Source organism: Cololabis saira, chromosome 9 (assembly GCF_033807715.1).
Source record: "Cololabis saira isolate AMF1-May2022 chromosome 9, fColSai1.1, whole genome shotgun sequence".
In the NCBI taxonomy this organism is placed as follows: Eukaryota; Metazoa; Chordata; class Actinopteri; order Beloniformes; family Belonidae; genus Cololabis; species Cololabis saira.
The window spans coordinates 24,640,098-24,763,257 of record NC_084595.1 but is presented as its reverse complement, the minus strand read 5'-3'; the positions used below and the strand labels follow the sequence as shown (position 1 = coordinate 24,763,257).

Below are 123,160 nucleotides of genomic sequence, written 5' to 3'. Positions count from 1 at the left end.
AAAGGTCACAAAGTTCAAGGGGGGTGAATACTTTTGCAACCCTCTGTATATGATGGAAATGATGTTAACATGTGGTGTTACATTGGCATGTGAGTTGCATTCTGATTGGAGCATCAGTGTAGTATGGCGTGTAGATAGACTCATGTCTATCTGTGATGTTACTCTTAGTTGGTTGCTTGTCTTACATTTATTTGTAGTATGAGTGCTGAGCATATACTTCAGCAATACATTCATGTAAATCTATGGTCTTTATAATCATAGTACATTTCCCTTTTTACTGTAAAATGTGGGAGGAGGGGGGCACTTCAAGTGTGGTCACCCTGGGGAACCACACTGAGTTAATCCGAGTCTGATTGTCAGTCCTTGAAAACGCAAAGGCCCAAACTTCAACATGTGATGTGGTAAAATAAAAAATGCATGAAAGGTTTATAGTTGGAGGTGGAGCGTTATTGTGGAGTGTTTGTAGAATAAGTGTTTATGACTTAGTTGAGGATATCAGTGCTTCCTGAATCCTTCTTAGGGGGGTTATAAATAAAAAGAGATGTGTAACCTGGTAATTACTCTACTTACAATATAATTAATATTGTTATCGTTATTATTATTACAGTTTGACTAGGCTCCAGTCCTCCCCCAGCATTAAACAGGTATGAAAAATTGACATAAGTTTTAGTACCACTACTAGTGTGTGATTCTACTAGTAGTTACTAGTTGTAGTTGTAGCATAGCTTGCATTGTAGAAGTAAAATAATTTAAGAGTGGTGTTAACATTGAAACAGAAAGAAGAAAGAATGTGCAGCCTGATTTTATGCCATTGTAAGCTATCAATTCCTTTTTTCAATGACCACATTTGAGCTATTTTAAGTTGTAAAATCATAAACAAATGCATTACACGAATATGTGTATGTACAGAAATAGTCTATTGTTGCTGAGTGTTGGAACATATTTGACTCAGTCAGAAAAAAATATAGGCTATGGTTACCGACTTATACATGAAAGCTACCAATGAAGTTCCTTTCTTATATTTGATCGTTTTTCTATATTTGACACAACTTCACTTGCTGAGACTCAAACCAGATTGCGCGTGTATCCAAGGAGTCACTGAAAGGATCACCAAGAACAGGACTGTATGAAAATTGAGCCACATCGCCACCTGTTGGTGTAACATTTTCCATCGGTGCCTATGACCTGCGCCCCCCATTGCAAACACACTGGGGGACTATGGCTTTAACAATATTATTTTCATTGTAGTCATACTAATGGGTTTCCTGTACATCTTTTCCCACAACCTCCATTCTTTCCGTTGCCCCAACATCCTATACCAGTGGTGAACTCGACCAGAATCAACAGTTAACCTCCTGAGCTCAGTATCAAACTAACATTTTCCATTACGGGAAGTCTGCTTTGAAGCATTGTGGCTTAATGAATTTGGACACCAGTACAACACTAATACTGTTTTGTTTTTAGGTTCACAAGCTGTCCCCTGAACCCCGGCTGCTTAAAATCTCTCTTCTCTCCTTAGTTCAGCTAGGGGGATGCACAAGTATGGCTTATTCAGTTTGTTTGTAGGGCAGAGCCTTCTCTCTCTTTTAAAAAAAAAGAGCAGTTTAGGTGAGTTTTTTTTAAGTTAAACACATTACAAGACATCTAGAACAATGTGCTTCATACAGATGAGACCAAAGTGGAGATGTGTGGCAAAAACAGAGCACAAATATACAGTACAAAGGAATTCATTCTGTCAGGCACAGTTGTAAAGAGACAATGATTTGGACAACTTTTGCAACTCCATGTCCTTGGCACCTTACAATAATTGTGTTGATCATGAATTCATCTGTAAACCTCGAGTCAATAATGAAGCCATCTGTCTGAAAGCTTGACTGAAACTGGATCATACAAAAGCCTAACGATCCAAATAACAACAAATCTGTAACTGAATAGGTGGAATAAGAAAATAATTAGCCTTTTGCACTCTTAAAGTGCAGGACCTAATTGAATTACTGTGATTGTTTTTTTAACAGGGTGTGTATCAACAAATGTCTGAAAACATAATTGAACTGAGTAAGAAGTGTGAGCCAAAATACTTCCACATTCATGTGAGAGTGTGACCTGGTTAAAGTTGGTTCTGAAAGCTACTGAATCATGGGATGTGTTAAATGTTTTAAACACTGCTTCTGCATTTTGGCTTAGTTTCCTGGAAATAAAAGACATGCTATAACAGGTCATGATTTTTATATATGCAGCTTCATTTCTGTTTATACTGAAATCCAGAAATTTTTGGACGATGACAGTATTTATGAATGTGTTTTAGAAATGTGATCAAAGTGTAGACTTTCAGCTTTGTTTAAAGACATGCCACAAAAGCATGACATGTGTCTGTTTGGAATTAAAGCCATTTTAAGCAAAGTACCTACATTTTCAGGGCCTCAAAATATTTGGACAACTGATTGAAAATACGTCATTTGATCAGATGTGGTCCATTCCTTCATTACTTGGGGAGACAGATAAAAGGTCCAGGTTTGATATCAGGCATCAGTTGGCATACTGGAGCCACCAAAAAGAAGTCCCGAGAGATCTCAATGCAAGTAATGGAAATCAACATTAGGCTGAAACATAAGGAGACAGAAAAAGAAAATTATGTCTGGCCAAATTAATGGTTTGTTACGCATTTAAAAAAAAAAAAAAAAAAAAAAAAAAGTCACTCTGTCCAAATACTTCAAAACCCTTAAGAAGCGGTACTTTTTTTTTTTTTTTTTAAATAGCTGGAAATAATAAATGACATCATTGTCAAACTTCTTGAATTAAACTGAAAATCTCTATTTTGAGCACATCTTATTGTGGCGGTCCCTTTTTATATACAATTTATGGGTGGTGTATGAAAGCAAAACCATAAAAACTTGGTCATTGTCCAAATAGTTCTGATAACTTACACCTGAGAAGTGAAAGATGATTTTCTCTTTCATGATTACATTTTTATTCCCTCAAATTATGCTAAAAAAAAAAAAGAGAAAAGTTTCAGCCACAGAAAATTTCTCAAATACTTTATTTTTTTCTATCCATGTTAGAATTACTATATCAATGCTATAACATACACGTTCCTTCGTTCCTTTGTAATGAACTATGGTATATAAAACTTAAACCAGAGATGACAAATGTTAAAGTGGCCAGTACAAAAAGTTACTTGCAATATGACCTGGTCTAGTAGTATATCAAGGATTACAAAAGAAAGATGACATACAGCCAATATGTAACAAAAGTCTGTGGGGGGGGGGGGGGGGGAAATATTTTTTTACAGTGCATGTAAAAAAAATATTTACAAAAAAATTTTAAACAAGCACTCATTTAAAAAAAAAAAATGTCTTAAGCAAAGTGTTAAACAGTCTCTGACATATGGCGTTTATCCAGACCAGTTGATCTGGATCTTGGTCAATCAAAAAAACAGGAAGAAATACCTTCTTCTCCATCCAATAATTAATAAGACCTGAAGGTTTACAGTAGCACCCAACGGCTTGTCTGTTAATTGTCATGAAACTTTCTTCCTTTTATGGACACAAGCATGCAGCAGCACTTTGCCCTTTTCTTTTATGGGGACTCACAGTAGCAAATGCTTTTTTTCCCTCCTCCCTCTCCCTTAGCACTGAAAGGGCAAGACAACATACAAAAATGGATTCAGAAATGTCATGCAGATGGCTAGATAAGGTTTTTTTTTTAAAAAAAGCAAAACATTATCTCCTCGACTGATGGCTTTTATGCTGAGCCAGACATATGACAGTCCATTGCTCCAGTACACACCGTGAATCAAGCACTTGTAGTCTATTCAGATGTTCAGTTTGACAACCATACTGCAGAAAAAAGGATTTGAGGAAACAAGAAGAAGAAGAAATGTAACCTTTGCAAGCTCAAAGTCACTGACATTAGTGGTTTACATTTTCATCAGACAGGCAGCCCATGAAACAGTAGTTATTTTTCATAATATAAAAAGAACAATTTAGAAATCTCTGATCCACGTAAATAAGGGAGATCTGTCTTAACTATTACACACATTATTTAGATGATATATATTCAGACCGCTAGGCGGAAACAACATTATCCAAACTTGGCTTCATAATTGTTAATACATCTAGGTGAATAATTGCCTTTTCCTAAACAGGTTTAGATATTTTTTCCTCACGAACGTGCCCAAAATGTTCTGAAAACACAGTTATAATCAACTGATACTGATCCCACAGCAGCAACTCATCAAGCCTGAGACAGCAAATGCAAACTAATCTGATGTAAAGCATCAGACCTTTAGCTAGCTGCTCACCGACCTTGTCACATTTCTGTAGGATTAAACATCACACTGTACCACTTAACTAAAAGAAGTGAAGATGAAACAACAGGGAGATGTTTCTAGATGTCATTTGTAAAAGTACACTTGTTTGTGTGAATAAGTCTCTGCAATACATATTAAACATTTGGCAACACTGGCACAGCTGGATAATGTGTCAGTTTGTACTGTACAGCTTTTCAGTGGCAAATGATATGAGTAAATATAATTAAGGTAAAAGGAAGAGAAAAAAAAAAAGTGTACAAATAGCAGTACACCAAGAAAGAAATAAAATTGCATGACGGTGAATGCAGTGTTTAAGACCAAGCTGACCTCGGAGTCAGGCAGAGTTCAGTTGGTTTAAAGCAACTTGTCTGCATAAAGGCCATTTCCCGGGAACTTAAAGGGGTTGAGAGTTAATTAGAGGTCTCATTTATAAGTGTGGACAGTGTCCTTCTCACAAGGCAGGAAGAAAAAGAAAAAAAAAAAATTCAATCACACACATTCTTTGCTGAATGTACACAAAGAACATTGTCCGTGCACATGTCCACTTCCTCTTTCACCAAAACCAACAATGTGCAATGTTCAACATGTGAAAATTTATTAGTGAAAGCAAAATAATGGATACTTCTAGATTCACAGCTGTAGGATGTGGAGTAGATGGCACAAACAGGTCCTTGGCCAACTGGTGTGCCACAGACGAGAGGTTTTCCATAAGGAGAAGTCAGTATTACTCAAACACCAACTCTCCTTCCATTATTTCTGGACAAAAGAAAGAAACAAAAAAAACCAACCAAAACAAACATAAAATAAAAAGCTTCATCCAAGTCCATCATTGAGCTTCTCTTGAAAAACCTTGCCTTCTCCTATTCCTCCATCTTTAATTCCAGCACTTCTACAAGTTGACCAGCTCGTTTGCAACAAACTGTTTGAGTCTTTCCAGGTACTGTCCGTAGAGCTCCACGTCATTGTGTCCAGCTCCTTCCACCCAGAGCGGCTCCACGGGACGCTGGCAGCGTTCATACAGTGCCAGACCGTGGGAGAAGTCAATAACCTCGTCCTCCGTGCCGTGGATCACCAGGACTGGTGATGTCACTTTGGAAATCTTGTCAATGCTTCGGAGTAAGAAAATAAAAGAGAACAAAGAGATACAAGAGGGCAACAATAAATTAGATGTGGTCATTGTAAATATGAACAAGTAATAAAATCGAACAAGCAAAATTTCCCACTAGAGGGAGACAGAATCTTTTTCTACCCTGTCTGAGTCAAAGATAAACACTTTCTGAATTCAATTCATATTTTAGCTTGTATTATTTTTTCCCCTGATGCAACTTATTATATACAGTGTTTAAGTTATGATTTAGATTATGAGTGTGTACTCAAAATCTAAAAAAAAAAAAAAAAAAAAAAAAAAAGGTAGTGTATATTTATTGCCTTTAATGCATTTCATACGCGTAAGCGTTTTGTTTGTTTTCCCCCTCCGCCCCCTGCCAAACATGCCATCTGTCCGTGCCATCCACTCACTTTGGAAAGGCATCAAAGCAGTAGGTCTTCTTGGTGTCAGGGAAGGCCACTCTCATGCCAGAGGTGAGTGGGGAGTGGAGGATGACTGCAGCACTCTCATAGCGTGAAGCTAGATCCACAGAGGGCACTGTGCCGATGCTCTGACCATACACGATCACATTCTCTGGACGGATACCATATCTAGAAGAAGCAAAGGAAGAAGGTTTAATATTGTGCTGGCTTGCAGATGTCCAAATAGATTTTATGTGCTGAAAAATACTTTGGCAGACATCCAAGTAGGCCTTACATGAAATGTGCCAACAATAAACTTACCTTAATTATAAAAGGCTCTTTGACAAAAAAGAACAATTTCAACATTTAATCCACAACATGATTAGGCTAAATTTCTTTCTATATTAGCTATGCTCACACTACCAGTTAGTTTTGCATTTCCTCCTCTTTGAGACAGACCCAAGAACTCAGGTTTGTTTAAGGCTATAATGACATGCATCATCAATATTCTGGACAGGCACACTCCTAAAACAAGCACAAACGTGTTGCAGGTTTAGTACAAAGAATGCAGATTTTCATCTTTATATATAGGAAGGACAATGCCAGTGGTCTTATGATTGAGCAAGCAGAGATAAACACACCAAAAGAGAGTGATATTGGTTTGAGGGTGAGGAACAAATGGTGGGTGAGGAAAGGGGAGGGAAGAAGACATTCCACAGCTGATTATGGCTAACGTGACCCCCTCTAGCAAGCAGTCAGCTGAGGTCTGGGAACCCAGTCTGAGAACACTACATCACTGTTTCTACTGCTGCATGGCTGAATAATGCAAAGTAACCTGTCACAAAACAGCCTGATGAAATCTTTGCTCAAATCCATTATTAATAGTTTGGAAGTAACACAGGCTTAACATTGTACCCTCCTATAGTAGTACACTGACGAATACATGAACACCCAAGTTTGTCAGCTTAACTACTGCTAAAGATTATTATACCATCAACCTTTGCAAAGCAACAAACTGCATAAATATAGAGTTCTTGTTATAAAAAGTCAACTCACACAACAGCAGTCATATGCTTAAGATAAAACATGGAAATGTACACATTATCAGTCAGCCACGCAGACAGTCATTAGCAGGAATATAGAAAGTGTTTACACTGGTGTGCCAGCTGGTCTTTACAGAGTATAAATAGTGGTGACAATACTGGCACAGCATCGGAAAGAATTACTGCACACTGATGGCTGCATTAAGACTAATGGGTCAGCTGCTAAGTGTCTAGAAGTCATGCAATGAAAGCATTTCTCAATTTTAGAATACAAAATGCTCAATTGATACATAGATAATGTAGATTTTCCACTTTTTTTATATCAACATTGTTGAATTTAAAATTCAAAAGCAATAGCCTATTTTCATTATGTTCAGCAAGGTATTATTCATTATTCCTTTTTATCAGTTTTAGAGTTATTTCTGGTAGTGTTGTGGTTTTTTTCCCCATTCCTAAATGGAAAGCTTGGGCGAAGAAAGGAGAAAAAAAAAGAAAAAAAAGGATTGTCCACATCTGTATATGAAACTTTACGTTTGTGTTATGCTATCAAATAAACTTTCTAATTGCAATAAATGACCATTCAGGCATTTGCTTCTGATACAAAACAAGATATAGTTTTATAATCTGCCTTAACAAGCATTATAAAATGGTGAATGGATCGGGAAATCAGCATGCGTTTCAGAGATCAAGCTTTTGAAAGCCCTTTCATACAGCTGGACATAAAAGTTGATGAAAATCTGACATTAAGCAACTTTTCTTACTGCAGCATCTCTTGCCTTTACTGTCGCAACCCACTCCCCTCCCTATTTCTATAACCTTTACATCCTGCTATTCCAACACTCTGCTCTTCTTAAGAATTAAGTCTCAGAAGCCTAGTGGATTCATTTAGCGTGGAAGAACAATCAAAAGGTAGGGCTGGGCGATATATCGAGATTTTAATATATATCGATATATTTTCAAACGCGATATGGTACGAGACAATATCGTTTATATCGATTATTAAAAAAAAAAAAATAATAATTTTTTTTTTTTTTTACGATTTTGATATAGCTTATTTTGTGACAAATTGACTTGAATGTTTTATTTGAGATTTGCAAAAATGTTTTGTTATTTGCACAACTGTCAACCTCAGTGGAAAAGTCTGCCTGTTACTGTCTACATTGTATTAATTGCACAGTGTATTTTAATTTAATTGTTATGCAGGAAAGGGATATTTGTTTTATTTTATTCAAGAAGCATTTTTATTCTATATATGCAGGCAGTTTATTTTTATTTCATTTGTTTTATACATTTTGATATTGTGCAGACCTCTGTTAATAAAGGTACCTGTGTGACATTTGGCACGAGGCTTTGTATTAAAACTGACTGTTTTTTTAAGGGTTTGCCTCAGAAAAAAATGAAGCTAACAGAGATGCTATGCTATAATGCTTTGGGGGAAACCCCAATTAAGGCACAAAAAAATAGAGATATATATAGAGTATCGCCATTCAGCTACAAAATATCGAGATATGACTTTTGGTCCATATCGCCCAGCCCTAATCAAAGGGTATGTAAAATGCCCCTTTATGTGGGTATGCAGAGTCAAAGAGGTATGTTTTGATTAATGTAGAAGAATGAAATCACCACTATAACACCCATCATCTGTCATTTGTTTGTAGGGCTTCTCAAGCCAGCAAAGGATATTTGACCCTGTCGAACTTGCTTTGTAGCAAACGGGAGAGTAGTTAAAGTAAGTCATAGATGAGGTTTCTTGCATACAAGTCAGAGTTTTAGGTGTGACTGGTAACTGGTGTATTTGTGTTTATGGCCTCACTATAACACCACTAAAACCAGACCAATCCTAAAACACAAATGTAATAAAGTACATGCAGTATCAGCGGAGGGCAATACATGACGAACTGCTCCCAGGCAGTGTTTTTTTTTTATAAACATATCTTCACACCCAACAGCCCACGTCATCAGAAGCAGGAAGTACAAGTGTTTCACCTGACAGAAACACAGACACACACACAAAATGCAAAAAAGGTACACCTGCTACTTCTCACGTAAAGCACGCTGTTACTATGCATTTTGTACACACTTCCAGACACAGCCATACAAACTGGAGGACAACTGCAGAATAGAGCTATAGATGTACTTGTGTGCAGCCAATTTATTCTATAACAATTGAACAGAACTTTGCAGGCCACAGTCAGTCACACTCCCTGGTTACGGCAGTCCCCAGAATCTTTCATCCACTTTATTGCTTTGCTCGATTTTTAAGAAAAAGGGGAAGAAATACACAATTTCATAGCATCACTTTTTACTCCATACCCCCTTCCCCCAAACAAAAACAACAACAAGTACTGCATTTGTAAGCAGGTTAAAAGTTCACTTCCACAAAAGGGGAAGTGTTTTATCCAAATGCTCAATGATGTTATACTAAAAGTTTTCTAAGCTAGTGACCCTCTGAAAAACTTGCCCTCTTAATATTTATTAATCTTACCCTGTACTAAAGACAAGCTTCCAATGCTTAGCTTTCACTTTGACTGTACACACAGTCAGAGTAGCCTTTGTCTACGAGACTCGTTGGGCCACTTGCCAATGTTATTTCAAGTGAAAGAAGTACGCAATCAGGTTGCCTCTATACATCCATATTTGAGTGTGTTCCACCCAACATTTCAGCGTGTGAGAAAGTGATGGGATTTGGCTTGGATCAAAATGATGACTGAATGGGAACTGAGCTTTTCCCATTTGTATAGTTACTGTGGCCATTAAAAATGGCCAGGGTATTGACACAGTGTGGAGAAAGCTTCAGTCTGAAAGCTTACTGTAAAAATCGGTTGCTAGGATACCTCTCCATATTAGACTAGCAGGATTGTCTGCTGGCCCGCCTTCACCTCTGAGGGATAATACGATAGTGCCATTTTGTATTGAAAAATGAATACAAACTGTCACAAATACACTTTGACCACATTTGACAGTGGCTCTAGAGCTGTTTCAGGGTTGGTGTCTAAATGTTGAAACCAGCCCTTTATAGTCTGACAATAAAAATACCTGCTTCTTGGACATGAAAACTGGTTTAGAGCAGGTTATTGGGACAAATACTAAAAACAGAGCAAGTTGAACGTGTTCGCCTCATCCAAAAAGGCTGAGCTTCCATGTGGAAATGTAAAAAGAAGAGACAAATATTAAAAAATAAAAAATAAAATAAAAAATAGTGGACTTGAACACTTCAGGTTGCTCAGTATTTAGACAATAACCTGTTATCTTTTTTACTCTGGCTCAATTTATTCATAAACAGCTCACAAAAATTCATCAGGTTAAGGTAACCTAATGGGGATGGGGTGGGGTCATGCATTTATACTACCGTAATTAAATGTTATCATTTCTTATCCAGGGCTATAAAACTGTATACATGGCACATTCTTAAGCACGTGTAATACTTAGTACGATAATGGAGGCCTTGTGAGTTCATAAACCTCCTGAGTCATACAATGAGTGCATCATCTGAAACACACCCTGTTCAGCTGAAAGGAATGCCTCATCTACTGGTTAGACTATTTACAGTATAAAGGAAAGACAAAAAAAAAAAGTTTGCATGCGTGTTCATCCCAAGCTGTGCTCTTGTACTGAAACTGTTAAAGTAACAAGTGGCGCCTTCTGACTTGACTGTTGACAAAAGTGAAAATAGCGCACATGCACTTGTCATTACTTCTAACTAGGGCTCTCACAACTGATACTCATACAATTACTTGTCATACAAGTAAATTAAATTAATGATTAACTGTCCCTGCTCTCGTTTTAAAGCACACAGAGATCCACACACACACACAAAAAGAAAACCCCTAACGAATAATTCAGATTATACAATTGCAAAGTGAAAGCAGGAAAGGGGCATTATTTCGAACTAGTGTGATTAACATGTCAAAAAGGAGAAGACTGGCATTTACACAAAACATCAAGAAGAAAGGGTAAAATATGAGAGCCACTTTCCTGTTCAGGCTGTGCGTCTGATCCAACATGAGACATGCACGAGGGACGTTAGCAGTCGACTAATGCGAGCCCATGCGGAAGGGCCTTTTGATGTAATAAACACAATCTAGTTGATTGGTGTTCAGTGAGGTCAGGAGGATGTGTTGCACCCTCCGTCACACAGACAGTCATTTATAAAACTGGAACAAACCCAAACAATCAGCCACACAGACAGACAAATCAAAACAGACACATTATAGTGTATGGTAACTAGTTAGCAATAACCTGATTAAGTCATGAAGTCTCAACTTCCTAAAGGCCTCGATATTTCAGAAAATGTGGATTTCTGTTTGAAAATAATAATCTCCATGTCAGACAAGTCAATCAGCTATAATTATAATTCAATAAATCTGACATTTATTATTTTATAATAAAATAAAATAAAAATTTTAACCGAAAATCAGAAAACGAGTTATTGCAAAGACAAAACGTAGAATACAATATGGTCACAGAGTAATCAGATAAGACAGACAACATTTAGACATACCTACAAAAACACACACACGTTTATAAAGTAAAGTTCTACATAAAGAATTAGAAAAGTGACACGCAGCTATATAAAACATGATTATTTGTACATTTATAATAAAATAAGTTTTTTCTTTTACTTTGCAATTTGGATGGCTGTGGGCTCAACATATAGAAATGAAAAGCAGGCCATAGAGTTTATGCACCAAACTGCAGAGATGGAGAGGAACATCAGAGAGAAACAAAAAAAACCCCACCAAATTCCTTTCTATCTGGAATTGTACTCAGTCTTGAGTTTTACGGCCAGTTGTCAATATAATAAAAATAGTTTTGCTTTCACCTTTTTCTGGACTCTTCTTTCATGTAAGTAAATTAATGTATATCGAGCACAAAAAATAAAAAGGCAATTTATTATTTTGGCCAGTAGAAAAAAACAAACAAATCATAAAAAAAAAAAAATTAAATCCTTGGCCAGTGGATATTTATTATTTCCTTTTAAATCCATCAGTCCACTTGGCAAGCGAGTCAAAAAGTTAATTTCGGACCCTGCCTTACATAATGAAAAGAACATGAGGCCCACAAATCTGAATTATCTCAGCATTACGTGACCTTGTCCTAAATATGCACACTGTATGGAAAGAAAAAAACAATTAGTCATCTGACCAGATTCAGCTAAATCATTACTAGAAGAATCAGACCACTGCTAACCATGGGACTATAAGACATGGGACATGCAATGTGCCGTTGGGTTCCTAAACATAAACTTATTCTGTTGTCCCTGAAAGCCTCATCTGATCCTGAATGTTTCTTCCTAGAATAACCATCACGATCATGTGATGTAGTATCAGACTATAGTCCCAGTATTTGTTGCATTTTCAGTGACGCACAGCTGATTAACAAAAGAGAAAATAGATTTTTTTGGTTACAATACAGCAACACTCAGGTTTATTTACACTGCCGGGCAAATGGCTTTATCTGATCAGAGTGTAAACGTTTAGTAGAGCTAAGCAAAAGGAGTGTAGAACAAGTATTAACTAAAAATGACAGCTTCATTGAGCTTACTGAACAAAAACATGCTTATTTTTTTATTATATGCACCACTGAGCAGTTGTTGAGCAAATTTCAAGGCTAATCTCTAAACTGCTGAAACTGTGTGCAGATGCAGGAAATTCCATGATGTATCACGAAAAGAGTGGGAATAATTATACGGGGAAATCCACTGGAACAATATAGGAAAGAAAAGAAAAAGAACAAAAAAAACAACAAACGACACATTTGGGGGAGAGGGGGGCATCACAATACCATAGCAGCTGTAAATACACGTCTTTTTCAAGTAGGTAGTTGCATTCTTAACGACAATATCGAGTGAATATGAGAGCCGAAAATAAGGAAAAAAAAAAACATTGTTATGCTGCATGGCAACAGTAGACACCATCTACAGTCCCAGACTGGTGACTGTAGGTACAGAGCAGTGACTGACATGGCCATTTCTAAGCTTGAGACTGATTATGTTGGCAAGTTTTTTGTTTATTTGTTTTTCTCAATGCTAAAATGTTAATGATTTAGTTTAGCTAGTGACTTACTCTGTTGTGGCATTTACTTTGTGTGCGCTGTAGTAATGTCAATTCATATTTTTCTTAGTGGAGTTAAACATCAGGGGACTTTGAGGAGTTTAACACCTCTGGCTTTGAAGAGGGCTAGACTTTGTCAAGTAGGTTGCTGAGGATAAGGATAATGAGGCTGGCCCCATCTGAGCCAGGCTCCCAACATCCTGTGCACCTCAGCATATTGTTATAAGAGGGACCAAAGAGAGAGAGAAAAAAAAAAGAAGAATCAACAGGTTCTTGTGAAAGCTCTGCAAAAGATACAGGATGAGAGTATGGACAAGTGTTGTGAGCAGCACCTCCACATGTTGGAAGATGACCATAAGGCTCAAATAACTAGACAATACACGTCGGTTTTTGTCGTCACACGAGTATGACAGCGTGCTAGTCAGACAGACAGACAGACAGACATGGTTTGCCATTCTCTACCACTCAATGGAAATGTAGCCCTATTGATTCAATACACACGTACACAAGTCTGAAACCAGAAAAGCGAGCTCTTCCTCCATATAGTGGCCCATTTCTTGTATGGAGACCTTTATGCAAGAGGTCTCCATCTAACTTGCTAGCCCTTATTTACAGAAGCCCTGTCATTTTCTTGCAAAATACTGCCAGGGATTCCCAGGAAACGTCAGCAGGTAAACATTAGCCTTTTGTTAGTGGTGGCTCCAGGAAATTAGTAATTTGATATACTAAAATACTTTATTTTACAACAAAAGAAAACATACACCCAAATCAGCACTGGCAAAAGATATTCTTCATTCTTCCATTTGCTCACCCGCTCCCTCTTAATAATCTTGTAGCACTAACATATACAAATGAGGCAGGCCTAATGAACGGACCTTTCATTTCCATTTAATAAAGAGAGGGAGGGAGCACCAAACGTATCAAACAGGACATTAAACTCATTCATATTCTGTCTGTGAGGTGTGACAATGTGTATCCATGTTTATGAATAATAATAACAAATAAAAATGGAGCTGCAGTCATTTTATTTTTTAAATATTCTGTCCACTATTATTTAAAAGCCAATGTCAGGAGGAAAACAAACAAATACTATCACAACGTTCCAGACCTACCAGAAATGTCATAAGCCATCCAATAATTTTCTTGCTTGAAAATGTTGTCAAATTACTCATTAACTATCAAGGTAGCCACCAATCTATTGCCAGATAAAAAACATGAATCACTCAGCCAATCATTTCAGCACACCCAGTGTGTGTTGCATGTGACCATAATAAAGAATGCCTTAGCCCCAAACACATGAAGTAAGAGGTCTATGCTGTCAAAAGCACAAAGGAAGGAGATGACTAGACGGTACAAGACAAAAAGCAGATGTCCTTAAAACACAGGCAGAAGGAAATGACCAACATGTCTTTAAACAAACTAATGGTATGGGAGTGATGCTGAGAAACTCCCATTTTATGCATCACATCCTTCTATTATTTGAGGATTTATATGATCTGTTGGCCATGTGTATTGCAGCTTTAAAAATGCTTGAATGACAGTTTTTTCCCCCCCTGGGAAATCTTTAACAGTTCATTTCTGCAAGAACCTACCACCAAAACTGCATCGATCCCCACAAATGTTTGTTCGAGAGTTGGTTATAAAGTGTTGCATAGTCAGCGGATGTGTAAAATTAGTTTTCATATAACTATAACTTAGTTATATACAAATAACATAAGCCTATCTAAGGAACAATAATCTTTGTGATAACCATCATACAAATATATCTTCCTCAATAACTAACACACACTTAAATTAAGAAGCCCTTGCTGGTCCTGACATTTTGGAAAGTCTGAATTTAGCAGCAAATTGGTTGTACACTAATGAGAGTTCCATGTTTATTTTAGCATCATCAGAAATCTGATAAAGAATTGTGCATCACCTTCAAGGAAGAACAGAAGGAGTAGATATTTCTAATCAGCTGGTTGTAAATAACAGCCAATAAAAACAGTTACCTCAGTTAGCAGAGCAAAAAGAAACAGTAGAGCACCCACTCACACCTACAGTACATGCAGTGGGCCAGGATAAGATCACATTATTCATTATTCTCAACAATTACAGCTTGCAATCCATACTTAAGCATCAATATTATTATTTTAAATAAGTGATCCTATAAAAAGCTTCAGCAATTGTTGTTCCACCCAGGCCCCTCAGTACTCTGACTGTGATTATCATCTCTTCATCTCTCCCATGAGTTTGTCACTTTTGATTCCTTCCCCAGGAATCTCAATTCATATTATAAGAAAGAATATAAGAAAATTTATTGAATTTTGGTTTATCATCAATGGGAAGGTTTATATAAAACTATTGCCAATACCATTCCAAGGTTTTTCCAGTGACACTCAGTCTCGCCATGATTTGGAAAGATAGTTTACCGCATTTGAGTCATTACAAAATATTATTTCAAGAGTCCAATGACTTAGGAGAACCTGATTCACTTGTTTAATGCCAGTAAACATGTCTTAAAATAGAAAATACTAAGTCCCTGGCACATGGGAGCCATATTGTGATACTCATGTTCCACACACAAAATGGAGAAAAAATAAAAAATTAAAATCAATGAGGGACTTGTTTCCTAACAAGTTATTCTGGTAACAGCATTTTAGCTTTCTGGTTGATTATTGCATCCTTGTTATCCTTTCCTGTATATGTTATTCTCTATTACATTCTATAGAGTTTTATCTCCTCTTACCGTGACCGGAGTGCCTGCCAGGCTGCATCTACATCTGCATACAGGTTCTTCTCTGAAGGTTTCCCAGAACTGGCCCCATAACCCGAGTAGTCATAAGAGAAGACGTTGCAGTTGATTCGTGAACCCAGGCCAATGTAGAAGCTGCTCATCTGGCCCAAGTCCACTGCGTTCCCATGAGAAAATAATAGAGTGTAGCGGGCACTGGGTGAACAGCGGACAAACATGCAGGCAATGCGGTTCCCTCTTGAGGTTCGGGTCATGAAACACTCAATGGCGTCCTTTTCCCGGGCTGAGTACTGCCAGTCGGCACGTTCGGAGAGGTGCAGGGTCCATCTGCTGCCGCTCTCATCGCACATGAGGCTGTAGGTCGGCTCTGGGGGCAGGAAGGCCAGCTTTGAGGCAATCTTGCTGGGGCATGGTGGACAGCAGAAGAGGCAGCATAGCTCACTGAAGGATAAGTGGTTCATCCTTAAAACACTGTGGGAGAGTGACAACGGTTGGAATTAAAACAAACATCTCTTAAATAGATTCACTATAGAAACTGTCTTCAATAACTTAATGAGTGAAAAACATGTATAGTAGGGCTGTTCGATTTTGCCCAAAAATAAAATCTTGATTTTTTTCTCTCAAAATCCGATTTTCGATTACGATTATTTTGTGAATTGACAAAAGGCAAAGAAATGATTTCAAATATGCTGTTTTTTTATTGAACATTTGCCCCATTGGGCTTTAAGTGCAAACTTTGCTCTTATTAAACCAAAAATGAATGAATAAAGTGCAAAACTCTGTAAAATAAGTTGAAAAAAAGTTTTAAAAAATATAATAAAATATAAAGTTTTATCTCTGAAAAAAAAAAAATCAGCAAATCAGCACTTGCAAACATACAGTAAGTTATATTTCCAATTAAATTATACAAGACCATTTTCTAATTAAACTAAACTGGGTCTTTGCATGCTAAATAATAACCCATGAAGGAGGTAGAGGTGTGTAATGTCAGTCATTACATTTGCTATTCACATTTGCAAGTTTTTTGCAAGGAACACGAGCCGGTCTAGCGCATCTGGCTTGAGGGATGCCCGGTGGCATGTTACAACGCCCCCTCCTACACTAAAGAGCCTCTCCGATGGGGCACTTGTCGCAGGTATTGAGAGGTATTTCCATCAATCATTAATATGTGTGCAGACAAGGTTTAAAAAAAAAAAAAAAAAAAAAAAATCGATTTTACGATTTTCACATTTTAACATCGTTCTAATTACATAATCGCGATTACGATTTAAAATCGATTAATCGAACAGCCCTAATGTATAGTGACAAAAGATAGGAGCATCTGAACTCTCGCAAATGGAGACACTTGACAGTGTTGTCTGCTGCAGATTAATCACAAGGAAAAACACCACACGAGCTAATTCAAACATACAGCTCAAGGATGCCTTCCCCTCCTGTGTAAACAGTTGTCTTTGTTAAGCAGGGAGTTTCCGGGATAGTGGCTGAAGCCAGGATGTTGTCCCTTTTTTTTTTTTTTCATAAATATACCATCAATTCCTGTTTCCAGAGCCCATGGCTCTCATCAGCCATCAGCCTGAAAAGGCTAGAGCTGCTACCCTGCTTTGGCGCTTACTCCATGTCTGCTGGCAGTCACTCAGACAGTATTTATCTGAAAAAGCTTTCTTTCTTTTTTTTTTGCTCCACCCTGCACCTGGATCTCTACCCAAGGCTACCACCTTTGAAATCCAAGTGCTTTTAAATTGCACTTACCAGAACCAGAGATGTCAGTAAGGCTTGTTTTGGAGAGATGTGTGCTTGGTTCATAAAAATGTCCTCCAGCAATGCCATTGCTGAAGTCATTCTCAAATGTGTCTTGTGAGCTTTTTTTGTTGTAATGCTTATTGGTCTTTAACTGCAGCTAAGAATAAAACAACTATCTTTTAACTACAAATGTTTTTAAAATGGGTGGAAAATAGCTCATCAATGTCAAGCCATGTTGTGTTTTGTGGATTATAAATTCATTAAAATGTATCGGGAGAAAAGCTGTGCATTATCCGCTCGTACAACTTTGAAATTCCCAGATTCTGTGAATAGAATATTAAAACTGTACATGCTGATCCAGCATTGTGTAATCAACTCTTGGATGTTTAACCACTAGAGCTCTGTCAGGATATCGGGGAGATCTAATTTCAAGACTTACTGCACATTCTTAATTAGGCTGACATTTTGACTTTATTGTTTGAAGCAATTGCTGTATGTTTAAGCAGGACTAACTGCACTTGAACTGAATAGTAGACTTAAAGCAGTGGACCAAAGTATTTTTTTCCCTTTTAACTCAGGATGTGTTGACATGTCAACCAGTTATTTCATTGCTTCCGTTAAAGACTTCAGCTCCCGCTTCTGAAATGCATGACTAAGTCAAAAATGTGAAAAAATGATGCACCTTAGCAATGCGTGGCTCTCACATCCACCACACTGGACAACCATTAGAATAATAAAAACAGGTCTGCTGCTGAGTACTGGGAAGCTGTAGTCAGAAAGCATCTTGCACACATTTTCTGCTTTCACTTATCCAATTTACAACTGTTTTGGTTCCTCTTCTTGTTATTTTTTTAAACAAAAAGGTGTAGTGGACTTGTCATTTTTTGAAATCACCCTCTTTTTTCTACATGGTGTTAAGCTACTGCTATTAGACCTTCCAGATGACCAGCATTAAACCCCAAATCCACTTGTTTTCATCGTCGCAGCTGATTGCAACTCTGCTTAATTGCCATTTGAAACAACTCGTGCACACAACTGGCTGTATCAGGGATGATTGACTTTTTAAAACCCCCTTGTGATTATAAATGTCTCTCAAACTGTTAGAAGCACACTTCAGTGTTTAGATGGTGAGATATCTTCATTTAAAGAAAAGAGGGGGAGGGAGGGAGAGAGGCAAACACAATGCCTACAGTCTTCCCATATAGCCTTCTCTAAAGCCTGATTTATGGTTCCGCGTTAAATCGACGCAGAGCCTACGCCGTAGGATACGGCGTAGGCTCTGCGTCGGTGTAACGCGGGACCATAAATCAGCCTTCAGTGGTCAATAACCTCGCAGACGTGGAGACAGACGCCCCGCAGCATCTACTGTAAAATGGTGGGAGATGCACTGAGCCACACTGAAATCATGTTAGGATGGTTTGTGCATTAAAACAAATTGCCTCAATATGTGGTGATCTAATTAGCAAACATAAGAGCAAATATAAGTAAATGTGATTTACCTGGAATGCGGCTGGAGTCTGGATTCGTGATGTTTTTGTTTAAAGTGACAGTGACTCCGCTTATCTTCACACCCAGCCCACTAACTTATCCTCTCCTCGACCACGGCAGATTGTCAAGGCTATCCTTAGCCGCAGATTATCCTCAGTTCTGTGTTTAACAGTCCCGTGTAGTGTGTATATCCCTCTGTAGTCACTACCAGGTCGTGCTCGGTGCAGCCAGCCTCCTTCACTGCCGTTTCCTTCTTCCCTTCCCCTTGTTTTTTTCGCAGCATATGGTCCTGAATGACAACAAGATCGATTACATTCACAGCGACTCAGTCCGCTCAGCTCAACAGCCGCGTGAGTGTATATGAAATAGAATATAAATCTTTCCAAATTCCTATAAACAGCTCCAGGTTGAAGCTCCAAACACTATCACAGCAGTATCAATCGCCAGCGAAACATCTCTGTAGTTATGGATAACGTTGGGCTTGTGACGAGGGGAGGCTTTGATTGACAGCTCCAACGACCAATGGTGTGGTCGGTTGGTGTTTTGATTGGCATCCTATGCAACCAATCAGCGATTACTATTAAAAGAAACAGACCAATCAACGTGGACGGGGCGTGTCCTGTGTGGCAGCAAATTACGTCATAATAATTTTATTGCCGCGTTCCATTTGTCCTCGGAAGTGGGGATTTCACAGTTCCCAGTTGGAATTTTCAACTGGAACGCCCCTCGAAGTGGGATTTCCCACTGGGAAAGTGGGAGAGTCTTCTGCCGCGTTCCATTTGTCCTCGGAAGTGGGGATTTCCCAGTTCCTAGTTGGATTTTTCAACTGGAACGCCCCTCGAAGTGGGATTTCCCACTGAGAAAGTGGGAGAGTCATCTGCCGCGTTCCATTTGTCCTCGGAAGTGGAGATTTCTCAGTTCCCAGTCGGAATTTTCAACTGGAACGCCCCTCGAAGTTGGATTTCTCACTGGGAAAGTGGGAGAGTCTTCACCACCCCCGAGTTCACATTCCAAGATGGCTGCCCCGGTTGTAAACAGTAGAAGAGAGCTCCGTAAAAATACGTAGCACTTCATTCTAGTTTTGGTCACACTAAATCAGTCGTATACAAGTATTGTTCGGCATATATATGCTGCTATAGTGTAATTTACATTTTCCATGTGGTATATGCGAACTACAAACTTGTTACCTACTTTGTAACTGGAACGCTGATAACTCGGCTGTGACGTCATTCCCAGTTCCGAGTTCCGACTTCCGAGGTAAATGGAACGCAGCATATGATTTCAATTGTCCATAATTGTATCATGCGAATTTATGACTTTAAAAAGGACGACTGACTCTTATTTTGTCCTGGTAATAGACATGTTTTATTTTGATTAATTTTAGCAGTTTTGAAAAAGTGTATGTTTTGACCTCATGACGTTCGTACTTTTTCCGGGTCAGCCAAACATCCCGTACTTGCTGGTGGAGATAAAATCCATGCTTTCACACGTGTAACGTGTTTTATCAAAACAGAGTAGTAAAATGAGTTCTCAGAAAGGAAATGTATCTCGGTCACGAAGCCAGAAGCACTGTAACGCCTTTGCGTTTAGAAACGACAAGTACGGAGCGACTGTGCAAGTAAAGGTGAGTGAAACTCGTGCTGCTGAGCTGAGCTGGAGGAACCGAGGAGCAGCGGAGCCTCATTCATGTTACATTGTATATTGTTATAAGGTTAACGTGTGGTTTTGTGTCACCTGTTTAGAGGTTTGAGTTTGAAAAAAAGAAATATTTTTTTTAAAAAGCCACGGGATTTTACGACGAGATCCCACTCGGGTGATTTTTTTTTTTGTCCTTTTGGCAGTTTGAGGTTGTTTTTTGTTTTTGTTTTTTTTTTTACTCTAAATGATGTAGTAGGAAGTATCTCATTCCCCAAAGGAGACGTATTATGCCCCTTTTTTAAGTTGTGTGTGCTTAGTGAAATATGCACAGGGATCAGAGGTGTCAAAAGTATTCACATTCATTACTCAGGTAGAAGTATAGATACTAGAGTTTAAAAATACTCCTGTAGAAGTTGAAGTATCAACTCAAGTAAAAGTATAAAAGTACTGGTTTCAAAACTACTTAAAGTATAAAAGTAATGTAAGGGGGAAAAAAGCCATTGAAAATGAATGCATCTTAGTATAATGCAAATATATTAAAGAACCATATATGTGTACTATTGAGCATTAACATGTGTTTCAGAGAGCAGATATGATGACTATTTGCCTATAAGTATTGTAATGGTGCAAAAAGTCAAACTTCAGAGGCATGTTATCATTTATCCTAACCTTTATTGGAATGTACATCCAAGTTTAGTTGCAGGAATCTGAGGGATGTAAGAACAAAACTGGACAAGAACATCGGAAACAACCACAACCAAATTCACTCTATCCGGATGGAGCAATTTACAGTAACTGGATAGTTTTTTTTAAAAGGCCGAAATGAAATAGAGTAACAAGGCTGTTTTTAAAATGTAAGGAATAAAAAGTACAGATAATTGCGTGAAAATGTAAGGAGTAAAAGTAAAAAGTCGTCTGAAAAAGAATTACTCCAGTGAAGTATAGATAACCAAAATTTCTGCTTAAGTAAGGTAACGAAGTTTTGTACTTTGTTACTTGACACCTCTGACAGGGATACAATACAACAGCAGTCTTTCAACCATGTCTCTTAAGCTCTGATCATAGCAGCTGGTTAAAGGGGTTGTAGCATGTCAAGTCCACCCCAACTCCTTTTACCCTACCATTTTCCTCTTTTAGTGGTGCATTTCATTTAACCCCAATAATCAGGAATGGGATTGATGTCACACCTAAGTTGACCACAGTCCAGATGCAAAGTTAGAAAAAAATGTTCTAATCTTCTATGCCGTGAACTTCTTTAGACGTTAGACTAGCTGTTGCCATCGTCAGCTGTTGTTGGCGATACTCATTCATAACAAGACTTTATCCAATATTTACCACATCATGCAAGCCGTGCGTGCGTGCGTGCGTGCGTGCGTGCGTGCGTGCATGTGTGTGTGTGTCCTTTGAAAAAAATAAGACAACCGTATTAACAGAAATGTGCCTCATGCTTACTTTGTTGATGCTGTCAGCAGTCATGTTGAGTTGGGCTTATAGGAACTATTGACTTTCCATTTATACTAGATGAAGTGATGGTTTTGTTGGTCAGGTCTGAGTTCAGTAATGGTATTTTCCCCACAAAAAAGGTCAGCAGACAACCTATGTATACTGAATGTCGACATTTTTAATCAATATTATTTTTTTCCATCTTTCTTGACAGCACAGATATATTCTGAACTTACACTACCAGGGTTCAGTGGGCTCAAATTGTGAAAGACTGGTTCATGGAGCGCAAATTCTTTTATTTTACCTGATGGTGTATGCTGTATGTGCAGTGTGGTGTGCTTCTACCGTTGTGAAATAGTTTTCTTTAATTTGCTCTTTGTTTTGAGTGGGAAAGCAATTTTTTATTTTTAAACTTGCCCTTACAACCTCACGTTTTGTCAAAGCCTTGTTGCTACATCATTGTTTTTAACATTTCCATTATGTCTCTTCTTGTCATCCCAACTGTAGAAGGCAAATTCAAAAATCCACAATGGGCTTTGTCTACACTGTAAGGGAGTTCTTGAGTGGAAAGTCAAGTACAACAAGTACAAATCGCTAACACAACCCAAAAAATGGTGAGTACACTTGGGTATTATGGACATATACTGGTATACTGAAATAAGTTTCACTTTAAGATGTATACAGCTCTCTAGTAAAATGGAGTGCATAAGAAGGCAATCATATTTTATAAACTAAACAGGTATAACAGCATAGATTCTGGTTATTTGATATATCCTCTTTTTAAATCTTTCCAATTAACAAGTATTGAAAAGTGAATTTTCATCTGTAAAAGTATAACTTTCATTCCACAGAATCTGGATTGTAAAGGCTGAACATTTTGCGACCCACACCGTACGGTTACGCCGTCGATTTAACGCGGAACCATAATTCAGGCTTAAGGCAGCGCGTTTGTTTTTGCTGAGCATCTTTGGTGTTTCCCACTTCAGGGCTCCTCCTCTTCCACTTCTTTTTGACGTTGCAGTTCCAGTACACAGAGGTCCGACGTCACGTGAGGATTATGAATGTATAGTGTGAGCAGACGGGTCGCATCAGAGCATCGGGTCGTACAGTGTGAGACCATAAATCGTGGGCTGCGAACTTTTGAACTCAGCGATCTAGTCGTGCAGTGTGACATGGGGCAGTCTCATACGATTTAAAATATCTCAGTGTATGCCCAGCTTTAGAGCTTAAAACTCATTTGTTCTAGGAAAACCTGTTGATATAATTTGTTTGCTCAGTTGACTACTTCCCACTAATATGGAAAAGCCTGTCTGTATCAGATGCCTTCAGAAACAAAAATGAAACAGTACTCTTGTTTCAGTTGGACACTTGTATATGTGCAGTCAAGTGCTGTTATGTTATTAATATAGTTTCTTACGCGTTTTCTTTTCCTACAGTGTCAAGTGTTCTCAAAAGACAGTGAAAGATGCGTATCACATAGTGTGCAAGCCCTGTTCGCTTCAGCTAGAAATCTGCTGCAAGTGTGGGAAGAAAGAGGACATTGTCATACCGTAAGTGGAGAAAGCACTTTGTATTTTATTCTTACCTTAACTATAGGTTGATTTGTGGTTTGTTTTTGTTGTTTTGTTTTTTTTAAAACCTGAATTATCGTCAATGGTAAACTCTGTTTTTTTCTGCAATACTGCCATCTTGTGGATAGAACGATTTATTACAACTAATTTATATTATAAGACAACAGTGTCTTTGCTTCAGTTGTTACTATTTCCTTTTGTCACTACAGTTTTTTATTTCCACATTTTTAGATCAAACTGTTCAGATGTGAAATTTGATTTCATAAGTGGAATTTTGAGTTTCAGAAAAACTCCAGGATGTTTTTCGGTTGGTCTTTAAGTTCAAGATAGAACTCATTTTCTTGTTCGCCACTTCGTTTCAGGATAAACTCACATTTGGACAAGGAAGAGCAAGAGGAAGACGACCAAGGAGAAAAAGGACAGAAACAAGAGAAGAAAAACGTGGATGATTTGGAAAGTGATGATGATGATAATTATGATAATGACGACTTTGCTGGCCTTGAAAATGAGGAAGATGACGACCTTGACGGTTACTCGGGACCAAAATAGACTCAGACCAAATCAGCAGTGCTCCCAGATGTTTTTCTGGATAATTTCAATGATTAAAGACATGTCTTAAAGAAGCTATGTCATCAAAATAAAGAATACAAGTTTCAATATGATTTTAATACAATTAAATCAATTGTATTGGTTTCTTACAGAGCCTACATGAGAATTTGAGTTCTATATCAGGATAGTTGTGTGGACAAACTTATGTTTTACATTTATGTACAGTTTTCAGTTTGTTGTAATAAATCTTTCTAAATCTCTATCCTTATGGGAGTTATTGGGAGCGACATGTAGGCGTTGATTCAACATTCATGTTCCTGGGTGCAAGGTGGGTAACGTAACACATCTAAATATTTCAGGGTGTTTTGTGATGGAATCACATCGGTTCCAACTGTGCTTGAAGAAACTGCAAACGTGTGAAATGATCCAGAAGCTCAGTGTTCCCCACCCAGATGTTTTGTCACTGTGTTCAATAATAATCAACAACTATTCAATGCATTAATGTTAAGATACATATTTAAAGGTCTTAATATTTAATAAATGTGAATGCAACAGCCTTTTTTCCATGTTTTTAAAACTATTATAGTTTTTGTCTACACTTTTTTTCTCAACACATGAATTCACTCTGTAAAGGTTTGTGTGCAGCTTCTCAGTGTGATTATCAGAAATCTTTTAATGACCAGAAGTTCTCCTTTTTCTTATGGTTGTCACAAGACTGAGAACCTACATGAAATCCTTGCATTGCGTGCATGCTGGCGTCATCAAAAACGAATGCAGAGTTGTCATTCATCATGTGGGCTTTATAAATTTAACAGTATGTGCCAACTCCTTCTAACTTCATTATCTGAAAAGGAAATGTGCCATTGTAACAAATGCATTCATTGGTCATAGAGCTCATGGGTTCCCCTTTTATTTATGTCCACTGTTGCCTCACATGGCTTTCTTCTTCTTATATACTCATGACTGAATGTTGAAACTTTCACCTGTAGTTACCCCGTCTGTCTTTAACTTTTCTGGACAGATTTGTTGTGTCAAAAGCGTCCAACACTCCTGAGACAAAAGATTATAGTCAGGCACACAGTATTTATTTATTTTTATTTTTTTCTGTACGAATATTTGTGACAACAGCAAAGTTACACTCAGTTGTCAGTTTTTTTTATGTGTGTGTGTGTGTGTGTGTTGCGTTGCATTGTACCAAAAGAGTGCTGGGGGAAAAAAAGAGGAAGAAGGCTGGTTGTGAAGAGTTAGAGCTATGACTTTATCCACCCTTCGTGCAAGAGTCTTTGTACAATATGTCCAATTCTCTATGTGGTTCAATGTGCAGATTACATAGCCTCAGAATTTAAAACATACAAAAGTAACGAGTTAGTGCTCTCCAAAGAACTTGAGCCCATCATTTAAGGGAGACCTATTTTGAACCAACAACAAAAACAGCAATTTTCTGAGGTTGTAATAATATGTTTAATACAGTCCTTCAGTCAAAATAGTATTGGGATACAGTAGAAAGGAACCTTTTTGGAACAATATCCCAGTACTTCTGTCAAAAGCCACTGGTTGTATGCATTGGAGTGACTTATGTGACTCTTCAACCCTTCTTTTTCTGATTGTGTGCCTCTTTTTGAGGTTTGTCCAGCAGCTTTGTTCTACCAACATCTGAGCTCCAGCATAAAGTGAGGAGGCTGGATAACTCTGAACATCTCTCTGAAGGACATATTTCCAGATTTAGGTGACTCCAAAACACGTGACAAGATTGTTTTATGTCAACCTTTAGGAATTTATAGTCACTTCACACACCCAAATACATTTGCCCAGTGTTGAAAAGTTTTCTTTTTTGTTTCATAAAATATTCCATTCAACCCTCTGATTTCAGGTGGATTATGTTTATCAGGGTCATAATAGTCGATGCAAAGTTTATAATTAGATTCAAATAGCATTTCTTTGTATTAGCTGCACATTGCTTGACCAGTATCAGTTATTGTATTTATCATACATTGTGCAGTCCTTTCAACTCACACTGTAGGTGCGAGATATGCCCTGCTTACTGCTGTGTTACTGACTGCATATTTTTTAAGATGTACGCAATGATTCTATTCTATATTAGCTTCAGCTTCATTTGTAGGACAAAATGGAAACACTTGTGTTGATTTTACAAGAGACAGTTTAGAGATAGAATATTAAGACCTCAGTGCTGGACCAAACTGCTACGCCAATTAAAATATTTAAATCTGCGCTGTACTAATTAATGACGTGCTGAGACATTAAATCGACTTCAAGGAGTCAACTTAGACCTATAATTGCTTGAATTTAACTCTTGGTCCTCATATGTGATCCTTAAACCGAAGCATGATCTGTAGGATTAACTTTGACACTATCTTGCGAAACTCAAAAATGGGAGTTTTCATAATTTGCTTACTGGCATCTTTACAGGCCTTAACAAGAAATCTATCAGTCAGCTGCAGTTGATCCAGAACCTGCCACCAAAGTCCTTACAAACACCAGGAAACTGGACCACACACCGGTCATGAAATCACTACACTGGCTTCCAGTGAGTCAAAGGATAGAGGTTAAAATCTTACTGCTGGTCTACAAAGCACTGAATGGTCTTGGACCAAAATACATCGTTGATCTGTTAGTTCCTATGAAGCTCCCAGACCCCTGAGGTTCATCTGGATCTGGTTTGTTGTGTGTCCCATGAACAAGAACCAAGCAAGGTGAGGCAGCGTTCAGTTATTCTGCTCCTCACCGGTGGAACAAATTTCCTGTAGACCTGAGGTCTGCTCCAACTGTCAGCTCCTTCAAATCAGGCCTAAAAACATTACTGTTTACTGAAGCTTACTCTTAAATTAAATACTTACCTGCTGTACTCTACTGCCCTTACTTTTTACAACTTGTGCTTTTTATTATTTTACCTCTTTTCTTATAATTTTATTTCATTTATTTGTTATTTAAGCATACTCTTAAATCAGCAACTTGTGCTTTTTATTATTTTACCTTCTTTTCTCAATTTTATTTCATTCTATTTGTTATTTACTGTCTAATTATGCCTTTCTGCTTTTAATGTCGATGTAAAGCACTTTGAATTACCTTGTGTTGAATTGTGCTATATAAATAAACTTGCCTTGCTTTACTTTCTCATGTACGCAATTATTCTATACCATCCTGAGCATAAGCCCTGACACGCAAACACCCGGGCTCTATGTTTTCATTGGCTGCGCTTGTGTTTGCGGTCAGGTGATTGCGCGCCTCCTCGTGGGAGGTTTCTGGAGCCTCCCCAGGATAAAAGTCGCTCCTTCTGTCTAAGGTGTCCTACTCAGACCCGATAGAAACATGGCAAACCCTGGCAGCTCCGGCAGCACCGTCGCGTTCGTCTACAGGGGGACATTTGTCCACTCGACCCCCCAGACTCCTCTGCAGATCCTGGAGGATGCGCTCCTGGGAGTGGACACTGACGGGAAGGTCTGGCTCACTTTACATCTTAAAATCATTTCGTTTTTCTATATCTATATATTTTTTCAAAACCTAAAAGTCGAAACATATAACCGACTTGATATAAAAGATATCCTAAAAGTAGAAACATATAACCGACTTGATATGAAAGATATAAGATATACTGTACTGTACATGAAGAAACAATGTATTATTTTGTTTTGAAGAGCGGGGTGTTGCTGGGAAACGCTGACAAAAAGTCACAATGTCAAGCCGTCTCTTACGAAAGGAAAACCTCCCAACAAGTGACACTAAAACATTTTCAACGTAGTTAAAACAACCAATCAAAACACTTAAAGGTTTCCAAGATGTAGTATAGTTTATAAAATCGATTCCTTTTTTTCTTTTTACTGTTGTTTCTCCTCCTTTTGCAGACAAAGGGAACCAAAAATAGAGATGAAGGATGTTTATATATTTAGTAAAAGTAATTATACTAAAAGTACCGCATTTTGAACCATACTGAAGCAAAAGTACACAATCTATACTGCACAGAAATGTCGTATCTCACAAGTATTTAATGATTAACTGTTTACTGTGTACACCACTTTGCTGACCAGATCCAGACAGGTGATTTTCATTGCCTTGCGCACTTGGAGAGCTTAATTCTCATGATCATATTTGAATTAATATTTAAACCATAATGTGTAAATAACCTCTAAAAACAGCTTCCAATGAAATGTAGCAGAGAAAAAAGTGCAATATTTGTCTCTGGAATGAAGTGGTCTTGCAACGTCATGGCCAACAAAAAGGAAATAAAGTAAAAAAAAAAAAAAGAGGTAAATCTAAGGACATTACTTGAGTAAATGTGCTTTAAAAAAATGTTTAATCACTGAAAAGCACACCTATATATTTTAACCCTCTGAGGTTGCTGCACAGTTGAGGCAGACGCCTTCAAGTCACCACATTCAATCCCATTCATTTGAACTATTTTTCATTCTGTCATCAGATTGCTTTCATTGAGGGTGGCCAGGAGGTGCAGAGACTGTCTCAGATATTTGGATTTAGCCCATCTGAAGTGATTCAACTGGGACAATAGTAAGTAGAGAACATAGATGAATTATACTGAATTTAATTAGACTGATGGGAGAGGTGGCATGGTGATTAACGCAACCACCTTGTACCAATTATTTTCTCAGTTGGCTCTCTGTGTTGCATGTTCTCACTGTACCCATGTTGCTTTTCTCTCACAGCCCAATAACATTTATGTAAGGCAAGTGGTCAAGAGTGAGTTTGTCAATGTTGTCGTTGCTATAAAAAGGATATAGGCTATAGACATGTATAATTATGGTTGACTCACTGTGTCACTATTTGCGTAAGGTTCTTTGTTCCATAATATGTCTCTAAGCCACTGCCATGTCTTTCTGTACTGCAGTGAATTTTTCATGCCAGGAATGGTAGACACTCACATCCATGCATCCCAGTACAGTTACGCTGGCACGGCCCTGGACATGCCTTTACTGCAGTGGCTCAATACTTACACCTTTCCTGTGGAGTCACACTTTAAGGACTTAGAGTTTGCCCAGAAGGTCTACAGTCAAGTCGTGGTGAGTTTGCAGGCATCTTGAAATGCATCACCTTCACTAGTTGTACAATTGTTTTGTAAATAAAAAAATTACAAAATTATTTTGTAAAATTGTTTTGTTCTTGTAAATAAAAGATATGTTGCAATCCTAAACTGAGTTTTAAAGCAGGATTATCACTGGATCTTTACACTTATAATGGAGATGCATTTGCAACTTGAGTATGTACATTTTATTGTGACACACCTTTTGACATTTCAGTGGCTTAAAAATGGAAAAGGAATCTTTTAAATGAGGGTTTGATCAAGTAATATGATGCCTGTGCCTCACAGAGAAGGACGCTGAGAAACGGAACAACCACTGCATGTTACTTTGCCACCATACACACTGATGCCTCTCTTCTGCTGGGTCAGATAGCAAGTAAGCTGCCCTAACACACACACACACACACACACACACACACACACACACACACACACACACACACACACACACACACACACACACACACACACACACACACACCTTGTTATGTAAGTGCATACTGTAGTAGATTTGCAGGTTCTGATGTTCAACAAACAGATTTCTATTACTGTACATCACTGCCGTGACCTTTCATGAGTTGAGGAGCAGTATATGCGGCAGTAAAGACAAACTTCCTCCTTGGGATATTTTTGGTCTTGCAATTTTGCAGTATATTCACTTGCACTCAACTGCTATATAAAGGTAGGTATATATGTGCTGTTACTGTGGGTTTTCACAGCTGCACTAGAGCTAAATAGTATTGAATTACACGCTGTACTGTATAGCCACTTAACAAGCAGAGCAGCAGTTTTAAATGTGATCCCCATCAGGTTCATCAAGTTCAGGAACACAATGAAAAAGATTACCGTAACCAGTCAGTTTAGATGCTAAACTAACCTTCTTTTTTCATCTTAGTCAGCTGGTGAAATTTGCGGTATTCAAAAGAGAACGATCCTTCACCTACATGCCTTGTTCTTATCATTTCAACGTTCAATTGCATAACGTTGAACACGTGCTCACATAAATGTATAACGATGCAGGTTAATCTGAACACCAGCTCTGGCACATATACGCAGTTATTTATGCAATCAGGGTCAATGAACCCTCAACTTTGTACTGTTTTGACCAACTGGTTTTCCCTGTAAAGAACTGCTCAGCATAAACATGCCATGTATCCTGTTCCAGTATCAAATAACTTGTTCAAGCTTTATTTCTTTATTTATTCCTGTTCTTCTGTATGATGAAACAATTAGTTCATCTTAGTGTGTTTTATAAATAAGATTAAGTATTTGCATTATGCAGCATGGACATACTTCAGTCCCTCACAACCCTGAACAGCATAGGTACTAAAGACTAATTAATGCATGTGCACCATGTGTGGGAAATCAGATAAACTATGTATTCATGCAAGAGTCTTGTAAGGACATCAGATTTATATGTCTCGGTTCTGTTATGCATTCCAGTTGGCCATGCCACTGATCCAGCATGAACTATACCAATGTCAGGGAACTAGTTCCCCTTAATTAACGCAGGGCTTTTTAAGGTGTTCTCAGTTATGATTGTTATGTCATGGTAATACGTTAACTATAAACTGTAAGATTGAGAAAGTTAACAGGTTGGAAAACAGGAAAAGTTTAAAACTAAAACAATTAAATGACCAGAGGGAACGTGAGCATGTTGATCCCCACGTTTTGAAAAATGAGTGTTGTGATTGGGAACGTCTCTGCTGGATGTGATGATAGGAAACACACTATTGAAACCAATGTTGATTGAGGCAGCGTTTCCCTTCGGTGCTCCACTGTCAGGCTACACGGTTTACTCTTCATGAAATAGATCATCCATTAATGTAACTACTCCAGTCTGTATTTGTTCTGGTATATAATACATTCAACATGTCCTCTGCCCAGCTGTGCCATCAAGTTACAATGTACATCCCTAAAACAGCTGTGGTAGCCTTATCTATGACAAAATGGATGAGGACTTTGGAAGGTGCTCATAAAGTTGTGTCAAAATGAAAGCACACCTTTTTATTTATCCCTGTAAAAAAATGTTATGTCTTGGGACGTCAATAAAAACCTTGATTCATCAACAGGTCTTAAAGTTATCTTATATCTTAAATGCAGGTAAATACCACATCAGATGTACAGTACAGCACATGACATATCACATTGTGTTGTTATTTATTATACAAAAACTAAACTGAAGTTCAGAAGCAGCCTTTAAGTCAGTGGTCTCTTGCATCATTCTGAGGACATTTTTACACACTCTTCTTTACATTATGTTTCCACAGCTTATTGAGGTTTGAGGGCCTTTATTTATACATAGCACCACTGGTTAAGCTTTGAACTAAAAGCAAAGATCAAACATGGGGTAAAGGTTTATGTGGTTTTATTCACAACGTACATTAAAGGTTTCAGATAAGTAATGTTCAGGTTCCAGAGTTTCACTTTTCTCGACTTGGATTACAGTATTCACTTGACAGCTGTCAAATGCTTACTGTTTAGGTAGATTTGGAATTTCCTCAAAGCAGCATTTGGATGCACCACTGCATAGAAATCCAGGAAATCCCACAAAGCCTCTTCTGCTAGGGCCTGGACAACCGTTGGAGCATTACTAAGACCAAACAGCATTAACAGATATTACCAGAGTCAAACATCCCACTGGAGTGTTTATATTCCTCTCATATCTTTCCCTTTTTGGGGGGTGCAACTCTAAGCAAAACCCATGTCCAACATAATAACCATAGCACCCTCAGACATTTCTTGTTTTTAATAATGATGTCACTGAGTCTTCTGCAGTCAAAACATTGACTCAGACTCAGAGGTGACTGATTGTTGTTAAGTGCAATGACAAATATTATACATGTATCATAAAAACATTTGCCTTATTTGTATTGTGCTTTTTTCATTTTTATTAGGGATTTCATTGAGTCCTTGTTTTCGTTGCAGATGACTTGGGACAGCGTGCATTGGTGGGCAAGGTGTGCATGGATAGGAACAACTTTGTAAAACATTATAAAGAAACCTTTAAGGAGTCTCAAGATGAAACCTATCGGTGGGTATGCACTGTTTAATGTAAATTATCACTATTTTGAACAAGTAAATACAGCCTTTTTTTTCGAACATGTTTGCGGCAGCAAATCTTGAACAAAGCCCTCGGGAGGTTATTTTAAAGTTATTTACCTAACCAGAAAACTGCCATGACCTGGGAAACTTAGGAAGTTTTTTTATTTGTTTTTTTCCCTCCGTCTTTCAATGAGAAAGTTTGCACTTTTGCAGAATTTGTTGAGGTGGTCATAGACATAACTTGGCAATAATAGGAAATTTAGACTTTATGGATAATGGTCTTAAAATAGAATTTTATTCTAGTTAACGTTTGTAAGGATCCTGGACATTTTGATGAACACAAAGGGTGTTTAGATATTTTCCAGAAAAAAAACACCAAACTCTTAATGTTTGAGGTTTGGGTTGTACCTGTTAACTATTTTGAGGGTATGGCACATGTCTGCTCAGTTTTTCATTGGACTGATTCATTCAATTATATATATATATATGCATATAATGTCAAAATTTGATGGTAAACAACTATTTCACATGTTTGTTTATTTTAGTTTGTTACCTACTTTAATATAGTTTTAGAGAAGACGGTAGTTGCTTGTTGAAAATGTGATACGGGGAAAGGACATTGATGATAATTCATGCTATGGCATGATGCTGATGATTTTATTAGCACGAGAAAGGATTTAAAACATTTTAGAGAGAAGAAATTTAGGGCCTTCGGGAAAAAGGTATACTTGCTGCAGATGAATTCACCTATGTGTCGGAGATGAGACAGTTTACACTTTTGGGAGATGGTCTTTTGGGAATTCAGTGGGTCTGTCTTAATGAGGAACATTTAAATCTCATGGCTCCAGAGTGTCTTTGAAATAATGAGGCAATTCACGTATTTATTTATGGGCCTTGACATGAATTATGTTGTACCCCTTGACCTTACCTAGAGGTACGGATATCTCTTGTCTATATATTTGATACCTGATTCTGTGCCTCTGACCCTGCTTCTATGAACAGTTATACACTGCACAGGCAATCTAGAGCCACATGCTAAACAAGATAAGGGTTCAGTTGTAAAAGCATGTCAATTTGCATGGCCTATTAATGAACATGCTTTATTCCCCTCAGGTTCATCAAAGAACTCTCAAATAAAAAGGTAAGATTCTACAATGCAGTTATAAAACAAAGCAATTAAAAGATGCAATAAAAAAAAAGGATTTGTGTGTTTGTTCCTCTGTCTCCCGGGGTAGTATCCTCTAGTGAAGCCTGTGGTCACTCCCCGTTTTGCTCCATCTTGCACAGAGGCTTTACTTACACAGCTGGGAGCAGTTGCTAAGAATAACAACCTGCACATTCAGGTGAGTTCACTGGAGACTGTTTCCAAAGAGGGGATTTACTCTTGTGACTTTTTTGATAAATGAAAATATATGCAAATATTTCAAAGCAACATTTGTGAACGTTTTGTTCATTTATTTTTTCTTCCCAGAGTCACATCAGTGAAAACATTGAGGAAGTGGAGCTTGTAAAGGAGCTGTTTCCTGCCTCAGAATCTTACACAGATGTGTATCACAAATGCAACTTGCTCACCGACAAGGTGAGGCCGCCCTGCCTCCACTAAGTCAAATAGTTTCTATGCAAAAATATGAAAATATGAAACCAATACAAAAGCAGATCAATGTTAATGTTGCTGATGTTTTTATTCACAGACAGTGATGGCCCATGGCTGCCACCTCACTGATAAAGAGTTGGCTTTGTTCAGGGAGACAGGGGCCTCTTTGTCCCACTGTCCCAATTCCAACATTTCGTAAGTCTCTACAACAAAAAATCGGAACTATTTAACTTTTGATTTGTCTAAACATTTAATAAACACATACATTTTTTTTCAAACCTTAACTGCTTTCAGTGTCTTGATACCAGCAGCACACTCAAAAACCAATTATACTGCAGTCCATAATATTGTGAAAAGTGCAGGTGTTTTATAGAAAATCCCAGTCATTTGGAAAACCACTGCAACTCAACAGAGTGCACGTCTACTTCCAGAAATCTAATTTTAATACACAGGGAAGCCACATATGAACTCTGCATGGAAAGGTTGTCAAGTTCCCTTTGGGAATAGCAGCAATCTGGTTGTACGTGCCGGAGATGACAAAAACCATCAATGGCTCAGTGAAAAGGGAAAACGCAGGATCTGTGATCTATGTCTTTGTATCACCCTTGGCATGGGTGACTTGCTTATGTGTGAGGTTATCATCGACACACGGGGGACATTTACATTTTTCAAGAGGATGTGTTTTTCCAGGAGCTTCTTATTTCCATAGCTCTGTAGTTATCTCCATTCTGCATGAGTAGGGAGTGTGTTTTTAGACGTCTACATTTAAATGAAGCCTCCAATTACAATAAAAGCTGAACAGTGAAATAATTTAAAATATGAAACAAGTTCGATGAAAATTTGTACAACAGATTTTATCTTAGAAGCATTGAAGTGACAATAGATTCCATGAAATATTGTTAATATGTAAATGAAAAAGAGAGCCCACATACGATGCATCGCTGAATATTGAAAGCAGTACGTTTTCTACATTTCTTTCTCTGCACTGATCATCTCCCCAGGTTGTGCAGTGGAATATTAGATGTCCGCAATGTCTTGAATCACAAAGTGAAGCTGGGACTGGGAACTGGTATGTACTGTACTTGTTTTTTAGATTATGTTCTGCAATAGCACTCTACCTTTGTCTAGTTTGGCATTTGTTTTAGTGTTTTTGTGAGAACTGTTAGCTATAGGTTTGTATGCATGTCAGCCCACCGGGTGATTACATAAACTAGGTAATTAATTTTCATGGGGGGAGGACGGGGTGTGTGTGGGGGGTTGATGGGTGACAGTCCATGTCATTCATCCTTGTCTTCATGTGTTTGTGGCCCTGCGTCAGATGTGGCAGGAGGCTACTCTTCTTCTATGCTTGATGCCGTGAGGAGAACTCTTGATGCATCTAAAGTCCTGACCATCCAGAACCCAGAGCACAACACACTCACTTTTGAGGAGGTGTTCAGACTGGCCACGCTGGGAGGCAGCCAAGGTAAGGCACAAAGGCTCCATTCAGAGCCTTAAAATGCATCCTGAGAAATCGGTTTCGGTTCACAACTTGGACTCTAAAATTTACACAAATGCTTGTTGGCTTTCCTGCTTTATATGCAAAAAGAAAAAGTAATTTATAATTGCAAAAACAAGACAATAAGAAGATTCTCCATATTCCTTTTATCACATTTTTTTCAACGAAGGATATGTTCAATACAAATCAGAATGTATACAATATAATAAAAGTCACTCTAAGTTAGTTCAGGATAACTATCAAATGTTATGCAGAACATTGTCAAAAGCCACAAAAGGAGGAGCGTTCCTGCTTGCATAAAACTGGATCTCATACTTGGATAGTAATGACAAAACCCTCCAGTGGTTGACTTGCTTGAACTTATAGCAAGATGGTGGGGAACGGAAGGAGATGCTTGTACAACCTGTTGTTTTTACACACTTTACCTACAAGGTTAAAATTCCTTTGATTTGACTCCAGGGACCCACTATCACTAAAGTGGAATGAGATTTTTGAGTCTAGTGAGAGGTTTAAAATAGATATTTATTTTCATGTAGATTGTTTGCTCAAATTGCCTATTTGCTGTACACACATATTCTTTTCTTACTCACACTTCCTTTGATTCGTGTTGTTTTGGTCCTTAATAAAGGTTTTCACTCCTTACCATCTAATAATAGAACTTGGGAATGTTCCTTTAAAATGCATCCCGAGAGGTTACATCAGTATGACGAGCATCTGACCACATAACAGGATGGACTCAGAGACGACCACAAAGGACACGTTTGAAGGTGGTGTGGGACACTTTGGTCCATATTCTCTTCAGTGTCTTCAGCCAGAGACTTCTACAAATCTGCTGTGACACAGCAGCCATAACAGCCATAGCCATTTATAACGACTCTTTCAAGAGTCTTGGCTGATGAAAGTTGCTGCAACATCTAATTTACTTTCAGAATTAATAAAGTATTATTGAATTGAACTGAATCAAGTTCAGTGCAAGTTGACAGGTACAAGTTCAACAAGGGGCATGTTTGAATTAGGAATTGAATGAAAGGACTTACAGGAAGATCCAGTCTGAAAAAATCTAATGCAATGTGCCGGAACGTGTTTGAACGTTTTGTCACTCTGTATTAGAGGGTGCAGCAGAAATTCCTGATTTATTACGCAAACTGCAGCTCCAGCATGAGAGATATTTTTAATGATGACCGATCGTAATTTCACAGAACAGAGCACAACAGTTTCTTTCACAATGTTCTCTATGCTTTTAGCTCTATCTCTGGATGAACAAACGGGAAACTTTGAAGTGGGAAAGGACTTTGATGCCCTGAGGGTGAATATGGCTGCTCCTGGTGGGCCCATCGACCTGATCCAGTATGAGGAAACAAAGGTTGGTTCGGGCATAACCTGATGAAAGCCAAAGCACCTCTTCTTGTGCAATATTCATTTATAATCTTTTGAATTTCAGATTCTTCTGGAAAAGTTTTTGAATTTGGGTAAGTTTTGGTTCCTTTTTTTAAATCAGAAATGTCTCTAAATGGTTATTTTCACATGTCATGGTAAACTTGTGTTTGTCTCCCTGACTTGTTCCTCTACAGGTGATGATCGTAACATAGTGGAGGTATTTGTGGCTGGAAGGAAGGTGCTTCCATTCGCAGAGCTGAGAGTCGAGTGAACCGTCCGGTCTTCCACAAACACGTCCCACAGCCAACCATACTGTGTGAGAGATTCCATGTGTGGGTCACAAGAATGATGAAAATGCCCCCTGGCTGCATGAACTACAGTTTTGCACAATTTTAGTCAAACAAGGAGGAAATTTATTTTCAGCAGAAACATGTTGGGCTTCGATGATAGGACGGAAGATACAACTCAGCAGTGGGTCACACATGTCTGAGGTCAGCTGAGCTTGAGCTCACTCTGATCCTTTAGACATTTAGGATAACAACAAGGGATTCATAAAATGTTGTACAATTTGCACTTCTTTTGGTTAATTGTTGCCAAGAGCTAGCCAGATGATTTTCATTTTTGCCTTCTTCTCACAATTGTGCTACTTTTAAAAAAAATCTCATCCTTGTGTTACAAATCAGACTTTTTTATTTACTTAAAAACATGTAAATTGAAAAAGAGAGGAATACAGTTGTAGGTAACCTTTGTAGTGTTAAAAACAAATAAAACCAATATCTTCAATCACATGTTTACATTAAAATGTGACTTTTATTCTTAAATTGAGGTAACATGAGTATGGACTTGGTGCTGCTTTTTTGTGGTCAGTGTTCAGAAGCTGCTGGACCTGACCTGAGTAACTGCTTTTTTATACTTGTGTGCTGGAAAAATGCTTTGTGAACCAGTGACTAAAGGTGATGACTTCTATTCATATAATTCAGGTTTTCACTGTACACTCCATCCATCTGCAGCCATTAAAGTATTTAAAACAGCAGAGGCACATAATTATATTATTTTGTAGTAAATCTTGGCTGCAGTTTATTGTGTGTGTTGTATTATAACCTGCTGGAGATAATACTGTTTAAGTGACAGGAGAAATGCTTTAACATTTATCTCAGACACTTATTTGATTGAACTTGGTGCCTTATTACTGTATGGCAAATTATTACAGTTTCCTTAATTTGATACAATGATTACAATTGAATTGCTTTTGTTACTCATATGTTTATACATATGACTCAAGGGACCATCCAGTTAGGCTTCTGTACTTATGCCAACTCTTCCTTTAAAAGAGCAGGGAATTAAGACAAATTTACACTTGAAATATACACTTTCCTTTTAATTTTAATTAAAAATGTTACCATTTTTGTCAAAGAACTTCACATTCTCACATTTTGTAAGTTTATATGGGAAAGTCATGAATAAAGTTAAGATATAAATAAAGATAGTTCAGTGTATTTTGATTTTTTTTTTTTCCAAAGTCTGTTAATGATCAGTTCATTTGAATCAGGTGTGTTGGAGCAAGGCCAAAGCTGCAGTAAAAAGTATGTCCATTACTGAGTTAAGGTAAAAAGTACAGGACTGTCTCAGAAAATTAGAATATTGTGATTTTCTGTAATGAAATTACAAAAACAAAAATCTCATACATTCTGGATTCATTACAAATCAACTGAAATATTGCAAGCCTTTTATTATTTTAATATTGCTGATCATGGCTTACAGATTAAGAAAACTCAAATATCCCATCTCAAAAAATTAGAATATTCTGGGAATCTTAATCTTAAACTATAAGCCATAATCAGCAATATTAGAATAATAAAAGGCTTGCAATATTTCAGTTGATTTGTAATGAATCCAGAATGTATGACTTTTTTTTTTTTTTTTAAATTGCATTACAGAAAGTAAAGAACTTTATCACAATATTCTAATTTTCTGAGACAGTCCGTATGTGTTGAAAAAAAAAAAAAGCATGCCCCGGGTCTCTGGAAAGTGTCTAAAGACAACTTGTATTGAAATAGACGCTATATTTATAAATAAAATTGAATTGAACTGTTTGTCCTAGTAGGTTTTGATAATAAACTCCATCACGTCCTTTTTGATGTGATGGAGTTTAGTTCTGGTCCTAGTCCCACTCCAGGCCGATAGGGGGCGGTACTGCGCTTCTTCAGCTGGTCAGTCTCCATTTAACGTCAGGAGACGGAGAGGACGAGCAGGAAGTTGGTCCACGCTGTCTCTGCAGGAGGCGGTTCGCGGTTGTTGCACTTCGAAAACAACACATTTACGGACTGTAAACGATGGATTAACGGCGTTTATAAACCGAAACAATGACAGCGATTATGACCAAAGGTAAATCGACGCTTGTACTTTTATGGGCGTAAGAAAATGCTTTCATGTCTAGATCCCACTTATCAGTAATGTTGGAAATGAAGATAAAATCTGTTTGCATACATGTTTAATGGAATTGAAATTGTATTACAATGCAAAATATCACTGCAGGTGAGCCTAATTAGAAATAGGCGGGGATGGTTTTAAAAGCAAGCTTGGGACAGATCAGTGTGTATATGCATTAAAATAAAGTATTAGTAAATACAGGCGGCAGAATTCCACCATGTTTTTGTGCTTCCTAGATGCGTCAAAAGCATTAATAGGGTCAACCATGGTAAACTGTTTTCCAAACTGCAAGAGCGTGGTGTCCCACTTTACCTGATAGGATCCTGCAGTTCTGGTACACACAACATACCATGCAGGTCAGATGGGGCAGTAGTTTATCTGCACCTTTTCATGTAACTAATGGGGTGAGACAGGGTGGCATTGTGTCACCTGTCCTCTTCAATATTTACATGGATAATCTTTCCATGAAGCTTAGGGGAAACTTTTGTTTCTGATCCTCTTTAGCTTTAACAATCAGAATAACACTCTTCTTAGGGTTAAACACAATGTCATACTGGACTCCATAGCTAGAGCACACTTTAAGCAGTTGCTGTAGCCCAGAACTGTATGGAGACATGATGACCAGGTCATCAGCATGTATGAGGTGATTAATAAGACTATCACCTATCATACATCCGGTCTTGCACTGACTAATTACTGTCTGACCTCCCCTTAGATGTTAAGAGAGTACAGTATTTGGGTCACATCATAAATGAGGATCTATGTGATCATGATGACATCCAGCGTCAGTGCTGTAAGCTCCATGCTCAGGCCAATATTCTTGCCTGTAGATTCCATATGTGCAAAACTGATGTTGAAGTAAATCTATTCAGAGCCTATTGTACACCTCTTTACACAGCTCACCTTTGGTGTAATTATAACACCGCCAAGCTAAAGAAGTTGCAGGTAGCATATAATGATGCATTCAGGATCCTCCTTTCCAAGATGGACAAGTGCAAGCACTTTATTTGTTAATTGTTATGTCCCCACTTTCCATGCTCTGCTGAGGAATTTTAGGTTATAGAATGGGAAGATAAAGACATGGCTCAGAGGCTGAATTTCTAATTTATTTAGGAAAACAACCAACAGCTTGTTTTTAAGACATTCAAGGCCTGTTTAAAATAGGTATTAGATGCCATAATGGGTCCCCTTTAAGCATCTTTGCTTTCAAGCAGCCACCATGAATTTAGTCAGAATAACTGATATATCCTGGCTTAATCTCTTGTCTTGGTTTTGTGCAAGAGGCCTCCACACTTGTTGTTTCCAGTTTATTGAGATACTCAAACAATGTGACAAAAGAGTTCTTGGATTGAAATCATGTAAATTTAGCCTACTTTTTTATAAAAATATACATACAGTTGAGAAAGTTCATTTTGACAGATCCGGTGTATTTGCTTTCTATATGCTGCCGCTTTCTTTTCAACTGTTTGAGAAGTAAATAAATAAATGGCGCAAAAAGCATTGAAAAAATATCTTGCATTCAAATGTAAGCAATACAACATGGAGTTTGTGTTTTCGTACTTTTCCTCTAACAAAGTAAAATGGTCATATTACATTAAGTCCAGTCATCAATAGAATAGACAGTAGAGAGACTGGCACACAATAGAGAGCTGCATGTCTGTTGGAGCTTACAAATCATTAGAATGGGAACGTTGTTATTGGTTTCCTAATTGTTCTGTGACTGAATTAAATATATATTGTAAACATGTCTTTGTTTGGCATTGGTTTTTACCTCCATGTTGTGTTTTTTTTTTTTTTTTTTTTTTTATAGAATCAGCAGTTCTTGAGGGTGCTTTCCTCTCGGCAGATAAACTGTGTCGCCCCGCATCCCTGTCCTCAGTTCAGAAAGCTGAATGGAACCAGGTGGGGAAACCCATCCTTCAGGCAGTCGGACAAATCTGCAGACAGGATGAACCCGACAGTCATCCCGACCCGCAGGTTTTGAACTGGAAAAAAAGGATAATTTGTATTGTTTGGCAGAAGTTGTTGTGTGCAGAAGCCAAGGAAGATGTTGAGGAAACATGGAGGGAGAACTCTTTATTCTGTCTCCAGAACAGCCTTCCTGAGGTTAATTCTGTTGTCCTGCTGGAATTGGTAAAGTCAACAGCCGCTGCAAAGATTTTTGCAAATTTTCTTCTGCATCTTCCTCTACCTTCAATCTGCATTGAGCTGAAGAGGCTGGCCCAGCATGTTAGAAGCGATCCCAAAAGGGAAGAGGATGTCCAATTTCTTCTGGATGTGTGGCGTGAACTGTGGAAAGGCAAACATGAAACAAAAGTGAGAGACGGTGAATGTATTGAAATTATGTTTGCTAGCCATTTTGCGCGTCTCTCCTCAAAGTCCTGTAGTCTGTCCCCTCAGGCTGCTAAAAGACTAAAGCTAGACACGCCAGGTTTGCCAGCATCATCAGCAAACACTGATGTTTTGCACATTCTTCTTCATACCCTGAAGGACATGACAGATCAGGTATCCTCAACAGACCTGTGTTTCCAGTCCCTGTCCGTTTCCCTGGATGCTCTTTACACATCTTTCTTGATAGACCAAGAAGTCATACTTTCAGTCAAGGAGAAGTTGTGCATCCTGTGTAAATTCATTAGCGCCGGAGGAAAGAAAGAGAACGTAACTGCAGAACTCGTTCATGAGGCTCAACGAAACCTGCATGCTTCTCATTCACCTTCTCAGTTTCAACCCAACGTGATGAAACTTGGTGAAGCCCTGAAGATTATAACAGAACTCGCACAGTGTTGGCGAGACAGGAATGTCCTCAACATATGTGACGGCTCAGTTTCTTCCAACTCTGTGTTACAGCTCGAACAAAGTATTCAGAGAGTCGTGACTGCTCTTGAAGTCAAACATCCCACCGCTGTGACTGAGAAGAATATACTGGAACATTTACTGACGTCACTAGCTTTCCCTACCATCGAGAGCAGCCCTGAAGTGCACGCAAAAGTCATCACCACCATTATTCGTCACCGACTAGAAGACTACAAAAATGTGGCTGTGCTGTTTGCCACCGAGACGTCTCTAGATTGTGATGAACGCTGGATGGACTGCCTGGAGAGGAACCAAGCTGCTTTTCAGCAACACGGCATCGTCGTGAGCCTCTCATCCACCCTCATGACTAAACTGCACGGGGGGAGTTCAGATGTTGGCCGTAACAGGAAATTGATGAAGATCATTGCAGATATTTTCTCTGCACTTTCTTTAGAAGATAAGAACAAAGCCCTGGGTGCCATGGTGAGATTATCCAGCAGGGGGTTCTTCGGGGGCTCCGTTCCCTCTGCTGTCACTCAAGGGTTCGAACAGGAACTCAACATGGCCTTCAACTGCATCATCCAAGGAGGAGGCGGGACGCCAGCAGCAGTGTCACAGGGCACCCTTACCACAGCGGTGTCTTTAGTAGCCAGGGTGGCCTTTCAAAACCCAGAGGCTGCTTTGAGGTCCTGCTGCCATTCTGCTGTCTTTAATAAAGGCGCTTTCTCTATTGTGGGACAGATTCTGCAGCAACTGCCTGGACTTCGAGGTCAGAGTGGAGTTAAAGATGAAGAAGAAACAAAAGATACAGAGGGAAAAAAACATGTAGGGAGGAACGCGGTGAGGGCTTGTAGTCTGCTCTGCAGGTGTTTAAAGGAGATGCTTCGGAACAAATCGCTCTCAGCCAACGATAAAGAACAGTTTGTCAAGTTTGTGGGCTTGCTGATGTTGCCTGACGCGCACGAGGAGCAGGGACGAAGCTTTCTGTCACCCCAAGAGGTTGTGAACAACTTTGTCCTGCCTAACATCTCTGCTGAAGGTGAGGATGCAACTGTGAATGCTTCAATAAAATAGTTTACCCATAAAGAGTGAGAAAAGTTAGCTACGCTCTTATCATGCTTGATATAGTTATCTCACTTTGCACATTATTTATAATTAAAATTAAAACGAATGCATACATATCAGTTCTTATATTTCAGACAAGCATTATTTGCATTATTCATGAACTGGAAAGTTTCTGTTCACACAGATGATTACCTGGAATGCTTTAAATATTTATGTGTACAAAAGTTAAATTATTTACATTTTATTGTTTGGCAAATATTGACAAATGCATTTTTATTTATTTAAAAGGCATTGACCATAGAAAAGCCATATTGATTGCCTCTCAGTGCATTTTTTTTTGATTGCTATTGGGTTATTTTGGGACAAATTATATATAGGTAACTGAAATGGTCCAATCTTGAAATAAGAAATGCATAGGCTACTTTTACTTATTTATGTATTTTTAGTGATGTGCGTTTTATGAGTTAAGTAAACTCAAACTAAGCAGTAAACCTGCATTTTGGACCCAAAAAGCACAGAGTCCATTAATCACTATGGAAAAAGGCCTGTCAACTAAACCTGATAGGGGGAAAGTTTTATCCAAGATGAGTATTTAAAGTTCATGTTTACCAATGTTGGGCCTTGTCAGTGTTACAAAACTGCAACTGGAATGTCCTAACTTTATTAAACAAAGCACTGTTTCAGATATCACACGATAGAGCCAGACGCAGCCAAGACGCCTCAGACCTTAAAAGCGAGCCTCCTGTTTTTCACGATAGCCAGTCTTTTCTTGTGTTCACAAATATCCAGCTGCTTTAACATGTCACTATAGTCAAATTATTTTCAGTGTTTATCTTTTGGTACTAGCTATAAGCCCATTTCATTATTAAAAAAATGAAAATTCAGTTGAATTAATTTAAAAAAAATCTTTCAATCAAATTTTCAGTAAATAGTATTAATACTTTTGTCAGCTTCAAGTCCATATCATTCATTTATGGACCGGCCACTAGAGGAGATCCTTCCTGCCCACAGCAATAAACTAAGAGAAGAGACTAAAATTAATTAAAGACTACTGTACCAATTAATTTCCCATCAGGGATTAATACAATAGTTTGTTTTTTTTTTACCTTTTTTTTATTTTATTTTTTTTATTATTATTATTATTATTATTATTATTTCAGTGACCATTTTTAATGGAAGGGTACTGACAAATGTGTCTTCATGTAAATGTATAGATTGTCCAAATACAGCACTGAGACGAACCAACAGCCTTACAAGAATAAGAAATGTCAGGACCGACATGATACTGAAATAGCAGCATCTTTCCCCATACTATTTCATACATAAGTTGAATAATAGTATCGTTCATCACCAAAACATATGTCGGTATTACTGATAATGTGCATGAGTGAGTTGTTGATTTAAGGAGATGCCCCTAAATTGACATTAAGGTACAGCACATGGCTCCGCGTTAAAGGAGCCAGCCGACTCTGACTGAGTACCGTTTTTCTCAAAGGGCAGCACCTCTGCTTAACAACCAAGTGTTGCAGAAAATACTTGTTTGCATTAAGGTTATTGTATTGTCAACAAGCAAATCAACCTGTGCAGGAGTAAAGTCTATTGCAATATTTTCATTATTTGCACATATGTGTCATCTAAAAAGTACTAAATGCATAATCATCTGAGAACTTGCAATATTAATAATAATCAATTTTATTTATAGAGCACTTTTAAAATATCTCAAAGACGCTTTAACACATATGTGTATATATATATATATATATATATATATATATATATATATATATATGTCTCTTACTGTTGTAGAGCTGTTCTAACCTAGCCATCCATCTTCATTTAATTGTTGCCCCATATTTGTCCAGGTCGCTCTTCTGTCAATACAGACTTGGGTTTGCAACTTCTCCACATTGCTTTGTCGATGGACATCCAGGAACCCCAACACCCCTCGTGCCACTGGATGTTGAACTGCTCTCCTGTTCCCCTACTCTATATCCTGGCTCAGCTTTACAACCAAGCTAGCAGGTGTGTGACAATTGTACCTGCAATTGTAGGCTTTAGTCCAGGTTCCAGGTTCTTGAAATGCTTTGTCTATTTAACAACATTCAAACAGAGAGGTAATTTTGATTTATGTTGAGTTCACCATAAATGCATCTGTTTTCTTCTAGATGCTGGGACCAGCCTCAAGAGAGTACTATCCACCTCCACTTCATGAGCTCCAAAGAGCTACTTGTGTCCATTCTGACCAGACTGGGTCAGGTGGTGGGTTCAGTGGTGGAGGCGGTCCCCAGCAAATGGTCAAGAGCTTTGTTCTGGCTCTACAACAAGATGGAGGAACTGGACTGGACAGCTCGGTTTTACCTGAAGCCTGTGTGGGGACAACATTTTAAAAATGAGGTGCCTTCATCCCTGCTGGCAGTGTGTGATCTGCCTGAACAGGTAGGAACTCCTGCAACACAGTGTGCAAATACAACAAGGAATCATCTTAATCTTAATGTTTCTCTTGGATTTTGCTCTGGCAGTGCCGTACTGTCCTTTGACAGCTTCACTAAAGCTGGTGTTGCGGTCGTTAAGGAGCTTTTTAACCATACTCGCGAGTCGCCACCCATTGTTTTTGCTTGAGGAACATCTGGATGCTCTTCTTGACTGTGACTATGTCCGTGCAGCATTTGATGCTCAACCAGAGAAGTCTCTCTGGAGGAATAAACTGAGACGGCCTCACTGCAGTTAGGATACTTCGTTCTTAGGCCATGTTGTAATCGTAGCTGGGTTGGAGGTTTTTCTGAGGGGGAATGCATGTAGAAAACGGGAGCAGAGAAAGATGGGCTGACTGGTCCAGATGACCCAGGGGGTTCTCTTCTCATGTTGCTCAGCTCACATGCTGATAGACGCTGGGAAGCACCGTTTTTAGTCCTGCATGATTAACATCCCCTATTATGTGCTCTGTCTGAATGAGCAAATGGAAAATGATTTAATATTGTGATTTTGAAGTTAAGAATCAGCTTTATTAAATTAGATGCCACTGGCTCTCATCACATTTAGGTAGTGAAGTCGGAGTACAGTACTAAGTTACTGTCGTCTGGTGTGTTAAGTATATAATTACTGAATTGTAGTAAATCCCGCTGCTTGTATGCAGTGATATAGTATTAGCAGCAGTTGGAAGGAATGGTGTAATGACACCATTCTTTGAGATAATGAAGTGGACAGATGTCAGTAGCTCATTTAGAGCCAGTGCATGCAGGGAACTTGTACTCAACATGATACAGGATTGAACTTTTTTCTGTTTAACAGAAAAGTAGTCAGACTATTTTAATTTACATTTAACTGAAGCCATTGTTCTTTAACGTCACATGGGAATACAACGAATTCAGCAGCAGCTAAATGTAGTAAATTTGACTCGGTTTGCTGCATTTCTGTACCACAGAATGTATTTGGATTTTGAATTACATTTTCACTACCACCCATCTGCATCCCTGCTGACATCCCTGAGTCAATGCAATGGTTCTGATCGCCTCTTTGGCTGCACCTGAGCCTCTTACTGTTTGTGTTTATTAAATAAAACCTTTAGCTTCCTGATTTTTATTTTTTTATTTTTTGTGTGTTCAGTCTCCACTTACAGTTACAGCCCAACAAGTCGGGTCGTAACATGTCTGAGGGTTTTTCTTCAAATTTAAAAAAAAAAAAATTCATTTATAACGATCATAAATAATATTAAAAAAAATGGGACTGTATTTTTTCCCTGCAGGGCAACACCTGTCTGTAGGAAGCAGCAAGAAGTTGACTCTATCTGGCATGAAAGAGGCATTTGTGCATGTAAATACGTACATGCATACAGGAACAAATGTGGGAACAATAGAATTAGTTTATTGCGTGGTGGGAGAAAATACTGTATATGCATGTCAAATGACAATTCAATTTCAATTTATTTGTATAGCGTCAAATCAAAACAAAGGTCATCTCATGACGCTTCACAACACGAAAAACAGATAAAAGTGATCAGACTGAAGCAAATCCTGGTGTAGACTGTCGTCACAGAGATGGCTTGAATAAAGGCCGGTGGACTCTTTGTTCTCAAAGATGTTTTACCTTTTACTCAAAATTATGCCTTCTGGGAGGGACGATGAATCGTCTTCAGGAAGAAATAAAATTATGTCCAGTTGTCTTGACTCGAACCCTTGAGAATTCTGAAGCATAAGTCATACCAGCGTTAAATTGTTCATGATGTGTTGTGATCTGTTTAGAGATGGAGATGACCAGGCTGTCACTCTTTTAGAGTTGAGAACAGGATGGAAGTTTTGAGACAGTTTTGAGACAGTTGGTTTTGTGTGTTCCAAATTTTCAGAAAACAGTTCCTTTATGATGCTTCTCTCTCTGTGTGTGTCTCTGTCACCTCTTTAGGACTGGTCAGGCTTGGATCTGCCTCAGTATGGGCAGGGCACAGGTCTTTTAGCCTGGCTGGAGTGCTGCTGTGTCTCTGACTCCCTGAAGTCCACCATGCTGTCCTGTCTCTCTCTGGATCAGCGCCAGCCCGACCACGTCAACATGTTCAGCAAAGGCTTGCTGGTGGCTCTGACCCAAATCCTCCCCTGGTGCTCCATCTCCCAGTGGACCAGACTTCTGAGAGTCCTAAGGGAGCTGATTACGTCTGGCCGCTTGAACGTCCCTTTCTCTCTGGAGTATGTCGACTATCTTCCACTTCTGGATCTAAGGCAATTTTCCTGTGACCTGCGCCTGTCAGTTCTCCTGCTCCGAGTATTTCAGCTGCTCTGTGGGTCCAGCTGCTCTCATTGGCTGTCAGCTAGTGGCTGTTCCCATGTCAGCAGGTTGTATGCCCACGCTGTGAGGGATATAATAAACTCTGTTAAAGCCAAGCTGCCGCTCTCTTCACCTGGCGCTGCAGCCGGTTCTGCTTCAATATCTCTGAAACCACCTGCATCCATAGAGTCAAGTCCCTGTCACATTTCTCTTGAACCTCCTACAATGTATGAAGACCCTCTGACAGACTCTGGAAACTCTGCTTGGGTATCAAGAGAGTCTCATTTGGAGATTGAGGGGGAGGCAGCTCCAAGCCAGGAGGTTCTTTTTGTTCTCAGCCAGCTCTTTTGCCATGTGCAACACATCCAGGTAGGAATAATTATCGTTGGTGCTACGACTGGCTGGAAGGTTTGCATTAACTCTTAATAAACAAGTAGGGCTGGGCGATATATCGAGATTTTAATATATATCGATATATTTTCAAACACAATTTGGTACGAGACAATATCGTTTATATCGAATTTTTTTTTTTTTTTTACTTTTTTTTTTTTAAATGATTTTGATATAGCTTATTTTGTGACAAATTGACTTGAATGTTTTATTTGAGATTTGCACAAATGTTTTGTTATTTGCACAACTGTCAACCTCAGTGGAAAAGTCTGCCTGTTACTGTCTACATTGTATTAATTGCACAGTGTATTTTTATTTAATTGTTATGCAGGAAAGGGATATTTGTTTTATTTTATTCAAGAAGCATTTTTATTCTATATATGCAGGCAGTTTATTTTTATTTCATTTGTTTTATACATTTTGATATTGTGCAGACCTCTGTTAATAAGGTACCTGTGTGACATTTGGCACGAGGCTTTGTATTAGAACTGGCTGTTTTTTTAAGGGTTTGCCTCAGGAAAAAAATGAAGCTAACAGAGATGCTATGCTATAATGCTTTGGGGGAAACCCCAATTAAGGCACAGAAAAAATATCGAGATATATATCAAGTATCGCAATTTAGCTAGAAAATTTCGAGATATGACTTTTGGTCCATATCGCCCAGCCCTATAACCAAGCAATGTAACTTGTGTGTGTTGGCAAATGGTGTTTATTCCAGTTCATTAATACTTCTACAGAAGAATTGTAGCCTTATTTGTGAAATACTTTTTTTTTTTTTTTTTCCAGGTGATGATACCTGGAGGCCAGTCCGAGTCTCTGTTCCTGTGCAGTCTGGAGATCCTTAGTCACTATGAGGCCACCATGGCTACTTTCCCAGACAGCTGTGGCCCACTGGAGTGCAACAACACCCGCCATTTCTTTTCCACCATCACAGACAATCTGGACAACCAGGAGATGAAAGCTGTTCTGCTGCAAAAGATCGCTCAGCTCGTGTCTTCAGCAGCTTAATGCCATCATGCAACATGTCATGTTTTTCACTGAAAACTGTTGTTCACTGTATTTAAGAACCAAAGACAGTGTCGTATTTTCTTACTGTAGCAGAGAATAAGCTGAGTTTGGAATCTAAGAAAATTAAAAATGTGACATTTTCCAGCATGTCTTTGTGTTGCTCAATCCTTACTCCAGCAAGGCTCAATGTGAGCTAAATTGAACTGAAAGACTTAAACAAAATGTTTTGCTATTCAATTTGAATTCCCCTAAGTTGTAACAGTGTTACATGTATGTAACGCATATGTAAAAGTTAGGATGATATCTTCAGTCGAATTGATTACTGCAACCGTGTCAACACACACCTGCCTACACAGTCAATTAGACATCTGCAGCTAATCCAGCTGCTCAAGTTCTCACTAGAACTAAAGAAGTGGACCACATCACACCACTTATCATGTCCTTGCACTATCTCGAGAACAGACTTAAATACTTCTGTTGGTTTATAAATCACTGGTTTAGGACCAAAATACATCAGCGACTTGTTGCCATATCAACAATCCAGACCTTTGGTCTTCTGGTTCAGGTCTGCTCCTTCCCCAGAATAGGAACCAAACATTGAGAAGCAGCATTCAGCTTTTATGCTCCACAGATCTGGAATAAACTTCCAGGAAACTGCAAGAATGCTAAAACCCTCAGTTCCTTTAAATTAAAATTAAAAACTCTTGTTTACAGCTCCCTTTGACTGACATGTTTCAAACCATTCTGAATGTAGATATAAACCATGTTAATTTCAGTACTACACTGTAACTCTAGCTTAACATTTCTTTATTATGCCACTGCACTCTCAATCTTTTTTAATTTTTACTTTTTGTGTTTTTATCACGTAAAGCGCCTTTGAATTGCCTTGTTGCTGACATGTGCTACAAATAACCTTGCCTTGGCTATCGAAGGCACAAAAAGAAAAATATAATTGAGTGTACTCTGGATTTTATTCCTCTGCAGATAGTATGAACTTGATATATTTTGTTAATTTAGATCCATTCTGCATTTCTTTCCTGCAGCAAACTCAGGAAATTTTGCCTGTAATGATGCAGGAGAAAATATGATCACTTTAACTTAGATATTCACTTACTTTCTATACCCGCTTAATCCTAATCGGGGTTACGGGCTCTGCCGGGGCCGGCCCCAGCTCATTACAGGTGAAAGGCAGGTGTACACTCTGGACAGGTCGCCAGTCCATCGCAGGGTCAGTAAAAACATCAAAATTATCATTTTTGTGTTTATTTCACAATTAAAAAAACCTAAGTAAATATTCTACTAAAGTGTTTGGTCAGAAATGGTACAAGCAACAATGATGTACTGTAAAGGCAGTTCGTTGCTACAAATGGACCAGTCTTCTCAGCATGCCTTTCTGTTCTCCCCCTGTTGTTTCTTTGCTCTCAGGTAGAGTCTGTTAGCCTTCTTTAGCAGTAGGATAAACCAGTAGATCTGTGGAGCCAGGATGAGCAGGTTACCCAGATTGCACTTCAGAGGCAGATGAAAGGCCACTCTGTGAAGCGGGATCTCAAACTGGCGGCCATACACCCAGTACATGAAGGGGAAGAGCAGGATCCGACACGTGAAGAACGTCAGGAGGACGATGAAGCCATTAATTCTGTACAGTATGGTGTCATCGAGGTGCAGCTAGGGAGCAGAGGACAATTTAAGGGTGAATCATAGGAAATGAACGTAAACAAGATGGTGAAAGAACTGGAAGAATCCAACTAAACTCCTAATCTGAGTCAAAAGACTCAGAAAGAGTGGGCAAAGATCTTTATGCAGTAGCACATTATCATTTTTTTGGTCTATCTCCATTTATAAATACAAAAATCACACACACAACAAACTGAAATACTGTCACCTAAGATACAAGTGCTTCAAAAGAGACATAATATTCATTTTCCACAAGTTCATACTATTACCTGAGGTCTTAATGAACTATCACAGTACAGTACTTTTTTCTTATTACCAAAGATTAGATCTTCCTTTTTCCCAGCTCAGGCAAGAAAGCTGATTTACTCATTTTTACCTTGTTTGGCATAGTGAGATTTATTTTAGTGCCATTCTGAGTTCTCTCTTAGAAATAACTTGTTTTTTCATTCACCTGAATGAGAATCTTTCCTGTGGAGACGAAAGGAGTGCTGAACTCTGTGATGAATAGACAGCCAATGAAGAAATCTCCCAGTCCTCTCCTGAAAAACTGCAAATGAGACACTACACACTCAGCAAGTTTTTATGATGTGGAAACCATAAACTTTACATAAAAGATGCATGAAGTCATCTACTGCATCAATCTGACATATTGGACTACAGTATCACTGGGGATCAAGAGATACTGGCTCCTAATACCTTTCAAAGGTTTGGACACACCTACCGTAGCTGTGTCCAAACCTGTGATTGGTAGTGTATATACAGCATATGGTGGCCAGCTCAAGGCTTTTAAAATCAATGGGCTTCATTCATGAAATCTTTGTAAATCCGTGACTAGATCGATACTGATTCTGATAGCTGTTCTTTGGGCATTGACTGATACAAAGTACCGAACAAATACCAGGGTTGTTTTTATGTATCTATATTTAATTTAAAAAAAAATATACATTACATTTTTAATTAACATGAAATAAAGACTGTTAAATAAAGAAATCCAGCCATTAAACTGACAGTACATCCATGGCCTCGGACAGCTCAGTGGGTTGCCCTCGTGCAGGCAGACCAGGTTCAAGTCCCGGCCTGTCGCTCTTCGCTGCGTGCCTTCCCTCCGCTTTCTATTCCCGTTTCCTGTCCACCTACTTTTAATACAGCCCATTACTGCCACAAAATCTTCAAAAAAGGAAAAAAATACAGCAATAAATATGTAAAATAACTATTTTGACATTTGAGCATGATGGTGGTCCAAATGTATTTCTGATCTGGGAAACTATACCGCGGCCCGAGAAGTCCAGTTACGCTGTGAAATCCAATATTTTCAATAACTGACGGTGGCTGGTCATCAATGAAAATCAATTCTACAATCTTATCCATTATTGCTCTGGTTTCTGGCTTTTTGGGGGGTCATTTCTCTCATTTCTGAAAAGCTAACTCCAGAGTTCATTGATTTGATAAAGATTTTTCATGCGACAGCTTCATCGTATGGCAACTTGCATTACATGTAACAACATTGGTGCCACCCCCTGGAAACTGCAGCCTCGCATAATGAGCATGTTTCAGTTTTCCTGCCTAAAATAATGTCATATAATTGTAAATAACTCATCTTCTCCATCTTCAAACTCAAAACAGGAAGTCTGTGGAAGGCTGTGTTGTCTAACCTCCTCTCCTGTCTTTTGGAACAACTGCATGCTATTAATTATATGCTGGCGTAAATACCCACTGATAGCAGTAACCTTATTTTCAGCAATATTGACAACAATTTCCAATACATGTATTGGTATGACTAATTTAATCAAGCAACTGAAATTTTAAGAAACATAATCTGAAGCTTAAACATGATAAATGCCAATTGATTCAACTAAATGTATAACATTTCTAATTTATTCTCATCTTTACGTTTTTAAGCCATTAAAGATACAAAGTCTGACAATGACAAGCAATATTTATGTAGAATTCTCATTGACACAGGCTGCACCCATGCTAGGATGCAGGAGTACATTTTATTTTGCCTTCAAAACATTCAGGAATTTTTGGAATATCCGCAAACTATCATGAACATTTTCATGAATCCCAAATGGTGGAAATTTCACTTTGCACACATTTGTTCTGTTTCATGAATGAAGCCCAACATCTTAAAGAAGCAGTGTTCTTCAACACTGGTCCTCAGGATCCACTGCCCTGCATGTTTTAGATGCTGCTCTGCTCTGACACACCAGGCTCTGTCTGAAGGATGGCTCAAATCCTCCGATGCTTATTTTATTTTATTTTATTTTAAAAGCATGATGCCTATTCTCTCTTCTTTTAGCCTCCCCTCTTGCATCTTACTTCAGAGCAACAAAAGATGCAATGACAGGAATCAAGGGCATATCTAAAAATAAGAGCATTTAATTATGAGTGCCATCTTTATGTTCTCACCAAAGTGATGGGCATAAAAATGAGAAGCAGCACTGCGTGATGGAGGACCAACATCCAGTCCTTGTTGAGGAAAGCCCTCACTGTCTGAAGCGAATGCACACGAGAACTGTCTGTGAGCCTCTGTGCATGGTAGTGGCTCAGATACATGGTATAGATGTCAAATGCCATGTAGGGAGCTCCAAACAGAACAAAGTTGTTGACCAGCCAATGACTATGTGTGATGAGATGAAAGGCATTAGAATCAGCAAACTGGAAAGATGACACTTTTTCTTTGTTATTCAGCCAAAACATTTGGAAAAATATGTATTTATAGATGTAAATGTGCTGTGCCGTGACAAAACTCATTTAATGTCTAGTGTCCCACCTGTCAGTAATGACGTCTCTGCAGCTCAGTGCAACTGTGACTCCTGCTGCAGTGGATAAAGATGCATGGACGGCAGAGACCAATCTGAAACAGTCAAACCACAACTGAATGATTTACGCTTAAACATAATAATAAAAAATAATAAATTGAAAAACGTGTTTTTTTGTTGTTTTTTTTTTATCTGAAAGACTTTGCCAAGAGTTCATTTAACATGAGCCAAATGTACCAACTTCTCCTTTTTCCCTTTTCAATGATATAACGGATAAAGCAAAAACATCAACAACGTCTATCTATAAAATAAAATAAATAGAAGAAAAAAAAGTAAGGCAAATGAAATTGTTGCATTTGTGCTGAAGGAGTTAGTTTAGGAAAGGTGGTTCTGACCTTTCGCTCACACAAAAAACGTCGGCGTCGCTCCATCGCGTGTAAGTCTTAAATATTTTCACGAGACCGTAGAAAAGTCCAGGAAACACAACAGCTCCGCAAACCAGAGCAGCCATGGTGTGTCGATAGTTGCTACACAAACCTGTCTTTTTAAGCCTGAATTATGGATCCGCGTTAAATTGACGCAGAGCTTACGCCGTATGGTTACGGCGTAGGCGCGTCGCCGCGTAAACTACGCCGTAGGATCTGCGTTGGTGTAACGCGGAACCATAAATCAGCCTTCAGCAGACGTCACAGCGCGTTTCCACCGTCCAGAGACTTCCGGCCAACGCTGATGCGGAACTTGCTCGTCTTTACAGCCTAGGGCTGCTAAAAACAGCGATATATACACGTATATATATGCATATATGTGTATATATGCCTCCGCGACTTTATAAAACCACAGGCTATACAATGCGATAAGGGTTACCTCCAATACTGAAGAAGAAACAGAAGTTTGGAGGGCGTTTGAAGAGGTATACCGGTGCTCCCTCACATGCAGGGCAACGTGTGGAGTGTTTATGGTCTTAACACTTTAGATTAGTCTGGCATTTGTTTTGTGTGTTTTGCAAGAACATTTAAAGCCACGCAGAGAGCTTAGCGATGTTAAATTACAGCCACAGCTGTTGTGCTCTCAGCAAACACACAGTGCATGCATATAAGAGCACGTATAATAGAAGAACTATGTTATTATCGTGTTTTTTGTTTGAGAGCCATCAGCACTTTAAATGAGTGTAAAATTAAAAAAACACACCAATCCATAAGAATAAATCCTGGTGAAATCATACAGACACTGCAAATGTAATTCTACTCTGCCTTGCTTTTATTTCTATTTTTAATTTATTTTATTTTATTTAGCCTATGGCATTTTGTTTATTGTGGCACAAAATGGAGAAGTGCTCCAAATTTCATTTTATGTCTGACATCCAATGACAAAATTTTTTTTCTATTCTATTCTGATACGGTAATTTTACGAGTTCATTCAAAACCACACTGGAAATTATTTATTCCAGTGGAAAACTCAAAGAAAACTCAAATATCATATCTAAAAAAATTAGAATATTCTGGGAATCTTAATCTTAAACTGTAAGCCATAATCAGCAATATTAAAATAATAAAAGGCTTGCAATATTTCAGTTGATTTGTAATGAATCCAGAATGTATGACATTTTTGTTTTTTTAATTGCATTACAGAAAATAAAGGACTTTATCACAATATTCTAATTTTCTGAGACAGTCCTGTATATATTGTATCTGCTTTTTGTGTATGCATCAACCTCTACTTATCTGTCAAAAAAAAAAGAAAGCAACACTAATTGTGAGCATATTGTAATTGTGTTCCTTCTTCGTTCATTTGTCACAGGTGACGGGAGTAAACCAGAGTTGCAGAGGTTTACCATCGTTTCAAAAGTGGTCCTGATATTAGCCTGGTCCAATGCTGGTGTGGAGAGCGTTTCCTGTGGTAGGACTTAACAAGAGCAAGACCCGGAACAGCCTGGCCCTAGATGGATCGCTGTCTCCAGTGATGACAATAACGATGGCTATGGAGTGATGAATGGGAGTCATCGCCAGAGATCTTCAGGGTCTCCAAGGAAGCCACAGGCCAGTAAGACCAACCAGGCAGAACTTGAGGTTGTTCCTCAGCTTTTTGTGTTTGTGCTAGGCATTTTTATGTAAAGATACTTTTGATTGAAATGTGTTTTGCAACATGTTGCACATCTGCATATTATTTAAGCATTTGATTTTTTTTTTTGTCTTCATCTTTAAATTTTTCTCCTTGTTAAGTCTCTTCTGGACCCAGTGGTGGGAAAATGTTTTGAATTAAGAATAAATGTCCCTCACTAGCTAATCTTTGACTAAACATACATCATGAAAAGCTCTTTAAAATGCAACAATTAAACAAAACTTCCCATTTAGTGTCAGTCTAGAGGTTGTTTAATACCAATTGGAATATATCCAACCATGAACTTGGCTTTTTGGAAAAGCTGGCAGCCCTGTGCACATTCGTATGTACATTTGAATGTTTATTTGGATTATCTGAATGTTTTTATATTCCTTCTGACTTTATTAAATAGTCCCTCACTGAAGGTCAAAAATAAAAAACAGGATTTTCACAACTTTAAGACAGTGGCTTTCAAATCAAAGTACGGTATACACCTTCATGGGGCTTTTGAGTCTTAATACCAGTTGTGTCATTTCTTTTTTTTTTTCTTGTTTCATCTCCCACAATTTAAATATGCTTATTGTCACACAGGTTCGGCCCCTGGACCAGCTGAAATCCAGCCATGCCTCTGTTTCGGGCTTTGGATCACTGGGGAAAGGCCCAGCAGGGCTGGAGGAGACAGAGGAAGATGAAACACAGCAGCTCCTGGAGGACAGACGAAAATGGTTCGGTCCGCTCGCTGACACACATGTGCCTGCAAAGTGTGGCTGACAACATGAAGGAAGTGTGGGTGAAAGACTACGCTGACAACTACCTGGATCAATACTCATTTACATACATCATGGGACCTTTCAATGTACTGCGTGAGTTTGTGCGGGTTTAAAGAAAGTTCCTACTACTTGAGATTTTAAGTGAAGAATTATTTATGTGGGGAAAAAAGGAGATTCAAATGTAATTCTGAAACTTGATTCTTCAACTTCTCCATAACTAGTTGAGAGTAAATGATTGAATCCTTATATAACAACCCCACTTCTTCCCTTTTAATCCGTCTGCAGCTGGCGACCTGGTGGAGGAGCTGACATGTCTTCTCTGCAGCAGAAAGGAGCTGTCTCGAGCTGCTCTCCACCTCCTGCTGGTCCCCCAGCTCAGAAGCTTGTCTCTGGACAGATGTCCTGGTCTGGTCACCCCTGCTCTCTGTACCCATGTTGCTGCTCGCTGTCAGGTAAAGAAAAATCAATCACCAGCAACTCTGTCCACTACAGGTTACATTTCAATCCTTCTGTCCAAATGTAAATAAAGACATCCGAAAGCCACAGGATTTCGTTTGGGTACATGTTATCAATATATTTGACAAAATGGGGATGTTTTCTTCCAATACTAAATATCAACAATACTATGTTTATGTCTGTAACATTTTAAAGGCATTTCCTAATGAAAATGGTCAGTAGGGAATATTCAATTTAAAAAAACCAACCCACAACCACTGTACGATGTTGCCGCCATCAATCAATCAATCACATTTTATTTGTATGGCACCTTTCATCCAGATACATAAAATACAAAGTGCTTAACATTTTGACTGAAAAATAAGCATAATAAAAACAAAAATAAAAACTTGGAGACCAATGCACACTGACATACAATATAGTTAATTAAAATGAAATAATGATGAAGGTTCATGAATTAAGGCTAAAAAATAATCAGTCCACAACGACAAAATATAATAATAATAAAAACATTACAAGAAATAGATCAATAAATAAAACAAATACCTCTAAAAAATGTTAAACAGAATAAAACTATAAAATGTGATGCTACATAAAAGCCAGACCAAAGAGATGAGTTTTTAGTCTACGTTTAAAAATGTCCACATTTCCAGCTCCTCTCAGATCTTCCGGCAGGCTGAAAGCATAGTGGCTAAAAGCAGCATCACCAAATCTTTTAGTTCTACTCTGTGGAACAGCTAGAAAGGAAAAGCCAGGGGATCTGAGGGGCCTTCCTGGTTCATAGAATAAAAACATCTCTGAAATATACTCTGGTGCAAGCCTATGTAGCGCTTTATAAACTAATAAAAGAACTTTAAAATCAACACGAAAACTAACAGGTAGCCAGTGTAAGGATTTTAAAATGGGCCTAATGTGTGCTCTCCTTCTGGTCTGAGTCAGAACTCGCGCATGGGTTGTGTATTGCAATGTCGGTCAGTACGTTCACATGCAGCGATTCAACCTGGTTGCAGATCTTATCACATAATGACATGCAGAAGATTGGATCACTTGTCTGATTATACATGCCGTTCTGAGATCAGACTGTATCAGATTGAATAAGCCACTGTAACCAGAGCATGGCTGACTCCGTGACGCTAGGTGGCGCTGTACCCAAGGTAACCATTTCAACAAAGAGCCACTTCCGGTTGACCTGTTTAACTCTTGCATCTGCCGTAGCAGTCTCCTCGTCGGACCAAAAATGAGTTCTTCCTGTAGAAATGTTTTGAAGAATTAAAGAATGGGTAAACACGCGCCGCCTCCTTTTCAACTACTGAGCATGCGTCGTCTCCTTTCACTTCCGGGTGAATCCCCTCCCCCGGGGGAAAACCCCACCCGGGGGAAATTCTCGAGCATGCGCAGACTGCAATATCTATGTCCCCGTACACATGGCGTTAACAACCTGGTTGCGACTGGCTTATCTAGGTGCTCCGAACTGGTTGATGAATCCGGCTTGACCAGGTTGACTTGACCTGGTTGAGGTGTTTACATGCAGTTTAAAAGTCGGAACGATGTCTGCAACCGATCTGCAACCAGGTTGAATCGCTGCATGTGAACGTACTGACTCAGTGTAACGACTATATTGAAAAGTGGAAAATGTAATGGTGTGATGTTCTTTTACCCTTGACGTTTGGTTTGAAGTTCCTCATTTGTGTGTCAGGGTCTTTGCAGTCTGGACCTGTCTGGAGCCCAGCAGCTTCCCTCCAGGGTCCTGTGTGAAACCCTCCACAGTCTACCTGCCCTGCGCTCACTCTCCTTGGCCGGTTTGCCGTGTGACAGGAGTGTAATCCTGACAGTTGTCCGCTGCTGCCGTTTCTTAAGACATCTAGACGTATCCCGCTGTCATTTGCTTTCCCCGGCTGCACTGCTTCCTCTCGGAGGTGGGCCTCTCTGTTCTCCCTCTGTCAGTCCCTCGGGCTTGTCTTCTGTTTCCTGCTCTGTTGATTCCTCCTCTCTTCCCCCAAACCTGTCTCCTCTCCCCCTCAGTAGTCTGCTGGCTATGGATATTGGGTTTGGGGAACAGGAGGGAGACCCGGTGGTAGGAGCTGCCTACCTCCTTCTCTCGCTGCCCTCCCTGGAAAGGGTTGCCATGGATCAGCTCGGACAGGCCTGCCGTCTCATCGAGCGTCGAGACTTTGACCAGGCAGACGAGTTTGCTGCCAGGGAGGGAGTTCCCAGGCTGAAGGAGTTGTGGAGGGAGAGGGTGCACAGGCAGCACAGCGACGGTGGGAGTACGAAGAAAAAAGGGACGCCAGTAGATAAAGATGAGAGTGAAGAGGAAGAGAGGATATTCTGGGAGGGAGAGGAATGTGACATTGAGGAAGATGCTAGTAATGAGGGGGCATCTTGCTCTTATAACCAAATAGAGGAAGAATATCAAGTTTTGTCACAGTCAGACCTGATTCTGAATCTGAGAAATGTCACGGGTGTTACTTGTAACTCTCTGAAAAGTTTAGGTCAGTTATGTCCGGGCATCAAATCCATGTCTGTGAACATGGATGCGTGTGTAGACGCATCTGTAGGTAGAAGCCAGGGGTCTTTGTTGGCCACAGGCATCCAGAGCTGGGCAGGAAAGCTGCAGAGTCTTTCTCTCATCTTCCCCAACCATATGTGGAGTCTTCTTCTTGCCTTGGAAGTTGCAGGCACCTCCTTGACCTCTCTCACACTGGAGGGAGTGAAAACCTGCCCCAGCACGCCCCTGATGAAGGTCCTCAGGGCCTGTCCCAGACTCAGAGAGCTGCTCATCTCTGCTGAGCCTCCCAACAGCCGACAGGTGGAACGTATGAATGATTTGTTACAACATGAGGATGATCAGCTGGAAGATCAGGACCTGCCAAAGCTGCCAGACCTCCACTCTCTCACGCTCAGGTCAGAATGATATAAAACCTGTTTGCATGAGTGGATTTAGTCTCTGTTGCTGTTTTATACTGCACACGTAGCCACAACTGACAAAACTATAACACGTTTGAAACAGAATGCGTTTCCTCAAAGACCTATTATAGATCAAACTAACAGTGAGGAGAATTTACTTCCATTAATGACTAATTGAGTATTTATAGTGACAGAATTTAACCTATGGGATTTATGACATTCATCTTTATTGTTTTTGGAGGGATCATCATCCTCTGCTGTACTGTCTGTATTATATCAACTTGTACTGCACCTATATATAAATATGACCAAACACACAAGGGAAAATTATTATTATTATTATTAATATTATTATTTTCAAATGACAGAGGATGGGAATAAACATAGGGAGCTAGAACAGTCTCATAATTGACAAATGCACAGGACAAGTTTTACAAATGCACAGACCGATTTGGGGGGGGAGAAAAAAAAATCGGGATTTAAAAAAAAAAAAATATATATAAATTTTTATTTTTTTTTCTTAAATCGATACTTGGATTTATGTATCGATAATCATTCCTACACATGTATATTGATAAAATATCGATATATCAATATTTTTAACCCACCCCTATTTGTGGATCGAGTCACGTCAGGGGAGTCTCAAAACTCACATGCAAATCCAGCGCAGCTCACAGACAAAAAAATGTTTGTAAATCAGGTTATATTTGTGTGTGCATCAAAAATACATTTGTATATCTTGTCCTACGCACGTGTGAATTCTTCTGTGCACGTGTGAAACGGTGTGTGTATTTGCAAATCGGTCTGTGCATTTGTCAATTATGAGACTGTTCTAGCTCCATATAAACAAGATTTTTATTCTTTGAAGACTTGGAAGAGCCTGCTGAGATCAGGAGCTACCTTAGTTCTTGTTTTTGCTGTGTATCACAACACTTAACCTACCTCAACATAAATCTACGACAGTTCATCCCATTTGATTTAGGAGTTTTGTCTTTGTGGTCACGAAACCACTTGCAGGTGTGATGTCACTCTCAGCACTTTTTGGTAAGCAAGGTTGTCCATCCAGTTTGGGTACCGGCCGACCCCCTGCCCTGTGTTTGGGGGGGTTTAAAGCCTCTCCCAGAGATCTTTGAGTGAGAAGAATATTTCATTTCATCTACTGATTCATTCGAGAATAGATTTTTCCCAAAGTGAGCTGGGTTAGGCTCTAGCAAATCCCCAGAACCCTAAATATGAATAAGCAGGTATAGATTATGGATGGATAGTTTGTGTAGCAGTAAACACAAAAGTTGTTTTTTTTTTGTGATGGAAAGCATTCAACTTTTTTTGACAAAATAAAATTAAAAAAACATTTTAAAAAAAATATGACCCACATTACAGAAAAGAAAAACTCCATAAAATCATAACATCAGAACAAAAAACCCTCAACATTTCTAAGAACACAACCTAATTCAGATGATGCAGTATTACAAGCGCACAGTTGTTTGGTTCTGTTTTGTTGTTGTACTGTGGTATGATGGATGAGTCAGTGACGAATATTGAGCTTGAAGTCAGATTTCCCCGTGAACATCAGGGGCCTGTACTACGAAGCGGGATTTGGGGTTAGCGAGGTAACTTCAGGTTTAACCCTGGGTTTTCAGGACTACGACGGTGGTTCACTTCTTACCGGGGTACATCGCCATGGTAACTTATGCTGAACAGCTAACCTGTTCCGGAGCAGGTTATGTTCGAGATACAGATCGCCGGGTATAAAAGCACCGCCCACTGACCAATCAGCTCTCTTGGAAAATGGCATGCCCTTTCGAAGAGAATCCAGTGGAGCTCGGTGCGCGGATCGTGAGAGGATCCCTCCTGTCTTCTTCTTGTCATTTTTTTTTCTGTTTGCTGCAAGTAATGTCAATGCTATTTCATTGTGCTTTTGTATACTGATATCATCCTAAAACAGAGAGTGATAGAAACACTAAAGCCTTGTACTTGTTGTACTTCTAAGATATGAAAGTGAGCCTACTTACCGCTTTGAATTATGTTTTTATATTTATTTTTTATTTGCTCCCATGTGCGTTTCACTCCGCTGGGGTTGCAGCTGAAGGAATGATGCTACAATTGTCATACACGCCATACGAATACATCTAAGCAACACATGCATTTAACAGAATAGACAACTGTAATTATAGTCAGATCTACTTATGCCCTAATGATGGGGCAGTGATGTTTATATCCCTATGAACTTACGCATTTCTACAGTCAGCGATCTTTTGCCAGCTGTCTTTCCTGCATTTTGCAGCTGCAACTGTGTTGCTTTTTGCCTGTATTATATGCCTATACTCATCATATTTCCGTAAAATTATTGTTTGCTCTTCGCTACTGAAATAAGCGGCTCTGACAGCGGACTTCTCCATGCTTGTGATTGGTCATGCGCTGAAAACACCGCCCCTTTTATGTGCACGCGCTCATATCCAGATTGGAGAAACCTGGGTTGATATACCGAGTTGATAACCACCGTCGTGTGACCGCTTAGCGTGATTGCAATTGTCCGGGTTAGTGAATCTGGATAAGGAAAAGATATCCTGGGTATGTTGAACTTGCTTCGTAGTACAGGCCCCAGGTCACCATGGTTACTAATTCAGAGCAAATAATGACTCCACAGCAGGTTTTGTTCAGAGAATAGTGTTAAATTGTGAGTTAAAATCACCTGTCAGTCATAGATTCTTTTCTGATGACAGTAGGCAGAGTCAGCACACGTCAGCTGGTCATTTACCATGGTTAGTAACATTAACAGGCCAGAAAACAAAAAACTGTCAGAACAACATACAGTATCAAAGTAACCCTCTTCATGTTTTGTTTGTTTTGTTTTTGTCTCTCTGCTGTCTGTAGTTTCTCCTATGATCACACCCAGAAGAAGCCGGCCATGTCCTGGATGTCCCTGAGGAAGGTGCTCGGTGTTCTCCTGAACGGTTCCACTTCACTGGAGAAGATCTCACTCGTGTCTCTGCCGTGCCCTCTGGACTTTGTTTTAATGAGTACGCTGCTCAGAGGGCACCACTTCCTTATGCCTTGTTTTGCAAATTCAGCAGGTTCATCCCCGTTGCCACTCCAACGGGTGCAATATATTGAGCTGATGCGAACAGATGTGTGTATGACAACTCTGAGAAGAATACTGTGGTGGAGCAAGAGGCTCGAGTATATGGATGTGAGTTGTTGCTGGCAAATCAACAAATCTGACTGGTTAGACTGCAAAAAGTTCAGTAAAGTTCAAGTTGTCTGGGAGTAGTAAAGACATTGCAGGGGTCTGTTACAAAAGTTGTAAAAGGTGGACAGAGTGTTATTATTCAGACAAATACGACAACACCTCTACACTGCCAGTGGCACAGTTATCACAAATTATAGTTTGCAATGCACACACAGATTAATCATTTAGATTTGCACTGATGTTACGCATTATGTCTTTAATACTTGATTTGAACTGAAATGCGACAATGTGTCGCATGCAGATGATACACAAATCTATATAACCATCTCACCATGAGACTATAATCCAATTCAAACATTGATCAAATCCACTAATCAAATTAAAGAGTGGATGTACCTAACTTTTCTTCAGTTAAATGAAGACCAAATGGAAATAATGATTTTTGGAGCCAAAGAAAAAAGATTAAACGTCAGCCCTCAGCTTCAAGAAATGAAGCTAAAGCCAGAGATCTGGGAGTGGTTCTAGACTCAGACCTGAATTTTAACAGCCACATTAAGACAGTAGTGAAGGCAGTCTATTATCACCTAGAGAACATATTAAGGATTAAAGGACTGATGTCTCAGCTGGGCTTAAAAATACTTGTCAATGCTTTTATCTTCAGTAGACTGGACTATTGTAACCCTGTTCTCGTGGGTCTCAGCTGCAGTCACTTCCAAACGCTGCTACCTGCGTGTTCACTAAGATCAAGAGAATTGACTGTATATCTCCAGTTCTTAGATCTTTATGTTGGCATCCTGTCTGTCACAGAATAGATGTTCAAATCCTGCTGTTGGTTTATAAATATCTGAATGGTCTCCGGCCAAAATACCTATCTGATCTTTTGGTCCATTATGAACCAGAACCTTCAGGCCGTCAGGGTCACACATACGGTACTTTCTGTACTCAAGAGTTTGAACCAGACACAGTGAGGTGCATTCAGCTTTTATGCCCCTCACCTGTGGAACAAAATCCCAGAATGCATCAGGGCAGCTGAAACTCACTTGTTTTAAGTCAAATTTGAAAACCTTTTTATTTTCCATTACATTTCGGTGATGTACCAAAATGCACTGTAACCCTTTATTTCTAGCATCTTATTTGTTTTGTTCTTTTTAACTTATGTCTTTGTATTTAATTCTGCTTTTAAACTCTTACTTTTAAGAGTTTAAAAAAATGCATACTTTTACATGCATTTTTAAAATGTATTAATGAAAAGCACTTTGAATTGTCTTATACTCAAAATGTACTATACAAATAAACTTGCCTTGCCTGTGGCATTGCAGGTTCTTGTACATAAAATGCGTGAGACACTCCAATAAATTTGCATGACAGCAAACAACCATGAATTGTATTTGATTTTATTTGTTTTTATTTTAAAACCTAAGTGCTTAGACCGGATGGTACCCAGATTAATATGTATTTTTAATAATAATTTTGCAATAAATACATAGTTGGGCAGCACTATATTGAATTTGGATATTTTTTGTGTTTTCTTGTTGTTTTATTTTTTTTTCTGGAATACTCCATAATTTACCTTATCGTTATGATTAATACTTAATTGCAATGTCAGTATAATTGTTAGGAACCTATGAAAAATATGTGATAATTTGCACATTGCTTCACTGTGCTGTGGCAAACGGCTGCATTTATAATATATGTGATAAAGCAAGGGGGGGAAACACTTTAATAAACACAGTTTGAAAGATAATAGATGATATAACTAAATTTATATCAGATGACCGTGGAAGAAAAAAGAGTGCAGTCGGTGTGGGAGAGAAACAATAAAGATGGATGGACAGGATCAAGTTTTTTTTTTACATAAGAAAATGTGGCGTTTATTTTCATCGTTCATGTAAAACTCCAGGCAGTAGGTGGCAGTAACGAGCCCTTATTGAAGTTGCCACACTATTAAGCGTAAAAGAAGAGGCCGGCATTTGTGAGTCGTTGGTTTTCCACATCTTGACAGCGCGATTTGTGACAGCAGGCACAAATGGCCAATCATATGTATTGTCTTGTCCGAAATGTTATGCAAAAACAGCACACGATGATTGATTTGCATGGACAGGGACTAAAAACGACATGAATTAGAAATGCACTGTTCTGTGGTGATATAGAACAGTGGCGGAGATACCTATGTGATTATTTTATGAGAACTGGTCTGTGAACGAGTGTCTAAAAGTATTATTTTTTTTAATGTAACAGATTACAGTGCATTAAAAATCTCAAAAGAGGAAGAGGAAGGCTTTGGCCGCTCGTCCAGGATTTGCTTACCATGGCGTTTGCTGATTCCGGGGGACGCGGGAGTTAAAATCAAACATCCCTGCTGGAGTCAACACCACGTCACTCACCGGGGACTCGTGCCAGCTATCCAGCGGCGATCATCTGGCCGCATAAAAATGATACTTTTCCCAACAAAAACGGACTTTCAGCCTTTTAGAAGGTAAGCATAGGGTCTTTTATGTCATACAAACACCCAGCTATAATGTCACGTTGCTGACGTCGGCCAGTATGCATCATTTTCCGACCATTAACTGTCTTTTTTTTAACGAAACTAGTAATGCTATAGTTACTTCAGTCAACCTGCGTCATGTGTAATAAAAGTGACTTGTTTCCAATTAGACTTACTTGCATCTATACTTTCTAGCCGTACATTAGCATCAATATATAAGTAAATTGGCTGTATCCAAATATCAGATATGTCAGATAACACCAGGCCTGTCTGGAGTTCAAAAGTCACTTTCAGATATTTGAGGGATTGATTGATTGATTGATTGATTGATTGATTGATTGAAGAATTTATTAGGAGAGTTGCATAGGATCAGGTACAGTTTCATGACAGCACAGATTCGCTGATACAAAGTCAACTAAAAGGCATTATTCCAAGAAAGCATTACACTTGTTTACATTGGAGACCTTTTTTAAACTCATATAACATTGAATGACATACAGGTAAGAAGCAGTACTTTGTTGGGAAGATTGTAAAAAAAAAAGAAAAGGGGGGAATTTACAGTTATTTTGCCCCGAGAGAGACTAAAAAGGTGATGAGACAAATAGAATAAGCTAGGTAATACAAAACAAAAGCAGAAAACAAAACAAAAAAACAAGAAACAATAATCAGAAGGAACAGCGGGATGTGCAGTAGAGGCTTTGATTATTCCCAGTTACGAGTATTATTCCCAGTTACGAGTACACAAATAGATACAGAATGTAACCACATTCCTCTCCATAAGGTCATGATAAGATCAGAGGAATCAAGGATGGAGCAGTGGAATAAGCCAACTCTTCTTCCTTCAGCTGACTGATTCATAAACCAAGAGGACAATCTGCACCATGGGAAGGTTGGTGTGGTAACATCTCTAGTCATTTGATACATTTACCCACCACATGTCTGTGACATGCACTTAACTGAGCTTTTTTTTTTTATTTGTTGACAGGATCAGCTTTTCATGCCTTTGCCCAGCCTCGTGGCATTTCAGCGTTTCCTCCCAGGTTCTTCCCCGGCTGCTGATACCTTCCTTCAGACAGCTGCTCTTCTTCGGCCTCGTGATTGGCCTCATAGGACTGCTCTACCTACTGCTAGTGGCTGGAAAAGGACATGCTAGTTGGATAACAAAGGATAATAACTTCCACAGGTACTCTTGTCTAAAATCCACTGTCCATGTGAAGATATTTTGCAGTGAATATTATGTTTGATATCAATCAATTGATCTACGGTGTTCGTAAGGCACCTGGCGAGAGTCACAGATGTGGACGTGACGGACACAAGCAACCCCGACCTGAACTACGGTCTGGTAGTGGACTGTGGCAGCAGTGGCTCCAGGATATTTGTGTACTGCTGGCCTCAGCACAACGGTAATCCGCATGAACTCCTGGATATCCGGCAAATGCGAGATCAGCACCGCAAGCCAGTGGTCATGAAGATCAAACCTGGTAAGATGCTGAGAGCTGGTTTTCTAATTAATTTAAAAATTGTTTAAAGGAGAAAATACAACCATTGTAACCCATTTTATACGTAAAGACTTAAGGATTACAAAATATTATGTAAGCATTTGGCACAGATTAAGAAACACTGTTTTGTACTCAATCTAAAATAATATTTTTGGTCTTCATTTGTTTTCCTGGCAGGTATTTCTGAATTGGCTAAAACACCAGAGAAAGCCAGTGATTATATATACCCACTTTTGAGCTTTGCAGCTCAGCACATTCCCAAACATAAGCACCAGGAAACACCCTTGTACATTCTGTGCACAGCTGGAATGAGAGTCCTACCAGAGAGGTAACAATGAGCTTAAATGAGCAAAACTGCAAAGTGTGCAAATGTATCTGCAGCAGGAGTTCAAGCCGCTGGCTTAAAGAGCTCTAATCTTAGTTAAACTTGCTGTATATTCTCTTTTTCTGTTTGCTTGTTCTCAGTCATCAAGAAGCACTTCTTGAGGATCTGCGCACAGATATCCCAGTCCACTTCAATTTCCTCTTCTCAGATTCCCATGTTGAGGTGATTTCTGGAAAGCAAGAAGGTAATTAAGTGGAACATTTACGAGCCTGATGTGATTATAGTTGGCATCTGATGCAATTACAGCCTTGTGGATATTTTGGACCTTAAAAAATGTTGACCATATTAATATGTTTAAGGAGCTTTGAATCATTGTTTCATGCTCACTGAAATATTTCCTGACAAATGTTGCTTTTTATTTAAAGTAGTACTTTAAAGTTTGTTTAACACAAGTGTATTAATTGGTTTTAGGTGTCTATGCATGGATTGGAATAAACTTTGTCCTTGGAAGGTTTAACCATGTGCAAAATGGTAAGGATTTGCACATCTTGAAATGAATGAATGTTTTGTTGTCTAGCAGCAGATGTGCTGCATGTTAACAGAGACATGGAGATTTACTTTTGAAGATCACAAGCCAGCAGTAGTACAGTACTCACATTTTGTTTCTTCATTCTTTGACACTCCCATCGGCCTACTGTCAATCACACAAGATGAGGAACATGAGGTGGAGGTGCACGTTCCAGGCAGTGATCAACAGGACACGCTGATGAGGAGGAGGACTGCTGGGGTCCTGGACATGGGTGGTGTTTCCACACAGATTGCATACGAAGTGCCCAAAACTGTAAGCTTTGCTTCTCCACAACAGGTTATTATCCACAACCAATTTTGTTTTTGTGCTGTCTTTGGTTTTTGTCACTCACTCTTGGTTCTCTTTCCAACTTCTGTCTCTTTGCACCATTTTTGTCCTGTGGAGGTGAAGTGCTTTCCATTCATCACTGTGAAGGCATACTGTAAGCTGGATGCATGACTCCATGGCAGGATTTAGCACTGGGAATATTCACTTCCTTGTGCTGAGACCACCAAATGCAGTGGACTGTGGTCATGTCAGGAATTTCTTTTAGTGTTGTAGACATGTATTTACTAGGAACAATGAGTGATATTTTACCGTTTACGATATACCGTCAAAAAAATTTCCCAAGGTAAGAGTTTGTCATCTCGCGGAAGGAAGGAAGGAAGGAAGGAAGGAAGGAAGGAAGGAAGGAAGGAAGGAAGGAAGGAAGGAAGGAAGGAAGGAAGGAAGGAAGGAAGGAAGGAAGGAAGGAAGGAAGGAAGGAAGGAAGGAAGGAAGGAAGGAAGGAAGGAAGGAAGGAAGGAAGGAAGGAAGGAAGGAAGGAAGGAAGGAAGGAAGGAAGGAAGGAAGGAAGGAAGGAAGGAAGGAAGGAAGGAAGGAAGGAAGGAAGGAAGGAAGGAAGGAAGGAAGGAAGGAAGGAAGGAAGGAAGGAAGGAAGGAAGGAAGGAAGGAAGGAAGGAAGGAAGGAAGGAAGGAAGGAAGGAAGGAAGGAAGGAAGGAAGGAAGGAAGGAAGGAGAGAGAGAGAGAGCAGGAGGAAGGAAGGAAGGAAGGAGAGAGCAGGAGGAAGGAAGGAAGGAAGGGAAAAAAGAAGGAAGGAGAGAGCAGGAGGAAGGAAGGAAGGAAGGGAAAAAAGAAGGAAGGAGAGAGCAGGAGGAAAGAAGGAAGGAAGGGAAAAAAGAAGGAAGGAGAGAGCAGGAGGAAGGAAGGAAGGAAGGGAAAAAAGAAGGAAGGAGAGAGCAGGAGGAAGGAAGGAAGGAAGGGAAAAAAGAAGGAAGGAGAGAGCAGGAGGAAGGAAGGAAGGAAGGGAAAAAAGAAGGAAGGAGAGAGCAGGAGGAAAGAAGGAAGGAAGGGAAAAAAGAAGGAAGGAGAGAGCAGGAGGAAAGAAGGAAGGAAGGGAAAAAAGAAGGAAGGAGAGAGCAGGAGGAAAGAAGGAAGGAAGGGAAAAAAGAAGGAAGGAGAGAGCAGGAGGAAAGAAATGAGCAAGAAAGAAAGAACGATAAATTCCCATTGATGACGTTTAGTAGCATTTAGTATTCTTTTAGAGATTCTTTTTGGGGGCTCCAAAGACTGAATGTGGTGATAGATTTATAGTTACAAAGGGGGAGTTGAATTGGTATTTTTTTATCGGGATAAATGCCAGAAATTATTGTGATACATTTTTTAGTCCATACTGCCCATCCCTAGTATTTACATCAGCAGACCTTCCATACTTGCTCTTGTTTTTTTAGACATGTTGATATATTCTCATTTTGTTAGTTAGAATCATGGATGCATCCAATGAGAAATAACAATATTTGTCTTTTCTCATATGTAACCATTAACATGTGTACGGTAACTTGTGCAATGCAATGATGATTGTACGTTTTTGTGTGAATATTAAGCCTATATAGAGTTGTATGAGGGTGTATTGATTTCTCATTGCTGATTTGTGTTTGTAGGAGGAAGTTGCCAAGAACTTACTGGCTGAGTTCAACCTGGGGTGTGATGCGCATCGGACAGAGCACGTTTATCGTGTTTACGTGTCCACCTTCTTGGGTTTCGGAGGGAACGCGGCGCGCCAAAGATACGAGGAGAGCCTCATCAGAAATACAGCCGCTCGAAACAAGTGAGGTCCTTTCGCCAGGAGCTTTACCTTGATTTTGATCCTCACAATGCTCTGAGCATGCCATCATGTTTGCTGCTCTGTTCAGGCTTTTAGGCGGGCATGTCGGAGAGACAGCGGAGTCTCCCCTCCTGGACCCTTGTCTTCCCATCGACATGCCGGATCATATCGGACCGTCCACCCAGACGGTCTACCTTCGAGGCACAGGAGACTTTGACAAGTGTCGACAACTTCTCCAGCCATTCCTCAACCGCACCAATGACACCCAGACCTCCCTCAGCGGCATCTACCAGCCCGCAATCGACTACCAGAACAGCCAGTTTTACGGCTTCTCAGAATTTTATTACTGCACAGAGGATGTGCTGCGTATGGGAGGGGATTATAATGCTTCTAAATATGTCCAGGCCGCCAAGGTAAGTACAATAAAACAATAAAACCATTTTTCAGCTCAAAAGTAGTTGCCACCTGTAGGTATTTTTAGTTTGATGTGTTCAAGATACAACTGTTTTGTTATTCAAAACCATTCCACTCTTTTATGCCGATGTCTTTTTAAGATTCTATAAAAGAAGATGAAATGACGGTTGTATGTGACTGGCCTTTTAATTGTATTTGTGCATTGAAGGTGTCATTTTGATAGCATAATTATAGGAAGAAATGGAGAGCAGAGAAACAATCCTGATGTTGTAGTTTCACATTACCAGGGTTACTGTGCCACCCAGTGGAAGACGCTAAAGGAGCGCTTTGACTCCGGCTTGTATGCCTCACATGCAGATTTCCCCAGACTTAAGTAAGTTGTGTAAAATTATCAAACCATTACTGAAGCAAAAAATGGGTGCCACAAAGTCTGTATGTTTGTCTACAGGTACCAGTGTTTTAAATCAGCGTGGATGCATGAAGTATTACACTCTGGTTTCTCCTTCCCGAGCGACTACAAAAACCTGAAGACTGCTCTGCTGGTTTATGATAAAGAAGTCCAGTGGACTCTTGGGGCTATACTTTACAGAACACGGTTTCTACCTTTGAGGTAAGATGGACTCTCTTTTGTGCGTGACCAACCTTTCGTCCAGTTACGAATCAAATCTTGATTTCAATCCGGAAAAAAAAAAGAATTCCCTGAAATCCAGTCTTGTAAAACCTGTTCTTCAATATGTGTGGAGACACAGTTAGTTAATCTACACTGTAATAATAGCTTGCTCTGACGTCACCCTTGAGAGCGACAAACAATGATCAGCATTTAAAGAAACTGTGGCATTTTAATCAGTTGGACACCTTTGTTTAAACATGTCATAGCTGTGACGTTCAAAGGTTTATCAAACTTGGATTAAGTTTCATCTGATAGACAAAAAAGCATTGCCACTACCCACTACTATAAAAGAACTTCCAACACGTCCAGCTAAAAGAAAATAATGACCATCAGTCATGTATAAGACTTCTATACCTTCACCTTTAGTTTACATTTCACTGTACCAAACCTGTTAGTAGGTATGTGACTCACTGGCTTTTTGTTTGTTATGATCTTTCAAGAACTCACTTGACATTTATGTGGAAACAGTTGCCAATCATTGTTACCTTACTAAGTGAGTGCTGGAGCACACACTTTCAAATTTCCTTCATTTGGATCTCTGCATCAGTAAAATTTCACGACTGTGTCTTGTGTAGTTGCAGTTCTGTTGAGCTGGTAAAGTCTCACTGAGACCTGGTGGAGTACTCATACTCGCCTTTGTGGGAGTTCCCACTACAGGAGCACACAAGCTGAGGACAATAAATATCATGCTTATAAGAGCAAGTGTTCCTGATTCAGTTTGTTTTGCGTCAGAATGAAATTTAACAGGTTTGAACCTAATAATGGGCTCCGCAGATGATCACTGCAGCAAGCCTCTAGTTATTTACATGTAATGAACAGACTGCTTATTCTCTGTTCACATGCTTGTTTGTTCAATCCTGAACTGTGCAGATTATTTTTGTTTTGGCCTCTTCCAGGGACATTCAGAAAGAAGGTCTGAAAGGAGCACACTCTCACTGGAGGCACAACTTCTCCTTCCTCAACAACCACTACTTATTCCTGGCGTGTTTCTTTATCGTTTTACTGTCCATTATGCTGTACTTACTGCGGCTCCGACGCATTCATCGGCGTGTGGCTCAGCGCTACACTCCCTCCTCTGTCCCGTGGATGGAAAAAGGTCTCGGCTCGCCAACACTCCCCATCAACCTCTAAGCTGCGTACAGGCTGGACCGCATCTATGCATCCAAGGGTGTGGTTATAAATGGTATTGCATTTGGACAACTGGGAGAAATGGAGATATATATATATATATATATATATATATATATATATATATATATATATATAATTTTTTTTTTGCCTGCAATATACTTTGTCAAAAGTGAACTGCCTCTCTATGTCTTCTTTTAATTTATAATTACAAACACTATGGTACTTTCCCGTCTAATCGGTACACACAAACACCTGCACACACAACATTGATATTTCAGTGTTGGTTAGATATATTGATCTTTTTTTGTTAAATATGTGTGTATTTGCCTTTATGCCTTGCCACATATGTGTGCTCACAACTGTTTTTTTATTGGGTTTTTTTCAATTCTCATAGTTTTCACGCATTTATTTCTACAGAAACCACAAATGCAATATGATTTATACTTAGGAGGTAGAAGCACTTTGTAATGCAGTCGACCTGCATGTTTCAGCTGGAATGTTTTTGTTTTTTTTGTTTGTGTATGTCTTACCCAAACACTTCTGTATTTTTATGTTGCAAGACAAAAAAAGCTTTATTAGCTACACTAGTGCAATATGTGTCTTGTCACTGTTTGGAAACTCCCCAAAAAACCCACATGACCTTTTGACAAGAGCACCCATCTCTCTCAAAGCCCCACTGAAACTCTTTGGGTTGTCTTAGCATCAGGTTAGATACCATTGAATTAAGTTGAGCTTCATTGTCAGACGTAGTCTGGTCACTGGTGGGAGGTTGTTGTAAATGAGCACACATGCCCCATTATTTCAGTGAAAAACAGTTTAGTAAAAATGTTTTCAGAGATGAATGTGAAAGAACAGTTGTAAAACTGCGGTACACTAATAAAGGTTTTATTGGATATTTGTCTGCTTGTTTTATGAGAAAGATCAGATTACATAGGTGATATTTTTATTTAATCTGAGTGAATCTGAATGTTTCAAGTTAAGTGCTGCCTGAAGACATCTGCCAATGTTCACAATGACCACATGAGGCCCGCATCAGATGTACCATGAGAGAGGTTTTTTGTGCTTTTTTTCATGAAAACTTGACTTTTATTTCTACAGAATGGGACAGTACACTGAGCATTGTGGAGCCTCGAGACTGAAATCCATCAAGTTATTTCTAAATCAACCAAAAGAAATGGCTAAACATTGGATTTTCATTTAATTCAAGAGGAAATAAAGAGAACCCAATTAAAAAATGCTAATATTACACCTGTCAAGATGTGCCCCAGCTGTACCATAAGGAAATGTTTCTTAAACCTTATCTGTAGCACAGCTGCAGGAAACTGGACAAAAGGGTGTTTGACCGTAAACTACTACAAGGTAATCTGCAGTGAGAAAAAAAAAAACTGCTGTGTCATGCTTAGTCTTCAGACAGTCTTCAAAAGTATTCAGTTTTTGTGATATGTGCTGATATTCAGCTCGATCAATGTGTCGAATGACCAGTGCAATACTGCCAATCATGCAGCTTCAAGCAACTTTATCATTAAAAAAAGTATGGCTTAAAACAATAGATTGTTATTTAATTCAAGAAAAAAGAAAATAGTAATAATTATAGACTTGGTTCGGGAGAAGATGAGTGAGTGAGTTATGTCTTTTAGCTAACAATTTTAATTCCAAAAAAGACAGTCAAAGCCTGATCTCTGTGACTAATTTTCCAACATGTAGCGAAAAGAGATAGAGGCTTCGGAGAGACGGGTATTGATGCTCACCAGACTGCAAAATTATACAAAACCATCTCTTAAGTGTTTGGACTCCACCAATAAGCCAGTCAGACAGAAGGTCCCGGAAACAACACTGACTTGTGTTAACGTGTAGTGTTGTGTAGTGAGTAAAGCACTTCACTCCAAAAAGAGCAGTGCCACCAGACTGATCTTTGATAAGATCATATAAACAAGAATGTTTAGAGATCAAAGAGATACAACTTTAATTTTTTAAGAAAAAGTGATAGGTATGCAGAAAAACATTGCTTTCCAGTAAAAACCCTCTATCCTGTTTCTGTGAAACATTCCTGATTTGGAAACATGGTTTGGGTTGCTTTTGCTGCAATTGAGTTGGAACAGTTTGTCCTCAGTGAACAACTTGTGAATTCTTTATTACACAGGTAAAACAGCAAATATTTCAACACACCTTGTCTGTGAACTGATCCTTACAATAAAACTGTGTACTGCAGTAAAACTCTGACTTTAAGCACATGCAATAAGCGCTATTCATCCGCTCTACTCTACCACTTACAAGAAGAATGAAGTTAATGTTTTTCATCAGCCATGTCAAAAGTTACTTTGACATGGCCGCTGTCAAATTACTAAAAAAAAAAAAAAAATAATACATATATATATATATATATATATATATATATATATATATATATATACTACAACTCCCAGCATTCCTTGGCTCACCTCCTCATGGACTGCACCTGTGCCCTCATCACCCTCCTCTTTTTCACCTGTTATCCTGCCAACTAACACCCTGCACGCTCCCAGCTCATCGTGTAGTATTGTTTGTTTCACATTACTTGTGAGTTTCAGCCTCCAACAACTTCAGTCTGCAAGTGTCTTTTTGTGCAGTGTTTTCTTTTAAACCCCTACTTTAGTCATGTCTGCGCTTGTGTCCAATGCTGTTTTAAAACCCTGACGCTCTTAGGTTTTGTGTGACAATATTTATGCAAAGTATTAAAAATTCCTGGGAGCTCACAGCCCCTTGGACATTACTTCATATTTAAGCCTACAGTCTCTCATGTTATCAGCTCCCATATTTACTTACTCCTGATTCAACATTCAGACTGACTGCATATGGTAGTACATTATTACTTACTGACAGCAAAGGCTTTTTGACAAAGACTAACCACAACCATATTTTACAGTTTTCAGAACATCATCCTTTTGTATTTCCAGATGTCATGTCTCATGTCTTCCACGTGGAAATCATTGCAGTGTGTCAGTGGTAACTACAAGCATTAACACAGATTTGTTCCAAAAATACTATACATGTTATCAAATCTTACTTTAGATAATCTTGGCAGTGTCATTATAAAACATGCCTCTTTAATCCAGAGTTTTCATGTGACAGCAGTAAACCACAGGGGGGCTCTTAAGCGTGCTTTAGTGTAAATATTTCCACAGAGGAACGGGATTTTAATACACCCAAGTTTTATAGTGTGTCCTATGCTGTGGGGTAAAATCAGGATCATATTGCTGCTATCATTATGAGTGATGTTTCTTACCTAATAAAGCAGGATGGAACAAGCAGCTTTTTAAAGCCTGAATTATGGTTCCGCGTTAAAACGACGCAGCGCCTACGCCGTAGGGACGGCGTAGCCTACGGCGGTGACGCGCACCTTACGGTGCCCGTCGCCGCGTACCGTACGCCGTAAGTGCTGCGTTGGTGTAACGCTGAACCATAAATCAGCCTTAAGACGCGAGGCTCCTGTACTGCTGAGTCATTGACGTGTCGTAGCGCCTTTTACAGCCAGTATCCAGCCAAACTTCTTCCTGTAAATAATAAAAAAAACTTTCATTCCTGTCCTCTCCCTGTTTTCTTATCTTTACAGAATAAAATTATTTACAATCAAATTTATTGGCCAGCAAAAAAAAGAAGAAAAAATGTGAAATTTAAACCCCTGACTTGCAACATGAGACAGCAAGTCACAGCCAAAAAACACTGAATAATTAATAATAAATGAAATGAATCTGGCCTTATTAAAGTAATTGGTGTTCAACAGTCCACTTGTAGCAGTCTTATCATTTGCAATCAATTTGCATTTAAGACTGAATGTGGGGTAATAATGTTATACTTCTTGTTCAAGAGCTGGAACTAAAGCATAGATGTGGTGTATTTGTTTGATAAGAGACTCTGGTCTTCACTCCAGGCTATTTCACATGACTTTTCCCGTATTTGCAGGAGGGATGGTGGTAGCAGATCAGTATATACAATTACAGTATAACTGGGTTGCAGGTGAAGGAGTTTGTGCTGTGTATTTAGTGCATACTGAATGTATGACTTTGTGTGTGTTGTTTTTCCAAATAAATCGCACTGTATTTTGGTTGCTTTTGCTCCACTACTTGTATTTCAGAGCAATATTTATGAATTCATGTACAACTATGTACATGTATAATAAAGCATTATAATATATGACACCAGAAAATTGTTAGAAGGATTTTGTTACCATTATTTTTGAGTTAAGAGTACATATGTAGGTATATATGGGTGTATGCGTATGTATGGGTATATATATATATATATATATATATATATATATATATATATATATATATATATATATATATATATATATATATATATGTTTTGTGTGTGTGTGTGTGTGTGTGTGTGTGTGTGTGTGTGTGTGTGTGTGTGTGTGTGTGTGTGTGTGTGTGTAAGTAGATACTGTATATACAGCAGAGAGACATAGATATAGAGACAGTATAGTGTAAATAAGTATATTTATATAAATATTTATATGGGCATGTGTGTACAATTATATAGAAATATTCAACTATGTGTATGTATGTATGGGTAGTGTGTGAGTATAATTACAATATTTAATAATAATACTGTTATTTAGCAGTGTGAGTACAGTGTGTCAGTATTTATAAATACAGGTTAAATGATTAGTAAATGAGGGTAGGATTAAATAAGTTTACACTTCTTCCTACTCCTTTGTTTGTGAATTGTTGCTTTTTACATGTACAAAAATAAAAAAATAAAAAAAATAAAAAATAAATTAATAAAAAATCAAGAGTTAAATATTTACATAAATCTCATATTTACGTCAGCAGTTGATATACATTTTCCCCATTTTTTCTTTATTTTTTTTGTATAAAAGTGCAAAGAAACCACATTTATCATTTTGTGACCAAAAAATAAAAGGCATCACAATATCTTTAGAGTGTAAGATAAAAAGACCACACCTGCTTATCTACTGAAACAGCAGGGTGACTTCACTACTATCCTGCCCATTATAAAAAACTTTTTGCAGCACATTTCGCAAGAGGAATGTATTACAGCAACTTTTCATTGGTCGATCAAGACAAGACTCCGCCCACTAAATCCGTTTGCTGGACGCCTATTGGTCAATTCCCCCCGACTGTGCTACGTCACACAGGCGCTAGAAACCCCACCAGCAAGTAGTGATGATGTTGTGGTTGTCCATGCCGCCGAAACCGCTCTGAATGTTGTCCTTGTGCGGAAACCTGCCCGTGTGAGAGAGCTCACCACGCATGGAGTTGAAGCCAGACCGCGCGGTGGCAACACTGGAGATGTCGCAGAGCAAAAGCAAAAACGACGAGCCCTTTATGAGCAGCGATGATGAATACTACGAGAGCCTGCCGCCGCATGTGTCCGTGTCGACCCACATGACAGCCGGAGCCGTGGCAGGCGTCCTGGAGCACACGGTCATGTACCCCGTGGACTCTGTCAAGGTCTGTAGCTGCACTTCACGGCTGCTTTTCCTCCCGAACTCATTCACAAATCCACTTTAAAGCCCTTTCTTCACAGATAAGTGTGCTGCTGCGTGCTAACAGAGCTTCAAGCCTGAATCGACGCAGAGCCTACGCCGTAACCTACGCCGTAACCTACGCCGTAGGCTCTGCGTATGTGTAACGCGGAACCATAAATCAGCCCTATGCGCATCGTTAGTTAGCCTCTGTTAGCTCATCCAGCGACCTGAAGAAACTAGTTCAACAAGCTGCCAAGGTCAGAAATTGTAAAAAAAAATATTAAAAAAATACAGCTTTCTACGCAGAAAAGAGCAAAAAATATATAAATATAAAAAAAATACAGCTTTCTACCCAGAACAGAGCAATTTGAACTTTTAGCTGCTTCCCTCTTAGATTAAACTATTAACTTTGCTTAAACGCCCATTTTAAATCTTAAGTTACGAAAGAGATATTACCAAGATAATAACTATGTTGGCGTCATTTATTTTTTAGCTTGTTTTTTTTTTTTTTTTTTTGGAACTTAATTTTTATTTAGTTTTCAACAACAATACACCACATACATTTTCTTCTTTCTTTTTCAGCTGCATACAACATTTGTACACATTATACTCAGTACTCGAGTTGTAAAAACAATCAGGGGGGATGGTGGATTTTATCATATGGGGACAGATAATTTGTGCTGATTACAAATAATATAATATATTACAAATAATAGCACTGACCAAAACACCTGCAGAAATACTGCAGGAATGACATAGCAGCAGTTAAATGCAGCCTTCTGTAAGCTTTAAATATCCACTGGGCTTACATCAAATACATCAAAACACAAAAATAAAAAACAGTTTTCTGAACTTATCAATATGACTCTGTCCTTCACAGGATAGGTAAAATGGATCACTGCAAAAACTCAAAATCTTAACAAGAATATTTGTCTTATTTCTAGTTAAAATGTCTCATTTTAGTAAAAAAATCTCATTACACTTAAAACAAGACTCATCACTGGAAAAAACAACAATTTTCACCTGTTTCAAGTAGATTTTCACTTGAAATAAGTAGAAAAATCTGCCAGTGGAACAAGATTTTTTTGCTTGTAATTAGAAGATAAGTCTTGTCCCACTGGCAGATTTTCTACTTATTTCAAGCGAAAATCTACCTGAAACAGGAGAAAATTGTCAAATAAGTTATTTTTCTGGTGTTATTTTTCTGGTGATGACTCTAAATGTTGAAATAGCAGTAAAACCACATTCATTGATGAAATGACATAAGGGATGGAAAGGGGGGGGATGGCAGTTTTACAGGGGGGATGATTTTGACCGTTTTTATTTCAGGAGGGATGCCATCCCCCCTCATCCCCCCTCAACTCCAGTACTGATTATACTTAAGTATTAAGCAAATAACACAAGTAAAAACAACAACACAATTATTCACTCCAAAATATACATACAGGGCTCCAGACTGCGACCAAATGCTCGCATTTTGCGACCAAAATTTGAGTATGTGCGACTGAATTTCATGTCCACTCGCACACGTGCGACCAGTAAATTTGCCAGCGTTACACCAACGCCGTAGGCTCTGCGTTGGTGTAACGCGGAACCATAAATCAGCCGTTAGACTATCCAATTAAATCATGTTGGACATTAAACTGACGCTGTTGTAAACCAATAAAGCTGCCAGAGCCTTGGTATTATCCAATCAGAAACAGGAGGGCGGGTTCGCCCCCGTCCCTCAGGGAAGACGACTTGTCAGAGACTGGGGGACCAGCAGTCACGTCATTTAATTCACACATGCGTGTGGTGTGAAACTATCAAACAATGAACACGGCGTCAAAGAGCAGCGGTAGCGTTAACAAAGCGCTGGTTTTTAAAACTTGAACTAAATTAAGTTTTCTTTTGAAAAAATGCTGAAAAAAGAGCCGGGGAACCTGCGCTTCTTTCCCCCGCCCGCCCCCGCTGCCCTCGTGAAGAAAACAAACGTCGAAGCGGCCGCCTGAGAAACCAGCGCAGAAAATACAGAACCAAAGTTTACTCCGTACAGACGGCGGGCTGAGCAGGACTGTTAATGCTGGAAATTACTTGCTGTTTGAGACTGTGTTTATGCTGCCATGTGCGTCAATCTCCGCTCACACAGACAACCAGCTGCGTTAAGAAACAGACCCCGCTCTCGCGCTCCACGTGAGGAGAGCGCGTCGTACTGTAATACAAAATTATGATTATTACACCTACAGACTTCGCCGTTAAAGTAAATGATCTTTTTTCGCATGTATCTTTTCGTGTCCTGTCAACTGTGTGCGGGCAAAACTTGCAGATCATTGAATCGCCAGGCACGTTACACACAGACAAGGACACACCCATACACACACATACACACTCATACACACCTCCACCCGTGCACAACCAGTGTTCAGTGTTTTGGATATTTCAGCTTAAATTTCAAAATGTTATATAAGTTCAATGAAGTTCGTAGCTTGTTTGTTTTTTTCTGTTATTGGACACACAGTTTGTCATGACATACCTGAAAAATCCCTGATGCTTCATGGCAAGCTGTGTGTGTGGTGACAGAATAAATTAGACAAGCTAAAATTATTTGTTTACTGCATGAGCTGTTGATATTTCCTTCTTTTTGCACTTTAAATGGATATTGAAAGACCCATTTGAGTTATTTATTTTTTAGTTATTTCACAATAATTATTGTGAAATTATTATTTCACTAGTTATTTTACAGTCGTATAATTCAGGCAACAGCTCAAAAAACATTTTTAATAACACTAACCCACATTAATATCGGATCGAATCAAATGGTGATAAAAAACAGAAAACAGAAGGGCTAATACAGCATTTAACTTTTTTACTTGAAACCTTTGGGAAACGACCGCACGGCAAAAAAGGGGCCATTCTTAAAGTGTGGTGCAGCGCATAGATGGAGGGGGAATATGAACTGGCCTTAAAAAATGTTTTCAGTCAAAAATATTTTTTTTGCTTTAATCCCTGAATTCATTAATCTATTATGAAATATGTATTACTAATACACTGAAATGTAGTAGAAATGTAAAAATTTGGTTAGCGTGTCGATAAACGATGTGCGCTCCTAAAATTTCTGATTGTGCCCCTAAAAATTTTCAGTTAGGGGCTACTGTGCTCCTAGTGAAAAAAGTTAGTCTGGAGCCCTGACATATATAATAACAAACTCATAAATTAAAAAAAAAAATAGTAAAGTCAATACTAATAATTGTGCACTCCAAGGTACAACGTTGTGTATAGAAAAGCAGGCACCATATTTACTCTAGGAAAAATTGGCATGCGTATAAAATATGTGTATAGAGGGAATTCAGTAAGAATTAGGCAGGAGGGCCGAGCAACATTGGGTAATAGACCTCATTGTATTAATAAAGCTATAACAGGGCTCCACTGCTTAATAAAGGTGGGTTTTTGGAGCCTTAATGTGTAGGTGATTTGCTCCATTTGATAGAGATCCCATACTTTTTGGATCCATATATTGTATGTGAGAGGGTCTGGTTTCAGCCATCTGATAGTTATGCACTTCAAGGCTGGAGTAAATAATATACTTAAAAGGTATTTCTTGGCCCTCCCGTCCAGGCTTTTGGGTATTACTCCCAGCAGTGCCACTGTGGGGTCTTGTGGAATATCCTGTTGAAAAACCTCTTTGAGGGCATCAAATACCTCTCTCCAGAATACACTTAATTTAGGACATAATTTTTAGCTCGTTTTATTAAACAAGTTTAAATAATATTCTGTTTTCCCCATAAATTTGGGTTTATCATGTTTTTGTTTTGTTTCCCCCCTGTTACGGACAGTTAACGAGAAGTACGTTGTTTAATTATGACAAGGACGTCCCTATGTATTTGAAGTGAAAACAACATATTGCACATATGCTGTAAATAATGACTTGTAGTGCTAAACTCGGCAGTACATTTACAAGGAACACGTACATTGCCACATGCTCTCAGTAATAATCTGATTTTAAACCCATCCTTTTGGGGTATAAGCATAATTTACTCATTATTTGACTCTGAAGACTAAAAGTCAGAAAATATATTCTTTGTCTGATGTGTTTCAGTCCATTTATGATGACTTAAATCGTCCTTATTGTAATGCACACAGTAAATACCCCTACAACAAAATCAGAAACACACACACTACAAATATAAACCATGGGTTTTAATGTAAATCCATGTGTTTTAATGTAAATACTGGGTTTTTAAAAACCAGTATTTACATTAACTGAAGATGGGCCACTAGTTTTTGTGCTTGTGTGACAACAAATAAATGAATATTTGATAACTTGCTTAGGCATTTAATAGTCAACAAATACTAAAACTGATCAATCACTGGATATTAAGTGATAAATTGCCATCAGCTTTTGAATCGGTCATAACTTCATGAGTCTGTCCCTTTGAACGAGGACCTTAGGTTTAAATGAACTCTTGTATCATAAAATGTATACTGCATTTGAAGATGTTTCTTTGCTCTTTTTTGACATTGTGATGGATTTTTTCTTGGCATTTTATTGATCAGCTGACAATTTTCAATAATAAATAAATAAGTGTTTGTCAAATAACATGTTAGGGTTATTCATTCAAAATGTACTACTTTTTAAATCTTTCAGCCAATATCTGTTGGCCAAGTGTTATCCCTTTTTCCTTTTCTTTTTTTCTTCTAATGAATTGGCATCAGCCACAGAAAAACTTATATTATTTGATCACTAGATAAAATGTACACAAAATAAAACAGGACAAAAGAACCCTACAAGCAAAAAGACAATATTTAGCATGACTTCTCTCATAAGTAAGCACATCTTTCACTTACCGGTAGTTTAAGGAGATAGTTGCATACTGATATTTGAAATTGTATTAATGAAATTAGAGAACTGGACTCCTGTATTTTCTGTTTGTTTGTTAGACATGTTATACATCTCTTTTTAAAATGTAACCTCTCCAGTAATGTATTGCACAGAGGAGATGGTGACATACTTGGTTATGTTGTGTCATTTTTCATCACTGCCTGCTCAGTTTTGATCTGTACTTGGCCATTTGCGGTGCACATGTATCGTCGTCAACACTGCACTTCCATCTACCCTGCTGAACTGAGCGATTACAGCATTTCTACCCACCCACGTTTTTTTTTTTTCTTTGCATGATACTATGTGAAAAATAGAAAATTGTAATGATATTTGAGAATAGTGGACACCACGTATGCAGATACATCTAATATCAATGGGTTGCTCTGTGTTACTGATATGAGTTGGGCCTTTATACAAATGCCTGCCTGAGGTCACAAAGTTCAGTCATAGGAAGGCCTGTATCATTTCTTTTTTGGGGTAGTAGCCAAATCGAAACATCATTTGTTCACTGCGATCTCCTGGGTTAAGTCTGGTGGGAGGTCGGTGTTCTGTAATTGAATGACTCACTGTTCAATTTTGAGCATGGTGTCTGGGACATAAATGGCAAACTGATGGATTTGAGTGTGAACTTTGCTCCTGCATTCCTTCTCTCTCTTCTGCTCGGGCTTTGTTCTCTAACAGTGTTGCATTGTTTTGGTAAATTTGACATTTTGGCTCTGCTTTAAAAATCTTTGTGTTGTGTAAACATGATTATTCGTATGATATAAAAGGAAAGTAATTTCTTCCTCTTTGCCCTTTTGTCATCGTCTTGACGTATTTTTCCATTAACCCATGAGCCTTTTTTTTTCTTTTTTAAGCCCAAACCACTGTTGTCATTTCCTCTTGGGATTTACAAGATTTGCAAACAACTTACAGACACAAATGTGGCACACATTTAGTCTAATCACTGTGTTTAGGTACTTCTTAATTTCAACTGATTTAAATTGATGAAAGAATGAACCCTAATCTTGATTTTTGTCCCTTTTACTCTGACAAGTGCAGCAGAGAGATGTTTTGTTTCTAACCAATATAAACACAGGACAGGTATAGTCCAACATGACATGTATTATGTTTTATTTTAAATGTCAGAGTCCAGTAACTGTCCACTTGGTGAATGTCTCAATCATCCTGTGAGACCAGGACTCAGGGAGTAGCCTAAGTTGGTGCTAGGAGTGGTTTCTTATCACTAATACACACATTTGGAATCGGCCTTATGCAGTAGAGGGTGTGTATATGCAAGTGCCTGTCTGTAGTATTGATTAGTTAACAGTCATTGCACCAGAAGTGGTAAAGTTAAAGTGATAAGACATACGTGTGAAGTCACAAGTTGAAATACTTCTTTTCCATGTTGTAATGGCTTATACGGAGTACTGGTCTGACACATATTTACTACTAATCTGTAGTATATGTACTATACTTTATTAGGGCCTTGTTAAAATTAAACTCATTCTAAAGTACAAATCAACACATGCTAACAATAATATCCATATGATTTTGTTTTATATTTACTACATCAATCATGATGAATTAACATTGAATAAATAATATATATTAAATAAAGATATCCAGGAATTAAACAAAATTATTTTAGATAAAAACACAATTATAATATAGACATTTGAACTTCTTAAAGCTAGTTGCCTGCCCTTTTTATAAGCTTGCATTAAATATGTTTAATCATCATCGTCTTAAACTGTTTGGAAAGAGCAGTTCCTGAGAAGCCTTTCCAGTCCACGAAAAAAAATCGAGCTCCAGATGTTTATTTAAGTAGAAATATCCAACGTTTTTATCACCTAGCTGGAGCTGTGATCCAGGACGATTTAATACTACAGTTTTGTTTATATTTCTTGACTTTGGGGAAATTTCTCACATCTCCTGAAAACAAACTCCAGAGTTTTCTGCCGGCTGAATAAACGTATGTTTTTTTTCAAATAACAACTCTTTTAAATCGTGAAACAGGTTTGGTCCTGTTACTTTTAGAAACATTCGTGCTACCATGTCACAGTTGTCCTGGTGGGACTTCCCAGTTTAAGATGACGCCATGTTGCAAGCATAACGCGAATGCCAGATAGCTGGCCAAGTCCAACAACTCATGTGCCACCAGTTCTCTTCCTGTCAGCTCAAAATAGGAAGTTGCAAGGCAGTATTGTGTATTTTCATATGCTGGCCTTAAAAACTGGGAAGAAGACTAGGGATTGTGAAAATTACACTGTGGTGGATGTTGCATTGATAGTGCACAGCAGTTGAAAGATTAATGCGTAGTTGTTGGTTACTGTTTTGATTTTTGTGAAATTGTAGCTAAAAATTCAAAGAGACAAGTTGTCAGGTGCCAATGGTGCTTTGTCTGTGGCATTAATGAAACATAAATAATATATTTACAGCAAAAACATGCCCCTGTTCCAGTTATATCCATCATAGATCTTATGTACATGTGAACCAAAGATGTATGGAAATGTTTCTGCATTAAAGAAAACAATGTGACATAAACGGAGTCTCATAAGCTGTAAAGAAAAAACGGAACTAAAAAAACACAAAACAGAACAGATTCTGCCAAGTTTCATGTGCCCTAAGTTCCCAAATCTGGGACTAACGGAAATGTAATAGATATTTCATTGTCAAACCAAAGGAAGGAAACGCAGGCAAATATGCTGAGGAAGATAGACTTGGTCTGTCTCCTGAGCCAGTCCCAGATCTCCTCGCAAATAAAAACATACTTTGTGTTGTCCAGATAACTTGGCATGGTACAGTAAAACAAAGAGCTGCCACAGTCTCTCACACCAGCCTGAGAGACTAACATCCGTCAGATGAGAACCTTTTACCAGAACAAGAGGCCATCATTACAGTATAACAAGGCATTGTGATTCTGACTTAAGAGATCACCATGTGCCCACTTAATGCACTAATGCTGAGCTCTCTCAACAGGATAGTGTAAATGTTATCAAATCTAACAAAACTGGAACAAACGATGGTGATGCTTGAGATAAGATTTTATTTTTGTTTCAGACGAGGATGCAGAGCTTGCAGCCAGACCCTAATGCACAGTACAAGGGTGTGTATGAGGCTCTGAAGAGGATCGTCCGAACAGAGGGAATCTTCAGACCGCTGAGGGGCCTCAACATCACGATGCTGGGAGCGGGGCCCGCGCATGCGCTCTACTTTGCCTGCTATGAACGGGTGAAGCGTTTGCTGAGTGACAGAATTCAGAGCGGAGGCAACAGCCATATAGCCAACGGTATGAGCCTCCACATCTCAGCATGAATCTTTTGAAAGTCATAAAACTGCTTTTACAGTAGACTAAACAATCTAGTCTGGAGGAGTGTATTTATGATAATTCACATTAGTGCTGGGCGGTATGACCAAAAATTTATATCACGGTATTTTTCAAAATTATATCGGTTTCACGGTATATCACGGTATTTTTTTTTTTCATGCACAACTGGGTGCTAATCATTCTAATGATTTGGAAAGGAATTGCTGCAGTAAATTGGCTTAGAATGGCCTATTTTACTGTCATGAGGAGGAAATATTGTAGAAAAACATTAATGTCCACACTAGTATAAATAAATTTTATTTAGGCATGCTTTTCAAAGAAAAAAATCTTTTACAAAATTACAAGGTAGAAAATATTTATTGAACATAAAAAACTGAACATTTTTTCATTTCCCAGCATTATGTTGTTTTGGTTCCACCTCCTGGTGAATGTTAGGTAAAATTCTTATGTGGTTACTTTTTGGTTGGCCAACGATTTATGTTTGTGGTGCGCAACCGTTACAGGAGCGGCCAGTCTATTTCCTTATATTACAACGCCGTTATTAATTGTTAGTTTTTTTTCCCACTTATTCCACCGAACACCGAAAGTGTTTTTTTGCCATTTTCGGCCGAAAAATTTCGGTTACCGAACAATCGGTGCATCACTACTGCTAAACAGTCCCCTCACAAACAGTGTCCAGCGGCGCTACGTTCCGCCGCGCGGCGTTCCCAACGTTGTGTACGCTACTGTACATTCTCACCGGTATTACGGTATATGAAAAATTCATACCATAAGAAAAATAAACACCGGTATTCGGTATGAACCGCCCGGTATACCGCCCAGCACTAATTCACATCCCATTAACAGTGACCAAATCCCAAACATGAATAATGCAGTCTGGTTTTGACATCGTAATCTTGTGTGTTTTTATGTTTCCTTGTTCCTTGGGGGAAAAATGTTAATTTATCACAGCCTCTCCTAAATGTGTTCCTCAAATGTGTAAGAAATTAAGTTGTTACAGCTTCATGCTCACTAAGATTTGTTTTTGTTTTAACAGGTGTGGCAGGTAGTGTAGCCACTGTTCTTCATGATGCAGTCATGAATCCAGCTGATGGTAAGAAAATGCATATAATAATCTTAAATGTCAACTGATTGAAAATGTAAATGGAAAAGCATACATGTACTCAATAATTACATTGTTTGAACCCTTTTTCGTAAACACTTACTTTAGGAAGACTTTATAGGAAGCACAAGCCCCCAGTGATAAAACAAAAATGAAAAATACCCCAATTGCTGACGTACAAGTAATAAAACCTGACAACAAAGAAAACTGAGTTCCTGTCTAATTTCTAGATAACCTAATTATGTTAAGATAATTTTGAAGTTATCTGTGAACGTCAGAACTTTGTCAGCTACGGACATGCGTACTGTCTCCCATGTGGTGCTTTTGTGAAAACACAGAAAAGTCTTCAGGATATACAGTATGAGCCATAAACCCAGATTCAGTTACCGTGGCAGTCCTCTCAATCCTCTCGACGCGATGTCACCGAGAGTGGATTTCTAGTCCAGTCTAATTGTGTGAAACAGGGTTGAGTGCTCCAGACTCGTATGCAGTACAAAGAACTAGAATCAAATGATAAGCATGGTGGTGGTGATAGGGAATTTTTAATGAGAAATTAGTCTGTAAAAATGGAAATAAATAAAACAAGATATGATGTATGAAGTGTATGGATTAATTTAAAGCTGATTTTATTGTAATAGTTGTGATATAATGAATTTAGAGAATAGAGATATACTTTATCATGTGCCCTGTGTTGAAATCATCATTTATATTTTATTGTTATTTGTTTTCACCCTTGTGCAAACCTCTCTGAAATGGTAAAGGGTGCTTTTAATATTGCAAATGATAGATCATGATTTTAACCTCGGGTAAATTAATGAATGCCTCTGTGTGCATTATATTATGACAACTTTAATAAAATTTGATTAAAAAAATCCTTCACATTTCATTTACATCAATTTTTACTACTCAGTTTTTTTTTTTTTGTTTTTATTCACATTTTCATTCATCTGTCCATCCAGCTGTTCATTTTCTGATGCTTATCCATGGCTAGGTTGAGAGTACAACAGGAGATCTCCAGTCCTCTCTTCCTGGGCCATATCCTCCAGGTCTCCTGGGGATATTGAGGTGTTTCCGGTTCAGCCCAAAGATACAAACTCAACAGTGAGTCGTGGGCCTGACCAAGACATCCACCTGTTGCAACGTGCCATAAATATCTATAAAGGCATCATAACTAGATACACAAAGCACCTGAATGGGCTTCTTTCGATATGATTGAGAGCTGACTCTTCTGAGTCGCTCCCTGATGATTCATCTCATCAGGCAGCTGAGTCATCACCGAACCCCATTCATAAAATGAGATTTATGTTTCCATGCAGCAATTATTCACATAGCGTACATGTTATTACACGTTACTTCAATGCATGAAGCGTGAATTACCTATAAGGGTTGGTCGAACTACCCTTTTAAAGGAAGCTCATTTTGTACCCCATTTTATTCAATTTGGTCACAGTTGGAACTTGTAGCCAGAATAGCATAAAGGCTGGTACGCCATGCCCCTCTAGGACATGCTGTCCTAAACTTTTCTTCATGGCGACAAAACACACAAAGATTCGGTTAAGCAAACCCGCATGCACCTTCCATTAACCTCGCTGGGGTACAGAACACGTCCGGTGTTATACCATACCAGCTGCATTGCTCATCCCAAATCTGAGGTTTGTCTGTCAGCTTGAATCCTGTCTCCGGTGCCCTGGTATATACTTTCTGCACCTGTGTGGCATCCTTCCCTGCTACCTGACCCAACTGACCACCAGGTGCTGATCAGTTGACAGTTCAGCTCCTCTGTTCACCCAAGTATCCAACATGCAGGGTTACGGCTCTGATGGTTTCATTACAAAATCAGCCTTCAACTCTGACCTTGGGAGAACTGATGTCAAGAGCAATTATAGGGTCTCTTTAACAGAATATCTTTAGTTTAAACTTGAAGAGAAACTTAATGAATATTGGGAGGAAATTATTATTTTTTTTATTACAAGAACAAGATAATTTTCTTCAGTTTAGATGGAACAGATATGTTGGCATAAACTGGGACAGAACTACGAGAAGAAAATTAACCTTTTTAACAATGGTAGAGGTGGCGCTGTGATGACATGGTGCTGCCCATGTGCAAGAATCTAAATGGTCAGTTGTTAGTTTTTTATAGGAGGAAATACCTTACTGTTCAGAATGGAAGCAATGTAGTTATTGAGTAATGACAGATTTGAATTATTAGATCTTAATTTGGCATTGTGCGTTCTCCTCTGTTGTACATACTGTATACAAATGACTGCTGTAGCACTTTTGAAAACTGTCATATACTGAAGTTTGCAGATGACACTGTTATAGTGAGCCTGCTGAATAGTACTGAGATTTCACATGGTCCTGTGTTTGAATACTTTTTAAAATGGTGTGAGGAACCTTTTTTATCTTTGAATATCTTAAAGACAAAGGATATGTTTATCGATTTTAGACGCGTGCAGCCCTCTCCTGTAAGTAAAGTGATTGAGGGTGAAGAAGTTGAAATTGTTGAGTCTTATAAATATTTAGGCACTATTATTGACAACAAACTGTCATTTGGAAAAAATTCAGACTCAATATATAAGAAAAGCCAGCAGCGCCTTTTTTGTCTTCGGAAACGTTCTAAATTCCAGGTTGATTCTTCCCTGATGACTATGTTTTATCGTTCTTTCAACGAATCATATACCTCAATAAGGTTGTCAGCCTAAGCAGTAAAATCATTGGGTCGGCTCAACAAACTTTACAAGAACTTTATAAAAAACAGCTGATCAAGAAGGCCAACTCCATGTTGTCTGATTGCTCACATCCCTTACACAAACAGTTTCAGTTCCTACCATCAGGTACACTGCTTAGACTCCCTTTTGCAAAGACTAACAGATACAAATACTCCTTTTGTACCCTCCACTATTGTTCTTTTAAATGCTGGAAGGAAAAGTTAGTGTGTGAAAAAGCCTTCCCTCTTAAGCTTAGGACTACACTACGATGTGTAACCTATTGTAACTTATTATGTATATTTTATGTATATTTAACATTGTGTGCTTCTCCTGTCGCGAAACTAATCGCCCCCTTGGGGACAAATAAAGTAATTGATTGATTGATTGATTGTGCAGCAGTGTTCTTGCTTCTGTTGCATAGTGTATAACACTGTAGTTGTTAGCAAACGAACCTGCTAGCGAGCATTATCTATGTTGTAACTCTACATTCTTGTTAACCATTCGTAGTGCTGTAAATGTGTGTTAGCGTATGCTTGGACTAGTCTCAAGGTCCCAACTGTTTATTCCTGTTTAATTAAAGTCTCCTTCAAATGATAGCCGCTGGAAAATTGTCCAGCTGCGTTCAAGAGTACTGTTCTTTCTTCTCACATATCATACGTCTGCGTCTTTGAGTCATTTATTATAATGATCATTGAAAATGGCCTTAGTTTAATTTAAAAAACAATTTGAAATCATTTATCTCTATAACATAACATTGTGTCTTAATTGCCTTTCTGATTTCATGCCACTAGAGACGATTTTTGCATTGGAATTGTATGGAATGGATATAATATACACTAACTCTGTCTCTGTTTTCCTTTCATTGCTCAGTGGTGAAGCAGCGGATGCAAATGTACAATTCTCCATACCGAGGACTTTTGGACTGTATTCGAACAATAACTCGGACAGAAGGTGTGGGAGCCTTCTACCGCAGCTACAGCACACAACTGACCATGAACATTCCCTTTCAAGCCGTTCATTTCATCACGTATGAACTGATGCAGGAACAGCTGAATCCCCACAGGCATTACAACCCTAGCAGCCACATAGTGTCAGGAGCAGCGGCGGGTGCCGTTTCCGCTGCCATAACTACTCCCCTCGACGTCTGTAAAACGCTGCTCAACACACAGGAGAATGTAGCGCTAAGCTCCGTGAACATCAGCGGTCACTTATCGGGAATGGCCAATGCCTTCAGGACGGTGTACCGGCTCGGTGGTTTCCCGGCCTTTTTCAAAGGGGTCCAAGCTCGGGTTATATACCAGATGCCTTCAACGGCCATAGCCTGGTCAGTGTATGAGTTTTTCAAATATTTTCTGACAAAGCAGAATGCGGAACAAGAGGCGAGATCTGAGCCGCGGTAATGAGAAGTGTGTTGGATCTGAACATACTTTGTCTTTTTTAGAAGTGTCAAGAAAACGGCGTCTGTTATTTTATCATAAGGAAATCACCAAATGGAGGAATGCCAGAGAATTGCCACTTCTCATTCTTCATACATTGAGCAGATTTGGGTGTTTTTGAGTTAGGATGATGTCACACAATCGTTTTATGCAACAAAGAGGACCATTCTTAAAAAGACTGATGATTAGAAGAGTGGTATCTTTTTCTCCTTACACTCCACAACCACATTAGCTGCAGTTTTTCCAAACTCTTACATGTGGGGATCACGTGATCAAGTCGTCTCAAAGAATGTTTATAGTTCTAAATATCAGAACTTTTTATTTATTTTGGTAGCTTTCAGAAGGCTGTATTTTATGGATGCAGAAAAACCACAGTGCTGTTTGTTTTGTTCCATTGTGTGTGTATATGAAAAACTATTACAACAGATTGTTTATTTCCTTTTCTCTGCGGATGGGACAGTTGGGTTTTCCAAGTGCCTCATAATTATCAAACAGTGCTTCTCCCTCTTGTTTTTATTTTCTCCACTTTTCTTGACATAGGAAACCTGTCCATATATTATATATTGGAGATTTAAGGTTGTATCCAAAAACAAAATGATAAAAAAAGTTCAGCCATAGGATGAAATGATATTGGAATTAAATATTTCAGTTGTTTATAGTCTTAATTGGCCATATCTGTCAAATTTTAACATTATTGACTGGATAGTATTTTCTGTATAGTTTTTGAATTATTTTAGACACAATGGTTAGTGTGTCAAGTACTGAATATCATTTTATGTTCTCATGTGTAGGTCATAGTGGTCCAGTTATTCAGCTTGTTAAAGTGAAATACTACAACGCTCCTGAATCACGCACAAAAATGGTCTGACCTGAAAGGCAAAAACAAACAACAAAAACTGCTACAGAGTGGGCAGCTTATTTATATTTATTCATGACATGATATGTAATTTTACAGTGGCTATTTTATCGTAACCTCTTCAGGTGGGTCCAACTGTGGAACAGAAAACCTGTTACTTGGGAGGATGGCAGAGTGTCAAATTCTGCGACTTTGGTCTGATGTTTGGCTTTTGCAAGGCCCTTTTATCGTGTGTCATAGTGGCCTTAAACGCTTTAGATTGAATGCAAAATGGATATTTGTTGGCTAATACTGATGCTGTAGATGTGATATAAAATGTACCATCACCATTGACATGACTTCTAAACTGAGCAATAATGCTGTTCATACTTTGTTACCATGAGGCCAGTACAAGCTTCACCCAATTACATTTTTGTATTTTCTCGCATCCTGTTGTAGTTACACATTTCCTGTGTGCTTTCTGCTTTCTTCTGCCTATTGTCTATTTTTGATGCAGTAGACGGGACATTTTGCCAGATATTGATGTAATCCAGAGAGCAGTCAGATTCTTTTTTTTTTTTTTTTTTTTTAACCCCCCTTCCTGCGAGGGAGTTTGTTAGATTCCAGTGGTCTTATAAACACTACAAAGATATGTCCTGTTTGCACAGTTGGGAAAATATTAACAAACCAAAGAGGTCCATTGGGTTCTAATTTTTTAATCAGTTTGATGTTACAGTGAGGAACTTGATTGAATTTTAAAGCAACCCCCTCCCCCACACCTGCACACTCGGATGCACATCCCCTGAAAGTGGCGTTAACTCTTGGTAAAAGATGTAAAATATTCAAAAATTCTTCTTTAGCCAAATATATTGAAAATCTCTAAACGAGTCTGAAGAAAACAGCTTCAAGTAAAAATGGATTTCTTTTTTTTTAAGCCATCCTACCATACTTGCAGTTTTTACTGCATGCACGCTTCAATTTAAATTTTTCTGGTATTGATCAATAAAAATCAGTTTCTATATTAGCTTCAAAGTCATAAGTAATACTTGGAACATATATTCACATTTTATGATTGATGGTATTTTATCTGGGACATTTCATAATGTTTGTATGTTTTATGCACAGTTGATTGAAATGGGAATTGGGGTGACTTTTTTTTCTGACTGCCGCCAACAGGACAGGAATACTTGGAAGTTTTACAATGCAAACAATGAATGATTGTGAAAATACTGCTACAGTATATAACACTGGAGCTGAAATAAACATGGAGATGAGGAATGCTGAGTGTTTGTGTTCTTGTTTCGGAGCTAAACTTGTATTTGCTTTGTTAGTCTATTTTGAATTTTTGAGAATGGGGAAGAATGTTTTTTCTTTCAGTGTCAAATTACAATCTCCAAATATTTAAAAAAGTAAGGGACTTTTAGCTGTAATGATTTCCTTTTGACATGTTGAAATACAGCATTACTGAAAAATATTAAACATACCTTTTGTACATTGTTACCTTTTTAAAATGTTCAGTATGTGAGTCTACTGAAGTTACCAAATTCGGTTACTTACCCTGTAAAGGGCTTTAGAAAAAAAGACATCTGGGATTAGTGGTTACCAATGGTTCATATTCAACATGAGCTGTGGATTTGAAAAGGAACAGTTTTAAAAAGCACGTGTTCAGCATTTGCTGCGCAGCTCCAACAGAGGGCAGCATTATACTATACAAAGTTTTGCACAAACCTCGTGCCATAATATGAGTACGACCTTTCATGTGTTTGGATCAGTCCTCAGATACAATATGATAAAATAATCAAAGCACCACTTCTAAATCTGCTATATTCAGTAGATTTTTTAGAGTTTGGGGTGTGCACGAGTCCATTATTTAGCAAAGAATGATAATTTAAGAATAGTATATTCCTAATACAAAAAATAAATTCCCTCCATCCATCCATCTATTTTGTGCTGCTTATCGCGGGGGCAGCAGTCTCAGCAGAGAGGACCAGATTTCTTTCACCCTAGATATCTTCTCCAGCTCTTCTGAGGGGAGTCCGAGACGCTCCCCGGCCAGCCGAGAGTCTAGTCTCTCCAGCGTGTCCTGGGTCTTCCCCGGGGTCTCCTCCCGGTGGGACACGCCTGGAACACCTCCCTAGGGAGGCATCCAGGATACAGATGCCCAAGCCACCTCAGCTGACATCTGTATAAATTCCCTATTTTACATTAATCTCTAGTAAATTGAATGCAGAAGAGTATGAGATGACAACCCACAGTATCTCCACCTGCAGGTTAAGTAGTTTCCAATAGAAAAAATTTGATATAATCTTCAAAAAGCGCAATATTTTATATCATTTTATAAATTGTTGCAGCTTCAGTTACTTAAAAACAACACCAAACAACAAAAAGTGTCTTCAGGGCCTATTAAGGTATGTGGCAAAGTTAAAGGCATGACTCAAAAATCTGAATGACCCGTATAGCTGGAGTCGGCCTCCAAAATAACTCGCAATGTTTTCTTTTGTGTTTGAGGTTGTCTTGTCTACTGTAGTGTAATCGACCACCACCACTAGCAAAGGCACTCTATGGAAATGTCCCTGTGAGAAAGTGAGCAACCCCTCCCCTTCTCACCATCACTGGACTCTTTTTTTTAATGTGTGTGGCAGAGTGGAGGATTGGGCGTGGTCTGCGGGGGAGCAGCACACAGGTGTGCCTGGTTCTGCTGATTGTGGCACACCTGTGTCCAATCAACCTCTCCACCCGGCCTGGGTTTATAAACAGCAGCTGCATACCAGAAGGGGGTCTGCTGAATGGAGGAAGCTTGTTGAGAGGCTATGCCCCATTGTGCCATTTTTTTAGACTACTGATTTTGCCCTTTGCCTGTATGTCTTTGTGCTTTTTTTTTACATAAAATAAAAAGCCTTATTTTTTTGGCATTCTACTCTCTGCGAGGGTTTTTTACACCTCATCACCCAGGTCCAGTTTTGCCTTGTCCCCTTGTACGTGGGGAGGCCGCTCTGGTTCCTCACAGTCCCACTTAAGATCAAAAGAGGGCGCCAAAGCTCAAGAAAGTCCATGTATCAATTCCTAGTGTTAGAGTACTGCATCTTTTTGCCGAAGGCTTTATAACTTTGCAAACCTCTTATTTGTGCTAAAAGCTGAATGAAGGTTAAATAAAAACCCAGGCTTTCAGCAGCCCATGCATCACCCAACGACTCTCGCAATGTTGGAGGATTAGCAACAGTGACTTTTATTGACAAGAATTAAAAATAGTGTGACGGAAATGTCTTAAAGGGGACATATTATGGCATTTAATGTATATTTTAAACAGGCCTTGAATGTCTTAAAAACAATCTAAAGCTTGTTTATTCTACATAAATCAGAAATTCAGCCTGTGGGCCATGTCTATAGTTTTACCGCTTCTAAAGCCTTTTTCTGTGCTCCATTCTAAGGGAAGGGGGGCTACGATAATGAGGCTCTGCGCTGATTGGCTGCTTGAATGACGTGTAGCAGGGGAGGAGACAAAGCGTCGCTCCGGGCAGAAGAGCAGCGGCTGCGTAGCAAAGCGTGTCCACGGTTCTGCGTTAAATTGACGCGTACCCTACGCCGTAGGCTCTGCGTTGGTGTAACGCGGAACCATAAATCAGCCTTTAGTCACCTCGTCTTCACACTAATTCACACAGGAAGATTGAATTTAATTCTAAACAGTTACACCACCGTTATTTACTCCAATTCCTCATCATTTCACTTCTTATGTTACAAGACAAATGAATCATGTTAACTGTAAAGAAATCACAACACTGAATTTTCACAAATGGCAACTTTATTGTTAAAATATATAAATAAAATGTATGCACTATTGCTGGCTCAAGGAAGGACCGTGCGTCTTCTGAATGTTTCGTTGAAGCTTCAGGTGCATTGCTTGGCAGATCTGAAACCACAGAAGAAAAATGTATTACGGTACTGAACCGCCGGCTCCCCCGGAGCCCCCAGGTTCGGAACTCCGGGTTCGGAGCTCCGAACCCGGGGCTCCTCGACGGTCCGGTCCGTCAGCAGCTCCGGTCCTCCGGAGCTAAGCGAAATACTTAGCCCATGCAAAGATCATACAAATACAAATAACATTAAAAAAAAGGAACTTACCACTAACTCGTGTGCAGTTGCCGGGTCCGTGCTGTGGGATCTGATCCTTTTATGAGGGTAAATGTCGATGCAAAACCTCATTTCTACTCTCCCTCGCTGTTCAAACAGCCACCGCTTGTAAACAATGGCGGACGCTCCGGCCGGCTGAGCTGGTTGTGGGCGTGGTTTCAGCATCGGAGGAGACCGAGGGCGTGGTTTGCATTTTGGTGACGTAAAGAAAATGCACAAATCTAAATGGCCCGTAGAAACCACATGATACTGGGGGATTCAGTCGGGCGGGGGGGGAACAGACCTTGCAGATTTTCATGGGATATCATCTTTTCTGTGTTGGCAGGGTGAGGGGAGACCCCTTTATATATGTTAAAACAAGAAAGAACGTGTTTTTCATAATAGGTCCCCTTTAAGTAGACTGTTTAGTTGCATACTAGAAATTTTCTAGAAGTATCAAACTATCCAGATATTTCTTGCATTGACTGCAGATTGTGTAACTGTTTGGATCCTGTATCTAGCAGTAAAGTATGACATGTCATAAATGGCCTTTTAAAGATCGTGCATCATCACAGTGTGGGTGCACAGGGACACAACATTGTAACAAATCTGGTCAAGACCTTCACTTGAGCGGTTCTAAAGAAAATCAGTTCAATATTTTATTTTATTTATTTTAAGTTTTGTTCATGCATTGTACCGGTACTCCTTTATGCTTACGGGAACATCTTGGATTAAAGACAAAAAGACAGCATCACACTTACTTACCAATAGGTTATCGGTTGACCTTTTTCTTTTCCCAACAATCCAACATATCACACTGTAGATTTCAATATTGGTGATATTTATGTGAGAATCTATAATTTGTCTACAGCACATTGAATATTTTAATATGGTAGAAAGAAAGAAAGAATGCAAGAAAGCAAGAGAAAGGAAAAACGCTCATGTGATTTTTATGACACAAACAATGCAGCGCTTTATTCCAAAGCTACATGTCTCTGGACACGTACACTCATGCTACCCTGAAGTGTTTGGTTTTCGCCCTCGTCCATGAGTAGGTTGTTTATCTGAAGCACACAATGAACGCTCATCTCATCTATGTCCTCCATCCTTGTCATATGTTTCTGTAATCATTTTAATCTGCAGTAAACTGTCTTACCACTTTATATCTTTATCTTAGAGATAAAAACACAGGAAAATTACCTTTCTCTCCTGGTCTGCATGTCTTCCCCCACTCTCTTTTTTTCCCCTCCCTCTCACACACACAAAGATACTGTTTGTGGCAACAATCAATTTTACCCATCGGATAAGTAAGATGCTGTGCAGTGTATCTGTTGATGGGAGAAGAAAGGCAGCTGCTCCGCTGGGCCCGTAACATGGCGGATCCAGTTACACTAACCAAGGAAGTTTTTCGAGCATTCCCATGGGAAGATCAGACCTTATCAACTCCAACAAATTTGTCAGACAGTCACGGCATATTTGAGAACTGACAAAGGCTGTCTTTGTGGTCAGGGTTGCTTTTTCCTCATCTGTTAAGCAGATCTGCTTGTTTTTTAAAGCATCATCGGCCACCTTGAAGAGAAAACCGTGACTCGCTACATAACCGTGCTCTTCTTAACATATTTTCTATGAGACCACGACAAAATAAATTGGTTATTAAAAGATTAAGGAAGACTTGTCATTGTACTTGAAACCCCTTAATCCCCATTTATTCTTCAAATGCAAAAATGATAAAGAGATGATGTCATGACCTGTTCCATGCAGCTTTTTATCACTTTCCTGCCAAATCCAGTTAACCCAGGTAGCCTATAGACAGTTTTACGGAAACTCCCCAAACTTGAAGATTGAACGTGAAGGAAACAGACAAAAAGATGTTGTTTTAAGTCTCCTGTGTTTGGGAATAAATGTACCGTGTCCTTTTAAACCTGCGGAAGTGCAGGTCTTACAATGGGACGTACAATGATAATAGTTCTCCTAACCTTCAGCTTCACCCTTCCACAAGTTCCCTTATCTGATCAGCTTCTTCATATACAGCCTGAGAGACACAGAGAGATACAGTCAGACTTTCAGTGCCGTCAAAACAGATGCTATCCGGCCTCTTCATGTCTAATTACCTGTTTACTCTGAGGGCTTAGTGAATAGTTCAGGCGCTGCAGTTGTTGATAAGAACTCTCTTTAGTTTAACCCAATTTAAATCAACAAAAGGTGAGATTCGGGCTTGATTAGGCACCAGCAGAGTGCAGTTAACGTTCTGTGAGTTTGACAAGCTGCCATTGTAATGTAACATAACTTACTGTATGTTGATGCTTGGTAGCGATTCAGCTGCATCATGTATGACGTTAAAAGTGATGAGCTATATGACAGATCTACACAAAATGATTGATGAATTGTTTTTAACAGGAATAAAAACAATAAAATAATCTGTTGTCACATGTTGCAGCAGGCACTTCATAAAGTCAGACAGATTAGTAGCATGAAAGCTCTCAAATCTCCCTCTATCATTCCATTAGCCCTCTGCTCACACTTTGGTTATGTTGCGACAAACATGCCCTTCTCAAATATGTATAACCCTAAATCCTGCCATCTTATCAGCACTGTTCTGAATCAGCCCTGCACATCAGTCTTCATGAAGCTGCACCCACGTCTTCACCCACAACACCGATCTTCACCCTTTACATTAATACTTCAGCTATAAATAGCTGGTTTTGTATAGATTAGACAACATATGTTTTGTACTTTGTAAATTATGTCCCTTCATAAAACATGAATGACAGCAGAAGATATGGTTTTCATCTGTCTCTAACAGGAGCCTCTTTAGGAAATCTTTCACTCTTATATTAGTTGATAGGCATTTTAGCTGGAGGATAAATAGAATGGAACCAAGGCAACCTTTGCCTTTTTACATATTTGACCCTATACCATGATATCTAAATATTCTAGTGGGAAAAACTATTCAAGTCACTAAAGCTTTGAACCAGAGGTTTTCATTCAGGACAGGCAACTGTGTGTGGTCATGGATTTGACATATCGATTTGTATATGACTTGTATGTTCTTATAGCCATGTGACAATGACAGAGATGCTTGTAGAGAAAGTCCTTTTTATACACTTTTTGTACACATACAGACTTAAAACGAGCTTGGTTTGTCCGTAGAAACTAAATGCTAACATTAACAGCAGTTTTACTGCAAACACGTATTTGGTTTTAACTCAAAACTGCTTCAACTCACATAGTTTTGATCCCAGATGAAAGTTTACACTCCTTCCTTCCTATCTAATAAACCAAGTGTTGTTTCAACACTGTGATGTGCCTTTAAAAGATGGCTAGAAAACTTCTACCAGTGTAATTATTCAAGATATCATTCCAGTAGACTGAAGCTATACGTTTACATCAAGTTAACAGGAAAAGATTAATTTATTTCTCTTAAGTTCTTGGTGGCAATTTTACATCGCACCCTGGAATGTAAATATTATCAGGTTCTTTAATATATGCTCTGTAACTAGAATTTTTCATGGTGTTGCCCTTTCTCTTTGCTCAAGTTGTTGAGGATACACAATTTTTCGTGCTTTTAGTTTTTTAAAAGGTGGAGTAAATAGAGATGATTTGACTCAAACACAGGGATTTAATGTACAGATTCTGAAATAAAAACAGACACTTTGAAATATGACATTTCTGTAAAGCATTTCATACTATTAACTAAGAAACCTCATGTCAGCAACCAGCACACTGCAGATTAAGTGAGAGTTAGTGCACCTACAGGACAATGTGTAACAGCAGACAATGTCGTACATTTGAAAAATGGATATTATCAGTAATGGATTACATATCTTTTGGGTGGCAACTGCAGGTCAGTTGCAGGACATGTGACGTCTGACAGTAGAGATGAAGAAAAAAACACTGGGACATACCATACGATCAATACAAGCAATACAAGCAGACTTTAAAGTAGAGTGGTCTTTCTTAATAGTATATAGCCTAAAGAAAAAAAAGCAATGTCAATGTGAATTAAAAAGTGACGAACCTCCGTACAGTACTACCTTTTGATTAAAATCTCTGCGTCGCAAAGCCTGTATCATCTTAGCAAGCAGGTTCAGTTTCTGTATCTGCTTTGCTTTGCTGTCACCTAAGAATAATGAGGTGAGCACATGATGGCTCTTTGGCTTCATTTCTCAGTGGCATAAGCGAGACTGGCATCTTCTTATCACCCATATCTCCCACCACACGCTCTGTCACTGATTTAAACTTAGATGCACGTAAACCAGCTTCAAATCTTGTGCTTAAGGTTTGACCTTGTGTTTGGCGTGAATATTTAGATGTTTTTTTTCTGGGGACTTGTGTCGTCCTACACAGTAAGACATCACGTCTGGTTTCATACATTTACTTTTCTCATGATGTAATCTTTTGAAAAGTGAATAGCTGTTTATCTCTGTGTAATCAGATCAGTAGTTCTTTAAAGGAATCACGTCTCATTCTTTCGCCCCCACTGACAACATCATACCTATCTCAGTGCAGTCATCGAGTTTAACTTCACGCTGATACCGTAGTTTAAATGTTTCCAGTGAAACCCCCAAAGTGTCAGAAGGGATTGTTGCTGTCACACAAATTCCACCAAAGTTGTTTGGACACAGTTTAAGTTAAAATGTACGTGTTTTAAATTTTCTTGAATCTACTTTCATGTAACTTAACTGTGTTATACAACAAATTGCATTATTGTATTTTTTTCAAACATCATTTATATAGATCACATGTTCTGGAACACATTTTTTGCACAAAGATATAAGGAACAGTTAATTGTATAAAAAATAATTTATTAATGAATGAGTCAAAAATTCTACAACTTGATTCAATGATGACATATTTCACTGTACAAATCCATGTCATGTCCATACAGCATGTAGAGGGATTTTTAGGATACTTTTGTAGGCAAAAACAGTCAGCCCGTTGAAGTTGAAATGGGAGTGTGCAGCAAATTCTGAATTTGTTTCAATTAACAAAGAATCAACTTTTAAGGCAAACACAGAACCTAAAATTGAGACATACTAAGCACTGATTTATTAGTCTAAGTCATCACTTATTTTCACCACATCTTTGGGCCCCAGGCACCGGTGTAGTCCCACAGGTAGGGTCCATATTGATAGGCTTTGCAGAAGGAAGTAATTAGTGATGATCTGACCAAATCCTCTCCCAGTCCCAGTCCATCTGATTTGTACACGTCCTTACAGAAATCTGATGCCTGCTGCTTTCGTTTTGTTTTGTACCTCCGGTTCTGAAACCAAATTTTCACCTGGGTCTCTGTGAGTCTTAAGGAGCTGGCAAGGTGAGCCCTCTCTGGGGCGGACAGGTATTTTTGGTGATTAAATTTCTTCTCCAGTTCAAGCACCTGGAGATGTGTGAACGCAGCTCTGGAGCGCTTCTGTTTCCCCGCAGAGGAGAGACTTGACTCTGGGGAGCTGGAGCACGATGTGGCCAGAGAATCTGTACAGCAGAAACAGGACAAACGTGTCTGATCATCAGTCTTGTCATTCATAAAATTTATCAGAAGGGCACCACTTTGAAAGATATTTTCAAAATAATAAAAAATTAATACAATTAAACAAGTTTAAAACCACAAATATACATTGTAACTAAAAATGCATAATTTTCCACATTAGAGAGTCAAAGATAGATAAATTAAACATGAATGTCTTTCCTCAACATTCCTGGTTCTCCTGGCTTTCAGAAACTCACCTGTTGGCACTCCAAATGCAGATTTCTGAGGACAGAGATGTGCTGACCAGTTTTCAGATCCCTCCTTCCACTGTGAACATCTGTCTGTCTTCGGCGTGCAGTATTTGCCATTAATTCTTGTGTTGTCCTTATTGGAAAGAATGTCCTCGATGAGGAAGGATGTCACAGGTTTGACCGTGTCAGACATTTCCATCCAGTGTTTCAGGAGCTGGAGGCCTCTCGCTGTCTGAAAGCTGCAGTGTGTTTGTGGCTGCGTGTGTCCTCGCACACTCATGAGACCTGAATTTATGTTAGTGGAGGGGCGGGTTCACCCAGACTGAGGTGAGGAGGCGGGACAACTCTGCTCAACTCACTCTTCACTGGTCTTGAGATCAGCTTGATGGGAGGTCAAAATTTAATGTGGAGATGAAATGTTTTTGTTTTTGTTTTGTTTTTTTTGCTTACATCATCTTACTGACGAGTGGGGGGAAAAATCCAAAACACAAATATAGGAGTTTGCTCTTTCATATGTTGGCTATTGGATGTTTGTTCAAAGAAGTGCAGATTTTAGATTAATTTTTTATAGAAAAAAAACTAAATGAAAAAAATACAATTAAAATATATACTGGATTTTGCATTTTTCAAAATTGTTAAGTTATAGATATATGTTATATAAATTATTTGTTTGGGAAGTTCCATGGAGACGTATCTACTATGTAATTTACAGTGCATGCTTATTAAGGCTATTAAACTATTAAAACTATTATTCAAATATTGTTCTCTTTGTTTGTCTTTCATTTGTTCGCTGAATTTATTTTTACAACTCTGCGTTTCTTGAAAATTGTTCAAATCAGTTATTTTTTCTGCCTGTTTAAGACCTTTAATTGTAATATGATGCCAATATTCTATTCTATTCTATACATTTAAACTCTGAAAGAAAACTCCATTAATTAACCTGGGTTTATCCCAACACCACATACACTGTATATTTCTAGAATGAATGCAATTTGGCTATTTTGTGTACATTTTTAGAAGTTTTTAATAATAAAAAAAAAACAAATAAGTAAATAAATAAAATAAAATAAAATTACAAAAAAAGACATTTTGTAATCACATTTATTCCTAATATGCATTTAACATCCTTATCAATACATTTTTAATGTATCATTACAACATAAAATGTTGCATCAATTAAGATTATAATGTTGACCTTTTTCAAAATTATTTCATAGCGGTTTTTATTTAAATGTGTGTGTGTGTGTGTGTGTGTACTGTCAATAGATATGCAGTGTTGCCTACAAAGTTGGAATAATGCTTTTACATCTTATCATGAAATGATTAAAAGTCAGTAGGGGAGTAAAAAGGAGAATTTTTCTGAAAAGAAAATAATTTAAACTTCATGAGCAACGGTGTAGCTTACAAAAAGTCCTGCACCAGATGTAAATATTCTTTGTGTCTGTGGTGACATAGTGGTTAAATTGATTCATTTCTTAATCCTCACATCCCCATCAGCTTAGTCCAGTAACACCACGGCCTCAGGGACGCAGCTCTGCCTGCAGTGGGAGGGTAAGTGGGGGTCAGGGTGGGTGGTCAAACCTCCTGGAGCACTAATGAGTTTGACACATTTCAGCCGGCTCCTGAATGGACACACTCATTGTTCATGGGCAGTTTATTTGTTGTTCTCTGCGGTTCAGGCTGACCTTTCTTCAGCAAATGAAATGTTTACTAGAGGTGTCTGTGTTGCTCTGGGACTGCATGCTTCATTAAGAAAATGCATGAAAAACAAGGCCCTCTCTGCACCTTCTGGTCTTACTGGCTCTCAATGTCCTGCACAGGCACACGTCCGTGACAGTGAAGAAAGTTTGTATCATCACTGTTTTAATATGATGAAAGTGCCACAATTAGACATCCTTTAATCACATTTGAAAACTAATTTTGCAGTGTATTTTATGTGCAGTTTGAACCATAATGCATTGAGAAAAATCGGATTTAAATCCACTGAAGTTCCTCTTTAGAGCTACTTGCTGTCTTGTCAACACAGTATTAAGATCATCAGTAGGACATGTTTTACCCTGACCTGGTGTGTGACTGTCTGTCTGCTAAGCATGTTGAACTATAAGCAGAGAGAGCCTTTATCTCACTGTCTACACAACATTTTCTTCTCTCTTTTAAAATCCCCCATGTTTATTTTAGGGTCTCTATGCAGGTGAAAAAAAATGGGTTTTAGGTTATAAAATGACATTTTACCATTTTTTTTTACTTTTCTGAAAATGGATATAATAATTTAAAGAATACGTCACTCCAAAAAACATCCAATACATACAGTATTTGATGACTTTAAAAAGCTATAGAGTCAGAGTAAGAAAGCTCATGCTTTCACTGTGATGACATGAAATGAAGTCAGCAGTGAGAGTCAGATCATTTTTGAAATGGTTCATCTAAACATTCAGCAATGTTGTCATCCTCTGCCCTTATTCTATGACAATCCCCATGATTGCTCTCTATTGAAAACAGTTACATTTCTTTTGTATTCATTGTGCTCCAAGCCTTCACAGCACAGATATGTGGCTGCATAGTTGTGCATCAGATGTGACATTGCAGAGCCTCTGACCTTTTACCCTGAGAAGGCATTTGTCTTCCGCAGTACAAACTACGAGGTGACAATGTTTTCTTTGAGCTGCGGAAAGTTGTTCTGCCATCAGTCGTCTGCTATTTCCCAACTTTTTCACCACCTCAGATGACAAGTACTGATTCTTTGTTGTGACTTAGCAGATTTGTCAGACTTCTGTCCAGTTTTCTGCCTGGTATCAGATTTGCTTTCTACTGTGTCCCAAACCTATATTGTGCAAGGATAGACTGTCTGTGCATTGTCTGACATAACAAATATGTCATCGGACTGAAAGGTTGATTTGAGGTTAGGCCTACATGGTCAGTATTTGTGAATGCTTTTGTAACAAGTTTAAAGTCTCAGAGTTCTTGTTTATTGGGTTTCCCCCATTTTGCCTTTTATTATTGAGATTGTCAACGATCCTGCATGCAGCTCTCTTTGAACACGGTCCACAGAGATCTGATAATCTTTAGGCCAGGGAATGGGCATGTGGCAAAACCTAGATCTTTGTTTTAGATCATTAGTCAGATATAAGCTATTGTTTAAGCTGCAACACATTTCTTTTTTTTTTTTTTTTTTTTATTGTTGGACTTTAATGTCCACAATTTGCTAATGTTCACCATAAGGGAAACGTTTCCCAAAGTGGCCCAACCTATATCTGGGACCATGTGATGAACTGATGCCCATACTGGGCATAACCTCCTCTTATCTTTTCCAGTGACAACTGAGATTGGCTCCGGTAATCCTTAGATCCTGAACAGGAAGGTGCGGCTACAGAATATTAGTACATGGAGACTCCAAAATGATTGCATACCACTGAAGCCCATTAGAATGAGTTCCCAGTAAATTAAAGTTATTTTTTTCCATGTCTTCAGCCACCTAAAATAATGGCCTGAGTCATATTTTTCAACAACAAACAAACAAAAAAACTCAACCAAATATTTGATTCAGTTTTTTTCTGTTTTTGGAAAAACTAGAGAAAAATCTGACTTAGGCCATTATTTTAAGAGGGCGACTGTGTGAAATAACTATCTTCCACTAGAGGGAGCTTTAAAGCTACTCCTCAAATGTGGACCAGGGAACTACAACAGCCCCTGCTAAGCACACACAGGTTTAACATGGGCTCAATCGATTATGTTTCCATTATGTTTCACCATCATTCACCTCACGGCTGTAAAATCAACCATTTCTGAGCTTGGTTTAGCTGTTGCAGTGAGCATTGTTAGATAGAGGAAGCTCTGGATTTGTATTTAAATGATCTCAGAAATAATAATAAACACCAGATTATCTTCTGACATTTGAAGGTATATAGCCAGAAGTCTAAAGTATGTTGAACCGTGGCATGATTTAAAACCATTTTTTGAGAAAGCCATAATCTTACAATCTTCCACAGATGGCCAGACTCACATCATTCTCCTTTAAATAATAATACGAACAATACACTTTATTTAATAGGTGACTTTTAAGATACCTACAGTCACTGTACAAGAAGACGCAACAACAATCACACAGGGCAATGCAACAAAAAACAGTAAAACAATAAAATGAAAACAAAATAACTACAAAGAATACGCAATTTTGAAAAGATGCGTCTTCAGTAGAGATTTAAAAGTCTGACAAGAGTATTATGTGACGTGAGAGAGAATTCCAGAGAGAAGGGCCATAGTAGCTGAAGGATCTGGAGCCCACGGTGACCTTACGAGCAGAACTATGAGCTGGGTGGAGGAGGATGATCTGAGACTCAGATCATGCGTTAATGTGTAAAAGTTCAGATAGGTGGGGGAGGCCGTGAATGGACTTGAAAATAAACAGCAAAATCTTAGATTTAATGCACGATTTGATCGGAAGCCAGTGAAGCTGCTGCAAGACAGGAATGATATGATGGATGGAGGGTGTTCTTGTGATAATGCAGTCAGCTGAGTTTTGGACTAGTTGAAGTTTGCAGATTGATATAAAAGGAACACCAGCTGTCAAGATGAGAAGTAACTAGAGCATGAACCAAAGTAGCAACATTTGTAGGTGACGTCAACTCGCAAAGACGGTGGACATTCCAGAGGTGAAAGTAAGCAGAGCAGGTGATGTTATTGATATGTGATGTAAATGAGAGAGTGCTGTCAAGCATGACACCCAGCTGAGGAAAGAGAAACAGTCATATTCTTGACTGTGATTGAAAACCTTTAAGAGTAGATTTAGAACCAATAAATAGAATCCCAGTTTTTTTCACTGTTGAGGTTTAAGAAATTGCACAAAAACCAGGATTTAATATCTGTGAGGCAGTCAATAAGAGAGGTGCTGGGTAGAAGGGATGAAGAAATTTTGATGGACGAGCTGGATTCAGTGGAAGTTGATGGTAAATTAACTGAAGATATGGCCAAAAGGGAGTAAATTAATTATGAAAGAAGTGGGACAAGGAGAGAACCCTCAGGAACACCTGTGGTTGCAGAAAAAGAGTGTGAACTGAAACTGCGTGCGGCCAGAAAGATCAGATTTAAACCAATTAAGGCATGTTTCACTTATTTTGATAGACAATATTCTGCAAAGGAGTATGTGTATACAGTATATATATATATATATATATATATATATATATATATATATATATATACATCTGATATGTATGTATGTATGTATGTGTGTGTGTGTGTGTGTGTGTGTGTGTGTGTGTGTGTGTGTGTGTGTGTGTGTGTGTATGTGTGTATGTATGTATGTATGTATGTATGTATGTATGTATGTATGTATGTATGTATGTATGTATGTATGTATGTATGTATGTATGTATGTATGTATGTATGTATGTATGTATGTATGTATGTATGTATGTATGTATGTATGTATTAAACTTTGGGTTTTCTTTTTTTATTTCCTGTTTAATTATTTCACCTCCTTCAGATTTATTTTGTATCCCTTAACCTAAAACTGTGAAATTTAAAACCAGTTCCAAAAAGGTTTCAATGCTCACACACTGATTTTTGTAATCGATATCATATAATAAGTACCTCACGCTGTATTGGTAGTTTGCCGTAAAAAAGTGACCTGAGAGCTTGCATCATCAATAACTTTAATTATATAGGGCTATTTGTGATTAAAAAAGTAACATAGAAAAATAAAAATTGCAAATAAAGGAGATGGTAGATTCTGAAACCACTTTTTCACACACACACACACACACACACACACATACACACACACACACACACACACACACACACACACACACACACACACACACACACACACACACACACACACACACACACACACACACACACCACTATTATCTGATCTGAGGTCTCCTCTCTGTCTACAGTTTCGGTCTTATCTGCAGAGATGCTCTTCTCCTCTGTCCTCCCTCAAGTGCTGCGTCTCCTCCTGGTCTTTGCCTGAGCGCGCACGTTCGCTAAGAAGACACACACAGACCGAATCTTTGCTAAACTGATTCACTTATCGATAAACTAAAATCCCTGTCCAGCTATCAAGTCACCATGATGCTGTAACATCGCAGTGATCCACCACTGGGCGACAGGTCCGACTGGAACTGGTTCCAGTTTGATTGAAAGTTTGAAAAAAGAGTTTAAGAGCCACTCTGTCTGCGGGTTTGTTTACCAAGCAAAGCTCCCGGACCGGACAAGCACTCCGGCCTTATCAGCAGGCTTGTGAATGGGACAATAATGAGCTCAGTTTGATAGAGCAGTGTTGTCAGATCAGATGTCACTCCATCCATTAGCTTTTCAATGGCCCCCCTTTGATAAGCTGCAGATCCATAACCGGTTTTTGATCGGGTGTTTGGTTTTAAATTGAAACCTATCCAAGTTATGCCAATTGACCGACACCTGTTCCTCTATCAAAGCTCAATGCCTACCATATATATTTATTTTTTAGTCTCTTATATGTAAAAAAAAAAAAAACAAACCAAATGAAATAAAAATCACATCTATACCTAACGAACGGGATTCTATTTACAACGACATTTCTAGTTTAGTTTAGTTTAGTTTATTTGCACATAACAATATACATCCGATTTAAAAGTACAGACGAACAGTATGTAGAAAAAAAAGGAAATAAAATAGAAATACAATATAACAGAAAATGTGCGGGAGGAACCAAAAAAACCCATAAGGGCTTGTCGAGTTGTCCTCTATAATGAAACAAACAATATCTACAGAAATATGTAAAACATAGGACAATTAAGGAAAATAAGCGAAATTACTAGAAAACAAAAACATGGATCTAATGAGGATGTGCAGAGAAGTACTGGAAATGAATGATTTTGATAAGTTGGGCTAGCAAAAATGTTGTGACTTCTTTTTTGAAATTATTTGTACTCGAGCATTCTCTAATATGGTGTGGTAAGGTGTTCCAATAAAGAGGACCTCTGAATAATTGAAAATTGGGAAAAGGTACACCTGAAAAGGGTGGGATGGGACAACATTCTAATATTTTTCTGACCTCTACTTCAATAAAGGTCTACATGTGCCAAAATAGTAAGACAACTAAAATAACAACAGAAACTATTCTTGGGAGTATTAACCGTCCAGCATGGTTTTCTTTAATAAAGATTGTGGTATACATTTTCACACAAATATACAAAAATTAGAAAGATACAAAGATAGGTTTTTTTCCATCACCAGCCTCTTACATCGTGTACAGGAGTCTGAAAGTGACTGTGGCTGAAGGGATTCTCTGTGTCACTGATTAAATCCACCAGCTGATTTCTGGACATCTGAGCGGCGTTCATACTGTGAAACCCGCATCCATACACGCTGCTGCTGCTGCTCTTCCCACAGCCGAACACGGGGCCGTAGTGTCCCACCGTCACGTTGCAGGGCGCCGAGCAGAGCTCCCCGTCCCGCACCAGCACCGGCACCGCGACGCGCCTCGGCGCCAGCTCCAGAGAGCGGTCCTGTCTCTGCCGCTTGCATTTGTACCTCCTGTTCTGGAACCAGATCTTGACCTGGGTAGGGGAGAGCTGCAGCGTGCGGGCCAGCTGCTCTCTCTCCGGCGCGGACAGGTAGCGCTGCGCCCTGAAGCGCCGCTCCAGCTCGGACACCTGCGGCCTGGAGAAGAGGACGCGTGGCTTCCTGCGCAGCCGGGGCTCGCTCCCGCGGGGCCGGCCGGCTCCGGCCAGCTCTGCAGGGAAACAAGACATAAAGTTAGGAAGCACTGACAGTGAGAGTAAAGTTGGATAGTTTATTTTTACATTTAGACTATGGATTAAATAGAAAGGCCATATTCACTGAAAAAAATAAATCTAAGCGCGTGTAAATATAACATATTTAAATCTGTGATATTAACAATTAAAAATGAAGTTTGTTGCTTTACATGAATAGCCTACATCTAGTTTGGAACGTAATCTGCATTTGTTCAAAAAAATAAGACATTGTGCATTTTTACCTTAACACGCAGTATTTATGTAATCCCAGGCAATCTTTTCATTTACACACAAACAAACAAGCAATGATCTTGTTGTATTTAGTACTTTTCCTTTAACAATTGTAATCTATTGGGCAGATTGACGAAAGATGCTTTATTTGTTTTATGTAGAACACAACAGTAAAAAATGTCTTTCTTGATCTACTTTAAAAAAATTAAGGCAACTTTTTCGCATGAGATTTTTATGTAGATCAAGAAAGACTAGTAACTACTTAATTTTTAGTATGTACAAAATTCATTTGCAAGTAAAGTCAACTTAATTTTTTGCAAGTACAGTCAACTTAATTTTCTTTTTTCTCTGTTTTCCTTTTTTATTTTTTTGTTTTTTTTTTCTCTTTTTTTCTTCTTTTATTTATTTTTTCCTTTTTTCTTCTTTTTTCCTTTTTTTTTTTTAAAGTCAACTTAATTTTGATAAATAAAGTAAAATGAACACAGTTAAGTTGACTGTACTTGCAAAATGTATTATTTACATACATAAAATTAAGTAGTTTATACAAAGACTATAGTCTTTCTTGATCGACATAATAATCTCATGCAAAAAGTTAACTTATTGTTTTTGAAGTATCAAGCACAATATTTGTATCAGAGTTCATAACCATGTAAGTTCCCCTATTTTTTAACAATTAGGCCTACTAGGACTATAGTCCGAGGTGCTTTAGTTGATAAAATTGAGTCCAACAAAACGTTATCTCAAATTAAATTTGTAAAAAATAACAACGAAAAAATATGAAAACATATACAGGTTTCACTGTATATCTTCCTGCCTGGAAAATATGTGGTCTAAATAGAAAGAGTTGATGCTGTCCTGCGATTTGAACACAGAACAAATCTCTGATTTTAAAACATCTTGAAAATGAACTTGATATAAAAAAAAAATCGTTAGAACTTAAAGTTAATCAGATTTACATTTATGTATAACTAATGGGTACATTCAACATATTAAATAAAAAACGTGCTAAAATCGTGTTTTTAAAGTCCGATTAGCAACAAATCAGTGCTTCTTCATAAGTCTACTTTTGAACATTTTCCTGGGGAAAAATATTGTTAGCTTTTAAACGGACTTACTACGGATACTTGTCAGTGATTATTATCGTTAATTATATAATATATATATATATATATATATATATATATATATATATATATATATATATATATATATATATATATATATATATATATATATATATATATATATATATATAGGAGCAATTAGGTCTTCAGGAACTTACAAAGAAAGATTCGCAGGCCCAAGTTCAATTTTTGTCGAGGGCCTAAACTTGCATAAACCCCCACTCAGCTCACAACACTCTTCTGTTGATTTTGCAACATGCAGGCATCATCTCACCCTTTTCGTTCATCTCTTCTGCTGCTGCATCATCGTGAGCGTCCAGCTTCGTCCCAGAGATGCTCTGCTGACAGGCGTAAAAGTCGCCGGCACGTGTATTCTGGTGTGGAAACAACGCACCGACGTGGTCGCTCATCACAAAGTAGTTACCGCAGTCATTGTGGTAATCCAGCCTCAAAATATCTTCCACGGAGAAGGGCGTTGATGTCGCGGAGCCGGGGTGCATCCTCGCCATTAGCTGCCCTGGTGCGTGTGTGGAGCTGGAGCTACTGCTGCTGATGCTGCCGGACGGAGATGTCTGCTGACTGATGACTGAGGGACATCTCAACCATTCAGGGTCCAACTAAAGCCCAGGGGCGTCAATTGGGTATGGCAAGGTATGGCAGCCGCCACACCAAATGTAAATGTTTGTTTTTTAAATACATTTATGGAATTACTCTGTGTCTATTTGTATTGATTATTCTATTACTTAATACATATAGAATAACTACAAATGCAAATCATAACAACATGATCGATTTCACTAGTTATTATACACTGCAAAAACTCAAAATCTTAACAAGAATATTTGTCTTATTTCTAGTTAAAATGTCTAATTTTTGTAAAAAAAAAATCTCATTACATTTAAGACAAGACTCAAAAACAACCATTTTCACCTGTTTCAAGTAAATTTTCACTTAAAATAAGTAGAAAATCTGCCAGTGGGACAAGATTTTTTTGCTTGTAAAAAGAAGATAAATCTTGTCCGCAGATTTTTCTACTTATTTCAAGTGAAAATTTACTTGAAACAGGTGAAAATGGTCAAATAACAAGTTATTTTTCTGGCAATGACTCTTGTTTTAAGTGTAATGAGACTTTTGACAAAAATGAGACATTTTAACAAGAAATAACACAAATATTCCTGGTAGGATTTTGAGTTTTTGCAGTGAGCGAGACTGCATTTGAAAAAGTTCCAATTTTCTTGACCACACAGATAAGCTACATAGCAGACTTCTGTGATGAGTATTTGCTGGACGTGTTGATTGATACTCTAGTTAAGTTCTGTGACTTATAACCTTGCCATACCTTAGCTTTGACTGAATTGACGCCACTGCTAAAGCCCCAATTATGGTTCCGCGTTAAATCAACGCAGAGCCTACGCCGTATGGTACGGCGTAGGGTCTGCGCTGGTGTAACGCGGAACCATAAATCAGCCTTAATGAACAAGGAAGACAAATGTCTGCCCCAATTCACAGAAACACCCTATGCACACACTATTGCAGCTCCTCTCACCTTACAGGAACTCCTCTCACCATATCCGCCTTTCTGTAGTTGCTGGTGTAATTAAAAGTATCGATTAAGAAATAAGAAGGAGTGACATTCACCTTGCATGTGATCAACTCGAAAACGGTACTGGAACTATTATATTATACTTACTAATGAACTGACACTCAGTATATTGGATCGTTTTATTATAGTCTTAATAAATGAATAATACTTTACTTTTATACTTTTATCCTTTTATTTCCTACATTGCTTTTATTCAATATCATTGCACCTAAATGTTTCTATATGATCATTTTTATCTCTTACTCTTATTTGTTGTTATTTTTATCTTTCTATTTTTCATTTGTTCTTACCATGTCTATATTTAATCATGTTTTTTACTGCTGTGAAGCACTTGCTGCCAGTAATACACACTGTCACATTGCACCTGCTGCAGCCACACTGTGATGGTTGTACCATAAATTAGAGCTACTATATGACTCACAGTGCACAACAGTGTGATATGACCTACTGTACGACTTGTGCAGTATTTTTACCTTTTTATATTCAACATTGCTTTTATCCCATCTTTTGTTCTATAAAGGAATTTAGAACTGAATTCTGTCCAAATTATGTATATATCATTGCACCTAAATGTTTCGATATGATCATTTTGATCTTTTATTTTTATTTGCTATTATTGTTTATTTCTCTATTTCTCATTGTTCTTAACATGTTTATATTGCTACTGTGAAGCACTTTGAGCTGCAATTCTTGTATGAAAGGTGGTACAGAAATAAAGTTTAATATTATTAAATAAATAATTCAGCAATTGTAAATAAATTAATCAAAATAAATATAATAATAATAATAATAATAATAATAATAATAATAATAATAATAATAATAATAATAATAATAATAATAATAATAATAATAATCGCAAGAATACTCATGTGATAATATACATTAAAAAATATAACAAAATAAATATATAGAATAAGGAGGAATGACAACAACAACAATAATATTCATTATTATTATTATTATTATTATTATTATTATTATTATTATTATTATTATTATTATTATTATTATTATTATTATCAATGATAATAATAACAATAATAATAATATAATAAATTACAAGCATACTCATTGATCAATTAAAAAAAGTTTCTTCCCCCAATGTCTTGCCACTTCGATTTCTAGCCCAAAGCAGGCTTATACTCAGCCTCTTAATCAGCACTCGGGGGGGTAGAATGATTGGTGTGATGTCGAACAGCTTTACCACCGACATTGTTTTCCAGGGATGTTATTAGCTGTCTGAGGCCACAACAAACAGTAACATTATACCTGATGTTGTGGAAGCGGAGAGGCAGAGGCGCCATCCTGCAATGCTTGGCTGAGGCCGAGACGCTTCCACAGAGACAGGAACACGCACAGACACCAGTGTCCCAGCGCCGCTCAAGTGTTTGGGGGGAAGTCACTGCACGTGGTTCGGACGCTTGAGGTTATTGAAGTTGTTGAAAGGGTCCTTCGTTATTATGGGGCAAAGGAGCCATAACAGATTAAGCCCTTCAATGGTGAGGGTTAGGGCGCAACATTTCTGAGAAGTTAATTACAAGAACCGATCAAATGGGAGAGAGAGAGAGAGAGAGAGAGAGAGAGAGAGAGAGAGAGAGAGAGAGAGAGAGAGAGAGAGAGAGAGAGAGAGAGAGAGAGGGGGAGAGAGAGAGAGAGAGAGAGAGAGAGAGAGAGAGAGAGAGAGAGAGAGAGAGAGAGATGGAGAGAAACACAACCAGACAACACAGTCTCCTTATCCTTATACAGTCTCCCTGCCTATTAATGTAAAATAGTTCTTCTGTATATATATATATTGTATGCATGTGTTAGATATTTGGTGTTTGGTATTTGTTGTAGTTGTATTGGTGTTTCGTGTGTTGATTGTATATATGTATGCTTACGGCAACAATGGTTACCATTCTACCAATAAAGCCAATTTGAATTGAATTGAATTTGAATTAGAGAGAGAGAGAGAGAGAGAGAGAGAGAGAGAGAGAGAGAGAGAGAGAGAGAGAGAGAGAGAGAGAGAGAATTTGAATTTAAAAAAAATCATTTATTTAGCTAAAAAAATATTTTACATTTGCAAAGAACACAAACTACAACACACGATGAAAAACAAACAATGTCATTTACAGCAACACATCCACAAATACAATTTCTGACTCCCATTAAGTAAAGTACATTCTCTTAATCCCAAACATTTTTAAAAGTATCCAGGTCTTCCATTTTAACATATCTGTATTCCATTAGAATTCGAGCTCTCACTAAACTCTTGAACAGCAAAAGAGCATCACATCTCCGTCCGTCATTCATCTTTTCCCTCCTACTTAGGTAAATTGCCAACTTTGCCTGCCCAAAAAAGAAATTCAGCAACCTCCCTTTCTTCTTCTTTTTTTTCCTGTATAGGAAAAACTAAAAATAAACATCCGTTCTGTAAAGTGCTCTCTGAAAAGACTCACTAAAGTGCTAAGTACTCTAAATAAAAATATTAATCTAGAACAATGTATAAAACAGTGAAATATAGTTTCTCTCACTGAGCAAAAAGGACAACCATCAGTAACTGTAGGATTTATCACTGACACAAAGGCATTCTCTGCTACAATTCCATGTAATACACGCCAATGCAAATCTCCAACATTCTTGGTCAATGGTGGTTTATAAAGTACACTCCATGCCGGTTTGGTCTCAGATTTAACCTTCAAAAAAACCCTCCATGGTGTGTCTGCTCTATCTTTAAGTTTTTCTTTGTTTAAAGCCTTTACACCCCCCCCGATAAAACACTTTCCCATTCACAGAATCCAGTAACATCCATACATGACTGTTATCTCCTAGCAGAGGGCCCATTCTTCCACAATCTGCAATGTGTGGCCTAATGAGCAACCTGGGGAAAGAGTCAGAAACATCAGGTGTTAGTTTTCCGTTAAACCACTCTTGCAACAGCGCTCTGTCCTCCTGTGGTAACGCCTTCCTGAATTTCTCCAACATCATTCCAACAACTCGAACAGATCGAACCTCCAGTGTTCTTGCCAGGATGACAGCATTATCCATGTGAGCTCCAGCCAGTTCTAACAAATGTTGGACTGTTGTTATACCCTTTTTGTTGAAATCCCCAGACATCATTGGAACCTCTTCCCAGGAAATTCTTAGACGAGCACCCTTAAGGATTGGTTCACGCAGCAGCCAATACAAGGAAGTAGTAGGGTTCAGTTTTTCCATCTCCATCAACCTCCACACTTTTAACACATTGACATAAAACGATGGCAAACAATTCAAACTGAAACTTGAACAATCAAATGTAAACAGAGTCTTTCCAAACCCTAAATTACCAACCTGACCAAAAATACAATCTGCCACTGGTCTCCATGGTAAATTTTGAGGCCCATAAAGATAACTTTGTAAAAACTGTAACCTAAATGCTGCTTTCCTACTTAACAGATGAATCAACCCCTGTCCCCCTTCTTCTTTTGGCAAAAATAAAACACTCTGAGGTATCCAGTGTAATCTATCCCAAAAGAAGTCAACAATGATACCCTGTAATTTCATTAACAAGTTTATTGGGGGTTCGAACACTGCCAAACGATGCCAAAGAGTGGAGGCCACCAGATTATTGATAAGTGTATGCCCCCTGTAGGACATCCGGGGTAAAAGCCAATGCCATTTCTTAAGTCTTCCTTCCATCTTTTCCACTACTCCCTCCCAATTTTTCATAACCTCTATCTGATTGCCGAGGTAAACACCTAGATACTTAATCCCATTCTTCCCCCAGTTAAACCCATCAAGTAACCTAGGATCATTTCCTTGCCATTTACCTACTAATAAAGCCGTACTCTTGTTCCAATTTATTTTTGAGGAGGATATTTTCCCAAAACACTCTGTAATATTTAACAATTTGTGAACATCACCATCATCCGTTACAACCACCATAACGTCATCCGCGTATGCAGAAAGGCGCAATGGCAAAAAATCATCCCTCAGTTTTACCCCTCCCAACTCTGTTCTGATTTTACATAACATAGGTTCTATGGCTAAAGAGTACAACATTCCAGACATTGCACATCCTTGCCGAATACCCCTCTCAACAGTGAAAGGAACACACAAACCACCATTGACCTTCAATATACTCTCAATGTCAAAATAGAGAGTTTTAATCATGGCAACAAAACCGGGGGAGAAACCAAACGCCTCAAAAGTATCCCATAGGTACTGGTGCTCCACCCTGTCAAATGCTTTTTCTTGGTCAAGGGAGATCAGACCAAATTTTAAACTCAATGATCCAGAAACTTCCAAATAATCTCGAATCAGGGATATATTATCCCTAATTGATATGCCAGGGATGCAATATGACTGATCAATATGTACAACTTGTTCAATCGCTTTTCTCAACCTATTTGCCATCACTTTTGAGAGGATTTTATAATCAGCACATAACAGACTCACTGGCCTCCAGTTCTTGACTTCACATACTGTAGGTCTCCCTTCTTTGGCAGAAGCGTGAGGACTGCTCTCCGACAGCTGAGAGGTAGTTTCCCTCCAGACAAACTGTCACTTATAACTTCTAGCAGATCCTCCCCTAAGGTGGACCAAAAAGCCTTATAAAAGTCGACAGGAAGACCATCTACTCCTGGAGCTTTGCCATTTTCCATCCCCATTAGCGCCACCTGCAGTTCTTGCAGTGTCAGTGGACGCTCTAGGTCTGCATTGTCTGATACCTGTGGCAAATTGTCAAGAAACTGTTCTGACAGCAGCAAATCCTCTCTATATTCACTGACATATAGCTTTGAAAAAAACTCCACAGCTCTTTTTCTTATGTCAGCTGATTCTGTGAGATCACTCCCATCAGCTGATCTGAGACAGTGAATAAATCGATTTTGTTGTGAAAAGAAAGACTGTTACCAATAAATGGGATTGTAAAAATCCCAAATAATCTCCTCCCTCTCTCTCTCTCTCTCTCTCTCTCTCTCTCTCTCGGTGCATGCTGGGAGTGTGAGCTGTGAGCAGGTGGAGGTGCGAGTGTTTGAGTGACTTTTTTTCCGTTTTTTCTTATGGTGATGGGTTTTGATTTAACATAGTTTATTTGTATAGTTTCACACCGTTTCACATTTAGTTTCTTTTGAGGGGTTTGGGGTTTTCTTTTCTTTTTTTGATCCCTTGTTTCGGCGTCTCGCCGTCGGCCTGGCTGACGCCATGGCCGGCGCGGATTTTAAATCCCTGACGCGGAAACATGGGATTAAAATCAGCACTGGGTTCCCCTGCAGCGTGGAGGAGATCGGGTTGGCTGTAGGGGAAAAGGTCGGACACAGCAGTGTGAGATCGGCCGCTCGGATGAACAGCGCGGTGGTCATCTTCCTGGACCAGGTGGAGAAGGTGAACCAAGTCGTTGAGACGGGAATCACGGTGTGTGGGAGTTTGGTGCAGGTGCTCCCGCTGTCGCTGCCCGCAACTAGGGTGGTCCTGAGTAACATCCCACCATTTATTACTGACGAGTTCATAATTCGAGAGCTTTCTAGACATGGCAAGGTGGTTTCACCTGTCAGAAAGATCCTGTCTGGATGTAAGTCTCCGCTGCTGAAACACGTTGTGTCGCACCGTCGACAGCTTTATATGATACTTCACAACAGAAGCGAGGAGTTAAACCTTCGTTTCCAAGTGAAAGTAGATGATTATGAATACGTGATTTTTGCCACCACGTCAGTAATGAAGTGCTTCGGCTGCGGGAAAGGGGGACACACCGTGAGCTCCTGTCCAGACAAGGGTGATCCGACTCCGCCTGGCCCGGGAGAGACTCCCGCTGCTCGGCTGCCTGGGGGGCGGCCCCCGTGGCGGCGGACCCCGCGGGGGGGGTCCCCCCCCTCCCGCCCGGGACACCGGTCCCCGGGACGTCGGCCCCCGGGACGCCGGTCCCCGGGACGTCGGCGCCCGAGACGCCGCCCCCCCCGGTGGCGGCTGCGGCGTCCGAGCGGCCGATTACAGCTCCGCGGATGATGATGCGGGGATCCACTGCTGTGTCCGATCCCGACGGGGTGAGTTCTGTTGCACCGGGTGTTTGTGTGAATGATGTGAGTGAGTGTGGAGCACAAGGTGAGAGGGAGACAGCAAAAAAGGTGGAGGAAGCAGGACAGAGTATGGGTGAAATAGGAGGAGAGGTGGAGGAGGTAGCGGGACAGAGTGTGGATGAGACAGGAGGAACAGAGGTGGGAGAAAAGAAAAGAGTGATGAATGGAGAAAGTGTGTGTGGTGAAAATTAAAAAAAAAACAGAAAAAAAGGGTGAGCAGGTGAAGATGACTGGTGAGGAGGAGGGGCAGGCAGGTGAAAGACTGGAGGGTGAGACCGCGGTGAAGTTAGTTTTACGTTGGATATTCGTTGGATATTCGACAGACATTCGCCTGTCATGGGTCCGTCCAGGGCGGCTCTGAGCTCTGGCGGTTCTGCGCTCTTGCGCTCTGGGTAAACCTCTTATGGGTCCGTCCAGGGCGGCTCTGCGCTCTTGCGCTCTGGGTAAACCTCTTATGGGTCCAGGGCGGCCCTGCGCTCTGGCGGCTCTGCGCGGGTCCAGGGCGGCTCTGCGCGGATCTGAGCGAACATTTCTAATGCGCACGTATTACAGACTTTACAGTAAACACATGCACGCAGAAAAGGACTGAAGCTGTCCTGACTTCATGTTTTCAAAATGTAGATGTGAGATATAAGCATAGATACTGTGTTTAGAGTTGATTAGGAGCTAACAAGCTATATTTATTAAATATCATAATGTATACAAAAATTATGAACATATTTGAAATAAAAATAAAGAGGCGTATCTTATGCAGCCAGAGTAGTACTATAATCAAACACTGATTTTGAGTCAATAAACCAAATTACCTGGAAGCTATTGAGCAAAAATGCTAATATTGTACATGAAATACCCCTCTATACATATAAATATTAATAAAAAATATGAACAGATTTGAAATATGAAACCAGGGGGCGTATCTTATGCAGCCAGAGTAGTACTATAATCAAACACTGATTTTGAGTCAATAAACCAAATTACCTGGAAGCTATTGAGCAAAAATGCTAATATTGTACATGAAATCCCCCTCTATACATATAAATATTAATAAAAATTATGAACAGATTTGAAATATGAAACCAGGGGGCGTATCTCATGCAACCCGAGTAGTACTATGATCCAACACTGATTTTAAATCAATTAACCAAATTGCCTGGAAGCTATTGAGCTAAAATGCTAATATTGTACATGAAATACCCCTCAATACATATGAATATTAACAAAAAATATGAACAGATTTGAAATATGAAACCAGGGGGCGTATCTCATGCAACCCGAGTAGTACTATGATCCAACACTGGTTTTGAGTCAATAAACCAAATTACCTGGAAGCTATTGAGCAAAAATGCTAATACTGTACATGAAATCCCCCTCTATACATATAAATATTAATAAAAATTATGAACAGATTTGAAATATGAAACCAGGGGGCGTATCTCATGCAACCCGAGTAGTACTATGATCCAACACTGATTTTGAGTCAATTGACCAAATTACCTGGAAGCTATTGAGCTAAAATGCTAATATTGTACATGAAATACCCCTCAATACATATGAATATTAATAAAAAATATGAACAGATTTGAAATATGAAACCAGGGGGCGTATCTCATGCAACCCGAGTAGTACTATGATCCAACACTGATTTTGAGCCAATTGACCAAATTACCTGGAAGCTATTGAGCAAAAATGATATTATTTCCATATAAATATTAATTAAAATTATGAAAAGATTTGAAATATGAAACCAGGGGGCGTATCTCATGCAACCCGAGTAGTACTATGATCCAACACTGGTTTTGAGTCAATAAACCAAATTACCTGGAAGCTATTGAGCAAAAATGCTAATACTGTACATGAAATCCCCCTCTATACATATAAATATTAATAAAAATTATGAACAGATTTGAAATATGAAACCAGGGGGCGTATCTCATGCAACCCGAGTAGTACTATGATCCAACACTGGTTTTGAGTCAATAAACCAAATTACCTGGAAGTTATTGAGCAAAAATGCTAATACTGTACATGAAATCCCCCTCTATACATATAAATATTAATAAAAATTATGAACAGATTTGAAATATGAAACCAGGGGGCGTATCTCATGCAACCCGAGTAGTACTATGATCCAACACTGATTTTGAGTCAATTGACCAAATTACCTGGAAGCTATTGAGCTAAAATGCTAATATTGTACATGAAATACCCCTCAATACATATGAATATTAATAAAAAATATGAACAGATTTGAAATATGAAACCAGGGGGCGTATCTCATGCAACCCGAGTAGTACTATGATCCAACACTGATTTTGAGCCAATTGACCAAATTACCTGGAAGCTATTGAGCAAAAATGATATTATTTCCATATAAATATTAATTAAAATTATGAAAAGATTTGAAATATGAAACCAGGGGGCGTATCTCATGCAACCCGAGTAGTACTATGATCCAACACTGATTTTGAGCCAATAAACCAAATTACCTGGAAGCTATTGAGCTAAAATGCTAATATTGTACATGAAATCTCCCTCTATACATATAAATATTAATAAAAATTATGAACAGATTTGAAATATGAAACCAGGGGGCGTATCTCATGCAACCCGAGTAGTAATATGATCCAACACTGATTTTGAGCCAATAAATCAAATTACCTGGAAGCTATTGAGCTAAAATGCTAATATTGTACATGAAATCCCCCTCTATACATATAAATATTAATAAAAATTATGAACAGATTTGAAATATGAAACCAGGGGGCGTATCTCATGCAACCCGAGTAGTACTATGATCCAACACTGGTTTTGAGTCAATAAACCAAATTACCTGGAAGCTATTGAGCAAAAATGCTAATACTGTACATGAAATCCCCCTCTATACATATAAATATTAATAAAAATTATGAACAGATTTGAAATATGAAACCAGGGGGCGTATCTCATGCAACCCGAGTAGTACTATGATCCAACACTGGTTTTGAGTCAATAAACCAAATTACCTGGAAGTTATTGAGCAAAAATGCTAATACTGTACATGAAATCCCCCTCTATACATATAAATATTAATAAAAATTATGAACAGATTTGAAATATGAAACCAGGGGGCGTATCTCATGCAACCCGAGTAGTACTATGATCCAACACTGATTTTGAGTCAATTGACCAAATTACCTGGAAGCTATTGAGCTAAAATGCTAATATTGTACATGAAATCCCCCTCTATACATATAAATATTAATACAAATTATGAACAGATTTGAAATATGAAACCAGGGGGCGTATCTCATGCAACCGGAGTAGTACTATGATCCAACACTGGTTTTGAGTCAATAAACCAAATTACCTGGAAGCTATTGAGCAAAAATGCTAATATTGTACATGAAATCCCCCTCTATACATATAAATATTAATAAAAATTATGAACAGATTTGAAATATGAAACCAGGGGGCGTATCTCATGCAACCCGAGTAGTACTATGATCCAACACTGGTTTTGAGTCAATAAATCAAATTACCTGGAAGCTATTGAGCTAAAATGCTAATATTGTACATGAAACCCCCCTCTATACATATAAATATTAATAAAAATTATGAACAGATTTGAAATATGAAACCAGGGGGCGTATCTCATGCAACCCGAGTAGTAATATGATCCAACACTGATTTTGAGCCAATAAATCAAATTACCTGGAAGCTATTGAGCTAAAATGCTAATACTGTACATGAAATACCCCTCTATACATATAAATATTAATAAAAATTATGAACAGATTTGAAATATGAAACCAGGGGGCGTATCTCATGCAACCCGAGTAGTACTATGATCCAACACTGATTTTGAGCCAATTGACCAAATTACCTGGAAGCTATTAAGCTAAAACGCTAATATTGTACATGAAATCCCCCTCTATACATATAAATATTAATAAAAATTATGAACAGATTTGAAATATGAAACCAGGGGGCGTATCTCATGCAACCCGAGTAGTACTATGATCCAACACTGATTTTGAGCCAATTGACCAAATTACCTGGAAGCTATTGAGCTAAAATGCTAATATTGTACATGAAATCCCCCTCTATACATATAAATATTAATAAAAATTATGAACAGATTTGAAATATGAAACCAGGGGGCGTATCTCATGCAACCCGAGTAGTACTATGATCCAACACTGATTTTGAGTCAATTGACCAAATTACCTGGAAGCTATTGAGCTAAAATGATATTATTTCCATATAAATATTAATTAAAATTATGAAAAGATTTGAAATATGAAACCAGGGGGCGTATCTCATGCAACCCGAGTAGTACTATGATCCAACACTGATTTTGAGCCAATAAACCAAATTACCTGGAAGCTATTGAGCTAAAATGCTAATATTGTACATGAAATCCCCCTCTATACATATAAATATTAATAAAAATTATGAACAGATTTGAAATATGAAACCAGGGGGCGTATCTCATGCAACCCGAGTAGTAATATGATCCAACACTGATTTTGAGCCAATAAATCAAATTACCTGGAAGCTATTGAGCTAAAATGCTAATATTGTACATGAAATCCCCCTCTATACATATAAATATTAATAAAAATTATGAACAGATTTGAAATATGAAACCAGGGGGCGTATCTCATGCAACCCGAGTAGTACTATGATCCAACACTGGTTTTGAGTCAATAAACCAAATTACCTGGAAGCTATTGAGCAAAAATGCTAATACTGTACATGAAA

At 38.6% G+C, this 123,160-nt stretch overlaps 10 protein-coding genes across 12 annotated transcripts; 6 read left to right on the top strand and 4 right to left on the bottom strand.

Annotated features, from left to right (window-relative positions):
• Window positions 1-3,019: 3,019 nt before the first annotated feature.
• abhd17b (abhydrolase domain containing 17B, depalmitoylase) lies at window positions 3,020-19,313 on the bottom strand. Its single transcript, XM_061728930.1, has 4 exons — window positions 18,891-19,313; window positions 15,646-16,122; window positions 5,828-6,007; window positions 3,020-5,418 (listed from the first exon to the last, which is right to left on the bottom strand). The coding sequence occupies exons 2-4, from the start codon at window positions 16,110-16,112 to the stop codon at window positions 5,199-5,201; spliced, it is 867 nt and encodes a 288-aa protein (XP_061584914.1). The 5' UTR covers window positions 16,113-16,122; window positions 18,891-19,313; the 3' UTR covers window positions 3,020-5,198.
• Window positions 19,314-20,308: 995 nt separating this feature from the next.
• c9h9orf85 (chromosome 9 C9orf85 homolog) lies at window positions 20,309-24,533 on the top strand. The gene is made up of 4 exons (XM_061729943.1): window positions 20,309-20,503; window positions 22,468-22,574; window positions 23,397-23,510; window positions 23,894-24,533. Exons 1-4 carry the CDS (start codon window positions 20,402-20,404, stop codon window positions 24,078-24,080), a joined length of 510 nt encoding a protein of 169 aa, XP_061585927.1. The 5' UTR covers window positions 20,309-20,401; the 3' UTR covers window positions 24,081-24,533.
• A 2,857-nt stretch (window positions 24,534-27,390) lies between these two features.
• On the top strand, window positions 27,391-37,432 carry gda (guanine deaminase). Its single transcript, XM_061728927.1, has 14 exons — window positions 27,391-27,536; window positions 28,513-28,601; window positions 28,939-29,110; window positions 29,419-29,506; window positions 32,059-32,164; window positions 33,289-33,316; window positions 33,411-33,518; window positions 33,647-33,754; window positions 33,867-33,964; window positions 34,771-34,838; window positions 35,088-35,234; window positions 36,512-36,630; window positions 36,709-36,736; window positions 36,839-37,432. Exons 1-14 carry the CDS (start codon window positions 27,408-27,410, stop codon window positions 36,913-36,915), a joined length of 1,365 nt encoding a protein of 454 aa, XP_061584911.1. The 5' UTR covers window positions 27,391-27,407; the 3' UTR covers window positions 36,916-37,432.
• Window positions 37,433-38,893: 1,461 nt separating this feature from the next.
• gemin4 (gem (nuclear organelle) associated protein 4) lies at window positions 38,894-49,248 on the top strand. The gene is made up of 6 exons (XM_061728929.1): window positions 38,894-39,029; window positions 40,885-42,906; window positions 44,795-44,954; window positions 45,098-45,368; window positions 47,328-48,053; window positions 48,861-49,248. The coding sequence occupies exons 1-6, from the start codon at window positions 39,008-39,010 to the stop codon at window positions 49,080-49,082; spliced, it is 3,423 nt and encodes a 1,140-aa protein (XP_061584913.1). The 5' UTR covers window positions 38,894-39,007; the 3' UTR covers window positions 49,083-49,248.
• Window positions 49,249-50,329: 1,081 nt separating this feature from the next.
• LOC133450365 (TLC domain-containing protein 3A-like) lies at window positions 50,330-54,071 on the bottom strand. Its single transcript, XM_061728928.1, has 5 exons — window positions 53,914-54,071; window positions 53,530-53,613; window positions 53,166-53,376; window positions 51,208-51,303; window positions 50,330-50,747 (listed from the first exon to the last, which is right to left on the bottom strand). Exons 1-5 carry the CDS (start codon window positions 54,027-54,029, stop codon window positions 50,463-50,465), a joined length of 792 nt encoding a protein of 263 aa, XP_061584912.1. The 5' UTR covers window positions 54,030-54,071; the 3' UTR covers window positions 50,330-50,462.
• Window positions 54,072-54,246: 175 nt separating this feature from the next.
• Window positions 54,247-64,378, top strand: si:ch211-214j8.12 (uncharacterized protein LOC100000539 homolog). Of its 2 annotated transcripts, none has more exons than XM_061728925.1 (6): window positions 54,247-54,428; window positions 55,316-55,558; window positions 56,207-56,478; window positions 56,671-56,837; window positions 58,538-59,745; window positions 62,623-64,378. In XM_061728925.1, the coding sequence occupies exons 3-6, from the start codon at window positions 56,238-56,240 to the stop codon at window positions 63,017-63,019; spliced, it is 2,013 nt and encodes a 670-aa protein (XP_061584909.1). In that variant the 5' UTR covers window positions 54,247-54,428; window positions 55,316-55,558; window positions 56,207-56,237; the 3' UTR covers window positions 63,020-64,378. The 2 variants fall into 2 exon arrangements, with proteins under 2 accessions (XP_061584909.1, XP_061584910.1); XM_061728926.1 differs by having other exon boundaries at window positions 55,316-55,584.
• Window positions 64,379-65,284: 906 nt separating this feature from the next.
• Window positions 65,285-72,264, top strand: entpd4 (ectonucleoside triphosphate diphosphohydrolase 4). Of its 2 annotated transcripts, none has more exons than XM_061728924.1 (13): window positions 65,285-65,414; window positions 66,205-66,312; window positions 66,409-66,606; window positions 66,699-66,904; window positions 67,100-67,250; window positions 67,388-67,491; window positions 67,719-67,778; window positions 67,958-68,088; window positions 69,757-69,923; window positions 70,009-70,333; window positions 70,622-70,707; window positions 70,783-70,944; window positions 71,901-72,264. In XM_061728924.1, the coding sequence occupies exons 2-13, from the start codon at window positions 66,305-66,307 to the stop codon at window positions 72,133-72,135; spliced, it is 1,833 nt and encodes a 610-aa protein (XP_061584908.1). In that variant the 5' UTR covers window positions 65,285-65,414; window positions 66,205-66,304; the 3' UTR covers window positions 72,136-72,264. The 2 variants fall into 2 exon arrangements, with proteins under 2 accessions (XP_061584908.1, XP_061584907.1); XM_061728923.1 differs by having other exon boundaries at window positions 67,958-68,112.
• A 5,046-nt stretch (window positions 72,265-77,310) lies between these two features.
• slc25a37 (solute carrier family 25 member 37) lies at window positions 77,311-93,271 on the top strand. Its single transcript, XM_061728922.1, has 4 exons — window positions 77,311-77,594; window positions 85,512-85,740; window positions 86,816-86,872; window positions 90,460-93,271. The coding sequence occupies exons 1-4, from the start codon at window positions 77,394-77,396 to the stop codon at window positions 90,987-90,989; spliced, it is 1,017 nt and encodes a 338-aa protein (XP_061584906.1). The 5' UTR covers window positions 77,311-77,393; the 3' UTR covers window positions 90,990-93,271.
• Window positions 93,272-100,748: 7,477 nt separating this feature from the next.
• Window positions 100,749-101,958, bottom strand: nkx3-1 (NK3 homeobox 1). The gene is made up of 2 exons (XM_061729942.1): window positions 101,689-101,958; window positions 100,749-101,436 (listed from the first exon to the last, which is right to left on the bottom strand). The coding sequence occupies exons 1-2, from the start codon at window positions 101,879-101,881 to the stop codon at window positions 101,039-101,041; spliced, it is 591 nt and encodes a 196-aa protein (XP_061585926.1). The 5' UTR covers window positions 101,882-101,958; the 3' UTR covers window positions 100,749-101,038.
• Window positions 101,959-108,896: 6,938 nt separating this feature from the next.
• Window positions 108,897-111,279, bottom strand: nkx2.7 (NK2 transcription factor related 7). Its single transcript, XM_061730228.1, has 3 exons — window positions 111,054-111,279; window positions 110,507-110,536; window positions 108,897-109,390 (listed from the first exon to the last, which is right to left on the bottom strand). Exons 1-3 carry the CDS (start codon window positions 111,277-111,279, stop codon window positions 108,897-108,899), a joined length of 750 nt encoding a protein of 249 aa, XP_061586212.1.
• Window positions 111,280-123,160: the final 11,881 nt, after the last annotated feature.

Coding starts and splice junctions, on each gene's coding strand:
- abhd17b (XM_061728930.1), bottom strand. CDS start 16,112: ATGAACCACTTATCCTTCAGTGAGCTATGCTGCCTCTTCTGCTGTCCA. Junction 6,008..15,645: donor TGGCAGGCACTCCGGTCACG/GTAAGAGGAGAT, acceptor TGCTTCTTCTAG/ATATGGTATCCGTCCAGAGA. Junction 5,419..5,827: donor TGCTTTGATGCCTTTCCAAA/GTGAGTGGATGG, acceptor CTTACTCCGAAG/CATTGACAAGATTTCCAAAG.
- c9h9orf85 (XM_061729943.1), top strand. CDS start 20,402: ATGAGTTCTCAGAAAGGAAATGTATCTCGGTCACGAAGCCAGAAGCAC. Junction 20,504..22,467: donor GAGCGACTGTGCAAGTAAAG/GTGAGTGAAACT, acceptor TCCCAACTGTAG/AAGGCAAATTCAAAAATCCA. Junction 23,511..23,893: donor AAAGAGGACATTGTCATACC/GTAAGTGGAGAA, acceptor ACTTCGTTTCAG/GATAAACTCACATTTGGACA.
- gda (XM_061728927.1), top strand. CDS start 27,408: ATGGCAAACCCTGGCAGCTCCGGCAGCACCGTCGCGTTCGTCTACAGG. Junction 27,537..28,512: donor GAGTGGACACTGACGGGAAG/GTCTGGCTCACT, acceptor TTCTGTCATCAG/ATTGCTTTCATTGAGGGTGG. Junction 32,165..33,288: donor TCTCAAGATGAAACCTATCG/GTGGGTATGCAC, acceptor TATTCCCCTCAG/GTTCATCAAAGAACTCTCAA.
- gemin4 (XM_061728929.1), top strand. CDS start 39,008: ATGACAGCGATTATGACCAAAG. Junction 42,907..44,794: donor GCCTAACATCTCTGCTGAAG/GTGAGGATGCAA, acceptor ATATTTGTCCAG/GTCGCTCTTCTGTCAATACA. Junction 44,955..45,097: donor CTTTACAACCAAGCTAGCAG/GTGTGTGACAAT, acceptor GTTTTCTTCTAG/ATGCTGGGACCAGCCTCAAG.
- LOC133450365 (XM_061728928.1), bottom strand. CDS start 54,029: ATGGCTGCTCTGGTTTGCGGAGCTGTTGTGTTTCCTGGACTTTTCTAC. Junction 53,614..53,913: donor GTTTTTTGTGTGAGCGAAAG/GTCAGAACCACC, acceptor TGACTGTTTCAG/ATTGGTCTCTGCCGTCCATG. Junction 51,304..53,165: donor TTTTTATGCCCATCACTTTG/GTGAGAACATAA, acceptor TCTCATTTGCAG/TTTTTCAGGAGAGGACTGGG.
- si:ch211-214j8.12 (XM_061728925.1), top strand. CDS start 56,238: ATGCCTCTGTTTCGGGCTTTGGATCACTGGGGAAAGGCCCAGCAGGGC. Junction 56,838..58,537: donor ATGTTGCTGCTCGCTGTCAG/GTAAAGAAAAAT, acceptor TTTGTGTGTCAG/GGTCTTTGCAGTCTGGACCT. Junction 59,746..62,622: donor CTCCACTCTCTCACGCTCAG/GTCAGAATGATA, acceptor TGCTGTCTGTAG/TTTCTCCTATGATCACACCC.
- entpd4 (XM_061728923.1), top strand. Junction 69,924..70,008: donor AATACAGCCGCTCGAAACAA/GTGAGGTCCTTT, acceptor TGCTCTGTTCAG/GCTTTTAGGCGGGCATGTCG. Junction 70,334..70,621: donor AATATGTCCAGGCCGCCAAG/GTAAGTACAATA, acceptor TCACATTACCAG/GGTTACTGTGCCACCCAGTG.
- slc25a37 (XM_061728922.1), top strand. CDS start 77,394: ATGGAGTTGAAGCCAGACCGCGCGGTGGCAACACTGGAGATGTCGCAG. Junction 77,595..85,511: donor ACCCCGTGGACTCTGTCAAG/GTCTGTAGCTGC, acceptor TTTTTGTTTCAG/ACGAGGATGCAGAGCTTGCA. Junction 86,873..90,459: donor AGTCATGAATCCAGCTGATG/GTAAGAAAATGC, acceptor TTCATTGCTCAG/TGGTGAAGCAGCGGATGCAA.
- nkx3-1 (XM_061729942.1), bottom strand. CDS start 101,881: ATGGAAATGTCTGACACGGTCAAACCTGTGACATCCTTCCTCATCGAG. Junction 101,437..101,688: donor TGCATTTGGAGTGCCAACAG/GTGAGTTTCTGA, acceptor TCTGCTGTACAG/ATTCTCTGGCCACATCGTGC.
- nkx2.7 (XM_061730228.1), bottom strand. CDS start 111,279: ATGCACCCCGGCTCCGCGACATCAACGCCCTTCTCCGTGGAAGATATT. Junction 110,537..111,053: donor AGAAGAGATGAACGAAAAGG/GTGAGATGATGC, acceptor TTTTAAAATCAG/AGATTTGTTCTGTGTTCAAA. Junction 109,391..110,506: donor TGTGTTCAAATCGCAGGACA/GCATCAACTCTT, acceptor AGCTGGCCGGAG/CCGGCCGGCCCCGCGGGAGC.